The sequence below is a fragment of the Emys orbicularis genome, chromosome 1, assembly GCF_028017835.1.
Source record: "Emys orbicularis isolate rEmyOrb1 chromosome 1, rEmyOrb1.hap1, whole genome shotgun sequence".
Classification (NCBI taxonomy): domain Eukaryota; kingdom Metazoa; phylum Chordata; order Testudines; family Emydidae; genus Emys; species Emys orbicularis.
Genome location: NC_088683.1, coordinates 208,731,300 through 208,875,478, shown reverse-complemented (window position 1 = coordinate 208,875,478; position 144,179 = coordinate 208,731,300). Strand labels below are relative to the sequence as shown.

Sequence of the window (144,179 nt, the reverse complement as noted above, 5' to 3'; positions counted from 1 at the left end):
AAATTTTGCCACCTCACTGTTTACCCCTTTTTCCAGATCATTTATGAGTATGTTCAATAGGACTGGTCCCATAACAGACCCCGGGGGACACCACTATTTGCCTCTCTTCATTCTGAAAACTGACCATATATACCTAACCTTTGTTTCCTATCTTTTAACCAGTTACCAATCCATGAGAGCACCTTCTCTCTTATCCCGTGGCAGCTTACTTTACATATTAGCCTTTGGTGAGGGACCTTATCAAAGGCTTTCTGAAAATCTAAGTACACTATATCCACTGGATCCCCCTTGTCCACATGCTTGTTAACCCCCTCAAAGAATTCTAGTAGATTGGTGAGGCATGATTTCCCTTTAGTAAAACCATGTTGACTCTTCCTCAACAAATTATGTTCATCTATGTGTCTGACAATATTGTTCTATATTATAGTTTCAACCAGTTTGCCCGGTACTGAAGTCAGGCTTACAGGCCTGTAATTGCCGGGATCACCTCTGGAGCCCTTTTTAAAAACCGGCATCACATTAGCTATCCTACAGTCATATCCAGTCAAAAGGAAGCCATATAAATGGAATGTGGGTAAAGAAAACACAAGCAGTATGAGAGATGGAACAAATCACAGCTTAAATCAAAATTGATTAGAAACCTGCAAGATTTCAGCTTGTAATCTATTCACAATATACCAGAAACAAAGCTCTGAGCAAAGGCAATGTTGTATTGTATCCAGAAAAGACGTCAACTCTTCATTTACATACTGATACCCATATTAACTGAACCCACCCATCCACACACCTATCTACCGGAAACAATATCTACATTGTGTGCATAAAAACTTGTATATACACTTCTATATAAACAGTATAGAACAATGCCATATCAAGCACCGTGTTTGCCCGTTTATTCTGTTTATCTCTACGCAGCTCTGTGTGTACGTGTTTAATGATCAGAGGACCCAATTGTTTAGCTTCCTATCCACCTACTAGCCCCAAAGCCACAAACGAACAGCAGAAACCCACACAAAGCCTGAGTCAATGGGCTTTGTGTGGGATACTAAGAGGGAATGGAGGAGGCTGGGATTCAGTACTTCCAACCCACACATGGCTGCCATCCAGCCCTTCTGCGGACACTACCCCAGCCAAAGGCAGGAATAGAGGCCCTCGCCACTTTACGCCTCCTGTATAGGCTGTTAGAGCCACTGAATATGCAGAGCTGGAGATCCCATGGCCCTTCCTCAGACCACCCTCTCTTGGTCCTCCCAAACCTTTCTTGAGTGCTGGTCTGTTTGGCGCTGGCAGGGAGCTCCCTTCCACAGTGCACAGGAAATGCAGAGACCCCAGTGTGTGCCCAGTCTTCCTGCAGTCCCTTGAGTTACTTCAATGATGTGGAGATCCTTGCCAGGTCCTCTGTACCATGTGTGAAATTTACTGAGACAGAATTGGGCTTTGGCACTCATGGTCATTAAGGATCACATCTCACTATTATAATGGGCCTGATTTTGATACCTTTACACATGTTGACTAGCACCTTAGTCTTAAAGTAATCTCACTGATTCTGGTGGGACTGCTCATGAAGTAAGTGTTACTCAGTGTAGGTAAGGATATCAGCAGCTGGTCCTACAAGAGACGTGTTAGCCTCAGTGTCTTGGTCAAAAATCTAGCTTGGGTAATTGCATTGAATCTACCTAAACTCTCCACTTCCCCTCCTAAAAACTGTCATGTAGTGTTGCTAGACTAAAATTGCTGCTCCAATTTTTATAGATAAAATGGGGATTTTAAGCAAATTTTTGATTGAAATTTTTAGTGAAAATTGCATAGGAGGGAAGGTTTTTTCAGTTCTGTTGATAAGATCACAAACTATTTGACAAATGAGGTACTACTTAATTTAAGTAAGGATGTGTTCTGATAATTGGGCCTACAAATTTACCTGCATTGTGAGTGGAACTGTTAAAAGTATGTAAAAGTTCATAAAATGTCATAATAACCTATTATAACAAATGTTGAAGTGAAAAGGTGCAAAAAGGAGACATAAAAATTGAATTAATCTAAACAACAACATAAAAACCAAGTTGTTATGATTCAAGGACTGTGTTGAAATTATGCATGTTAAAAAACAGGAGATGTGGAAATGGAAGTTAATAAGCCAGAATTAATACGTCAGATATTGGGCCTACATGGTGGATAAAATAATAAGGGGATGGAATATTCCACCCATCACTCCTTTTTTGAGTCCTTAAAAGAAATAGATTTAGTGGGTAAAGTATGAAAGAACAAAAAGAACAGCTGGGAAGAACAGACAGAGGCTACTGGAGTGAGCTTCACCATCACAGCTGTCTCTACCACAGTTTCCTAGGATCCCTAGCCTTCATCATCTTGATCTTGAGAGGTGTCCTGACCAGAATGGGCCAAAGAAAGGGACCTGATGACATTATCACCCCTACCAGCTCCAGCTGAATCCCAAACTCCACCTGAATTGACAGTTCTTACCATCTTTGCTCCCATCTAATAGACTGCCAAACAAGGGTTTTTTTCCTTCTAAGACTGGATGTTAACAGCAGCAACAGTGATATTTCCAACCCATCTTAAATAACTAATTCTCTTTCCCCCAAAAGGACAATTACTACCACCTTTGATACCATCTAAGGGATGGTCAAACAACAGGGTTTTTTCCTTCTAAAACAGGGATTGACGGGGGCTGCGGGAAGCAGCGCGGGCCGAGGGATGTGCTGGCCGCCGCTTCCTGCAGCCACCATTGGCCTGGAACAGCGAACCACAGTCAGTGGGAGCTGCGATCGGGCCGAACCTGCAAACGCTGCAGGTAAACAAAGCATCCCGGCCCGCCAGTGGATTTCCCTGATGGGCCGCGTGCCAAAGGTTGCCAATCCCTGTTCTAAAACATATCTACAGATAAAGGGAAAGGGAACAAGGAACACAGTTAAAATGAAAGCCTTATTTAACATTTTGCATTTCAAATGCTTTAACTCTTTTTTCCATCTTTTCTTTATTTTCAACAAAAGGTTAAAAGGATTTTTAATAATGTTTTTGCCATGGTCCTAAGCAGCTGAGCTCTTTCTATACCAAGCCTCGGACCTTGTTTAACACTGTTTAATGTTGGACAGTGACTGGATTACGTTAACACCTTTGGACCATTTATTCCATCTAAATTAATACAACAGGTGGCAGGAGCCTCAGACACAAAGAATTAGATTGAACAGATTACACGTAGCCCGTAATAAGAGGCAGTGTGGAGCCGCATTGCCGCAGGGGTCCCGTGTCCACAGGAAAAGGGCGTACACTGCTATATTCCTTCATGGGGTGCAGCACATTCCTGTTGTGTGGAGTTCTGTCTCCTCCCAGGAGAGGGAGGGAGCAGTCACTGTGCTCCTACAAGCAAAAGGACATACATTATGTTAGCCCCTTATATGGCCCATACAATGGTGGGCAAGGTTCCTTACTCTGTCTCTCTCCCACAGAGCACTGGCGAACTGCAAGAGGACCAGAGGGGATCTAGCCCTAAGTAAGACAATAATATGACAACAAGAATGCCAGTAGACTACCAGGGAGAGCAGCATAGAAAGGATAGGGGTGGAAAATATCACCCATATCTAAATTCCACAAATAGTCCCTTACACACAGGCATCCCTGAAAAGTTAGTGGCCTGAAGTCAGTTCTTCAGGTGATGGTATTGTGAAATCACCACTACTTCTGACCAATTTCTATTTTCTTCAGAACGAGGCATCTCTCTGAAACAATAAGAAAAGCCAAATAAGACTACAAAGATTTTTCGTTTTCTTTTTTTCCTCTTGCTCTCATTTTAGTGTTCTAAGAGGATCTCCTTGAGTGAACACTTTAATGCTGCCAAAAATGAGATTGTTATGTGGAAACATATTGCATATTTATGTCCAATTAGTGTATAAGTGTTCAGTGCTCAAAACTGGAAGGTGAAGGACTCAATTTAGACCAGTGATGGGCAACCTGCAGCTCCCAGTGGCAGCAGTTTGCCGTTCCCAGCCAATGAGAGCTGCAGGAAGCGGTGTGGGCTGCAGGGACATGCTGGCCGCCGCTTCCCACAGCTCCCATTGACCAGGAACTGAGAACCGCGGCCACTGGGAGCTGCAGTCGGCAGTGCCTGTGGACACTCAAATGTAAACACTGTCTCATGGCCCGCCAGCGGATTACCCTGGTGGGCCACAGGTTGCCCACCACTGATTTAGACTGACCCCATCCTCCTGCACCCCTCAGTAGGGCCCTACCAAATTCACAGCCGTGAAAAACACGTCACAGACTGTGAAATCTGGTCTCCCCCATGAAATCTGGCTATTGTAGTGGGGTTGTGGTATTGCCACTCTTACTTCTGTACTGCCTTCAGAGCTGGGCAGCTGGACAGTGATGGCTGCTGGCCAGGCACCCAGCTGTGAAGGCAGCACCGCCACCAGCAGCAGCGAAGAAGTAAAGATGCCAGTACCATATCATGCCACCCTCACTTCTGTGCTGCTGCTGGTGGCGGCGCTGCCTTCAGAGCTGGGCTCCTGGCCAGCAGTCTCCACTCTCTGGCCACCCAGCTCTGAAGGTGACGCAGAAGTAAGGGTGGCAATACTACAGCCTCCCTTTAATAGCCTTGCAACCACCACCACCCCCATGACCCTCTTTTGGGTCAGGACCCCCATGGTTACAACACCATGACATTTCAGATTTCAATATCTGAAACCATGAAAGTTAAGATTTTAAAAATCTTATGAGTGTGAAATTTATCAAAATGGACTGTGAATTTGGTAGGGCCCTACCCATCAGACTGCTCTGGGACTGGTCAGACAGTTCCTTGACAATTGGCACAGATTTGATTCCAGAAATATAGAAAATAAACCACTTGAATGTATTGCTCACCCAATGAAAGGAAATAAATTCACTCAAGGGAAATCTAAAATAACTTTCTAGATATTATAACAAAGGATATAAACAGATTAAGAATTTAACAATCATGTGTTTGCAAAAAGAATAGAAGCCGATAGCTTTCAGATTAAGTTGTTTGTTAAGGGCCCAATCCTATACTCTTTGCATAGGTAAATCTTCCATGGAAGTTTTGCCTTGTGAATAGAATGGGATTGGGCCCAACACTTGACAGCTCAAAGATAACAGACTTAATAATAATTTATTAAGCAACAGGAGTGACAAATTATATAGGTACTTTTTATGAGTCACACCAAGGTCTAGTAATCAACTCAACATTGCTGTCCTGTTCTGACAGCAACAAAGTTTAGGTTGGATATTAGGAAAAACTTTTTCACTAGGAGGGTGGTGAAGCACTGGAATGGGTTACCTGGGGAGGTGGTGGAATCTCCTTCCTTAGAGTGCTTAAGGTCAGGCTTGACAAAGCCCTGGCTGGGATGATTTAGTTGGGGATTGATCCTGCTTTGAGCAGGGGGTTGGACTAGATGACCTCCTGAGGTCCCTTCCAACCCTGATATTCTATGATTCCTCACTTTTGGATAAAAAGGAATTCATTTAGTCATTTGCTTTTCGTATAAAAGAAGAAGGTTTCAGACATCTAAGCTTTTCTTATGGTCTGATGCAGCTCCCACTTAAGCCAGTGGAAGGACTCCCATTGATTTCTGTGGGTGCTGCATTGGACTCTTAGATTGCATTGACAAAATTGTGTGTAGGACAAGAAACTGAATTCCTTTATCTGAAATGTGAAGTTTTCTCCATTTGATGGTCTGTCATGAATTGCTGGATGTTAACTTGTAACACAGACCACTTCTGCTTGCTCCTGCATAATTTCTGAAGCAAAGGATGAACAAAGTGCTAACCCATTATACTTTGATGGATCATGCCTTCCATAAAGAAACTCCAGTACACTGAGTATGGATGGATTTTGAGCGGTGGTTCCTTTTTGATCATTATAAGCAAAAAGTCCCTCCTTTGCCAATAAAAAAAACTGTAAAGGGAATTCATTTTTTCCCTTGTCAATATGTAACCATGCCCCTTGCATGGGTCATTTGTGGGGAATGAACACAGGACCTCTGGATAAAAAAGCATGAGGCCCTATTTGCTTGAGTTAAAGGATCAGATCCTCAGCTGATCTAAATTGTCAGACCTCTATTGACTTCAATGGAACTTTGACCATTTACACCAGCTGATGATCTACCTGTGAACCAGCCTACTCTTTTGGAAGCAGTAGCAGGCTCATACATCTGTATATATGATCCAGCCACTAAAACAGGGGTCGGCAACATTCGGCACGCGTCTTGCCAGGGTAAGCACCCTGGCGGGCCGGGCCAGTTTATTTACCTGCTGACGTGGCAGGTTCGGCCGATCGCGGCCCCCACTCGCCGCGGTTCGCCGTCCCGGGCCAATGGGGGCGGCGGGAAGCGGCGCGGGCCAAGGGATGTGCTGGCCGCGGCTTCCCACCGCCCCCATTGGCCCTGGACGGCGAACCGCAGCGAGTGGGGGCCGCGATCGGCCGAACCTGCCGCGTCAGCAGGTAAATAAACTGGCCCGGCCCGCTAGGGTGCTTACCCTGGCGAGCCGCGTGCCGAACGTTGCCGACCCCTGCACTAAAAGGATCAAAGACCAGTGAGGACTGCATAGATGCAGAACAACATTTTCTCTTGGTCATTGACGTAACTAGCTGAACATGGTAGCTGTAGAACACATGCAGGCGTGGCTCAAAGGTTTTGTCAGCATGAGTCTCAGAAGATCTACCTAACTCCTGAGTGATGAACCCGCACACATCACTCAGGAGTTAGGTTTTATTGGCACCTATTTAGGATGCAGGTCATCCCAAATAGGTGCCAATAAAACCTTTATAGCAAAGTACTCCATTCTGTTCTCTGCACTTGCCACATTTTACATTAAAAATATTTAGCCGTTATGTTCACAGCGTACAATACACCACAGAAATATTTATCTTCTTTTTATTAGTACTATTTTTGTATCCTTCCACCTTCTATGCCTAGGAATCATGTCTGACAAAACAGGCCACAAAGGCAGACATTACAGTCTGAAAAGTCTAAATATGGAAAAGCTATCTTAGGTTAACAGTGGTGTCAGGATTTTAAGCTCTGATCATACCTCCCAAACATACCTCTTTCAATTTAATCCCATAGTTCCCTACATTCCTCACAGATTTGATGTCCCGCTCACTTTTTTGTTATGTTTCACGGGATACAAACAGAGAAGCCAAATAAAAACAAAATACTCTTACTGGAAGATTGCAACATAACACAACATTATTTCTTAGAAATCAGAACAATAAAAGAACCCAGAAAAAGAAAGAGACAAAGCAGGCTGCTCCCTAAAACAGAGAGGCATAACTCAACTCACCTCACCTAACTCTAGGCCAGGGGTGGGCAAATTTTTTGGCCCGAGGGCCACATCTGGGTGGGGAAATTGCATGCAGGGCCATGAATGTAGGGCTGGGGTAGGGGGTTGGGGTGCGGGAGGGAGTGCAGTGTGCAGGAAGGGGCTCAGGACAAGGAGTTGGGGTGGAGGAGGGGTGCAGGGTGTACAAGGGGGCTCAGGGCAGGGGGTTGGGGTGCAGGAGGGGGTGCAGAGTGCAGGAGGGGGCTCAGGAGGTTGGGTGCAGGGAGGGGTGTGGCAGGGGGCTCAGGGCAGGAGGTTGGGGTGCAGGAGGGGTGCAGGGTGCAGCAGGGGCCTCAGGGCAGGGGTTCAGTGTGCAAGAGGAGGATAAGGCTGGGGGTTGGGGTGCAGGAGGGGTGCAGCAGGGGCTCAGGGCAGGGGGTTGGAGTGTGGGGTGCAGGAGCGGTTCGGGGTGCGGTAGGGGGCTCAGGGCAGGGGGTTGGAGTGTGGGGTGCAGGAGGGGTTCAGGGTGCGGGCTCCGGCCTGATGCCACTTACCTGGAATGGCTCCTGGGTAGCAGCGGTGCCGTGCTGCTAAGGCAGGCTCCCTGCCTGCCCTGGCCCCGCGCCACTCCCAGAAGCAGCTGGTACCATGTCCCTTTGGCCCCTGGGGTGTGGGGGCAGAGGACTCCGCGCGCTGCCTTCACCTCTGGGTTCCACACCCAAAGCTCCCATTGGCCGGGAACGGGGAACCGCTGCCAGTGGGAGCTTCGGGTGTGGAACCCACAGGTGAAGGCAGTGTGCAGAGCCGTCTGCCCTCTCCCCCCCCCTCATCCCCCAGAGGCCGCAGGGACGTGGTGCTGGCCGCTTCCGGGAGTGGCGCGGGGCCCACGGCGCCATGGGGGGTGGCAATCCCACAGGCCGGATCCAAAGCCCTGAGGGGCCATATCCGACCCTCGGACCATAGTTTGCCCATCCTTGCTCTAAGCTGTCAGTCTGCTGACTAACTGTGCTAGGCCCAGATTGCATGCTTCCATACAGAGCCCCCTAGCCTGCAAGCAGGACCAGGAAGCCTCTTACTCTTAAAGTAATAATGTTAAAATCTGTACATGTCTTCAATACACCACCCTTTTGTTTAAAATTATTTATGGCAGAAGTTACAGGGTTATTACACTAAATAGGTGAATCCCACAGCACTCTAACGTACCTGCATGAATAATTTTATGCCCCTTTTTGGTCTTTGTCACATAGCCACATTTGTGCCTTGGCAAGTTGAGAGGTATGGGTCTAATATCACACAGTCTATCAGAGTTAGAAACAAATTGATTTCCCCATTGGAAAAGGCGGTGTAACAATGGTGTCTATCAGGCCTACCCCAATTGTGAGCACAATGCTAGAAAGTGGGTGAAAGTTCACAAAATGTTACCATCACCTATAACAAGTGTGAACAGAAAAAGATATGAAAGGGAGACAGAGACTGGACTAGTTCAAACAAAAAGCTCTACTGATACAACCCCAGGGCTGTATTGAGATCATGTCTGGTAAATAAGAGAATGGAAATTAATGGACCAAAATTGGTGTGCTGGAAATCAGGACTAACTGGTGGACAAGTAACGAGGGTATGAGCTATTCTACCCATCGTCACCCTTTTAGGGTTCTTATGAAAGGGTCTCTCTGGGGATCAAATAGGGAATAGACTCCTGGGGGAATCCCTTGAGGAAAAGCCAACAGGCTTCTGCTTCATTCCAGAGGCTGTCTTTCGCTGGTGAACCTTGATCATCAGTATGTCTAGACCAGCACACCATTGAGGACGCCCAACCATCACTGCTGGACCAGTGAGAATCCCAGACTGATATATGTGAGATTCTACCCTGTCTTCCTTTTCCTTTGCGTCCACCACTACCTTCCTCTGGGGCTCTACCTGCTAGCTTTACACCTGAGCCAGAGACAGACCGCACCACATGGCACCAGAACAACAAGATGAAATGGCTCATTGAAGTCATTGATACCAAACTGGGAGGGATTGCAACTGCTTTGGAGGACAGGGTCATAATTCAAAATGATCTGGACAAATTGGAGAAATGGTCTGAGGTAAATAGGATGAAGTTTAATAAAGACAAATGCAAAGTGCTCCACTTAGGAAGGAAAAATCAGTTTCACAAATACAGAATGGGAAGAGACTGTCTAGGAAGGAGTACGGCAGAAAGGGATCTAGAGGTTATAGTGGACCACAAGCTAAATATGAGTCAACAGTGTGATGCCGTTGCAAAAAAAGCAAACGTGATTCTGGGGTATATTAACAGGTGTGTTGTGAGCAAGACACGAGAAGTCATTCTTCCACTCTACTCTGCGCTGGTTAGGCCTCAACTGGAGTATTGTGTCCAGTTCTGGGCACCGCATTTCAAGAAAGAAGTGGAGAAATTGGAGAGGGTCCAGAGAAGAGCAACAAGAATGATTAAAGGTCTTGAGAACATGACCTACGAAGGAAGGCTGAAAGAATTAGGTTTGTTTAGTTTGAAAAAGAGAAGACTGAGAGGGGACATGATAGCAGTTTTCAGGTATCTAAAAGGGTGTCATAAGGAGGAGGGAGAAAACTTGTTCACCTTAGTCTCTAAGGATAGAACAAGAAGCAATGGGCTTAAACTGCAGCAAGGGAGGTTTAGGTTGGACATTAGGAAAAAGTTCCTAACTGTCAGGGTGGTTAAACACTGGAATAAATTGCCTAGGGAGGTTGTAGAATCGCCATCTCTGGAGATATTTAAGAGTAGGTTAGATAAATGTCTATAAGGGATGGTCTAGACAGTATTTGGTCCTGCCATGAGGGCAGGGAACTGGACTCGATGACCTCTCGAGGTCCCTTCCAGTACTAGAATCTATGAATCTATGAATAAGTCCGTGCAGCCTGAGAGAGATGGATAAAGGAGAGGGACCTGACCAGACCAGCCATATGACATCCCAGACCAGGGAAGTGAGTCAGAGTCCAGAGCAATAGCTGTCATGGCCAACCTGACAGCCCAAAGCATCCACCTGTGACTGACCAGCCCCTTTGTATTGTGAGAATGTCAACAAAAGCCTTATTTCTCCCACTTTTACTATCCTTTCTTTTTCTTTCTGTTTTGCCAGAGGCAGAAAAAGTAATCACCATTCTCAGAGGTCAACTCAATATACAACAGAACTAATCCTTTCTTCTCCACTAAGAAGGACTGTTTGGTGAAATACAAGACTCTAACCAATATCCTCGCTCTAAAGAGGACTTTGATAAGTTTGGATTAAGTTTGTTTTGCATAACCACTCTATTGCAAGATGCTTTTTCTCTTGTGTGTCCTAATCAATACATTTCCAAACTTTGGCCTTTTTTTTTTTAGTGTTTGCACCATGGGATTAAGATGGCCAAGGTCTCTCTACTCATCATAACCCCAAACCGTATTGGATTATTTGGTGTTGTACAGTGACAGGGTCAGGTTAATATTCCATTGATTTTAACACAACAGTTCTTTACTTCCTAATGTGACGTGGTTTCCTTTTCTACAGGCCAAATGGATTGTGAGCTATCCTCTCACTGGTTCAGGAGTGAATATCGCCTGGTCTGGGCCTTGGCCCAGTGGGAGTCTTGAAGCAGAAATTATATATTTGGAGGGAAAATATTGCGGTGGCAAGTTGTTTTATTAGAAATATATAGCAACAGTTTGAAGCTGCTCAGAGGTGTGGAATGTACTCAAGGAAATGAGCTCAGGTGAGGTGGTCAAAGGTGTATGATAAATGCAGTTTATCACAGAAGTTTGCATTTTATCAAATGGATATCAAATGGACATATATGCTATACTTGGTTAGATTTTCTAATCAAAAGAAAAAGATACTCTAGGTGGAGCATGGTCTGGGAAAGTGTTATCTGAACCTACTGCACAAACACAGAAGAGGATATAAAATGAACCCTTCTGAATGTGAGAGGTACTTATCCTAGATCCAAATTCTCACTCTTTTCTTTTCGAGGACTCCAAACTGCAATGGAACAGAAGGGGATCCAGTTACTCTCAGTCATCCTCATTTTAGGGCTCAGTGCACTCACTGAAGGAGCAGAAGTCCCAGGTAAGTATATTTATTTGCTTTTGCATTCAGAAGTACTTGCATGGGCCTGATCCTGCTGATTTCAAAGGCAGCAAGAGCAGATCTCCTATTTGTGTACAATAAAACATTAACATTTCATCTCAAGGTATTGTTCCATGATCCTGATCCGGCTGCTACTGAATTCAGTAGCAAAAATCCCACTGACTTCACTGGGAGCAAGATTAACTCTCATATTCTTAGCAAAATAAGCAGCAATCTACAAAAAGGAGTAGTAATAGACGTCGAACCTGGTACTACCCATTAGAAAACCGGAAAGATCTTGCCTCACGATGGTCTACTGTAGCCAAATCTCTCCAAAAAGCACACTGTTGTTTATTTTAACTTATACCACGCTGTTGTGCCAATACAAGCAGAAAGTTGTATATAATACTGCATAATCAGACAAAGAAATCCAATTAGACAACCCAAGAAAGGGGCTGCAATTAACTAGATTTGATGCATTTAGACAGCTTTTATTGAACCAATCTATTAGTGATGCCTCTAATGTAAGATTATAATGTTAAAATTCCAGCTATTACAATTTGCATCTGATCCCTTATTTTACAATAACCTGACTACCATGGTTTTGCATCTTCACAACTATACTAATTTGCACTGAACCCTTCTCTCTCTCTTTCTTTGTAAGAGATCAGCAAAGGTGTCAAAATTTGCTGGAACTGGAATAGTACATGATGTCACATTCTTACTCCTGGGCCTGATCCAAAGCTTACTGAAGTCAATGGGCCTCATTCCATTACCTGAATGGGCTTTGGAGTAGGACAGTAATGCTTAATGGGTGAAACCCTGGCCCCACTGAAGTCAATGGAACTTTGCCATTGACCTCAATGGAGCCAGTATCTTCATACTATTGAAAAGCTGTAGACCAAATGATTTCTGGCTTCAATGGGTCATGGAGAATTTATGTTTGCAAGATTGTTTGAAACCAATGAAAGTGCCATTGATTAAAAAAAAAAAAACACTAATAAGGATAAAGAGAGAGATATGGTAACATTGATTTTTGTTCTAAACAGCTCCATGCCGATGTAATATGGATCCAAAAACCAGAGCGAACTGCGGGCCTCCAGGAATCACTGCTGAGCAATGCGAGAATGCAGGATGCTGCTTCAGTTCAGAAGTTCCTGGCGTCCCCTGGTGCTTCGCTCCTCTCCCAAAGAAATGTAATGTACCTTTCTGAAACGTGTCTGATTTCCCTAGTGCTTAACTATGCAAAAATGTGTCCAGGTGGGAAACAGTGCTACTTACACAATAAGGACAACCAAATGGGTGCAGACTTCTATTAGAACACTGCAAAGAGCAAGGACAGTGAAAAATACTATTGTAGGCAACATTCAACCTTACTTTCAAGTCTCCTACATCTCTATTTTTCTCAGATGCTCTACACCAGTCATTTGCTTTCTCTCCTGGATAGAAGTTAGCAAGTAACTAAAAGTGGCCCCCATCTGCAGCTTTGTTGACTAATGTTAGGAATGTCTTTGTTCATTTATATTTGTTTTCTAAGTGGCTATCCAGGGCTAGAGTTACCCCACATCAAATCTGATCCAAGGTCAGGAAAAAAAAACCTTTAAGGGGACCTGAGCCCATCTTTAACTGTTTAGTGCCTTCTGCAAAAGACCCCTAGGTCTATCTTCTCTCCAGTCTCTCCAAACTCCTGATACTTCTCTCCATTCTCACTCACTCCCCATTTTAACTCCAGTTTTCTGTTCTCCTCCTGTCCCCCGCACTCACTCACTGCATCCCTCCCATTATGATCTTCAGGTAAGATGCCCCAACTGCAGAACCTCAGCCTCTGCTTTAGCTTCTTCCTTGAATAAATTCTATGGGGGAGTCTAAGATCCTGTATTATTTTGTTTTTTTCCTTAAAATTTGAAAAGATGTTCCCAAATTTTGTCTCTAATGGACACCAGACCTAACTGAATAGGAATTGTAGGGCCATGGCTCTGACCCTGCAACATGTAGCATATAGGGGAATTCTGCTGTGCTCACATGCTGCATTTAGCAAGATTTGAGCCATGGATGTAACTCAAGACACTAAGGACTTGCCTGAGGAAACTATTGTATAGTGACAGGTTTCAGAGTAGCAGCCGTGTTAGTCTGTATCCGCAAAAATAACAGGAGTACTTGTGGCACCTTAGAGACTAACAAATTTATTAGAGCATAAGCTTTCGTGGGCTACAACCCACTTCCGAAGAAGTGGGTTGTAGCCCACGAAAGCTTATGCTCTAATAAATTTGTTAGTCTCTAAGGTGCCACAAGTACTCCTGTTATTTTTATTGTATAGTGGTTTCAAGCTGGAGATAGAAACTCAGAGGTGAAAGTAAGCTGGTACGGTCTGATACGGCGTACCGGCAAGAGCCAGTACACAGCCGACCATACCGGCAGGGGGCAGCTTCCCCAGGCCTGCAATTTAAAAGGGCCCTGGGCTTCGGGCAGCAGCCCCGGGCCCTTTAAATCGCTGCCAGAGCCACACTGCTGGCAGGGCCGGTGCAAGGATGTTTTGCGCACTAGACGAAACTTCCACCTTGCACCCTCCCCCCTCCCTGAGCCCTGGGGCAGCTCCCCACCCCTCCCTCCGCCCTGAGGTGCTCCCCCCTGCGGCAGCTCCCCACTCCCCCCTCCGCCCTGAGGCACCCCTCCCCCCGCGGCAGCTCCCCACTTCCCCCCGCCCGGGAAGCCGTGCAGCAGCTCCCCACCCCACCCCGGGGAGCCGTGCGGCAGCTCCCCACCCCAGCTCACCTCTGCTCCGCCCCCTCCCCGAGCCCTGCAGCAGCTCCCCACCTCCCCCTCCGCCCTGAGGCGCCTCCCCCACGGCAGCTCTCCACCCCCCCCCCCCGCCCTGAGGCACCTCCCCCGCGGCAGCTCCCCACCCCTCTCCGCCCTGAGGCGCCCTCCCTGTGGCAGCTCCCCACCTCCCCCCTCCGCCCTGAGGCACCCCCCCCCGTGGCAGCTCCCCGCCCCCCAGCCCAGGGAGCCGTGCGGCAGCTCCTCACCCCAGCTCACCTCTGCTCCGCCCACTCCCCAAGCCCTGCGACAGCTCCCCATACACACCCCTCCACCCTGAGGCGCCCCCCCACCTCACGGCAGCTCCCCACCCCCCAGCCCGGGGAGCTGTGCAGCAGCTCCCCACCCCAGCTCACCTCTGCTCCGCCCCCTCCCCGAGCACGCCATCACTGCTCCACTTCTCCCGCCTCCCAGGCTTGCGGCGCCAATCAGCTGTTTGGCGCCGCAAGCCTGGGAGGGAGAGAAGCAGAGCGGGACGGCGTGCTTAGGGGAGGAGGCGGAGCAGAGGTGAGCTGGGGCGGGGAGCAGGTCCCCTGTGTGCCGCCCCCCCCCCTTACTTGCTGCAGGCGGCCCTCCCCGCGCCCCTCTGCCCCAGCTCACCTCCACTCCACCGCCGCCCCGGAGCGCGCTTTTGTCCGCCCCCAACCACTTGGCGCCCTAGGCAGCTGCCTAGTTTGCCTATGGCTGCTGGAGCCCCGGGGTCGTGGCGGCAACCGGGAGCCCCAGAGCTCCAGCGGTGATTTAAGGGGCCTGGGGCTCCCGGCCACCACTACCGCAGCAGAGCCCTGGGCCCTTTAAATTGGCGCCAGAGCCCCTCTGCCGGAGCCCCGGGGTAGCAGCGGCGTCCGGAGTCCCTGTCCATTTAAATCACCGCTAGAGCCCTGGGGCTCCCAGCCACCGCCGCAGCTACCGCTACCATGGGGCTCTGGCGGTGATTTAAAGGGCCCAGGGCTCCCACCCGCCGCTACCACAGCCAGAGCCCTGGGCCCTTTATATCTCTTCCAGTTGAACCCCCCCCGCTTCCGGTTGAGGACCCTCCCCCTCCACAGGACCCTGGCCCTGCGTACCGGTAAGTCCTTTAAGTTACTTTCACCCCTGTAGAAACTCCTCCATAGAGTTGGGCACTATACAGAATAAATGAATTAATTTTAGCTTCAAAAACCTCTAGAGTACCTTGCAAAGACCTCAGAGCTATCTGGTGTCCAGTCCTATTAATAAACACCTAAAGGGGCTGCCTTTGCCTTTTGTTTTATTTTATCCATAATGCTTAATTCTAACTTAGTACTACCCTCTGAAGTCAAGAAGGGCAAGGGATTCTTATCTGTAAATGAAGCCACCAACTCTTAATACGAGTAATTGGAGGATATTGAACATGTACACTGGAGCAAGTTTGTTTCTGGCTAGTAAGGAGTAGACAGAGAAGTAGTGAAACACCTGCATTCAAGGATATCCTCTCTGGTACCCAGAGGATTTAGGCCACAGAATTCAAATCCTTTTATTTTAGGGCCAAGAGAAGAAACAACATCAAACAGACATGGGATGATACACCTCTTTTCAACCCCCTTCTCCAAAAGAAAGAGGTGCAGTTTTACCTGAAAAACGCTTGAGAACTAATGAGCTCTTAAAAGAAAGAATAAAGCCCATTTCAACCCTGCTTTTAGGCAACTTATGCCAGAGGAGAGTCCTACTAAGAACACCCAAAGGGCAGCAAACCCTGTGTAAAGCTTTTCCTGTAGTATCAGATATTTATAAATTTATTGACTAGGAGAGACAATGCAAATCACTCATCAGCAGTAGAATGGTAAGTCTAGAAACTCTCTTATTATTCACACAACTACTGCACATTAGACCTGCTGTAGCAGTTTGGTTCACAGACACCTTAATACTTTACGGACTAGGTTCAGCATCCATAAGACAGTTGGTCTCTATCATGACGAGTCATTTTTATTACCTTTCGTAAAGATAAGATGGATAATGCTTCCATTCCAGCCCCTATGTAGCCAGATCTCTATTTAGCAGTGAAGAGGACAGGGGGAAAACAAACAAACAAAAACCAGGGTCAAATAGAAAACAATATAAGTGTGATTCAGTTCTGAAAAGCAAGCATACAAAAAAGGCAGCTTCTTGCTCAGCAGGTTTCCTCTCCCCCACCCCTCCCTGTATTCAGTTCTTTCCAGTTACCTTAATGACACAACCAGATCTTTACTCCTGTTGGGCCAGAAGAGCCACCACAGCTCTGGGAGTAAGATGCGTTTTATTCCTTCTTTTGCATCATCAACAACTTTCTGCTCTAAGTTCCCATTAGTTAAAGCCATGCAAACTCATTGAAGGCAACTGGAGTTGCACATTTAGCACTGAGGACATAATTTGAAGACAGTGAGGCTGCATAGTTGTAACAGGCACAGTTTTCTAACAGAACCTTTATTACAATGTATACGATACATGAGATGGAAAGAATTCATCTGGGCTGTCAGTGCCCAGACTGATTTTGCACTCTGAGAATTAGGGGGGCGGGGAGGGAATCATTTTATTTTATAAATGGAACGTTTCTTATGGGAATCATGAGAAACAAACTGCAGAATCCCACAGTGCCATTTTTACAGATTCAGTTTTCAGAGCAGGACTGTACATCAATAAATATTCTTGTGCAGGAACACCATACCTGGGCTGCATGGTGGTGAAATATGCCCACATAAGTTTTTCCACAGCTGCTGAAGGGGAATTGGAGATTTACCAAACAGATATGCACAGCTGCAGTTATCAGTTGATTTCAATTCTGCAATGGTCTTCTGGATCCTGGTGTGAATTTTCACCCCTAGCTTGAAGTATGGACCCTGATTACCTCCTAAACAGCCTACTTCCCTCACATGATTGAAGACTGAGCACAATTTCCCTCAGTCTGACTTACTTGCTGAACAACTGCTCTTGCCTCCCCACCTAGGCTGTGCTCCTCCCACTTGACTAAGAAGGTACAACACCCTTGTTAACAGGGCCGACTCCAGGCACCAGCGCAGCAAGCAGGTGCTTGGGGCGGCCAACAGTAAGGGGTGCCATGTCCGGCTCTTCGGCGGCAATTCGGTGGTGGGTCCCTCAGTCCCTCTCGGAGGGAAGGACCTGCCGCCGAATTGCCACCGAAGAATGAAGCGGCGTGTTATAGGTTTTACCCCCACTCTGAACTTTAGAGTACAGATATGGGGACCTGCATGTGAACCCCTAAGCTCAATTAACAGCTTAGATCTGGTCTGACTGCCACCACCCAAATGATTTATGAGTTATTTGGGAAACTCTGTCTTCTCCCCCCCTCCCCAAAACCTTTCCCTCCCTGGGTAGCCTTGAGAGACTTCTTCACCAATTTTCTGGTGAACACAGATCCAAACCCTTGGATCTTAACACAAGGAGAATTTAACCATCCCCCCTCCTTTCTCCCACCAATTCCTGGTGAGTCTAGACCCAATCTCCTTGGATCTTAAAAACAGGGAAAAATCAATCAGGTTCTTAAAAGAAGGCTTTTAATTAAAGAAAAGAAAGGTGAAAGACAAACCTCTGTGAGAGATTAGCATACCAGCTACTCTCACAGACAACAGATTCAAAACACAAAGGATGTTCTCCTGGGTAAAACTTAGTTACACAAAAGAATACCCAATTTGATTATTCCCCTAATTGCAAGACAAGTTACAAAAAGAAAATAAACAAAACCTATTTATTCCTTTTTTAATACTCACTACTCTGATCAGAACTGATTCCTTGATTTTTTGCACTCCAGCCAAAACTGAAAACTGTCCCAGACAAAGGGAACTTCCCTCCTTCCTTTTGAAACATTTTGTCCTCCCATTGGTTCCTCTGGTCAGGTGTCAGCTAGGCTAGGTGAACTTCTTAACCCTTTACAGGTAAAAGAGGCATTAACCCTTAACTATCTGTTTATGACACGGCGGCAGTAGAGCTACCGCCGAAGTTCCGGTCATGGCTTTTTTTTCTTTCGCTGCTTGGGGCGGCAAAAACGCTGGAGCCGGCCCTGCTTGTTAAGAGCCAGATTCTGATTTCTGTGGGGCTTTAGGGACCCTTTCTCAGATCTGCACCTATAAAAGGGTCAGGATCAATTGAAGTCTATGTGATCTGGAGAACACAGGAGCTGTTCCATTCTGACTCCCTAGGGCAGGGGGAGACAGCACCATTGTTTTTAGTGGGGAGGGGTGAGGAAGAGGTAAGATCATGACTCCACCATTGACTCTGCTCCTGCATGCTAGGTAGTTCTAGGAAGCATTTTGCCTCTGAGGCACAATTCCTCCCCACGATCCTGCTGAGGTGGGAGGGCTCCCCACCCCCCTTTACTCTAGACTTAAGCTAAACAGGCTTAGCTTTGCCCCATGTGTATCTGGTACCTATGTTGAGAAGACTGGCCTGGCTGTCATGTTCAGTCATTGGCCAAACCTCATCAATGTATCGTTTAAGTTCTAAGCTGGATTGTTGTCATGTTACACGTGCCCCAGATCAGAGAAGTTTACAATCTGTACAAAGCCAATTATTATATTATTATTAAAACATTTAACCTTTTGCTTCCAGGTACTGGGATCTGGTTTTGATTCCTTCATTCTGCTGGACTATTTAAATCAGGCAGTTTCTGCTGTTAGCACCTTATGTAGGAAATGTGGGCCAAATTCTCTGCTGCCACTGCACTCCCTTTACCTCACTCAGAGCAATGGGAGTGGCCAAAGCACCAGGCACTCCCACAATCCCTATCTAGCAGCTGGTCCCTAGTTGCTCTAAACTGCACCTGTGACCAAGGCTGGGTGTAGAATCAGGAGCTGTAACAGGCTCCCTCACAGAACCCCTTCCCCTCCCTGCCACACCCAGCACGTGTATGATGCAGCAGGGACTCTGCCTCTCTATTTCTATAGCCGAGTCCAGTGCTATTAAACTAACAATTTGTCAGTAGATTACAAATAAACATCATGTATGCCTCCACCTAGCTGTCTGTAGCCATCTGATGTCTCTTGCCTTATACTTAGATTATCAGCTGTTTGGGGCAGGGACTGTGTTTTTGTTCTGTGTTTGTACAGCACCTGGCGCACTAGGGTCCTGGTCCATGACTGGGGGTCCTAGGTGCTATGGTAATATTAATAATGACTAGAATAAAAGAAACCTAAGGTAATGTGCCTTTTTTTAAAAAACAGATAAAGAGGTCTGTCCAGCAGAGGTAAAACTCAGACAGAACTGTGGTTACCCCGGCATCCCTGCTGAAGAATGTGAGGCAAGAGGATGTTGTTTTGAGTCAAACCCCCCTGCTGTCCCCTGGTGCTTTTTTCCTCATAAGGTGGAAGAAGGTAAGTTATGTGTGTGAAATAAAGTTAATTTTCTCAGGACATGATCACATAGAAGTTTGTAGTTGGGAATTTTATTCTTTTACTTTCTGGTCTCCATTATACTTTGCAGGCTAAGAGTTGGTAGAGAATTCCCTTAGACTAAGCTTCATGGAGTTTTCCTTCACTATTTGCTTGTGTTCAAGTCTTGCATGCTCAGGGTGTGAGTGAGGTAGAGATGTTTAATGTTTAAAAAAGGGGGAATGAATAATCATAGAAATATGGGCCTGGAAGGGACGTCAAGAGATCATCCAGTCCATCCCCCTATGCTGAAGCAGGATATAATTATTTATTACATGACACTCACAGCTGTTATAATGTTGCCTGCAGTGATGTTTGTGTGTCATTAAAGGGATATGAAGACAGTTGTTGTGCACACAGTACTTAGTACTGCTCTGCAGCTAACCCTCTCCAACCAGGATCCTGCATCCTAGGACCAGTCATCAGGGTATCAATGCCACAAGGAGGGCACAAGAAGGTGGTTCAGAGTCCAGATGGGGCATCTCAGCCAGTCTGGAACTTCCCCTCTGTGGATCACAGCTCCCATCTTAGTCATCTCCTCTATGTAACAGAAATAATAACACCTTTACACACATTCCTTGATAGATCTTCATAACTCATGTGCCTTAAACATATAGAAAGATGTGTAGGAGGGAACTGTTGTGCTGAACAATTGCCTGATATACAACTTTTTGTTATTTGCCACAGGCAAACCAATGCTTTTAATCTTCTATGGATCTGATGAAAAAATTCAATCCTTAACCCATTTTCTTTCTTTCTTCCCTAGCTTGTTAAAGAGACTGTGCACCAGGAACTTTCACCAGGAACCTCTCTGTCAATGGATCTACTCACGCAGGAAAATAATAGAAAGCCCTCACATCTTACACTTCGCACTCTGTAATCATTCTGATTTCCAGATCATTTTTGCCTTGGATTTACTCCTTTTCCAATGACCTAATTAATCACAGCTTTTATTCTTTTCAGTCGGTTGGTACCGGGCAGCTGTCCAAAGCAATAAAAGAATCAAAACAAAATGTATAAATGCTGGGTTGTCCTTTGTTTCTAATTGTCCCAATATTTCTCCCTTCCTCTAGATGTACATACTTTAGTGCTCTGCAGATGAGACATTAGTCAATAATATTTCTGACACAAACCACAGCACTTTCAGTTGGGATCAGATTGTGATGCCCTTACCAGAGCTGGTGGAGAATTTTTTGATGAAACTGTTGTTGTTGTAAAATGCTGATTTGTTGAAACTGAAACTTTTCACAAGATTATGACAGATTCTACAAAACTTTCACTGGGAAGGTTTCTTGGGTCCAAGAGGGACTTTCTCTTCAAAACGCTAATAGTCTCTGTGGGAACTGGGAGACCTAGGGTTCAAATCCAGGCTCTGCCCCATTCAGAGTAGGGACTTGAAGTGGGATCTTGCACATCCTAGCTGAGTGCCTCAACCACTGGCTATTGTCTCACCTGGCTTCTGCTTGAAAAAATTTTAAGGGTCTCAATTTTATCTCATTGAGGAACGGAAAAATCTTGACCTCTTCCATTTTTGCTGGACCGGAAGACCATTTCCCATCCAGCTCTAGTTCATACTCATAATGGCTCATTCACTTTACATACATACATTGATGGAATAAAGGACTAATCAGATACCTCCAAAGCAAGCAGCACAAATGGCTACAACTTGAGCTAAAGAGCCAAGCTCTGTAGCCAGAGCCGGCCCACAACATTTTGGCACCTGAGGCGGGGAGCTCAAATGATGCCCCCACGTCCCCTTGCTTGGGCCAAAACTTTGAAAGGTCTCAATTCTGCCTTCTTCCTGTTCTACTCCTCTCATGGGACTTCTCTGCTACTCCTCTCATGGTATGCTCTATTGAGATGTTTGCAAGGCCAACCAGCCTCTCCTGTGTCATTGTGGAGCGTAGATGTGTTTTTAATAACTTCAGCTTGGAGAAGCTGCGTTCTCCACTGGTAACTGTTACAGGAAGTGTTAGAAGTATGCGCAGAGCAACAAAAGCATTTGGAAAGAGGGTGGTCATCTTATTTGTGCACATATATTCCAGAACAGCCTTTGGAGTTGATCCTGCTGAAATGTATCTTGAAAGGGCTTTCAGTTAATCACTTAAATCACTCACATCAATATCGCGCATGGCATCATGTGTCAACACTGTCTCTAGTGCCCTGCATTGCTGGTGTAGGTCTTCTTCAGGTACAGTGAGGAGTTTTGGAATATCATATAACATCCCAAATATACTGCTGTGTTCCTTGAGCTTCATGAAACGTTCTTCAACTGACTGTATTGCACAATCTATCACCTGGTTAAAGAATTCAACTTTGAATTGTTGTTTGCGGTCTCTTATGGGATTATCCCGTGCCTTGTAATCAAAGTGTCTTCTTCTTCAGTGACTTTTGTATTCTTGAATGGGTGGGAAAATAGCTTCAGTGTGAAGTTCCTCTGCCAACTTCTGTGCACACTTCAGAACGTTTTGAAATCCCTCATCTGACCAGTAAAACTGTAGGTATGACTTTGCTTTGTTCAGTTGTTCCATTGCTCCAGATATATCAAGGTCAACACCTTGGAGTCTCTTGCTTACAACATTTATTTCAAACAGTATGTCATACCACAACTCTAAGCCACACAGAAATTTTAAGTTATGTATGTTTCTGGTGATTCCATTTCCCTCTGCCACTGTTCTCCCACGGACAGTTCCTGTCATAGCATTATCCTCCATAATGGCAACTATGGCATCATCTATCTTCCCAATTTGGTGTTTGATAGGCTTTATCGCCTCCACTCGACTTTCCCATCGTGTGGCACTCAGTGGTTTCAGTGTCAGAGAGGATGTTCCCAGATGTTGCTTCAAAATTTGCCATTGATGAATTGATGCAGAGAAAAATACATAGATGCTTTGAATTACATAAAAAAATTAAGCAGCCTCACTAGAAGCTTGAAGGAACAATAATCCACACCGTGTAGAGTCAAGCACAGGAGTTTATTACGCACAGCGCTGGCGGAGTGTCACTTTGCTTATCAGGCTCAGAGACACTGCAAAACAATTAATTACTATTGATTATATATGGTGCTCATTGGGCGGAGAGAAGCGACAGGGATGGGTTTTCCCAAGCCCTGGATAGGTTCTAGCAGCAAGACAAGATAAGCCCAATAAGCCAATGGTCTAAAAGATTACATAATGGCTCCGCCTATGGCACAAATTAACATATTGCTGACACACAGGTAATTACCCCCAAACTATGTCTATTAAAGTGTATAGGTTAAATCCTAATTTTGGGGTCCAGGGGAATGAGGTAGCAGCTTTCTCGGTTGACCAACAGGTACATTCCTAGAGATTTAAAGCGAAAAAACAGTAATTAGTACTTAACAATTTCACAAGTTTACCCTTGCATTTCTGTGGGCTAGGACTGGCATACATCTGTGAGGGGAGGGTGTCATAACTCATGTCAATCATATTAGGCCTCTCCATGAATTTTGTCTAGGATCTGAGGGGTATTGTACCACTATCTCCGCCCTGCATTAGGGAGTAACGGTGAGGCCTTTCTCAGTGCTTCATGTGTCTATAACTCGCAATAAGGATGCCCAATTACATTCGGAGTTATGCTGACTCCGCACACTGACTTGAAATACAAAGTTATCTGTTTACCCTAGCTTCCTCTGAGCTATGTCTTGTTCTCTGTTAGCCGGCCCCCATGGCCCAGGCCAAGCTGTGGACTCCGGGCCTATCTGAAAAGTTCTCAGGAGAAACTGTAGTTAAGATCTTACATCCATAGCTAATGGATTCTGATCCTTCAAAACTGATGCTGCATCGCTGACCACCAAGTTCAATGAATGAGAACTGCATGGGACAAAAAAAGCTTGAGGGTTTAACTCTTGGATCCATGTCTGCACTCCTCTGTTCTTTCCTCTCATATTGGAACCATTATCGTAGCCCTGACCTCTCATGTCAGCTATCGCAATTCCCGTATCTTCCAGCTTTTTCAGAAGCACATTTGTCATACCAGCTCCTGTAGTATCATCAATGTCAATAAATTCCAGAAAATGCTCTCTGACAGTCACCATTGCAGGGACATTTTCACTAGGTTCTGTTGTTGTTACAAAACGCACCATTAAAGTCATTTGTTCCGTATGGCTGATGTCAGGTATGCAGTCCAGAATAACAGAGTAATATCTTGCTGACTTCAGATCTGCCACAATCTTCTGTTTGACTTTTGTTGCCAGTAACTGTATGATCTCATTTTGAATTGTTTTTCCAAGGTAGTGGTGTGTGTACATTTCTTGGGTGGTGACTCTTCTTAGATGCTCCTGGAGTACAGCATCAAACTCAGCCATCAGCTCCACAATTTTAAGGAAGTTTCGATGGTTTGATTGTTACAGCTGATCTGAAATGCCACACAGTGCTAAGTTTTGGGTAGCAAGCATTCTCACAATGGCAATGAGCCTTTTCAGAACATTTTGCCAATAAAGAGACTCTGACGCAATCTTCTCTTGATGCTGATCATCTATGGTGGCCTTTAACCTTAGTCTCATCTCAAGCTCTTTCTACCTATGGAATGCTCTCTGGTGATTTGCTGCCTTCTCATGGCATGCCAGATTTCTAGCCAGATTTTTCCAGTCCTTTGTTCCTGTAGAACCCAATGTGGCTGGAACATTAGACTGGAAGAGTTTGCAACAAAAACAGTAGGCAGCATTCTGGGTTTTTGAGTACATAAGCCATGGCCTGTCCACTTTATCACAACTGGGGATTTCACACCAGTAATGTGTTGGATGGAAACTTCTATTTTCATTGTCTTTGGGGAACATGAAGTTTTTCACTTGATGTGGCCCATGCAGTACAAGGAAGTCCCTCAGGCTACTGCTCAAGTGGGTCCACAGTCCTGGATCATCTAGACTTAAGGAACTAAACTCAGCAGCAGCTGTTTCTTGCGCCTCCACCACACTCTTCTCTGATCTACACTTTTCTTCAGGAATGTGCATGGTTACATCCATTTGAGATGGAGATATGGATGCTGCAGTAGCTGCCAGGTCACCTGCACTCTGACTAACTGGAAAATCAGGCATCTCCTCACCACTCACATCCTCACTGGGGCCGGAAGGCTCACCGTGAACATTTGTGTCTATGTATCTCAGGAGAGCTCCTTCCTGCTTAGATAGAAAAGCTTTCTTTCTTTTTCTGAATGCTGTCCCAAAGGGGTGATTTCTTCTTTCACTCATGACTGCTGTTCTGTGCCAGCTATAGTGGCTCTCAACAATCAGTTGAAGGGGACAAATAAGCAGGCTGGTAGCAGGGCCTGAGTGAGAGAAGATAGCAGCGTCTTAAGGGCCTAGCCTGTTCTCCTCAAGTGGTTCAGGGAAGCAGCAGGAAACAGGAAGCTCCCTGAGAAGCTGGTGTTAATCAGTCCAGGTTCCTGGGGGTGCTAGAGAGGTACATAAGAGGCTCCTCCTCCTCTCTCTCCCTGCAGCTCCTGCTGCTTTCTGTTATTCCCTCTCACCTTTTCTCCTGCCTGCCTGTTATGTCTCTTGTGCCCTCCTTCCTCCAGCACAGCACTCCACCATCTCTGTGCATCTAGAGCAGAGAGAATACATATGCACCAGCAGCAGACACAATTTTCTACACTCTGGATCCTAGGGGCACCCCTCTCCCCACAGTCTGGCACCTGAGGTGGCCGCCTCAGTTTGCCTCATGGTAAGGCCAGCCCTGTCTGTAGCTGTGAACTTTACCAGCCTGGCATCCTCAAGCTCAGTCACAGAACTAACTTACATTGAGCAGTGGGTTAGTCGCTGATAGCTGTAAATTGTGGCAGATTAATCAGTTATTAGACACAATTCCCTCCCTACTTGATATAAGGAACATGAACACTAAGAAGGGGCAGATTCAGACCAGTAAGGAATTGCTGTGTAGAGCTGGTGAACTACAAGACTCAGAGATGGTTTCAGGAAAACTGCTGCAATTCATTCATTCAGGAATTCACCAGTAGAGTGCAGCAGATTGAGAAAACATTGTAAAAGAGGTACCTTTACTGGATTAAAGGAAGAGTGCTTCTGTACAGCTGGACAAATAATGGATTGTTTGCTTTTTTTGGTTTGCTGGCAATTTTGAAAACAATCCAAAAAAGTGTAGTTTTGCCTCAAACCGAAAAAGACATTTTCTGAATTTTTTTGGCAAATTGAAAAATGTTTAGGTCAAATCTTTTGGTAACGTAGAAATGAAATGTTTCAGTTCTACCTGAAATAAATGTCTTTCAAGTTTCAAGCATTTTGACAAAAAAAAAAAATCAAAGAAAAAGGAAGACTGGATTCACAAAGCAAAGGTGCTTCCCTTATAAGCTGTAGCTTAGTACAGTAGTCCCCAAGCTTTTTTTTATCATGGCCCCCTTCCCCGTAATGGAATCTGTCCACACCCCTGCCCCGGAAACCATAGTCAGGAGCCACGGCCGGGAATGGGCCACGGTGGGATCTGGAACTGGGAGCAGAGATGCGGTCGGGGCTGGGAGCTGAGAGCTCAGGCCAGGGTGGAGCTGCAGCGGGGGCCAAGGCCAGGGCTGGGAGCCAAGGCTGGGAGCCAGGCGCCAGGGCCGAGGCTGGGTCCATGGCTGGGCATGGAGCCACTGCTGATGCCAGCTGCGGGACCAGGGCCCAAGCTATGGGCAGGGCCAGAGCAAAGCTGGAGGCAGAGTAGGGCTGGGTGACGCTCCCTCCCTGCCCCCAGTGGGTGCTGGCTTGTGCCCCACCATTCCCCCCACCCCCCGAATGTTCCTCCATGCCCCACAGTTTGGGTACCACTGGCTTAGTAGTTCAGGGACTCACTTGGGTTGTGGGAGACCTGGGTTCAGTTCCTTTCCCTTTGTGATGTGGAAAAGGGATCTAACTTGAGCCTCCTCCACTGCAGGAGAGTGCCCCAAGCACTGGGCTGTGGCGTATTCTAGGATGGGGCATTCCCAAGCTCTCTTCTTGAAGCTGTTCCACTTTTGATAAATAACTTAATAGTCTCCGCAGCAAGGATTTGAATTTAGGCCTCCTACATGACGGCCCCAACTACCAGGCTATAGAATCATTGTCATTCACTTTTCTTGGCCAAGTGACCATCCATTGGCATCATGAGGGGCAGTAACTGAGCAGGGGGGTTGTGGATCACAGTATAGTAGTGGCTAAATCTGGGATTTAGGCACCTAAATTCCTTTGTGAATCTGAGCCCTGGAGCCTTGTCCCAGTGTGGCTCCTACAAGTGCTAATACCAGTATAACTGGCATGTGAGGAGGGAGCGGGGGGTCTCTGGTACATTCCTCAGTACAGGCCATTTGTAGCCTGACTGGTTCCTGAACTCAATAGAGCACCAGGTACAAAGTACATTGAGAGTGTTCCAGAGGCCCATCTCTGGAGGCCCATATCCTCACGAGAGCTAGAGGCAATGCTTTGGGGTAGCACCCAAAAGGTGCTCTCCACCCTCAATTGCCCCTGAGCTCCCAGTTGCACTGGTATCAGTGGAGTTATTCCTGACTGTAACATCAGTGTGCGATATCAGGTAGGGTTACCATATTTCAATAATCAAAAAAGAGGACGGGAGGAGCCCAGCCCTAGCCCCACCCCCATCCTGCCCTAGCCCCGCCCCTGCCCCTTCCACTCCCTCCCACTTCCCGCCCCCCTCAGAACTCCCAACCCTCCCCCCGCTCCTTGTCCCCTGACTGCCCCCTCCTGGGACCCCTGCCCCTAACTGCCCCCTAGGACTCCACCCCCTACCTAAGCCTCCCTGCTCCTTGTCCCCTGACTGCCCCCTCCTGAGACCCTCCCCCCATCCTAACTGGCCTCCTAGGACCCTACCCCCTACCTGTCCCCTGACTGCCCCAACCCTTATCCACATCCCCACCCCCAGACAGACCCCCGGGACTCCCACGCCCCATCCAACCACTACCCACCACCTGACAGCCCCCCCCCCCAGAACTCCCGACCCATCTAAACCCCTCTGCTCCATGTCCCCTGACTGCTCCGATCCCTCTCCCCACCCCTGCCCCCTGACAGCCCCCCTCAGAACCCCCAACCCCCCCGATCCTTGTCCCCTGACTGCCCCCTCCTGGGACCCCTGCTCCTAACTGCCTCCAGAACCCCACCCCCTACCTAAGCCTCCCTGTTCCTTGTCCCCTAACTTCCCCCTCCTGAGACCCTACCCCCTACCTGTACCCTGACAGCCCAAAACCTTATCCACACCCCCGCCCCCAGACAGACCCCCCCCCCAGAACTCCCGACCCATCCAACCCTGCTCCCTGTCTCTTGACTGCCCCCTCCAGAACCTCCCTGCCCCTTCTCCAACCCTCTGGCCCCCTTACCATGCTGGAGCCCGACACGCTGCCGCGCTCCCCCACGGAGCGCACAGCCCAGTCCCCGCCCTCGCAGAGTGCTGCTGAGCGGCGCGCTGGGCAGCGGGGGGCGGGGAGCAGGGGGAGGAGCTCCAGACTGCCGGAGGCCCGATGCGAAGATCTGCGAATGCAGGGAGGAGGAGGGGGAGGAGGGGAGTGATCTCAAGCAGCAGGGGAGAGGAGGGGGAAGCGGAGGAGGGGCTTTGGCTGCCGGAGCCCCGTGCGAGTGGCTCGATCCGGCCGGCTGCCCTGTCAGCCGCGCGCGCTCTGCATGGGGGGGAAATCCGGACATTTACAAATTCCCCCCAGACGCTATTTTTAACTCAGAAAAGCCGGACATGTCCGGGAGAATCCGGACGAATGGTAACCCTTTATCAGGCCATGGGGCAGCTGAGTGCATGCCCCAATTCACATCCCTTTTACACTACTAACTGCTCACAGCAGAGTCAGTTGCCATTAAAGAGATGATGTCAGAAAATAGGCCAACCACACCCTGATATACAAATCCACAATCCTGGCACCACCTAGTGGAATAGGAGAGGTACATTTATTTATGTTATTACCCTTGCTTAATCACTATATTATTTAAAGTGGTCTCAGCTAGGTTTTGAATGAACACTTTATAGAGTTAAATGCACTGGGAGAAGGGAGCATTTCATTGCTTTGCACCTGTTATTGTTTTTCAGGAGTATTCAGGGTTAAAAGGAAATGAAAGCTTAGACTTTGCCAATTGCTACAAAACAGTTACGATTGGTGATTTTTTTGCATGTGCAACTAGTGCTTTTCTCCTGGCCTCTGTAACTATTGGAATTGGCCAGCACACCACACTAACCTAGGGAAGCTTCCAAGGCTCTTTTTGTCACTATACTGGTCAGGATGTTGGGTTTATATCAATATGTCTAAAGGTACTTATATGCCCTCCCCTTATCATTATATCTGAGCAGCTCACAACCTTTAATGTATTTATTTATCCACATAACACCACGGTGAGGTAGGGCAGTGCTCTTATCCCCATTTTACAGATGGGGAACTGAAGCAGAGAGATGCTAAGTGACTTGCCCAAGATCTCATAGGATGCCTGTGGCAGAGCAGGGAATTGACTACAGAGCTCCTGATTTGTGCACTAATCACTGGGCCAACCTTCATTCCTCATTAAAAAAAAGCCCACTATTTCCATAATCAAAAATACTAAAACTCTATCTTTGTCTTTGTAGTAAACCATCTACTTAACGTATTTCAGTGATCAGACTGCAGGACCTTTGGGGTTCTATATGAAGATTAATATAATAAAACATTTAAATTAAATCTCTGGTTTGGGGCCCAGGCAAGCATAGAAAATAGTAGAGCTGGTCAAGAATTTTGACTAGAAAAATAGGTTTCCATTTTTTAACTTGCCCTATACGATACCACATAGTGTTTATTGTAACTATGGAAAGGAAAACCAAGGGAGTGAGCTTAGCAGCAGATCAGCAGCTCTATGGCATGTTTAGTCATTTGGTGTGGCTGATCATATCGTAAGTGTGACTATGTCCTATCAACTACACCTTTGTGTAAATGAATTACTCACAACCAAATACTTAGTTATAATCAAAAATATGAGATCCACTGATTCTCTTCACAGGCTTTCCCCTAAAAGGTGGGATTATATATAAATGGATATAAAAATCAAACAATTAGGGCTAGACTGTGGGTGACCCCTGCTTAACCAGGGACACATAAGAAGTCTTCCTGTGCCACTTGGTTGAGTATGTAATAGCCACTCCCAATAGCAGTCTGTGTGCGCTGGGGAATGGGCAGGGCTGTGGCTCCACACCAGCATATGGAGCAGGGCCAGTGCACTGGGTGGGGGATGTTCTTCTCCACCCTAATCTATGGAGCAGATTGCTTCTTGCCCGTACACAGGGAACAGCCCTGGCAGAGACTGTGCTCTCCAAGATGCAATCTCTGGTGTGGCTCTGCACCACCCTCTTTTCAGGATTGTGGCTTAACAGCTGCAATCTATCCGAAAGTGTTATCTCAGAAATAAACACACAGCAGCACACATTTGTCCAAGATGGGAAAAAACACCACCACCCTGAATGTTTGCCTCTGCGCCATTTCAGCTGCACCTACACTGAGAATTGCAGGGACTACTCCCACCATTGGTCTCGCACTGGTGCAGTTCCAACAGCGCTAGCCATAGGAGGAGTGTTTTGCCAAGTCCTTGAGGAATTTACTGTTTCTCTTACAGACCGAGCTCTCTGAGCTGAGAATCTCAACTTTCATTTAAAAAAAAAATAGCTTCTAGTCCTCATGGTTTCAGAGAAAAGCCTGCAAACCTGATCCCAATGCACCCTGAAGACTCAGAAACCAAGTCATATAAAAAAACCTCCAAAAATATTTTTTTAAATCTCATGGTCTTTTAAGCCAATTGTGTGATTTTAGGGGGCTTACTTGTTATTTCTGAATGTTTGGGATTAGCAATATTGCTAGAGTAGACTGCCTGGCAAGCTGTCTAGAGTGGCTCATGACCAGGAGTGCCAACCTCAGGGCAGACTGTAAAGAAGCAGGGCACAAACCCCAAACTGGTTGTGAGTTCTAAACTTAGATTTCAGCAATCAAGTATCCAGTGTGAATTCCTCCAGCACTACAACAGCCTTAACATGGAATCACAGACAGTCCCCTTGGGCACTCCAGACTATCCTGCCACCTAGGCAAGCTTGCCTTTGTGATGGATGATCCCTTACACCAAAAATCGCAACAATATTCAAGTTACTTCTAGTCCCAAAGGACCAGTCACTTACCCCAGATCAGGGATCGGCAACCTTTGGCATGCGGCCCGTCAGGGAAATCTGCTGGCGGGCCAATGGGGGCTGCGGGAAGCAGCGGCCAGCACATCCCTTGGCCCACGCCGCTTCCCGCAGCCCCCATTAGCCTGGAACTGCAAACCGCGGCCTGTGGGAGCAGCGATCAGCTGAACCTGCAGACGCTGCAGGTAAACAAACCGTCCCGGCCCGCCAGCAGATTTCCCTGACGGGCCGCATGCCAAAGGTTGCCGATCCCTGCCCCAGATCAATTGTACCTCAGATCTCAAACCAAAGACAATGCTTGTAGCCAATTCCATAGTACTAACTAAAGAAAAAGAAATAAGCGAGTTATTTACAAGGTTAAAGCAGGTAAATATACACATGCAAATGAGCTATAATCTTAGATTCCAAAGGTGATAGAAGCTGCTATATATGCAAGCGCTCTGTGTCTCTTTAGGGCTAACCCAAACTAAGGGCTTGTCTACACTACGCAGCTTTTAGCGACAAGGCTGTGTCGACAGAGCCTTGTCGCTAAATGTCAGCGTGTATGAATGCTCTCTGTCGATATTTTGTCAGCACTTTTGCCGACAAAATACTTCCAGCCCTGCGAGCAGCGTTAGCTTTGTCGGCAGGAGAGCGCTCCTGCCGACAAAGCTGCATTCACACTTGCGTCGGCAAAACTTTTGTCTTTCGCGGGGGGGCTTTTTTAAGTAGTCGTAAAAGACAAAAGTTTTGTCAACAACGTTGCAGTGTAGACAAGCCCCAAGCTGCTTGGGAATCCCTTGCTTATGCTTTGATATATTGCCCTCTCCGAACTCCAAGCAGCACAGTGATACAGATCCTCCTTGTCAGACATTTTTATTCCCTCCCCCCCAGAGTTCAAGCTGATGGGGTGTGTTCATGCTCAGGTCCCCTCTTCATGGGGGTGGGGGGAGCAGTCAACAAAGTCTTTGTCCTGTGATGTGTCACAATGGCTCCTTTGGTTTCAATGGGCTTTCTTGTGTGCAGGACCAGCACTTTACACTAATGAATGCTTCTTTCCTGTTTGGTGAGTTGCACAATTACAGAGGTTTACAATGCAAACACTCAGCATAACTTATACCAGGGGCTACAGATGTTATAAGCGAGTTCAATACATTCAGCATCCTACAAGCATTTCATCAAGTCTAAACACTAAATGCATTTGTATCAATTTTAACAATACTAACGCACCAGTGAGACAGATTGGTTTCCAGCTGTGCATTTGTCAGTGTCCAATGAGGCCTAGGGGCCTTGGCATGAGCTGGCACCTGATCTGCCAGCATCACAATGCTTACGGGCAGTTCTCCCAAAGTAAAGAGTGCTTGTGGATGACCAGTCCATGTCAATGTCTGAACACTTTAGAGTCATCTTGTAGGCCCCTATCTGGCAAAGGGTTCCATATGGATGGACTGGTGCATTCGTATGGAGTCCCGCTGACTTCAATCAGACTCTGCATCTGTGTAAGGGTCCACCACAGAGATCCTGTTACAGGGTAGGGACCTTAGCACCTTTTCTTTTGAGACACACCCAGTACAAAGGTTTCAAAAGCCGGGGGGAAATCTTGTCCCCTTAAATTAAATGGGAGCTTTGCCACTGACCTATTTGGGACCATGATCTCACCCCAGATCCTTTTCTCCAGCCGTTAGATCTACCAGCTTCTAATGCTAACCTAATTCTTTTCTGTGTGACTATTGTATCTGGAATAAGAGGGCTTAAACGGGTAAACAAAAATATTACCCCACTACAACCATGGTCAGCAGGTAATTTCTTGTCAGACAGGTACTGGGGCTTAAAAAAGACTCTACAAACAGGGTATTTGCAACCACATAGTAAAGACAGTAATATAGACACTGTGTCTATGAGGAATCAAAATAACTATTACCTATTGGGTTTCTGATTATAATAATAATAATAGTAAAAATATACTGTGATGTACATGATGTCCAGACTACGATGTTTTTACCAGTAAACCCATAGATATGAGTATGGAGCAAATTGACATTCTGAATAGTGCATTAGAATGAAAAATGTCAGTTATTAGCCTCTCCCATCTTTCTCTACTGTAGAATCAACAGTCTGTTTAAAACTAGTGCAAACCAGTGAGTGTGTATTTGTGGGCTGCAGAACTTCACGTATGGGGATCTGGTAACACCCCTGCTGCTCCTTTGTTTGCACAAGGCCTCCTGATATCCGAGCATCGGTAACCACAGAAAGAAGATACAGGCTGCAGCATGCAGCAGTGGTCCATTTGCTGGAGATGTTTTGTCTGCTAGGGACAGGGCCGGCTCCAGGGTTTGGGCCGCCCCAAGCAGCCAAAAAAAAAAAAAAAAAAAAGCCGCGATCACGATCTGCGGCGGCAATTCGGCGGAAGGTCCTTCGCTCCGAGGCGGAGTGAGGGACCATCCGCCGAATTGCCGCCGAATACCTGGACATGCCGCCCCTCTCCAGAGTGGCCGCCCCAAGCACCTGCTTGACAAGCTGGTGCCTGGAGCCAGCCCTGGCTAGGGAGAAACAGCTGCTGCTGTTGGCATCTCTCCCAGAGGATCAGAGGTGCAAAGTAATATATTTGATGTGTTATTTTTTACGTTCCGTCTGCTCCTTTTCATGCTCTTGCCTCTTGAATGCACACTGTTGTTCGTGGGGGAATTCTGGTGATCCCATAGCGGAGCACCTCACTGCAAAAGAGACACATACAGAGAAAATACATTTCCGTGGAAAATCCCGAGCAAGCCACATTACACCAGTACACTGGTGAGACATAAGGCAAATCCTCAGTTGCCCTTAGTCCTTACCTAGGCAAAACTCATTTGACTTCAGTGGGAGTTTTACAGAGTAAACTGTGCACAGAGTTTAGCTATATTTGACATAAGTAGATTCACTGTAGTAATCAACACAATAGCTTGCATTTATATCAGTCTACACTTTTCATCATTTGGCCCCCATCTCTGTAAGTTATCAGAATAACCTTCCACTCTTTAATGTATTTAACTTCACAACATTCCTAAGAGATAATGAAGTACTATTATCCCCATTTTTCCAGGTTGGAAATTGAGGGCCTAACATTGCCCAAGATCACATTGTGAAGTTCATGGGATAGCCAGGACTTGAATCTAGGTCTCAGAAGTCCCAGCTTAGTGACCTAACCACTGGACTGTCTTTTAGCTTCATCTAAGCTACTTTCCATCCCACAATGCTTTAATAAACGCTATACAGGACTTATTTTAGGCACCACCAAAATGCAACTCTCTGGAGAGGAATATGGAAACTTTTTAAGGGAATGATCATTGCACTGAAGTCAGTGTTAATTTTGCCACCGGCTTCAATGGGCCCAAGATCAGGCCCTAACAGTATATAGCAAAAAGACACAATTAAAGACAGGACAAGAATAAAAAACCTGAATACAGTTCAAGTGCTGGGGGGATTTATATAAGCAAAATGTAGTTATCTAAATTGAACAAGGACAACAGGGGCTGACATCCTCACTCTTCAAAAAAGCCATGCTCTAGGGTCTTCAGTGACGACAAGTCTCTTCATTTCCCCTCTAGAGTGCACTTTCAGCAGCACAGTTACTCCAAAGACCACATTGGGATATTGCTTCGGGGCTGATTCACAAAAGGGAGGAGTGCCTCTTAATACAGAATTGCTAATACAATTGTATGGGTTGTACATGAATGAAATAACTAATGTTCCCAAGGAGTGCTTGTTATCTGAAGTGCTGGTTTTTCAAACCACTGATATTCTCACGTGGCTGAGATTTTATAGGGCAATAGGACATTTTAAAAAGCCATGCTGTTCTAAGTTTAAACATTAATATGAAAAAGTAGCTGGTATGAGAGTCATACTTCTACCACTCTCAATTACACAGCATTAGGAAATGCTACAAATTCTCTTGAATGTTCTGAACTTCTGATAACTTCAAGGACTGAATGAATCTAATTTTTATTGCTATAAGAGCAGCTGCGCCTGATGATCAATCTCCAATATTTAATCAGTGATATGCTAATCACTGAGCACCTTAATTATGTTGCTCATAAAATAATATTGTATTGCTGTGCTGCAGATCCCTATTTAAAGGCAAAAAGAAAGTGGTTCCATTTAATAAATACTTGAAAGATTAAGTAATACCCTTACTTAGACTTCACAGATTTCCATCTCTTATGCAAAACTTGGGAGAGAGAATTAAGTGTTAAGACCTATCAATTCAATTCACTTGAGATTAGAGCTGGGTGAATGTTTTTTGACAGATAGTTTATGTGCTGAAAAATGCAATGTTGGTCAACCTGACACTATTTCTGAATTGGACCCTTTTGGTTTTGACAAGCTTCAGAACAAAAGAGTGTATATGTGTTCATTCCCTGTGAGCCCAGTGGTTCGGCCATCTGCCTGGTATAGCCGAGACCCAGCTTTGAAACCCTGCTCTGGAGCAAAGACTCAGACTCTGATCTTCTCTCTGCCTGATGGAGAGAAGGGACTTGAATCCATGTCTGCTACTTCTCAGGTGAGCACCTTAATCACCAGGCTATTTAGCGGCTGCTTCTCTTTTTGGCCCAATGAATACATATATAGTTATACAAAGTGGAATAGCTTCAACAGGAGAGACTGAGAGTAACCCCCCCCCCACACCTTCCAAATAGCCATCAGCGTGGTGGTTTAGAGCCTCAACTCAGAAGGGGTAGCTCTGAGTTCAAATTCTTGCTCTAGCATGGGCCTCCAAAGCTGGATCTAGCAGATGCCAGGCAAATGCCCTGACTGTGGAGCTAAATGTTATAGGGGTCACATACCCATGGTTTTCCTGAAATGGACCTTTCTGATTTGCTGAGAAATTCCAAACATTTTCAGAACCAAACTGAATATTTTTTCGGTTTGCTCACTGAACCGAAAGATAGATTATTCACCCATCTCTACTTTTGGCCTTAATGAAAATGTTCTGGAAACTGTGGTGTTTATAACAGCTCCTCATAATAAATCCATTTGTTTAGTTTGCAGTGGGCCAATTCCTGAAGTCCATACTTCGATTAAATTTCCAACTGCTGTGAGAGTTTTGCTTGAAAGAGCAAAGAGTAACTACTTCAGGAATTTACTCTGTAATAGGTCCAGGGTGTCCTCACCATACAAGCCAGATGAGAACCAGTTCTCCTCTCCCTTATACTGTGTGTAGTAACTGATACCTGTGCAAAATCAGTTTCAAATAGCTGTAAGATATAACCTAGTCAGAATAGATTGTGTTTTATGCCCAGTTTGCCCATGTATAAATGACTACACAAGGTACAAGTCTGGGCCCAATTGTGTTCTTATACTAGTTTTGCACATAGCTTTTCAACAGCATTACCTTGATGTACACTAGAGTGAGATTGGTATCCCGGTCTCTGTTTTCTGCTATCTTTCCTGAGTCATATTTATGAAGATGTAACAAAAAAAAAGTCACAGAACACAACCTGGCTCTCTTTGTCTATGTTCTTATTCCACACAAACTACAACAAGCAAAAGGAGGGAAATTCAGTCCAAAACATAGTAAAATTGCCCAAGCAGCTGCTTGGATGAATCCTTCCTGTAGGCTCCTTGACTCGTCTCTTTCAGGTCCCAGTTTCCTCTGAGGGAAAAGTTAGTGAGTTATGTAACCTCCTGGTGGTTAATTGACAGGGAAACAAGGGCCACTTGGCAAGAAAACCCAACTTTTTAACCCCTGGTAGGCTTGGATACATCCCTTTTTGTGCTCTCAGGGTTCTTTGTATATATGATCCACTTGCCAGGGTCCTTGATCATCCTCACTTTCCAGCCACAGGGCAGGACTGGGTCTTGGTGCTTCATCATCCTGTTGTCTACAATGGCTCATTCAGATTTTTAATGTCGCCCAAACTCCCTTCACAATAATGTTCTCTACTATTTTGCTTATCGACATGAATCATTTATCAACATGGATCATATCTCCCCCAAGGGGAGATAATTATCTGGAAAGAGAAAAAGAGAGATAAAAGATAACTAGGAAGGTAAGAGACCTGCTGTTGTAAATAATACTTTGCAGTTTTACAAGGGAGGTAAGCACCATATGCCAGTTTTAGAGATGAGGTAAGAGAAGCACAGAGAGATTACAGGATTGCCCATCATCTTCTGAGTCCCTAGCTGTATGCTAAGTCCATTAGACCACAGCTACCCCCACTGGGGGTGAAGTGTCATTCTGCCCATGCCTTATCAGATAATATACTGTATTCTATCATCTGTCCCATTCTGAAGAGAAGAAGCAAGTTGAAACACTCATACATTACAAGAGTCTCTTGATCCCTATGCAGTGAGGTAGTGTCGGAAATATGGCATTTATCAAACTTCTATGGCTTGATGTCACAGCCCTGGTCCAGAAGAGTCTGAGAAGAGTACAGGCACTACCTCGGAGTATACTTTTGGGGTGCAGATTCTCTGTCTAGCACCCCTTTCTGAGAACTGAGGCCCCACAGTCTGAATGGCTGGTCTCTGTGACTTGTGTTGGTGCCTCCGCTGCTTAAGCATGTCTTTTCCCAGAGCTCCAACCTTGAGGATTCTCTAGTTTACAGTTTAGTTCTTTGGGGACACTGAATAGTTGAACCTAACAGACACAGACCTTGCAAAGATTTCTAGCACAATTATTCTTTACGTTAGATAACACAAGAGAGAAAGAGATCTAAGAAAAAACAATTTAAAAAAACCCCTGTATGCCATTCGCTGCCTCACTTCCTGCAGCATTCTTTGGGATTTGGGCCAGTATCCTTTCCAGTCATTCAGGATCTCCCTCCCACAGCTCCTGGCTTCCTTTCTGGACCATGGAGAGAGACAGACCATCTTTCCATTGTCTCTCAAATGGCCACTGAGAGACCCTTCCTTTTACAACTTCCAGACCCCTTTGTCAGGTGACCCCCTGATCAGCCTCATCAGGAAATCCAAGTCCCCCACCTTTGCCTGGGTAGCAGTTCACTTGGCAGAATCACTTTTCTTGGTTTGGCCACCTTCTTTGGCATACCCATTGTATTGCCCAGGTAGACCTATTCAAATGACAATGAGTCTTGATAGTCCACTCACCCAACCCAGACACACTACTACACTGATCACCTATTACTCCCAGCGAGTGTCTCTGGAAAGAAGTCAACCCCCTGAGGTCAGGTAACAGGCAGCGCAAGATTAAACAGGTAAACTGAGTCACACATAATATTTCATAAACACACTGCCGAAATTTCCCACATTCTCCACACCTGGCAATAATAAATCACTTATATCACATTTTCTTTCTGTTAGATTGATACTGTGATTGACAGAGAAGGCAAACTGATAGAATATTGACTAATTCAAGGGTAGGTATGAGTGACTCATGAGAAAAAATGTGCGGCCTACCCTTGCCACATAAACCTCCCACTAAGATTAATATCCAAACCATCATTCCTATTTCTTGATAATGTATCTGGACTGAACATGGGTTACCCCAAAATAAATACACAGGTGGAGTTTGGATACAAAATAACCCTCCCAAGATAAACATTATCTGAAATGACTGAACAAACATATGGGTATAAAATTAGCTTTTCTACAGATTTTCACTCTATACTAATTGTTCTAACCAACCTGAAGGTTCAGGACTGAGAACTGCAAACAACAATGGAACACAAGGGGTGCTGGTTACTGGCAATTGTCCTTATTTTAGGGCTCAGCAGCTTGGCTAATGGATACATACAACTATGTAAGTGCATTTTCTTCATTTTTCATGTGTTGATAACAAGCAAAGTCTTGTGTTGATTATTTGGTTAATCAAACCAAATAATACATTCAAGGAAAGTCTGGGAGAAATCTTAATTTTATCTAAAGAGTTCTGTTAAACCACAAGGCTCTTTCTTGATGATTGCATCCTTTTACTCATCATTATTATCAGTAATAATTATTATTTCTTGAGCACCATTTGGCCCAAAAGTTTACAATCAAATTAGTTTCAAATTTTTTGTGGGATGCTGCAAAATCTGTCTTCTCCGTTACCAAGTACTGTACGTAATGCCACAATAAGTGAAATGAAATCAAAATTAGGATTCTTTTAGTATTTTTAACGTTACCATTTTATATAAAGTCTGTTTTATTGCAGTAGTGGGTTATCACAGAATGTGATCTTAATGCTTCTAAGATCCCTTGCAATGGAATGCAAAATTTCCTATTACAAATTCAGCTCATTAGTAATAATCAAATGTGAGAACCACAAAAGATGAAGATCTTCTTCTTATTATTTTCATATACAGAACAGCTGACTAAAACATTTGAAAACAATTCCCCTATATGTCAATTAGCTCACGTGGTTTTCCTTTTCCCCATTTCTAACCATAGCACAGTTCTAAAGTATAAAGATTATCTCAGCCCTTGTCCCATAAACACTTGCCCACATGAGTGACTATATACTGCTGCATGGTCCCATTAATTACTCATGTATGCATGTGTTTGCAGGATTGGGGCTAGAGTTTAAAACAAAAAAAACAAAAAAAACCCCAACACTATGCAGGTTTTAAATAACTTTTTAAAAAAAATCTGTGCAGATTCCATTGGGCTTGAGACTGATCTCACTTCCACCCATCATTTAACATTGTATAAGTGAGTGAAGTTCTTAATGTTTTTCGGGGGGGGGGGGGGGGAGTGTCAATTACATAAATTGTCTCACTCACACAAGCCAATACCTTGACAGCAAGTAATTCTCTACTTTAAAAAGAGCAAGACTTTGTGGTGATGAAGCCATTATGTAGACAGCAATCGGTGTTTGAAATCACAACTGGCCATTAGCCCTAAATTGAACTTCTACAATTATGACGTGGTTCTGTAACAAAGCCTTCACTTACTATAACTGAATACACAATGCTTGGTATTACAAATTGGTCCTCATCACTAAAGACAACTTTATAGTAACTTTAAAACAAATCTGACTAAGGGAAAGCTGTCAATGGATCATGGAATTCTGAAGCAATGGGAGAGAATTGTTTGTGGCTGAGATGCAGAAACAACAGAGGTGCAGTGGGTGGTACATTGTTAGCATGAATGGAAAGGAAAGTTGTAACAACCTAAATCATTTGGAAAGGAGAAGTAACTCAAAATTCTGTGAAAAACTGACATTTTAATGTACTCACTTGCAATGTATCAAGTAGGTAAACGCTTTGCAATTAAAGGCTCTGAAAAATCTCAAGTCAATGGCACTATTTGAATTAGTAAGGCCTGCTTGCATGAGTGAGATGTTTCTGCAGCCGACAATTGCAATTCATTTGGGCCCTGATTGAACAAAGCACTAAAGCACATGATTACCTTTAAGGACAGACCCCTTGACTTCAGTCGGAGCACACATGAGCTTAAAGGTAAGCATCTGCATAAGTGCTTTGATGAATCTGGGCCTCAAGAAGCTAAAAGCAGCTCAAAGAGATTTTTGTCAAAAGAAAGAGACAAAGAAGGAACCCTTTAAATGTGATGTTTGCAATGGACACAAATAATGCGGGGACTGATACTGCAGACATTAATCAAAACTCCCATCAAAATGAGGCCTGCAGAGAAGTTTATCATCTAGAAGTTAATAAGCCAGAACAAGGGGGAATACAGAGACTGAATTGTTTCCTTTGTTGGGATTGCAGCATTGGCAACTCTCACAGTTTAACAAGTGTCTGGTGCTATTTGGTGCTTTTCTTAAAGCCCTCTTCTGGAGTCATGAAAGTTAGAGGAGAATCTCAGCTTTCATTTGAAAAATAAGTCAGTTTCTAACCCTCCTGGTTGCAGAGAAAAGCTTGAAAACGTGGCCCAAATGTAACGGAAAGGCTCAGAAGCCAGAAAACAAATCAAAAGAACCCAAATTATATATTTGTTGGTTTGTGATTTTTTAAAATATCATGTTTTTTAAACCAATTTAATGAGTTTTTGGGGCCTAACTCACAATTTTTGAACACTTGAGGCTGGCAATACTGGGATTGTGAGTCATCTTCTCCACACAGTTTTCTCAAAGGAGGAATAACAGCTGCAACAGAAAACAATAACAAAGTTTACAATGAATTAAAAGTTTTAAATAGGACTCATTTTCTTACTTACAACTGACATCACCATTGTTATTGAATGGATGGGAAATTGTAGCCAAGGTATTTTTTGTTCCAGCAGTTTAGTTATAAAGTATTATATTTACAGAAGCATTTGATGTCAGTGTCTAATCAATTACCATTACAATATGAATTTGAGGCATATTGATACTAAGGAACATATTTTGCAGTTGGATGCATGTGGGCTGAAATTAACTTGAGCTTCAACGGGTGATGTTTATATAGATAACAAACCATTCTGTTACGTTAGGCTGGTTAAGGGATCTAAGAACTATAAACCCCCATGCTTCATATTTCATGAACCAATATCTAACAAAGGGGTTTAGAAAGGAACTTCCTCTATGGGCAGAGAATTTCATAATTACTTGCTATAGGGGTTTTGCACCTTTTTTGAAGCATCTGATACTGGCCAATATCAGATACAAGATGCTGGGTAAGATGGACTGCTGGTCTGATGCGGCATGGTCATTCCTAGGTTCCTGTGTGCTCACCCAAGTGTGAAGATCATAGTGCAGAGTGGCCCTAAATCATGAAATGAAACTCACACAATCAGTTAACTTCGACTTTATTTTAAACAGCTCCGGAGCAATGTGCACAGCAGCCATCTGCCCGAAGGAACTGTGGCTATCCGTACATCAGTGCTGAGACATGCAACAACAGAGGGTGCTGTTTTGATGACAGTATCGTTGGTACCATCTGGTGCTTCTTTCCTAGGACAGAGGAAGGTAATAGAGTCATGGGCCTGTTTTTCCCAGTTCCGGAATACACGGAAAACATCACTGTAGTATTGATTAGCTCAGTGTGATTAACCTAAAGCAGTAGGTAGATGGAAGAAAATTGTCTGTAAACAAATAACATTTCTGGGCTGGGATTGTGTGCTGAGATTCCAGGAGGCACAGAACACACAGGACTAGCCAGTGGCAGAGAGGGCCAAAGCCTTTAATCCACTTTGGGGAACCTTCCCAATTCTGGGCACCTTCCAATTCTGGGCTAGTCAGTGGCCAAAACTTGGCAGAATACGAGTGAGTGTAAGGATGGGGGGGGGGGGGGAAATCAGTGTCTGGGGAAAGCAGGGGCATGGAGGGCGAGAAAGGAGAGCATCCATCTACATAGCCATTCCTTAATTTATTTGATTATTTGTACTTACATAGTAAACACCATCTGACATACCCCAGACTACACATTTCTGGAGTTCAGTTAGGGTTTGTGACTTGTAAATTAATACTGTTGGGGAAACATGGGACTATTGGTGTCGCTCTGTAGAACATTAGTACTGAGCAAAATTTGGAATTTTGGTGCCATGGGAAATCCTGACATTTCCACATTTGTTTTTGTCCCACAATGGGGTGAAAAGTGGAAATTTCTATTTATTTATTTGTTTTTGCAGAATGGAAATTCTAAAAACATTTGATTCACCATTGTTGAAATGATTGAAATGCAATATTTTGACATTCCCAAAACTGAAATGTTTAATTTCGGTGTATTGAACTGAACCCAAACATTCAACATTAATCTGCATTTTCCCATTGTGGCTCACTGACTCTTGGGAGCTACAATTCAGGGGCTTGATGTCCCTATCCTCCCCTATGGGCCAGGCTCCCTGGCCAGACTACATCTCACATGATACACCCAGAGTCATGTTACTCCCATGATGCATCCTGCAGCTTGATCAGAGGGAAATCCACATTGCATTGTGGGAGATGTAGTATTCCAGGGAGCCTGGAATGGGAAATGTTTTGGATCAGTTCAACAAAACAAAATATGCTGATCTCGGTTTAACTGATCCAAAATTAAATATTTCATTTCAGTTTTCCTGATGAAAAATCAATTTTTGGGGCAAAATCAAAATTTTCCTGTGGAAATTTAGATTTTGCTGAAACTCATTTTCCATAGGAAAATCATTCCCAACCAACTATAGTAAACACCTTTGAAAATTAGCTAGCCCTGTCTTTGACATGGAATGGACAGACTTCGGTTTGGAAGCAGATATCAATGATGTGCCTTTGTTTTGTTTTGATTCCAGAATGTGTCATCTAGAGTGAATCTGTCTCTCTCCGCTGAAATTCTTCAAGCAGGACAAGAACAGAAAGCTTTCCTGTCTTACACTATGATCTCCATTAATTGCTAAGCCATTTTTGGCACTTGTACTTTTGCTTTTCAGTGAGATGGCTCACCACTGCTGCCCATAAATGTTTCAATACTTTACTATACAAAGCACATGACTTAAAAAATAAAAGCGGCAAACTAAAAGCTTTATAGCAGTTTCCAATTCTTCTGCAATTACCTTGGGGCTAGATTCTGATTTGTGCTAGGGAGTAAGAGGGATTATGAATCCCCCTATAAGGGCCTTTGGATATAGGTATGTGTGAACAGGTGAGTGGGAAAATGTTGGAAATGGGCAGAAGCTTTACCTGCAATGGTAATAATAAGCAGAACATCTGTAAAATATGTATGTATTATGTAACACTTCATGGCACAGAAAGAATGCAGAGCGCCAAATGAGGCCAAAACAAAAAGAGAGAAATTGATGTAATCAGTGCTTCTGAATGATCTGGCTCTTGACAGTTTTTCTTCAGGAAACAGATCTTCCAAAATATACTTGCTAGATAGGTTTCCCTTTATGGAACTTCTAAAGATAGGCCTCACTACTGAGGCATTGTACTACCTTAAAACTACTAACCATCTCTCTAACAATCTGATCCCTGCCCAGTTACTTTATCCTTCAAAATAATTTTAAATAAGATGAAGGAAAAAGATTAACCCTTATTGTGATAACAACTTCCCCAAGACCTTGTGCTTTTATCCTGCATTATGAATCAAGATTTAAATGGCTAATAAGTTGAAAATACAGCACAGAAGAGAAGCACAGAGAATCCTTTTACTTAATATTCTCTTTATTTTTTTAATCTACTTAAAATGAGTTACAGAAGGTAGTTGTAAATGTAATGTATACCACTTCTTGCACAGTTTCTAATGAGAGGTTTATGTTTTGACTTAGTTTTATAGTATTCACCATAGAATCACATCCTGAAATAATGAATTTACATTGACACTAGCACTAGATAACATTTTTGGGAGTCCTGTTCTCTTTGGTTTGGGAAGGGTTAGTTTGGGGGTATGCAAAGTCCATGACTAATTTTGCAGGCCTATATAAATATAATATAAAAGGCAATCTCAGATTTAATTGTAAAACTGTCTGGACCTTTGCCTTAAAAAGACAAACCTATTGCTAAGGATGAAACTTTGTCCATGTAATCTTTCCAAAAGCTCACTAGTTGCTCATATCATCCAGGATTGGCCATTTTACTGACCTGTGAAAAAACAGTGGCCAAGGGTCCCCTTATTATGAGTAGCCCTGTGGACCATTTAATAATAGGAGTCAGTGTTGTATTAGCTGCCTCTAATGATCTTAGGCCCACTACACAAATCTACAGCTTAATAGGATAAGAGGAAGCCTTGCCCAATGAACTAAGCATAGGACTGAGAGTAAGAGACTCATATATCCCAGTCCCTGCTCTGATACTGGTATCCTCCGGGGCTTCAGTCAAGTCATTTAACTTTTCTGACTTTGTTCCGTGCCTGTAACAGGGATAATCTACTAATAGGGCCTCCATCATTGAAGTGTCTGAGCATGAAGTGTCTGAATTTAGTCTCATAATACCCTTGTGAGGATATTATCACCATTTGACAAATGGGGAGCTGAGGTACAAAGAAACTAAAGGAGAAATTCTGGCTCCACTGAAGTTAATGGCAAAACTCTCACTGACTTCAATGGGGCCAGGATTCCACCCTTGAGTGGCTTGTCTGAGGTCACACAATGTCTGGGAGAGATCTGGACATCGGAGCTAAAATTCCCGAGTCCCATGTCAGTGCCATAGCCACAAAATCCTCCCTTGTAACTCTGTTACAGGAAGGAGGATTTTCATTAATATTTGTAAAGCACAACTTGGAGTCCTAAAAATCACCAGAAGGAACATGCATAAAAGCATCTGAACAGCTCCCAGACGAAAAAGCGTGGAATGTGGGCAAGAAGGAGCTTGTCTGTGATGACATGGACTTCAGCATGAGCCTCAACATGAAGATGAGGGGCTTAGCAACATGCCCCTCTCTTTAGCCTTACTCCTGCTAGGCACGAGTAACTTAGCAGTGCTCTCATTTATACAGGATTGGGTTTGTCTGCACACCCTGGCCTGTTCATCGCTCCTTACTTGCATTTATACGGACTATATAAATAGCTTCCTCCTTGATATTTTATTTGAAGAGGTTCACCTAATGAGAAGATTGACCCTGTACCAGAACTGTACATAAGGAGGGAATTCACACAAGTAATATAGAGCATGCTTCATTAGCATGTGTGTACAAGAATGAAACTGTTGTAGACCTTCAGTTTTTCAGAATGAAGAAAGGAGAAGATGAGGAGCAGAGAGAGTTGAGTAATGCTGCTTGATATGGCTTACTCTTTATGAAGTTTCCCAGCACCCTCTAGTGCACAGTCAGTGACTATCTCATCTGAGAAAAGACATTGGTATAAATAGGAACTAGGGTCATGGCTAATTTGTATTATTATGTATGATATTGTATGATATTGTGGGTAGCAGCAAGAGGCCAGTCAGGCTGGGGTTCCATTATGCTAGGCACTATAAATGACAGTCCCTGCATCAAAATGCTTATGAAAGACCCTAAAAATTCACTAAAGACAAATAAATTGATTTCATGTGTAATTCATAATCCTGGGACACATGAACTCACATTTTCTCCAGATTTGTATTCACAGCACTTTTCATTGGGTAAGAAAGCCTCTTGCATATGTTGGGCTTGATTTGCAAAGAGAGCCACCTAATTTACACATGCAGGAGAGCACGAACAAATTGACTTTGTGTGCATGTGGCCAATGAGATACATCACTGTCCATTTGTGCACACAAATACCTGCTTTATGGGCATTGCCACAGTAAACACACATATGCAATTGTAATTACTTTTTGCACATGCCGTTGCAAATCTGACTCTTTGAACACCAGGCCTTTCCTTAAAAATGAAATATTCACATTTACAAATTATTAATTTTAAACCAGTTATATCTCTACTACAAGTATATGCTCTGTCATGACTTCATGGGCTTGTCTACACTGCAGGGCTATGGCCGTATAGCTATGAGGTCATAACCCTAGTGTTGATGCATCCTATAAGATTTTTTTCCTCTGTTATGATTTTTTTGCCTCTGTCTTCACAAACAAGGTCAGCTCCCAGACTGCTGCACTGGGCAGCACAATATGGGGAGAAGGTGACCAGCCCTCTGTGGAGAAAGAAGTGGTTTGGGACTATTTAGAAAAACTGGACGTGCACAAGTCCATGGGGCCGGATGCGCTGCATCCGAGGGTGCTAAAGGAGTTGGCGGATGAGATTGCAGAGCCATTAGCCATTATTTTTGAAAACTCATGGCGATCGGGGGAGGTCCCGGATGACTGGAAAAAGGCTAATGTAGTGCCCATCTTTAAAAAAGGGAAGAAGGAGGATCTGGGGAACTACAGGCCAGTCAGCCTCACCTCAGTCCCTGGAAAAATCATGGAGCAGGTCCTCAAGGAATCAATTATGAAACACTTAGAGGAGAGGAAAGTGATCAGGAACAGTCAGCATGGATTCACCAAGGGGAAGTCGTGCCTGACTAACCTAATTGCCTTCTATGATGAGATAACTGGCTCTGTGGATGAGGGGAAAGCAGTGGATGTGTTATTCCTTGACTTTAGCAAAGCTTTTGATACGGTCTCCCACAGTATTCTTGCTGCCAAGTTAAAGAAGTATGGGCTGGATGAATGGACTGTAAGGTGGATAGAAAGCTGGCTAGATCGTCGGGCTCAACGGGTAGTGATCAACAGCTCCATGTCTAGTTGGCAGCCAGTTTCAAGCGGAGTGCCCCAAGGGTCGGTCCTGGGACCGGTTTTGTTTAATATCTTTATTAATGATCTGGAGGATGGTGTGGACTGCACTCTCAGCAAGTTTGCCGATGACACTAAACTAGGAGGCGTGGTAGATACACTAGAGGGTAGGGATTGGATACAGAGGGACCTAGACAAATTAGAGGATTGGGCCAAAAGAAACCTGATGAGGTTCAACAAGGACAAGTGCAGAGTCCTGCACTTAGGACGGAAGAATCCCATGCACAGCTACAGACTAGGGACCGAATGGCTAGGTAGCAGTTCTGCAGAAAAGGATCTAGGGGTCACAGTGGACGAGAAGCTGGATATGAGTCAACAGTGTGCTCTTGTTGCCAAGAAGGCTAACGGCATTTTGGGCTGTATAAGTAGGGGCATTGCCAGCAGATCGAGGGACGTGATCGTTCCCCTTTATTCGACATTGGTGAGGCCTCATCTGGAGTACTGTGTCCAGTTTTGGGCCCCACACTACAAGAAGGATGTGGAAAAATTGGAAAGAGTCCAGCGGAGGGCAACAAAAATGATTAGGGGTCTGGAGCGATGACTTATGTGGAGAGGCTGAGGGAACTGGGATTGTTTAGTCTCCAGAAGAGAAGAATGAGGGGGGATTTGATAGCAGCCTTCAACTACCTGAAGGGGGGTTCCAAAGAGGATGGAACTCGGCTGTTCTCAATGGTGGCAGATGACAGAACAAGGAGCAATGGTCTCAAGTTGCAGTGGGGGAGGTCTAGGTTGGATATTAGGAAACACTATTTCACTAGGAGGGTGGTGCGGCACTGGAATGTGTTACCTAGGGAGGTGGTGGAGTCTCCTTCCTTGGAGGTTTTTAAGGCCCGGCTTGACAAAGCCCTGGCTGGGATGATTTAGTTGGGAATTGGTCCTGCTTTGAGCAGGGGGTTGGACTAGATGACCTCCTGAGGTCCCTTCCAACCCTGATATTCTATGATTCTATGATAAGAAAACTACCTCCCAAAGAGATGGGAGCTACATTGATGGGAGCATTCTTCCATTGGACCTGGCTGCATCTACCCTGGGTGTCAGGATAGTATAGTTACAGCAGTCAGGGTGTAGATTTTTCACCACCCTCAGCACTGTAGTTATGTCAACCTAAATAGACTAGGTCTAAGGCTCTTGGTTGATCAAAGGCATTGCCACCTGTGTCTTTCAAGGATATTAGGAAGCAATTACCTAGTAATCAAAAGTTTATTCAATGGAATGGTTAAATATTAGGCTATATTCAAAATGTGTGTTCCTTCAAAAAGCATTTTTTAAAAATCTTGCATCCATCTAGCACCTTGCATCCCAACCAAAACCAAAGCACTTTACAAACTTTAACTGGGATAAAAACCATAGGCTTGAGCCTGCAAAAGCCCTTACTCCTGGGAGTAGGCTTTACTCATCCAAGTAGTCACACTGACTTCAATAGGACTAAGCATTCAGGTTGATGGGAGTTGAAAACATTTATACCAGGGCTGAATTTGGCCCAAAGAGAGGTTAAGTGATTTATTCAAGGCCAAACAGCAAGCCAATGGTAACAGGACCAAATTCTGATCTCATTGCAAATCTGGAGTAACTTCATTGGAGAGTGGAAGTATAAATCCAGAAGGAACAGTTGTGAAAGTTATAAGCTTGCAAAACCAGGGGAGTACTGCTAATATTGTTAATTTGTTTCTAGTAGGGCCCAAAATGTGCAATCTACAAATACAACAAAGGGCACAATCCCTGCCCTGAAAAGCTTACCTTCTAAAAACACAAAACGGAGTTGAAGGGCAAGAAAAAGAGGTTCAATGTATGAGTAAAATGGTCAGATGGGAATTGGCAACATCCTCATTAAACAACATTTTAAGAACATTTGCATTATAAGAAATACCAACCCCACAACTTAGCCACAATCAGCCAGTTTGTTTCTTGTAGGCATTAGGGTAGAATGTTGGTCTACAGGAGAGACTTGAATGGGAAGGAAGTGACTGTGGACCACCTCAGGAAGGACACTCCTTGCATAGGGGATAGTGTGGAAGAAAGCATAGGGATGCTGGTGGAAGATGCAGACAAATGGGATGTCCCGGTTGTCGTCACAGGCAGAATATTGGGATGGGAATAGGGGTATAATGGAAACTGTTCTGCAGTCTAACTATATTGGGAGATGCCTATAAGTGCCATAATACATATGTGGAACTAACAAAGAGCAATACACTGCCCTGGATTCATGGCAGAACTCCCCAGATTGGGTGTATATGTCTAAGAGCAGGCTGTGAAATTCCAAATCATTCACTGGCAGATATGCTTGTCATTTCTGATTGGGAGTGAACAGGGACTAAGGCAGTAATCTGAAAATAATAATGCTTTATTTGATTTTTGTTACATCATCATAAATGTTCTCTGTTTTCAGAAAACAAAGCCCTAATTTGGAAAATAATGCACATACAAATCTCCTACAAGTATTAAGTATACAGAAATATACAAAGCGTAATGTATCGTTAGAATGCCCCACATCCTAAAGTTGGTACTCAGGTCTATTGTGCCAATGAGTACGAACTACAAAGGTAACAAGCAACCTGAAAAAGACCAGGTTTATATATATCTACAACAGTGCAAATATATCACGGTGCGCAGGCAACAATTGTCTCTAAAGAAGCATAACAAAGTTGATTCCTAGTAATGCATCTTGCATCACAGAAACAAGAGAGAACAATTACATATTAGATAGACAGTGTATGCACACCTCTGCACACTGATTTAAAATGTTACTTGCATTGAATCTTGCGTTTTTTAAAAAAAATTAAATAATAACAAATTCAAGGGCAATATCTCACTACAAGTTCAACTGACTGAGATCAGGTATTGCACAAACAGTCTAAAACAAGTTAGCTAGAGTCCCAACTACACTGTAGGACTGATTTTTTTTCTATTAAAACATATCTATAATAAAAATGATCATTTTCCTTCCCCATCAGAGGACACTACAAATGCAGTATATTAACTTTTGTACCATGCTTTATGAGCATTTTTCTGTCAGAGCATTTTTTATTTACATTGCATTGTTTTTCAAAATATTCCCATTGGTAAAGGTTGGTATAATCAGAGTTAACTCAAGCAGTCTGATTTTCTGAAGTAATGGAAAGAAGTCATTAATAGCATTTAATTTTAATGTTTTCCTAAAATAAGAAGTAATGGTGCAAAATCATAGATGTCACCAAAGCACAAATATCTTTCAGAAACAAGGACTTCATATTGTCTCTACAATACACTTAAAATACATTTTAGATTTTTTGGGGGGAAGGCAGGGGGAACACCATTAAATCCAGCACTTCCATTTTCAATATTTCAATGAATTCTGCAAAGGCAGTTAAGATATTGGAATACATCTCTACCCCGATATAACGTGACCCGATATAACACAAATTCGGATATATCGCGGTAAAGCAGCGCTCCGGGGGGGGAGGGAGGGCTGCGCACTCCGGCAGATCAAAGCAAGTTCAATATAACGCGGTTTCACCTATAATGCGGTAAGATTTTTTGGCTCCCGAGGACAGCGTTCTATCGGGGTAGAGGTGTACCTAGCATTGGCACCAAGTGCTCATTTATGCCATTCTGTTTCTACACTGTACAGTGTGACACCCAGTGAATAAGGACATGAAGTAACTTGGAGTCAAAGGGTGAAATTCACCACTGTGCAGAAGCCTAGCAGAAGGACTATGGCCCAGAGCCTCAAAGATAGTTAGGTGTCTAACTCCCAAGGTCTTGATCTATGCCCCAATTAAGTCCCCCTTAAGCTGTGGATAGGCCTTGTGCTGGTCCCATGCACAGGGGTGGATTTCACCCCAGAAAGAGGATCCAATTTGACGATATACACGAAAAAGAAAAGACTTGGAAGAAAGCAAAGACCTATTGAAAGGAGACCCTTTACATGAAAACAATATTAAGTACCATACATTACACAGTGTTGCTATCAGAAGTCTAAATTAGGGCTCATGCTCTTCAGTACTTTTGTTCTAAGTGTATGTAGGTGCTGCATGGAATGTGTACAAATAAGTAGAAATGGGCCAGTGTCTGCACAGAGTTAAAACAAAGTTGTTATGGCTGAAGGTAATTGCAACTCATGGACATGTCCAAAGCACAGTAGTATACATACTAAAATCCACCTGAATGTAACACGTTAAAATGATCCCTACTATATAAAAATATGATTTAAAACAGGATAGTCTGGATTCAATCCTGGAAGTTGCCAAGTATTCTGGGACCCAATCCAGCAAAGCCCTTTAGCACGTGCTTAACTCTAAGAAAACAAGATTGACCTCAATGGGACTTAACTACTAGCTCTATGTATTCACCTAACGGGGCCTATCTGGTGACATGGCAGTGACGGGGGTTATACAACATATAGATGACATGTCAGCCCCTGCCTACTTCTTAGTTCCAGCACGGCTTTTAAAATGTCTTCAGTATTATCATACTTTATGAACGTCACGTCACAATGTATCAACTAGGAGAGCGCAACTGATGTACATACAGCTGAGCAAACAGCTGATAGGTCAAGGCTCCATAGCGCACATACAATCTTTGTTTTCCTGCTGCCAGCAGGTGTAGGGAGCATTGAGTCAGGATCTGTCAATACACAAAGTCAATGTAAAATGCATTAGGGCTTAATGTCCCCATCGCTTGTGCCAAGGGGGTTAAGACACAGACACCATAAAACAGCAGGTCAGAGTGAAACAAAACAAGACTTCAAAATGAGTCCATGGAAGTGCTGGGTGTGCAGTGAAGGCAAGATCAAGCCCTATGTTTGCTGTGTTATCATAATAAGATTTAACATCTCATGCAAGGCTCCAGTGCAGCGCTAGGGTAAGGTTGCTGCCACTTTTAGCCAACCTATAAGCAGAATCAGAAACAAACAACATGATGTACAAATAATTCGCTAATGGGATTTTAAGTAAAGGGTTGCAAAAGAAACAGAGCTAAACAATCGCTGTCAGGAAAAGACTATGCTGATGTTAAAATTTAAAATAAAAGATATTCACATTTAATTGGCAAAATCAGTGTAGACAGTGGCTAAAAGCAGCACAGAAATCATTTTCATTGTGGTCCCTAACTACTGGTGCAAATATTAGCGCTGGATCTTTGGGATTGGAACTCTAGGCTCTTGCTACATGCATTAAGAAATGGCTTCTGCTCTTGCTCCAGTGCACTGCCAATTCCATTGTTTACCACCCAGCTATCTGTGTTCATGCTAACTCCAAAAGCCTGGGCTGAACACAAGGCAGGTCTCAATTCAGGAAAGCATCCCTGCTCAGGAAAGCACTTAAGTGTATGTTTCAATCCCACGGAAGTCAATAGGACTGAAGCACGTGTTTAAATGCTTCCCTGAATAGGGATGGATTTAAGAACATGCCGAATAAGGGCCCCAGTTGCCAGACTGGGATACCAAATTCTGCAAATGGGAGGTGTCAAGTACTGACTAGCACAGCTTAACCCTTGTGAACAAATCCAATTATCTGAAAAAGTTGGGAATCACTAAACTAATAACAGGTTTCAGAGTAGCAGCCGTGTTAGTCTGTATCCGCAAAAAGAACAGGAGTACTTGTGGCACCTTAGAGACTAACTCAAATACATTCGTTAGTCTCTAAGGTGCCACAAGTACTCCTGTTCTTTTTACTAAACTAATAACACTTCCTGCATAAGGGCCTGATCCAACTGCCATTAAAGTCAATGGTAGTCACTGTTTCCATTGGTATCAATGGGCTTAAGATCAAACCCCACACATGAAGCCCTGTTATCTTGCAAAGCCTCAAAGGACTAACTTCAACCCACTGCGTTAGCTACTTTCATAGATCCTAGTGCTGGAAGTGTCCTCTTGATTTATCCACTACGAGTCCATTGTATTTATCTGGAATTTCAGGGGGGTGAGCAAATGACAATGTTGAGGAGAGGAGAGCTCAGTGAATTGAAAAAAAGGAGGCACATGTTTGTTAAGCCACCTGGGGGTTGCATCCCCTTCGCAAGGATTTTCAGTGGGGGCTGTGTTCACAAGTTTATGATGCCTGAACTCTCCTCTTGAGCCCTGTACGGTTCCCAAATACAAGGGCCTTAGGCCAGGAGAGAAGAGGGAAATAGAATTAACACAGTACGTTTAAATATAACTCTATTATTCCACCATACTTATGACTGTAAATACGAAACACTCATTTTTTAGGACTGAACAGCAGTTCTGGATTTGCACTTGTTATACAGAGAGGAAAATATAAGTAGACAATCATTTTTTTGCTTAGCAAAATTATGCCATTAACAGTAGTATCTGTTTAACAGTGAGCACATAGAAAAAAAATATACCTTCTTCTGTGTGGTGGTCAGTTTCTCCCTTCCTTCCCACCCCCCAGGAGAACACTGTGCATTGTAATAAAGAGCTTAAAAGGTTATTTCCTATTTAGTCAGGGTCATTGGGGAATGAACCCATTACACAAAGGCCATGTCTACACTACATGGACGATAATGGCGTAGCTACAATGCTGTAGCTGTGCTGGCGTAATCCTGTAATGTGGACACAGCTTATAGCAATCATGGGGGCGGGATAGCTCACTGGTTTGAGCATTGGTCTGCTAAACCCAGGGTTGTGAGTTCAATCCTTGAAGGGGCCATTTAGGTAACTGGGGTAAAAATCTGTCTGGGGATTGGTCCTGCTTTGAGCAGGGGGTTGGACTAGATGACCTCCTGAGGTCCCTTCTAACCCTGATATTCTATGAAGGAGTTTTCCCGTCGTTGTAGGAACACCACCTCCCTGAGTGATGGTAGCTACGTCGGTGGAAGCATACTTCCATCAGCCTAGTTGCAGCTACACTTGGGGTTAGGTTGGCATAGCTCTGGTGTGGATTTTTCTCACCCCTGAGCAACACAGCTATATTGACCTAAACTATAAGTGTAGACCAGGCCTTTGATATAACAAATACACTTTTCACCATAGCCTTTGAGACATGTCAGTTTTCTGGGCAGTATGGCCCTGATCCAGCAAAGCTTTCAAACATGTGCTCCACTTTAAAGACATGAGTAGTTCCAGAAGTCAAAGGACAACTCACAAGTGTAAAGTTAAGTATGTACTTAAGTGCTTTGCTGGAAATGAGTTTATAAGAACCTCATTAGAATGGAATAGATCCATCTAACATGGAGTAGATGGGGTATCAGAGAAACTCTTCCTTTTGTGAGAACAATCAGGACAGAATGGGTCACCTTACACCATCACACCTTTTTCTAAATGAAAACATGGTGATGATCAGTACAGTGTTCATTTCTGTAGTCACACAGACTGATGTAAGACTGTAGACCCACCCGCCAGTCTCCAACATAGAGTACTGTGATGGGGTGTCCTCCTACACAAGGCCTGAAGGGGCTAAGGTGGCCAGGTGGGCCAATTTACCGCCTAGGCTGCACTTGGAGGAGGAGCCAGAGAGCAGGGACTAATTAGAAACCAGGCTCAGCAGGAAGGAACAGGAGGGCCTGCATAAAGCCCAGCAGCTGAGAGTAGCTAGGGGCTGCAGAGAGAGAGAGAGAGAGAGAAAGAGGATGCAGTCACTCTGAGGGCGAGAGCAGGAAGTAGCCCGGGGATACAGCAGTAAGTTTTAGGACTGTGCAGACCTTAACTGCTTGTTGTAGGTTCCCTGGGCTGGAACTCAGTATAGAGGGTGGGCCTGGGTTCCCCCACCAGCCACTGGGGAAGTGGAACCATTAAGGGGCAGTGAATGGGAAGACTGCCTGGGACAGTAGGTCCTGAGAGACTCTGATACCCCAGTAGGGGAAGACTACATTGACCTGGTCAGAGGGCCAAGCCATGAAGCAGGAGCAGTTTCCATCCCGAGACAGCGAAACACAGAGAGAGTGATGGAATGCAACAGCAGGAAGGGGAGTCGCTCTGGCAGAGCTAATCCCGAGATGTGGACAGACGGAGGCAGTGAGGAAGCACCCCATGACAGTAACTCAGACACAAATGTTCACTGTCTCACAGACAGCATTTAACCAGCTATCCTGGTTTGCAGGGTTTCGTTAACTATATTCAAGCTTCAGCCAAAAGGAAGTATCGGAAGCATTTAATGTTTGAATTGATGCATATATGACCAAAAGTAAAATGATACAAACCATATCCACACAGATCTGGGCTAGATAAACAAAGAACCCAACAGACTGCTAAAATCTTCTAGATGTCATTACAAAAGAAAACAGCCTTGGAGCTCTTTGCTTTTGCATTCACAGGAGGTAGTTCATGTGGATAATGAACACAATTAGCATTTTAACTATCACAAATAAGGTGGGTTTAAAAGACATTGCAAAAACAGATTTTTTTAAAAAATAAAGCAATCATCTGTGGACAGCTTAAATATTCCTGACTATCTGTGCTCTATTTTTTTTACATAGGAATCACAGGTTTACAGTCTGACTCTGGTTTTGTCTTTTTTCCTTAGTATTACAATTTCTGAGTCTGAGACCATCTCATCAAGTAAAGCCCCAGAATTCTAAATTTAGATAGTGTATCACTATGATTATTTTTTTTAAATATTATCCATCCCTATTAAAAAAAAAAGACGTCTTTTCTTGAGAATCAGTAAGCTTACAGACTTTGGGTTTGGATGGATAATTCTTGTGGAAGAGAGATCCAAAGTGATACATAAAAAAATTTCAAAGATGACACTCTGAATTTAAAATAAAGTGATAATGCTACTTTCTTTGCATCCCCCCACGTGGTACTTGACTGACTGTTGATCAATAATCACCAGCCACATAAATGTCATTGTACAACTCTGGCTATCAGGACAAACATCGTCTTATCACAGAAATGGTTTTCATAAAGGAAAGTTCCTGAAACCAGTTTTTGTTGCAGTTACATTGTTTCACAGTTGAAACTCTACATTGCAAAATTCCCTTCTATTTTTTCTTCCTAATTAAAGCTAGAAGTGTAATGAAAATGTGACCCAATCCAACTGGACTGATTAGCTTAACACTACACATCCACTAACCCAATACAGTTCTCTATGGGCTGGATCATAACAGCGTCTGTAACTGGGCACTGGACACCAGCCTGCCACGATGAGACAATAACAAGTTCCCTCTACTGCATGTCTAGGGTTCCTCCTATTGGATAGTTTTGTTTGTTTTTCCTTTACCTCTCTGCTTGGATTTTGTATCTGAGAACAAAATAGGCAATAAGACGCAGAGAGAAGAAGAAAATTCCAAGCACAATGAAGTCCAAGTAAAGTTTGGCATTTTCTACATCCAGTTCTCTCAGGATGGCCGCTGATTTTTGAAAGTGGCAAGTATCATCTTTGTCGCAGTGAAGATCTTCTCGATCCAACCCATAGATGGAGAGAATAACGCCCTCAAACCCGTACCTAGAAAGGAAAGGATGGATTACAAGGTAAAATTCTAACCAGGGCAAGAATTTCTCATTTTTTATGATGGACTCAAGAGGGAAAACACTCATAATGAGAGCTCAGATGGTAAACACTGAAGAGTTAAATACTGTCCTCAGAGGCAGGAAGTTTTAGGCCAGATTCTCGCCTCGGTTGCATTCAAGCAAATCACACTTCAGTGGGTTTTGCATGGGTGCAACAGGATAGAATTTTGCTTTTAATAGAACATTAAAAAAACAATACAATCAACTTTCCTTAAAGGAGAACATTATTAAAAAAAAAATCAGAATAATCTCTGTTTATATTTAAAAAACATGCTAGTGACTTTATTAAAATTGACATGGTTAATATATATATTTTTAAAGAGAAAATATACTTAGTGCCTGGAGACAGTTGTATTGTATGATGAGGAAGAAACTGGAATGTCTCATCCTAATTGTCCTCTGCACGCTTCTCGTGGCACATCCTCAGCAGGAAACTTCCCCCAGCTCCCCTGTCTAACCTGGATCTGGTCTCACTTAGGACCTGATCCTGCAAGCAGATGAGCTAGCATGGATCCCTCTGTGGGACTCTGATTTCAGTGGGACTTCACATGGGTTGGACAGGGGCCTTAGGAACAAAACCATTTCTCCTCCATCCTGACATTGGACGCTAGCTACCATCCCAGTCTACACTGGCTTCTGATAAGTCTCTGGATATGAGGAATGAACTCAGTCTGGCGTATTTGCAAACCAGGACAGAGTTTGACTTGGGTTGTCTTTATAGTTCTACAACCTGGAAATAAACTATTTTTCGAAACCACCTCAAACTGACTTTGCCATTATCTAGGACATATACAAAAGTTGTTTGAGTGGACATTTTCTAAGCCCCCTTAGCTCCCTCTGCAATGTCACCTTCCTGACCCTCTTCCTCTGGAAAAAACCCATTGGACACCTACAGAAGTATCATTATTGGTTAAGCTGGACAAACAGGCTTTATCCAAGAGGTCTGTCTGAACCGTCAGTGAGATATGCCATGAGATATACAGTAAAATGCTAAATAGCCTCCGAAGTGAAGTGCTGGCAACCCCATTAAAGTCTTGCTATGGACACTTTGTCCTCACCTTTATATGTCAAAGCGACTGGTCCAAATTCTCTGTCAACTTACATGCTGTGCACCCTTTGAATTTAGTGGGATTGAACAAGGCATAAATCAGCACAGATATTGGCCCATTACATATAATCCATGCTAAGATTTTTCTTATTTCATGTTGTTATACATACTTTGTACAGTAAAATAATTTGGGATTGTTCTTTTACATACATTTCCTACTGGAAACATGGAAATACATCACATTAAATCCTAAAAGAATGTGCTGTAAATGTGGTAACCTTAGCATTAAAAGACAAAAAATTCCAGGTTAAGGTCCCACACGGTACCTGACATATGAGATGTAGGACATCCATTGGAGGTATGCGGGAATGGTATCAAAGCTGACAAAAAATCCTGAGAAAAGCAGGACTGGGATGGCTGTAACCGGACCCACGAATGTTGCCACCTGGAAAAAGGAGGAAACAAATGATGCCTTCTCAGACAGCCAAAGAAACATCCAGGGGTTCGGGGTACTCCCTGCTTTTAAATTTCTTCACTGCTGTTGGGGAAGGTGGTCTTTAATTCAGTAAACACTCTCTAAGGCACAAATCCTCTGTCCTGTGTCAAACTCAGATAAGCAGTTGAAGTTCACCCAGCCATGCTACAGAATGGCATTGCAGTGTCGCCCCCTGCAACTACCCCTTCTTCAGGGCAGCAGTCATGTCAACAGCTGCTTCACTCCCTCTCTGTAGACGGTTTGGGTTATAGATCTGTTTAGTGGTGACTCTGCCTTGCCTCCTGCACATTTCTGTCTGTACTTGGATGCCACTAGTGAGAACAGCTGCAGGTCCCCAGCACCCTACCCCACTTTACACTACAGAATCACATCAGTTCTGCAATTTATAGGACATGATGCACTTGTGGGTGAGTGGGGTATAACATCCATTTGAAAGAGATGGGTGATCTGGCAACTCATTCAGTGCTGAGGTGCTTAAAGAGCTCATTCTTTCAAATGCTGTAACAACATCACTGCTTTCTCGCTATTATTTATTAATTCTTAAGCAGCTGTAAAGACACCAAGAATCGGCTAGAGAACCCCTTCTTTGCTGTTTCTTTGCAGGTGGTTCAGAGTGAGATGAGAAGTGCAAAGGAGGTCAGGGAACTTACAGCAGCAGCCGTGGCAAGAAGCCATTGGCAGGGGAAACAAGGTTCTGGTGAGATCATAACACACAAATGCCAGTACCTGAAGCGATGTGGAGGCTGCACCTATCAGAAGACCCAATGACTGAGCCACCAGCGATGTCATTGTCCCCAGGGCCGCGAACAGGACAAATCGGAGCGCATCTGATGGCTGTGAAGTCATCCAATACACGATGCTGCAATATGCCACAGGAAACATAATCTGCAGAAAGATACATCTGCAGTTACTACATTATAGACTCAAGCCAAAAGCGATACAGAATGTTTCAGTGTTGCTGAAAGCAATATAAACACCTAGAAAGCATTATATCCTACTTAACCCATCTCTCTCATCCCTCAATGCTGTACTGAAAGTGATGATGCTCAGAGGGGAGTTAGCACATCCATCACATCCTATCAAATCTATCATGTCCTGCATGCTACCTTAGACTAAAAACACAGCTTCCACTTGCTACCAGCCCTTTGCAGCCACTAGGCACAAAAGCAAACGAAAAGCCCCTGTCTTTCTTTAGTTTATTTATTCAGGAAAGCTCAGGTTAGACACAGGATCTTGATTTCAATAAGGTCCTGCCATTTATTCCCAAAGGGTGTTTGGTTTCAGTCAGGAAGCACATACACTAACACACAGGCAGTTTTCCACCACTCTGGTATTTAAATGAGATTAAAACACTGATGAAATGCTGATATCTACTTCACTTGCAAGTGGATACAATAAAAATGCTCTGTGGTTTATTCAAAAGTATATACCTGAAAAGGGACATCAGCCATGGTTTTAGCTAGATAGTAGGCCTTCAGACTGTACCAGTAGTTCAGATGCTCTCTGAGAAATACACCCATCTCAAGAGGAACTAGATAGAATAAAAATTAATAAGCTGGTTACTTACACTGTTAGAGTGTGACATGCTTGTGCATAATAATATCCTACCCATTTGTAATTCTGAGAAGCTGCAATACTACAGTGTGTCTGGAACGCCAAAACAATTGTCAGACCAGCAACACACTGAATCATGTCCCTTGAGGCACAAGAGGTCAGCCTGGAGAGCAGCTCATTGTGCACATATCTGCCAGGCTGCTCAGATGACATGGCTCTCCCTTAAAGAGGCTTTGTAAACAAAAACTATGTGGTTAAAAGTTGAAAGCCACAAGTCTTCTTTCCTGTCATGGAGGGAATCTAAGATGACAGCCTACAATGTAAAACCTTGCAGGCTCTGCAAGACCCTCACATGATTATGGTGACAGCCCTATCGTTAAAGAGTCACAAGTTAAAAAGCTTGGCGGTGTCACCCTAGTCCCTATCCATATACATTGTATACATACAACACAGGGTCACATCACTGGCATCTTCGGACCATGGCAAATTCCAGATCAGAGCTGGAAGTTTTTCTCTATCCAGTGCAATTAGTCAAGTCAAATGAGTGCAAAATGTACTCACTTTTATTAAAAATTAAGCCAAAATTCATATGTGGTTTCACATGAAATAGGTATACTCCAGCACTGCTTACTTCATTCCAGCTAAAATAACTTATTTACAAAAAATATAGTAACAACATGGTCAGTACTCACACGTAAGGACAGTTGGCATAAGAGCAGCAAACATAAGGAACAACATGGAAAAAAAGAGGAAGCCAGAGTTGCTTAAGACTTTCTTAGCTTCATTTCCAATCCCTAAATATAGCAAGCCTATAAGAAGTCCAATTCCAATGTGTGATGTGATCCGCAAATGTGTCAGGACCTAGGAGCAAGGAAAAGTAGTATCTCTGATCAGCATGTTTGGCTCTAACAGCTACCACACTGTATGTAAAATCAACTAACAGCCTGCAAAAATCTTAAATATATCCTAAAATAAACTATTTAGAAATGGTCATTTCCCACTAGCTAATTGGGCTCCAGATAGACAAAGCTCCATTAATGGAATTTCTAGATGTACCCCGGCCAATCAGATACAAGGACCAATGGAGAACAGAATTTTGCTCTCCAGGCAAAGGCTGTAACGGAGGATGTCCCAGAATAGTGTCTGACAATCTCTGTGTAGCCACTGGCATACTTCCTCAAGAGAAGCAGACTTTTTCTCTGCCTAAAAAGTAGCTGAAACACAATAGAAAGGGCTTTGAAAGAGTCAAACAAGATATTTTGAGTTTATATTGACAAAACCAAATTAATCTGACATTGATTAGCTCTTGGTATTCTCTCAGTAATTCAGTATCACTACAATAGATATGGCACCAGGTACAGAGGCCAGAAGAAAATCTAGAATAGTCACATCTTTATGATTAAGCAAAAAGAAATTTCCTTAAGTAATAGCTATTAACTGCCCAATTTGAGCATCCCACCGGGAAGAGACGAGGAAACTATTATACAATGAGAGGGTGGTCTTTTGAAGACATCTGTGGGGTAGCCTCTGTAGATAACTAGCAAAGAAAATTATGAGTTAAGTGGATAATGCCTAGACAGGTAATCTGGAAAATCTGAAGCTGGATATGTCTTTTTGGATGAATAATAATTCCTTGACATTAAGATTAATTATAGTGTCTTAACTAAACATTTTAATTTACCTTAATTAACTATTGGGAGCTTTGACCAATGGGGGCAACGGTCCCATGCTGGCACATGTGGAAAGGGTGGTGAAGCTCCTAATCCAGCGTAGCCGTTCAGAGCCACAAAAGGAACTCTAGCTGAGTGACCTGAGAATTCCTCCGAAGATTCCTGCTGCTGTGCAGCCTCCATACACCCAAACACAGACACAATGCACACTGCGACTTCACCTCACTAACTGGCCAGTTATATTTGAAAAGGACAAATTTATCCCAACCCTCCCCTTATGACACTGTAATTAATAACAACCTGATTCTCCACTGCCTTGCAGTTTGCAGAATCATTTACACTGGTGCAACTTTGCATTCCCTTTGCACTGGTGTAATGACTGCACAAAGTGTAGAGTAGCAGAGAATCAGGCCCCGGATGGGATTTTTTTCAGATATTTCTCCTATCTGAATACCAGTCAAAAATGTATGATTCTCCACTCTCGTACTATAATTACTGAGACTCAAAACACAACCTCCGTGTTTTAAAGTTCTGTGCCAATCTGCACGCACATAAGGTGGATGCTGAAGTTAAACCCAGGACACCACCTCACAAACACACGAAAAGTGCCCTGGGCTACAAAAGTATGTTAAAAGCAGCCTTACCGAATCCCTCATGATGGTGAGAAAAGTTCTTTTAAAGAGGATGCAGAACTGGGTGAGGCAGCTGGCTGAGAAGCTGTGACAGCCTTCTGTGGATGAAGAGTCCTGAGGTGACAGACAACACAACAAACTAAGCTCCTTGCAGAATCTTATTTACTGTTCACTAACAAGCCCCAGCTCCATGCAGCAGAACATGCACAGCTCTCCGCTACTTACTTAATATTTCGATTATTTCTCTCAACCTCCCTCCCCTTCAGTGCTTTGCATGGATTTACCTCGTCAGAGGGTCGATGCCATAAGAAGGGGTTCAGTTCATTCTCGCCACCAGCATCTCTCTTGTAGTCCGTGTCGCACATCCCTTCCCGTGCTGCTCTGACCAGCCGACTGTTCTGGTCCCCGTATTCACCAGATGCAACCTCCATCACTACATAGAGCATTTAGAGGAGATTTACTCATTCTACACCATACATTAGTCACAGGCTTGGCTATTGGGGCCTAATCCTGCAACACTGAAGTCAATGACAACTTTTACCACTGATTTCAATGGGAGCAGAAGCAGGCCTTAAATGCACAATATTTGTATGTAAAAAGCCTACATTTTTCTGCTGCTAATACTTGTTAAATACAACATTTTAAAGGAAATATAATGAACGTCTGGCTGCCTTAGTACTCATTATATGGATTGCAGACCTGTTTATTCTGGTCCCTACTGCTACTGTGAAACACTTAGCTATGACTATAGAATGATATAGTATTGTTTTCACAAGGTCTGTGGTGTTTCATTAGAAAACCATGGAAGTTTATAGGTGTGACACACATTCTGCCTTTCATTTCCTACTATTCCATAGTTTGCATTTCAATCAGAAAAAGTCACTTATTAGTCCCACCACTAGATGGCATTAAAATGATTTACAAAAAACAGGGGACTCATTCCACACTGACACAGTAAAAATATAGAAACAAAAACCAATAAAAGCCTCACTATTTCTATTTCACCCAGAGGAGCTAATCAAAAGGAAAATAAGCAAACTGGAAAAGTTATTCAATTTTCCTTACCAAAATCTGCTGGATTGTGGTAGGTTGGACAGTTTAAACCCAAATCTCTCAAATAAGGGACAAGGTTTAACACTTTCCCACGGTAAATACATTGTCCTTGACTTAAAACATAGAGCTGAAAAATAAAAGATAGAGAAAGTGAGAAAACATCAGAACCTTTGAATGTGTCTGTGACGTTGCACTCTATATGATTTTATGAAAATATGCTCATGAGTTTAAATATAATGTAACTGGAATATGCTTCACGCAAAAGGTCTCTTGTAAGGTATCATTACAAAGCTTATGATCTACTGAGTGTGGTCATCCTATTTGTATAAATGTACCACTCTTGTATCTGAAACTAGAAATATGAAATATAACTCTGAGGGCCTATTGTAATTATGCAAAGTGTGGGCCATTAATGGTGGTTTGGAATCTTGATGACTCCCATTAACCAGGACAACTGTCTGCAGATGGCTCTGTTTTACTTGTAAGTCTCCCTGTATACGTGTGTGCTCGCAAGTGGGTAATGAAGTTTTACAGTGACATGTGATCATGTCACCTGAACTGGAATCCATCTTTAACCTGGTGCTTTTCCATTGAGAAGGAGGGGGTGGGAACCCAGAGAGGGACAAAGATTCCCGCCTTATGCGTGGAACAGAACAAAACTGGGAGCCATCATGAGGAATCCCCTAGCTACCACCTGAGCTGGAACAAGGACTGTACCAGGGGAAGGGATTGTGCCCAGACTAGGAAGGCGTCCAGTCTGTGAAAGAGACTTATTGAAACATCTCTCAGGGTGAGATTTTATCAGTACTCAGTTGTATTACTGTATTAGGCTAGATTTGCGTGTTTTATTTTATTTCACTTGGTCATTCACTTTGTTCTGTCTGTTACTACTTGGAACCACTTAGATCCTACTTTCTGTATTTAATAAAATCACTTTTTACTTATTAACTAACCCAGAGTATGTATTAATACCTGGGGGGGGGGGGGCAAACAGATGTGCGTATCTCTCTATCAGTGTTATAGAGGGCGAACAATTTATGAGTTTACCCCGTATAAACTTTATACAGGGTAGAACAGATTTATTTGGGGTTTAGACCCCATTGGGAGTTGGGCATCTGAGTGTTAAAGACAGGAACACTTCTGTAAGTTGTTTTCAGTTAAGTCTGCAGCTTTGGGGCACATGGTTGAGACCCTGGGTCTGTGTTGGAGCAGACTGGCATGTCTGGCTCAAAGACAGGGTGCTGGAGTCCTAAGCTGCCAGGGCAGGAAAGCAGGGGCAGAAGTAGTCTTGGCACATCAGTTGGCAGTTCCCAAGGGGGTTTCTGTGATCCAACCCGTCACAGTGTCTACCTGCTTTCTCATAGCAACTGGAGTAGTCAGTTAGTAGCTGTTTGATTTGGAAGAAAATAGCAACAGATTGAAAAGATTTGTCAACACTGAACGTGGAACTACAATTAATGGAAAATCTGCAGAATATTAGAGATGTTCAAGATATGAACTCTGCAAAACAACCCCTTCAGGGCTTGTAGTGTACTAATATAGAAACATCATAATTCATCCCTTAGACACAGGTTGGAAAGCAGGCTGGAAATGGCATGACTGTGCCATCTTATTTCCATAAATTATTCGTGTTTTTGGTATGAAGATGGGGCTGGCGAATTCAGGGGGCAATGGGGGAACAGGAGGAGAAGAAGGAAGAACAGTAAGAAATAGCTTGATTAGTCTTGCTTTTAGCCTCTCTATGGACTTCATTTAAACTCATTGAAAGAGTGGCAATCTTCAAGAGCTTGTTCACCTACTGTAGAGTGGGTTTTCTCTAAGCTCTCACAACTCTCACTTAAATGGCATAAGAAGATTAAAGTAAATTTAAATCTAATCTAAACAGGAACAGACCATATCCTGCCATCAGTGTGAACAAAGATTTCTGACAACCTTCATTTTTCTGTTTTATTCTTTCACATGAATACAAAAAAGCAATCTGTTCTCAGTTATTCAGGGTCAAACCAGAGTAATTCCATCAAAAATGAATGGAATTTTCTGAATTTACACCAGAGTAGCCAGGATGAGAATTTGGCCCAGCAACATTACAGACCTTAAGAGTAACGCACTCATACTAATTCTTATTTACTATAACACACAAAACATTGGCAGGAAAGGACCCAAAATTCAGGAGTGTGATAATCATGACTTCTAAAATTTACCAGCCAGATTCTTTAAAATCAAATAAATAAATAATATAATATAAAAACAGGAACATGAAGGGAAAAAGTGAAAATCATATTTTGTTCAAACCTACAACTCTAGTGATACTGATTTGGGACATGATCTGTGATTTTGCATTATCTCCAGCCTGCACCAATTATACATACAACATATTTAAACAAATATGTAAACCAGAAGAATTTCTGAAAGGTACCTGATCAAATAACTCAAACAGTTTGGCACTTGGTTGATGAATAGTGCAGATGATGGACCTGCCACCCTGGGCTAACGCCTTCATGAGAGAGACAACCTGAAAGCAAGATGCACTGTCCAAGCCACTGAAAAAAAAGGCACAAAGGTGTTTATTAGATGTGGTTCCATGTGCAACTGTTCAAAATAATACATGTGCTATGATGTTTCTGTCTCTCATTATTATCTTTTTACAAAATACATCTTTATCATCTAACACTACACCAGACAGTATCTCTGGGTTCTTATCTCTGTCTTCCCTTGGCCTTTTCCTTTATCAAGCATGCATCATACTTAATTAAAATGGGAGTTCTTCACAGGGTTACCGTATGCAATTTTCAAATTCTAGGATTGTGGGTTCTGATTAATGCATGGGTTCTAACAAACTAAGGGCCAAATTCTACTCTCAGATACACATCTATGGCCCAACTAACTTCAGGGCTGTCATGAGTGTCTTCCTGAGGCAGAATTTGCTCCTAAATGTATTAAATTAAAAATGCAATTATCAAAAATGTTTAAGCTAATTGGCCATCTTCACTTCAAGGGAAACTACACATTATAATCTGAAGAATTTTTTCTGCCTCTCTTCTGGGGCATCCCTCTAGGATTTCTCTCAATCGCCCTCTTCCATATTGTTTCCCTAACAACCACCTTTAATAGCCCCATGTCATGTCAGGTTACAACAGTAACCCAGTGCACTAACGGGTGACCCTACTGAAACGATTTCTTGGGGTTTGCATTGCTCTATGGTTTTACACAGGTGTAACTCAGTTGCTTTCTATAATATTATCCCAGAGTAACCTGGAGTAACACAGTGGCAAATCAGGCCCTTTAAAATCAGTATTCAAAAATTACAGGTTTTACAGATGCTGATGCAAATATTTTAAATAAAACATACCAGAAGCATTTCCTAGCAATGAAAGGTGAGTGTAGCAAACATGAAGCTACATAACTTCATGCAGCATATAATCTGGTATCTACGTTTCAAAGGAAAGTCTTAATTTTCTTCTGTTTCAGCGATTTTAAGATGCTAACAAGGGCTAGTATGTTCTGTGATAGTTCTCTAGCACATGCGGGGGGGGGGGGGGGGCGGAATCACAAAAGTAGGTAGGCATCTAAGTCCCATTTAAATCAATGGGAGTTAGGTGCCTAAATACCTCTATGAATCCCACCCACAGTAGCAGTAGTCTACTTTCTAACATTTGGCCTTGATTTACCTGGTAGGTTCATCAAAAAACATAACTGGCGGGTTGTTCACCAGCTCCAAAGCAATGGCAAGACGCTTCCTCTGGCCCCCAGAAAGACTTCCAGTTCTTGTATTGGCACATGTCAGCAAACCCAGCGCTGTCAAGATCTCCTTTACCTGGGGACAGGATCAAAGCAACAACATGGGTCATTTAGATTGTTACCACACAAAAAAACCCAGAACATCTCTTACCATTATCACAGGTTATTCTATAAAGGATGAAAACAAACCAGTTGAACCTATGTTACCATTTATCTCGTCTCAGTATAATGTCAGAACAGTTGGATTTTCATGTCTACTAGATTAGTAGGGCTCCAGAAAACATCATTTCTCATTATGACCCAAAGTTTGGTCACCTTTCTCACATGACTAGTCCCATTAACTTCAGTGGGATTTCTTCCTTGTATAAAGTGAACAGGAATTGGTCCTCTAATGGCAATATTTTTTTTATTTGCAATCAGGACTTGGGTTTGTCCTCAGAGCCAGATGTCATAAGAGCTTTATGATTTCTGAACAGATAACATACAGCAAAACAAACATGACTTTTTGTAGATTTTCTAGATTTCTATTTACAAGGGAATCGTAGAATTAAACAGTAGAACTCAGTAGTTTCTAGAGTGTACTAACTTATTTTCATCTAATATCTCTGTTCCTCAAGGCCTACATTTTTAAAAGTGGCCACTGATTTTGGATGCCTCCATTTTTCTTGGCGACCAGTTTGGAACACCTAAAGCTTGATCGTCACAGGCAGTGAGGAGGGTCTCAAATGGGTCCTCAGGACTTGACACAGATCACGGACTGATGTAGGACAATGTGCCCCAGTGTCTTGGGGGACAAGAGAAGAAAAGTATTGGCTGCCATAATTTTTTTCTTTCAGCAACTGTGGGCCTGATCCTGTAGCCTTGACTCATGTGAGTATCTCATTGATTTCAATGGGACTAGTATATAAACAAGCCCTATACTTCTCAAATTATAATTTATAGTCCCCAAAAGGAGGACAGTTACTAGGCACTGACATTGACACCACACTGGAGTGTAGGAAGTGAAGTTTGCTGCTTTGCTTATGCTAAAATTGGCTTGGCTGGAGATAATGTACTTTGCAGAAACCTAACATGGTGACAAGTACATAAGGGCCTGATTCTGAAAGGTGCTGAACCCCTGCAACTGCCACTGTGTTGATTCCCATTGCCTTCAGTGGGAGCTGCAGGTGCTCATCTTTCTGGATTAGGTTCCATGAAAACAATGAAACACTTAAAAAAATTAATACAAAATTCTATAGAAAAATAATATTGTTGAAGATAAACCCTTAGATCATGGGTTCTCAACAAGTCAACAAAGGGGTGGGGGGGTCTCAACTTGATTCTGTTTTCACATAGTGTTACAGTATGGAAAAGGTTGAGAACCACTGTTCTAGATCCCAGAATCAAAGAGAGGGGATAGGAGGAAAGGTTACATCTATCATTTCCCACTTCTCCCAGTCACTATTTTAAACAAGCAACAATATTCAGGCTAAATCAAATTCTTCAAAAAAATAAATAAATTGATGATAGAAGCTATTTATTATTATTAAATATTTACATGGCAGAATGGTTATTAATAATGTATTACTTATATTGCAATAGAGCCCGGGGGCCCCACTCATGATCTGACCCCCACCATGCTACATGTGGTACAAATATGCAAGTTACAGTCCCTTCCTTGAGGAGTTTGCGTGTAAATTACACTGGGAATCTGAACAAGTGAATTGGCTTGTCTGGGCTGAATGTTTGCTATACATTTCTCATCTCACATTCCCTGAGGTGTGAGCCAGTTAACAAGTTTTTTTGCACGAATACAAGAAACAGTTTTCGCTGCTGAGACGTAGGTGTTTTTTAAACAAAACATTTTTCATTTGAAATCTGGGGAGCATCCTGTTTGGCTAATAAAGGAATCCTACTTGAGTGAATCAAAGCATCCAGCAAAAAAGTATTCCTATGGATTTCTCTCTCTGAAGAACCCCTCATGATTTATGCAGATTCTCTGGGATACTTACTCAGAGGATGTACAGAACACTTCAGAAAGGAACATATACCAGTATCTGAGAGAGCCTCGTGCCCTATTATGTTTCTAAGGGTTTCACATAGCTTTTGTCATCCCTACTGTGTGCACAATTAGGTCAGAAACAAAGGCAAAGGAAATGTATTACCATCTCTGAATGCTCCAGGAAGGGTGTAAAGTGACCACCACACAGGTCAGAAAGGGTTTCCCAGTCTCTCATCTATTAGCAGCACAGCGACAGCTAATGCTGCAGGAAGGGGCAGAGTGGGAGGAAACCTCTGAGATTCTCAAGCAGAGTTCCTCTTAAGTCATTGAGTCAATAGGCCACGAAGCATCCACAAACCCTGGCAGATACCCCAGGGATCTGTCTGAAATCTGGCGGGCCATCCCTGAGAGGCCCTGTGCACCTGACCTCACCCCATGAACCCAGGTAGTGTGGTTCAGAGCAATCTACCATGGACTCCTTGTTGTCACAGCTGCCCTGATACACCATAGAAAAAAGGAATATAGCTCCAGGCTGCACTCCCTCTCCAGCTATACCACCAGTCAATATGGGGCCATCCACTTCCCATCCTCACTCACTTAGCCCTGACCCCCTTTCCCTGTATGGATTTCTGTACCAGAAAGCAACCTCAGTGGGCCCTGGTAAGGTAGATTGTGCCCCGCTGGTGGCTGATCCCCCACCTCCTTTGCCATTCCCATGCAGATGAGGTGAGATGTCTAAATGATGCCTGGATCTGGGGAGCACAAGATGGCCCCTCAGCATTTATACTAGGTTAACGGAAATTAAAATCTGGCACTTCTTCCAGTAAAGAAAAAGTGACAGTACCCACAAAAATCACAGACACCCCAAATCTTGAACCCCCACGGAAAGAAAATGCAGCAAAAATTTTGAGGAGTCCACACTACAAGTGGTGACATTTTCATTTAAACATACTTCAAAGATGCAGATGCAGTGGACCACTAACTCATACCTTTTTATTAATTATTATTATTATTCTAAACGTGCATAGCCATTAAAACACAAGGGTCGGCCTTTTGAAGAGACTTTACTCAGTTTTTCTAAGTCCTAACTCAGACCAAACCCCCATTGGCTATAATGAGAAAGGCCTTAGTAAAAAGTGAGTCAGGACCTCAGGATTGACCCCAGACTGTTTACATACATTAAAGCTACTTCACATAGCTCTAGCACAGCAAAGGGGCCGTAAAGTTTACACTCACTTTAAGACCCCTTTATGTTGCCAGAATGACATAAAACAGCCTCAGTGTCACTGAGAATCAAGACCTTTAGTTTTCTGATTCTATGAAGCAGCAGGTTGCTGGTGCCTCTTCTACACTGGTATTTTCTCAGGGAATTTTATACAATATGCTAACTATATCCAGCTGTGTAAAACATGCCCCGCTCACCATACGAGAGCCAGACCATATTGGCTAAGGATGCCTGCGACCTGCCTTAGCAGCTATTCTTTACGGTAAAAGATAATGGGCCAGATCCTCAATTGGTGTAAAGTCAACATAACTCCATGAAAGTCAATGATTTTCACCACCTGTTCGTTCTAACTCATTTAACAAATTTAAGGCTTTAGTTATTTATGTTTACGTAGAGCAATCTGTTTGAGATAGAGTTGTGTTGTACAGATGCTCCCCGACTTATGCAAGCATTCCGTTCTGGAATGCCTTGCGTAAGTCGAATTTTGCGTAAGTCTGGAATATATACCCAACAATCGCACACACACAAAAAAAAAAAAAAAAAGCTTACGGAACTTATGGAACTTTTTCTGTAAGTCCGGATTTGCCTAAGTCAGGTTTGCATAACCCGGGAAGCGTCTGTATTTAAGCAGTACTAGTAGTAAGTTAGGGTTGGGTCATGGGTGGCCTGTGGGCAAGGAATGAGCTGCTGGTATCAGGGCCGAAGGTCAGAGGGCAAGGGCAGGTCAAAATCGCAAAGTCAGAGTCCATTACCAACTTGGGAGCGTGAGGCGAGAATTGGGTCAGGCTGGGCCAGGGTCTTTCACAGAGTCTGCAGTGGTCTTAAGCCAGAGACAATAAAACAAGGCTGGGCTCAGAAGCTGAGCCTAGGTCGAGAGCAGGGAATCAAGGCGAGTTGCAGTGAGGGGGATCTAAGGCAGAAGCACACCAGAGGTCTGCATTGCTCAGACGACTCCCAGAAGTGGTTTCCTGGTTTATATGGGGAGTGCCACCCAATCAAGGAAAGCTGTCACTCATGCCTTTTAGAATGGGATTTCCTGCAGTGCTTAGCCTCTCAGTTCCCCTTAGCAGCAACCCTACGTGGGCCCCGGGTGCTGATGAGGAAGCAGCACCTGCTAGAGACCATAGTTCTAGGCCTATGGGTTCTTACAAGTAACAATAATAAAACAGGCCAGTTCCTGCAGTCTTTACTCAGAAACAATTCTCATCGACTTCAACAAGAGTTTTGCTTGAGTAAGTGTAACACCAACAGACCCCAGTCGTCGGCGGGTGGGATCGAACCTGGGTTCTCTGAAGCTTAGTGCATGAGCCTCTACTTCGTGAGCTAAAAGCCACATGGCCCTTAGCTAAGGCTGTAGCAGACTCATTAATCTCTAAGTGGTCTCAGTGCCACTAGAGGGGACAGAGCACAGCACCACACCCAGGAGGTGTGTGGGTTACATACTTTACTTAGCTGTGGACGCACATCCTGAGCTTTAGAGACTTCCCAGCTGATATCCCGGACGAGCCTCCACGTATAACACCAACAGACCCTGGTCATTGGCAGACAGGATCGAACCTGGGACCTCTGGAGCTAAATGTATAAGCCTCTACTGCATGAGCTAAAAGCCACATAGCCTTAGTTAAGGGCTGTAGCAGACTCACTAATCTCTAAGTAGTCTGGGGACAGAGCACCACACCCAGGAGGTGTGTGGGTTACATAAGCACTGCAGGATTTATCCCATAATGTCACTTATACAACACTGAATTATTAAAATAATAATAGTTTAGACTTCTATAGTTCCTCTTGAATGAAGACATCGGAGCCTTTTACAAGGATGGGGAAGTATTACCGTCCTCATCTTAAAGCTGGGATAACTGAGTCACAGACTTGCTCAAAGTAATAGAGCAAGTCAGTAACAGAGCCAGGAATAGAACCCAGTTCTCTTGACATGTAGTCACTGCTTTAACTACAGGAACATATTGTTATGCAAGTCCCATTAGCCCCAGCATTGCCCACAATCACACTAAAGGCTTCCTATATTAAGACACATAGAGACGTGTCTTTTGCTTGTTAGTGTCATTTTATGCTGGACAAAAACATAGCTTTAAGCATGCAAAAATAACCCCACCTAACAAAAAAATCTTATTTTAGCAAAAAAAACCCTGACATAATATTTTGCTTCTTGTGAATCTGTCAACAACCTGAACTGTTTCTGCTTTCACCAGGGCTGTGATTTCTTTATTTTTAGCTTCAGTTGTCATCCTCCCCTCCCCAATCACTTTCTGTTTTAAAACATCTACACACAATGAATAGGTCTTTTATCACATTCATGGGAATGCTCCTGTAACCCCACCCACACAGCGATGAGCACCTGAGCTGCAAGTCTGCCTAGGAACACTGGCACGCAGGCCCACATTTTCAAAGGCCCTGGCTTGCCAGACAAAAAGGCTGCATTTTCCAATTCTGTTACTTCAACTGAGTTAGCCTAACAAGAAGTCCCATTAAGATGCAGGCTAACATGTCGGAAGCCATATCGGCAGGCTGTATTTTAAGCTTAGTCTCCCCACTAGACCACGCAGTGGCAAGCTAACACAGTTTGAGATGTGTTAGCCTGCACCTTCATGGAGCTTTTTAATTGTGTTAACTCAACTGAACTAACATGATTGAAAAACACACCCTTTCTGTCTGGCAAGATGTACCCAAAGACTCTGCCCTTATGTGTCCAGTACCTGACTTATGCTTGCAAATTTCTGCAGCAGTTGTAAGAGCTATTGACTATGTTTGTGCATTCCTAGGTGCGCGCACACAGCAACGGAATTGTACTCGTAACCAGGCACTGGGGATTAGTATGGGCATGTGCAAGGGTGTGTGTGCCCTGAGGCATGCAGGTCCAAACATTTGAGTCACAAAGTGCAACTAAAAAGGTCCCACAAAAACTGCAATATATTTGAATAAATCTTTCATGTTTACCTAATCAAACTTACTGTCATTTGTAGGGTTTTACTATCCCTCCCACACAATAACAGCTGTCAACTTTGTTATGTTATAATTTACCCCATTCTTGCACATGAATTGCAATTCAATTTTAGATACAAACTCAAGCTATATAAATTTCACTCTGACATCTTCACTATGCAGCATTTATACCCAAAGGAATACCTCAGTTTGAAGAGCAATATACATACCATCTCCTTTCTGCCTTCATCCTTCTCTTGAAGTTTCAGATGAGCAGACACCTATTATATAAGCACACAATATGTTGCAAGTTAAATTGGAACTGGTCAACAACATGACATCTTTGGAACATCCATTGTAAGTCTAAGGGCAGGTCTGCACTTAAAATGCTGCATCGGCGCAAATACACCAACGCAGCTGTGCTGCTGAAGCTCTGACAGAAGAGCTACTCCTATTGGTGTAGTTAATCCACCTCCGTGAGAGGCAGCAGCTATGTCGACAGGAGAAGCTCTCCCGCTGACATAGCGCTGTCTGCACCAGGGGTTAGGTTTTGGACAATTTGTTCTAAAATGAGGCAGAAATTAGAAAACAGAAGCTTAAGAAGAGCAGTATTAGCTATGAAGTTCTAATCATGAGTATAGTGTAGGCATATGCATGCTTTCTTAAGGGACCACTCAAGGCTCCGACAAAAATAAGTGCTTAATAGAGATGCTTTATCATATCAGAAAGGATAGTCCAGTGGACAAGGAAGCGGAGTGGGATGCAGGAAGTTCAATTCCTAGCTCTGCCACACCCTTCCTGTGTGATGCTGGATAAGTCACAGTCTCTCTTCTTTAGCTCCCCATCTGTAAAGTGATGATAGCAATACTTTCCTACCTCACAGAAGTGTTATAAAGATAAATTCATTAGTGTTTGGTAAGTGCTCAGATACTACAGTGATGTAGAAAATAAGTAGAGAGATAAATAATCCTGTATAAGACGCCATCTGCTGTCCTAAGAGGTAACTAAAAAATTCTGCTCTACCTTTATAAGAAGCAATTAAATGTTAAGTAATTAATTTTTTGTCAGCACTTTGAGTGGTTAATTTAGACAAAGTATATCATCTGGGCCCAACTTACCAAAAGAGGCTCTCTTTTTTCAGCTGTAGTTTAGTCAGCCACTTTGAAAAACATTACCCTATTGGTCTTTGACTTTGACTTCAACTAAATGAACCAGGAAAGCTTTCTGACAGAGACGATCCCTTCCAGAAATCAGTATTAGAACAATTACAACTCTGGAAAGTTAACAGATAAGGCATAGGCCAGACTAGGTGATCATAACGGTCCCTTGTGGCCACAGAGAATTGATGAAAGCCCCTTTCCCCTTACCAAATGATAATAGCCATGAACTACTGACTTTATATATTGAAGGTTCGGCAGGTACAACAAAACTATTGGGCTGATTTTCTCATCAAACTGAAGAGCAGAAGGTTCCAGACTGAACACTCAAGCTGGCTCTCAGCACTATGGGCACTATGTCAAGAGTGAAGAGGAAGAGCTTTATATCTACTTTAAGGCCTGGGCTTCTTCACAGGGAGTCCAGGTAAAGACAGAAGGAAAGAGGCTGTATCTGAGGGCTCCTGGACCCAAGACAGGGACAAAAGAGTAGTGACAGCCAGGAGTCCTGGCATACAGCAGCATCATGACAGCATGGAATCACCTGGTTAGGACGTGGAAAGCTGACAGGGAGATTTAACAGGTCACCTGCCAGTGTTCCCAGGAAAGAGATTCACACAGGGCTCTCACAGACTCACTCAGTCTGGCAACGCTGGCCATGACCAGCATTTCAGACTCCAGTAGTTGGCAGCTACTGGAATACGGAACAAGTGACAGGATACTGGTAGTTGCCCTTCTCTGGTACCAGCCTATTGTTGCCGTTATTATCCAGACACTAGCCTTTCATGGTATTTTATTTCCCTGAGGGGGAAATGAATCACAAATTTTCTTCTGAACCCTAACTGTGATCTTAAAACAGCAGCAAAACCAGGAAGACTCAAGTGAAGTCCAGTCTAACACCTAGAACCACAGCAAGGAATAAAAATGTGTTCTCCTGCATGGAGGGTGCCTCTCTAGTCCCACACCCCAAACCAATCAGAACCAGAAAGAAAGTTCACCATCATAGCTTCTTGGACAGAAAGATGAGGGAGCAGCATGTCATCTTGCATGATGTAACAGGACACTTTGCGAAAAGAGCGCAGGTCACGAGGCTGCCCGTTAATGAAGATCGCTCCTTTCATCCCTGTCTCTCTGAAATGAAACAAACACGTGAGTTAGCATGAGAGTTACCTTTACAATCTTTACTACACAGCTCAGAGAGTGGGCCCATTGGGCAATTTTAGCCACTTTTTAGGTGATTTCTTAGGACCAAAACAGACAGTAGAGCGAGTGCACATGTCAAGTGTGTGTGTTTATTGTTTCAGAAGAAATGTCACATCTTGGCAAAAAATTTAATTCAAGCTTGTGCAAAAAGTGTGCTGCCCACTTGGATGCTTGCAGAAATGCGGAGTCATTTCTTAAAAGGCTGTTTGTGAGGTGTCTCTGCCCCTCCTTTTTGTGATCTGGTGGCAGCAGCTGCAGAAAGCAACAGCTTATGGGGGGAGGGGAGGGAAAACCACCCAGTTGTTTCACATATTGCAGTTTAATCAAGAATTATTCTTACATCCTGAAAATTTTGATGGAAACATATTCTTAAGTGTCGATAAAACCTAATTTAAAATACTCCACAGATAAAATCTTGGGCCAAATTCATCAGATGGATGGTGAGCAGCCATTTTTTATTTTTGGAATTTTAATAAATATATATTAGTCTTGCATTTTTGCATTTAAAAAAATAACTCAGAAATGTCTGCTGCATGGAACATAGGAACATGGCAATGGGGATAGTATAATTCAATATTTGTGAAGCACTTATTTTCTACAAATATTGGGTGAGAGTCTGTAGAGAGGCGGAGTGGCCTCCATCCAAACTAGAGAGCAAAGGACCACTACACTCCCCCAAGTGGGTGGAGCTAAATCCGCCCCGCCCTCAGAAGTCCAGAGGTGGGACAGGAAGTATAAAAGGAGAGCCCTGGAGCTCAGTTGTGGCTGGACCACCAGAGGAAGCAGACATCTTTTTTAGGGAGCTGAGAGTTCTACAGGACTCCAGACTTGCCAAGCAGAGCTGCCCCCTGCGGTCAGAAGAGATATATGAGTAACTCAAGTAGCTGCCAGGACTGCCACCAGACGAATGCGCTGAGAAGCTGTGGGGACAGCTGGCTGCCAAGTACTCCGAGGAAACAGAGGACCTTTGGACTACGGAGCCCTACACCCAGACTGTGGTAGGAAGTAGTCCCGGGAAAACAGACTTTAGTCCGGTTACACTGCTGGAGAATGAGTCACCGTGTTTCGGTGGGATCCCCGCTGACCCAGTGGCGGAAGGGGGGCCCTGTGAGGGGGCCCTGGCCTGGGATCCAGTGGAGTAAGGTGGGCCCAGGTCCTCCTACCCCCTGCTGCCAACCTCACCCCTGGGGTGGCAGCCTACTTCCCCTTGGCTGGAAGGCCCTATGCCAGGCTTTGACTAGCCCCAGCCAGTGTTTGGCCCCAGACTGTGTTTGCTGTCTGCTCCAGCCTGCAGGCTGTAGCTAAAGATGGCTTATGCTCTTGCCCCGCCCAGACGGTCAGAATGTCCCCCCAGACTATTGGTTACTGTGTGCCTGGAGTGAGGCAGAGTGGCCTCCCTCCCCACTCGAGAGCAAGGGACCACTACAGAGTCTTTTTGCTTTTTCAGTGGAGGTCAGACTAAATTATCAGCGTGGTCCTTTATACTGACCTGTACCCTGCCAGGATATTCATGAGTGTTGATTTCCCAGCCCCAGAAGGACCCATAATTGCAACAAGTTCTCCACTGCTGAACTTCCCTGAAATTCCTTTCAAAAGGGTCTTGTAACCTGAAGGAAGAAAGAAAGAAAATATTACTAAATGGTGACACTTCACAGTTATTTACTGTACGTAAAATATACTTCACCTATGCAGAGGTGACAAGGATGGCTGTTAGTGAGTGAAATGCAGGAGGTTGGCAGTTATATCAGCACACCACAGCCATTACCACAACCTACAGACTGCACTGGAGGTTGCAGCCTTTTTCTACTACGTGAGTAGTGGTGATGAGGCTACACTGATCCATTTAAAAATGGCTCTATTCTTGATTCACTCCAAGAACATAAGAACGGTCCTACTGGGTCAGATCAAAGTTCCATCTAGCTCAGCATCCTGTCTTCCGAAAGTGGCCAATGCCAGGTGCCCCAGAGGGAATGGACAGAACAGGTAATCATCAAGTGATCCATTCCCTGTTGCCCATTCCCAGCTTCTGGCAAACAGAGGCTAGGGACACCATCCCTGCCCATCCTGGCTAATAGCCATTAATGGACCTATCCTCCGTGAATTTATCTAGTTCTTTTTTGAACCCTGTTATAGTCTTGGCCTTCACAACTGCCTCTGGCAAAGAGTTCCACAGACTGACTGTGCGAAAAAATACTTCCTTTTGTTTGTTTTAAACTGCTGCATATTAATTTCATTTGGTGACCCCCTGTTCTTGTGTTATGAGAAGAACTAAATAACACTTCCTTCTTTACTTTCTCCTCACCAGGCATGATTGTATAGACCTCTATCATATCCCACCTTAGTCATCTCTTTTCCATGCTGAAAAGTCCCAGTCTTATTAATCTCTCCTCATATGGCAGCCGTTCCATACCCCTAATAATTTTTGTTGCCTTTTCTGAACCTTTTCCAATTCCGATACATCTTTTTTGAGATGGGGCGACCACATCTGCATTCAGGATTCAAGATGTGGGCATACCATGGATTTATATAGAGGCAATATGGTATTTTCTGTCTTATTATCTATCCCTTTCTTAATGATTCCCAACAGTCTGTTAGCTTTTTTGATTGCCGCTGCACATTGAGTGGATGTTTTCAGAGAACTATCCACAATGACTCCAAGATCTCTTTCTTGAGTGGTAACAGCTAATTTAGACCCCATCATTTTATATGTATAGGTTGGATTATGTTTTCTAATGTGCATTACTTCGCATTTATCAACATGGAATTTCATCTGCCATTTTGTTGCCCAGTCACCCAGTTTTGAGAGATCCTTTTGTAGCTCTTTGCAGTCTGCTTGGGACTTAACTATCTTGAGTAGTTTTGTATCATCTGCAAATGTTGCCACCTCACTGTTTACCCCTTTGTCCAGATCATTTATGAATATGTTGAATAGTACTGATCCCAGTACAGACCCCTGGGGGACACCACTATTTACCTCTCCCTGTTCTGAAAAGTGAACATATATTCCTACCCTTTGTTTCCTATCTTTTAATCAGTTACCGATCCATGAGAGGACCTTCCCTCTTATCCCATGACAGCTTACTTTGCTTAAGAGCCTTTGGTGAGGGACCTTATCAAAGGCTTTCTGAAAATCTAAGTACAGTATATCCACTGGATCCTCCTTGTCCACAATTTTTTTCTAAAGTGACTTAGGAATCCAACTGCCATTTTCCAAAGGCTTTGTCCCTGTATATTAGTCGGGTGCTAGCCTCTCCATTACAATCCCTACTACTCAGGAGTTAATACCTCAGCTTTGAAGCAAAAATCCAGGCAGTTGCTTCAAGTTTTATTCAAAGTCTCTGCCCAACAAAAAAATAAAAAGTAATATTCTTCATATTTGGATATCTTAAAAGCAAAACATATAATATTTGTCTTTTCCCCTCAAAGACGACAACAAAAGTAACATGGCAAAAGGAGACATACTGTGCAGAAGATCCTACTTGATTATTTCCTCCTAAAGATAGGCCTGAACCAAAACTCTAAGGGTTTCTGTACAGGGAAATTGACCAGAATAGCTATTGCAGAATGTGCCCACATGGGAATCTATTTTGAAATAGCTATAGCACATTAAATTCACATTCTACCTATCCAGCATAACTTCCTCATGTAGACATGCCCTAAATTAGAACAGCCCCAAAATTTGGATCTGCAGATTAAACTCATAGCCGCACCTACATTTGATCAGATGAATGAAGACCTTAGATTCAAACATTATGATCTGGGTCCATTTCTAGCTGCTTAATGACAACCTTTGAAAGTATACCCAATCTAACAATATGGCTGTTGTGCACTGAAATTCAGGACCTACCTTTACTTGCTCACACCTGAATTCAGTGTTCTGAATGCATAAAACTGCCTAGATTAGCACTCAAACAGATGACATCTAGTTAACTATCATTTATAAAGCTGAAGCCACATTAACACAGAGACTGTTGACTGCAGAACATCACTGACTAATTGGATTTTCATTCTAACCTGTATCTGTGATCCACTAATCTGATTACTTGGATTTAGAGGTCTTTTTCCTTCAACTGAACCTGGGAGATACACTAGTGAGTGTGACGTGCATTTATACTTCTCAGGAATGCCTCTCCTTTTGTTTCTAAAGAGTTAAAAAACAACCCTTTGCTTGGGTTAAACTTTGTAACCTGAAAATATTGGCCAGGTGGCAGGAAACAGCCATGCTTTGTGTTGAATGTTTCTATAATGAAATGAAAACAAAAATGGAGGAGGAAAGAAAAGAACCAAGCACATGACATGTTGGGATTTGGCAATCCACTGAACCTAGGTTAGTTAATATGCAGAAAGAATTTACACACAATGTGTTACATATTCCCACTGCTGGAATTATTAGCATAGATTCTAACTGGGACACTGAAATGCCAGAAAATGAACTTTCACAAGCACCAAGAAAATAGGCGGTAGATTCTCTTCACATTATTTCTGTCTCTTCGTTACCACTTCATGGCCCATCCTTCCTTATCTTGTTTTCCTTTCATCTCCAGATTCCCTCTTCTCTTTCTCGGTCTCCCCTTCTCCTTTATGTCTTCTCCTCCTCCTCTGTGTTCTCTGTTCATCCTGCTCCAGTAACACTGAGGGCACCCTTGCCATTGAGGGATCTTTCTGATCCACACTCTAGTTTCTGCTCTGAGTGTTCCACAGGCAAGGAACACAACCATGGCCAGAATAAGTAAGCTCAAATACTTCTGGAGGGAGCAACATGCCTGCTCCCAATACCACAGGCCATTGTCTAAAAGTAATTAACAAAATACACCCATATACTGGCTCTGAAACCATCCCTCCATTTTTTTTCACAAGCCAGAGGATATTTGTTTTGAAATGCTGGCCTGATCTGACTAATGCAGGTCATCTGGGAGCTGGCAATATGCTATGTGCTTAAGCATGACCCTAATGGTGCAATATTACAATCTCCATATGGAGCGAACCTCAAGAAGAACTGTAATAACATTAGTTTAAAGAGCCTGCCGTGCGAGGGTTAGGAGAAGGGAATCCAGAAAGGCAAGGCTGAGATACCAGTGGCTGGCTGGGTTGCCCTTGATGTCAGTATCACCACAGATTGTATCCCAGAATTCAAGGGAAAGAAAAATCATACCTTTTTGAAGGGTATGTTTTTAAAATATGTTAAGATTTATTTATTTATTTAATAATTGTAATAGGGATATGGCCCTCCACACTGGTCCTTTATGTCCAATAAGGATGAGTTTTAAGTACTCTTGGCTTTACCTCAGGTCTTTAGTAGACTGATGAAGGACCAGTATGTCAGACCTTATCACTCAATTAAAATTACTATACATTACATGTAAATGTGATACCCTTACGCTGGGTGAAAACCTGGCCCCACTGAAGTCAATAAAGAGAATTTTATCATTAACTTCAATGAATCCAGGATTTCACTCATTAGGTAGCACTTTACTCCCACAACTAGCCCAAGTACTAGCTTAGTTTAGAATACTATTGACTGAAAGAAAGGCCAATAATGAAGCTCATTTGATAACACAGAAAATACCATTGTAACTTTTTGGTACACCACTTTCTACTGTTTGAGATTGTTCTGATATAGATTTTTACTCTATAGGATAGTTTATTCTCACTGTAAGGATTTCATAATATGCAACACATCATAAGCACCAAGAATAGTGCAGTAAGTACATGCTTCATAACTCTTTTATATTATAGCATAAAGAACTGGGCCAGTTATAAATACTTACGGAGATATAATCCAAAAGATACTTTTGGAGCCTAAAAAATTTTCATAGCCTCAAAATATTCATCTAAAATATACATTTATTGACTAAAAATCAAGGCTTTCTTTACTAGTAGCTACACTAGTTTTACTAAAACAGGTTAAAATATATTTCCACTACTAGTCCACCTAATAACTGAAAAATAAACTAGGCTTGTTTTAATTGCATTTTCCTTTTGAAATTTTATTTGTAAATCTGTAAGTCAAGTTTCAGTGTATTTTGTAACTTAAGTTTTTTCACTATAAAAACTCTTCTAAATGGAAATGAGAGATCTCCTGCCAAAAGGAGATGTAATTTGCAACAAGTCGTTGCTCAGGGCCTGTCCATTAAATTGAAGAAAATAGCTAAAACTGCAGAAAAATAAGGACTATCCTGATCTTCAATTAGACAGATTTAGACATTTGGATCCAGCACTACTGTCTTTGGCAGGATACATTTTAAGCATCTTACATACTGTACTTTGACTGGAGTGGACTAAACTTCCCAAAATCATCTTCATGACACACACAGTGCAAGTGTAAGAGAATGATTTAAAAGGAGAAGGAAAAAGAAACTCATAATGAATTTTAGATCAGGATGTCATTAATTGGCATTTCAGACCACTAAGTCCCAACATATACAACTCCATACCTTATTCTCAGCAGGAGTGGGTGAGAGGTCTTTCTACTTACAAAGGTTAATTCTGCCAAATCAAAGAGAGGAGATTTTACTATGTAGTGGTAGCATTGTGCCTCGCGTAATCCCTTATCAGGAATTAAAAACATTCTGAGCCGTAAGTAACTAGAGACTTCTGTTACAGAATATTGAGGCTAATCTTCCACAGAATCAGTTGACCTATAAATTCTATACTGGAGTCACATGTCTTTCATGAGGAATGGATTATGTGTTTGGAAACATTTGCGTTTCTTAAATACAGGGACTGCTTTCCAGTGATATATCTACCACGTATAGCAAAATTTCCCTTATTTCCCAATTCACTTTGGCCACATTGTTCCATTTGCGCACTGATTCATGTTGGGGGAGCAAGGAGTTGCACTGCTTTAGAGGAAGTTCAGGGAGGCATTGTACCTCAGAGAGGCATAATCCATTCTTAGAGTTGCCAGTGTGCGTTAAGGACTATGGTCAGTCCTGATCTAAATAGGTAAATCTCTGCTGAATTCAGTAGAGTTACACCAAGGTTGAATTTAGCCCTAGACTGTAAGATACTTTCACCAAAATTATTTTATTTTTCTTAACAGAAAAATGACCTGGATTCTTAAAGGCACTGAACTCCTCTGATGTTTTCCAGGAGGCTCTGAGTGCTTTAAAGAATCAGGCCTGTATTTGGAATCTATCTGAAATAGCCCTTTTTTCTTTTTCTTTTTCTTTTTTTTGCAAGTTGTATCTTAAGCTGGCTAATCAGTTCATACTATTGTCAACAGGTGAACTAGTCAATTTCCTATCAAACATTCTTCCACCAGAAAATGTGGACGCATCAACATCAAAATGTGTTTCAATAAGGTTGTTTTAAAAATGACTTATTTTTTATATATATATCCTAATTTTAAATTTTATTTGTATCTTATCTTGATACTTTTATTTTTATATTATACCAGTTACTAAACAGATTACAGATTACCAAACCAATTACCAGTTAGAATATCAATTACCAATTTCAATAGTTATTACCAATGACCAGTTAGAATACCAATTACCAATGGCCTGTCAGAATATCAGTAACTAACTTCCAACTAACTAAATGCCATTTAGACTACCAACTACAATACCAATAATAAAGGCTAAGATTTTGTCATGGATATTTTTAGTAAAAGTCACGGACAGGTCACGGGCAATAAAGAAAAATTCATGGAAGCCCGTGACCTGGCCCTGATTTTAGTAAAAATAACCATGATAAAATGGGAAGGGACTGGGCAGCTGCTAGGTGGGTGGTAGCTCTGGCACCCACACCATCCATGGGGGCTCAGAGCTCCAGGGTCCCCCTGCCCCCTCCCCAGCAGTGGGGAGCTCTGGGGGTCCCCCTGTCCTCCCGTGGTGGCCGGGGAGCTGCAGGGATCCCCCTGTCCCCTGCAGAGGCTGGGAGCTGCAGCGTACCCCTCCTGCCTCAGGTGGCAGGGGGACCTCACAGCTCCCTGGTGCTGTGAGAGGCAGCAGGACCCTGCAGCTCCGAGCCACAGGGGCTGACATCACAGAGGTCTTTGGAATTCAGATTCCGTGACTTCCATGACCTCTGTGACAAAATCGTAGCCTTCCCAATAACCAATTACCAAAGTAATTGTCAATTACAATAACACTTAGGAATGACCACTTATAAAATAATTGGTTGTTATTCTATTATATTCTATTTTTAAAATAACTGAAATCTATTTTTAAATATAAAATAAAAATATTATAAAATTAAATAAAATAAAAAGTACAAAAATATAAAAAATCATACAAAAATAAAATATCAAATGTCAAAATTGAAATGAAATATTTGATTTTATCTAAATGAAAAGTTTTAATTCACATGAAACAAAATATTTCAGAAATTTTATTTCATGGGAAATTTTGACTTTTCAATCTAATTCAGATCAGTTGTTTCCAAAAATGTCAGCATTTCCCACAGAAGGAAGGGAGATTCCATGTTTTGACCAGCTCTAGTCAAAGAGGATGGAGGCACAGAATAGGTCCACAGTTAGGGATGCAAGATTGCCCAGCAGCGGAGTGCAATAAGCAAGTAGATTTCTCTAGCCCTCTGATCCTAGGTCAAGTACTAAGCAACCTTGTATTTCATGTATAAACAATTAACTTTCATCAACCAAATTAGGGAGATTTCCTTACATAATATAGAAGATAAGAGGGGTCTGTCTAACAGAGAAGAATTCTCTCTTTGCTGGAGTGAAAGGCTTTGTTGCAGGACTCAGCAGTGAAGAAGCTTGCAGGAGATTACATCTGCTTTCTCTGGTGAGGAATACGAGGGTTTCTGGGGCAACTGAGATTTTTCATTTTTTCCAAAATTAGAATAGTCCCAAGGCAGCACATGCTTAACTTTAAAGTGAACAGGACTACTCCTGTGCTTAAAGTTACGCACATGGTTATGAAGTAGGCTGCGGAACTGGGGTCAAAATCATCATTAGAACTACTGCTTCTCCAATGAATTTACTGAAGTAAATAACATCTTTAAGATGACAGATTCATTTGCATTTCATTGATGTAATGCATTCATTTGGTATTCAGAGAGATGTCACACAGACTTTCTAAAATTTCCGTGAGTTCTAGCATAATTCTGCATTCATTAATAGACATGCAGAGCCTGGCTGTGCTCCCATTTAAATCTATGGAAGTTTCACACTGTCTTAAATGGCAGCAGGACTGGGCCTTGAAAATGAATCTAAGCTGTTTCCATTGCATCACCAATTCTTTTGAAGGTTCTGAATAGCTGCTGATGCTGTTTATACCTCTACTGTACACATGCCATTGACACCTTTTTGCTTCTCCGTGGATTCTCATTGCATACAATGACTAGAACTGCTACCATCTGACCTTGAGGATGTTATAAATGTAGACAATTAGCACTGTCAGCTCCTATAAGCAACTGTCGGAAGACAGGATACTGGACTAAATGGACCTTTGGTCTGACCCAGTATGGCCGTTCTTATGTTCTTAACTGTTTTTATTTACATAAATATACAACCTCTCTCATCCTTTTATTAAACTACATACAAAAAACTATGCTAAAAGAGTGCTAAGATTGTAAAGTCACGGACTCTGAAATTAGGCAATGTCCGAATTAAGGCTTCCGATGCTCAGTGCAATTAGCACATCCACAAATTATATCAGACAGCCCCTGACAAATGCTAATGAATATGTGCAAGTGGCAATTTCCAGATGATTATAACTGAGTCAAATCTGGGTGGATATTCACACACAAAAGACATCTCTTTGATCCCGCCAAATTTCAAGTTCTTGCTCCAAAGCATAGAGGAGCTAGAGCTCTTCAAATAAACGTTTGGAAAAATGAACATTGGCAAAACAACCTATTTTTCTCTGTCATCTCAGTCTAGAGAACAGTCAAACCATTTTTGCTGAAACTTTCTCAGAAACCTCAACTTCAGGCAGACACCTGACCTGAGAAATTTCAGCCTAAATTGTTGAAGTTTGGCAAACTTATAAGCAACTGAAAACATGGGTTTATAACAGAAAGTGCTAGGAAACCCTAACTATAGGCATTGTAATCAGCTCCACCTTCCATATTTCTGCCTGCAGCCAGCTGTGGTTTATAAAAGCCTGAAGATTTTGTAAAGCAATCAGTGCTTCTACTGTGCTGGGCACCATTAACTATTATACAAAATTTATTTGCAACTGTTATTTTTCATTTTTGTACTATTTATTTTTCAGCAGGGATGTTATTTATTGCTCTTCAAAATCACCCAGCTGTAAATTCAACAAACCGTCCTGGCATTTAGGAAAATCAATAACCTATGTGACATTAATATTTTCACAAGAAACATGTTTTTTAAAATATTGTAGTTGCATCTGTTAACTTATTTTATCATAATTCAATTGCCTTGGTGAATTATAAAGAGAAACCTAGGAACTTTTTTGATTAGATTCTCTAGTGCTATTCCATTAGGAAAACAAAATGGTGTTTTCCTGCTCTAAAATCCCTGGGCCCAATTCTGATCTTTCTGACACCAGTGTAAGTCAAAGTACAGTGAAGTCCATGGAGTTCCCCAGTATAAAAAAACAATCTAAATGAGATCAGAATAGGGCCCTGTGTTCTTTTCTTTTTGCCTTGGGGCAGAAGTAGGGAATCTTCCTGTCATGCAAAAAGGCTCCTAGTAAATCCATGAGTCTGCTGTCTCACTGAGGTCCATTATGCCCATAAATTAATAGCTAAAGACCTCTCAGTTACTTACTACAGAACAAGGCAAGCATCCTGGGCAACATGGACTAACTTTTTAATGTTTCCTATTAAGGGACCAATTGGTTGAATTATTCAAGAGAAAAACAAGTTGTAAAAGTCCGCCCTGCGGAGGAAAGCTTCATGTGAGGATACTGTGAGGATGTGTACACAGTCCCTTTAAATCTGTAGCAGAAAGCCTGGCAGAACAGGGCTGGTGAAGGCTGGCAGAAACTCCGCAGTGAAGCAGAGCGGCACAGATACACTAGTCTTAGGCCAGGTCTACACTGGAAATTTTTGCTGGTATAATGTGGTTAGGGGGTGTGATTCCTTATGACATTTTCATGCTGGCAAAAAAAGTTTTTGCTAGTATCATTTATTTCCTTTGGGGAGCTGGTATAATCTACAAACTGCATCTCCCCTGGAAGGGTTCACCAGGGCAGCTATGCCACTAGACTGGTACACCCTTCCTAGGGAAAGCAAGGTCTTGTGGGTTTGTTTTCTTTATTTTAATGTTACTCTTTGTTCAGTGTTAGAAGCAAGCAGCTTTTTACCATTGCCACATGAAAAATACAAACAGCTAAGGAAAGTCACTGAAAAAATGTAACAAGCATTTGTCTCATTCTAAAACACAGATATTTGTCCTATTTGGGGGTTGATTTTTTTTAGGCTGCGTTGTCTTTCCATGTATCACATGCACAATTTGTTTACCATACTTATTTTAATATAGTGCTTGTGTGGTGTGTCAGTGACACAGATAGGGCACTGAAGTTCTCTGTTTATCCACAGAACAAGCTGATGACAGACTATGTCACACACAGCATTTCACCAATGTTCCTCACACCTCACCTACATTTAGACTAGTGTAAACTGAAATCCAATATTCATATCAGCTCAATCCTTGGCCCAGAGGTGGGCAAACTATGGCCCGCGGGCCACATCCGGGCCATGGCACCCTCCTGCCCAGCCCCTGAGCTCCTGGCCCAGGAGCCTAGCCCCTGGCCCCTCCCCGGCTGTTCCCCCTCCTCTGCAGCCTCAGCTCACTGCGCCGCCGGCGCAATGCTCTGGGCGGCCGGGCTGCGAGCTCTTGCCAGGCCACGGCTCTGCAGCTGCGCTGCCCGACCCGGTGCTCTGTGCTGCGCGGTGGCGTGGCTGGCTCCAGCCAGGCGGCATGGCTGCCTGTCCTGGTGCTCTGGGCGGCGCAGCTGTAGCGCCACCAGCCACCGGTGCTCCAGGCAGTGCGGTAAGGGGGCAGGGACCAGGGGGGTTTGGATAGAGGGCAAGGGAGTTCGGGGTGGTGGTCAGGGGGCAGGGGTATGGATAGGGGGCGGGGCGGTCAGAGGGCGGGGAACAGGGGGGTTGAATGGGGGCAGGAGTCCCGGGGGGGGCAGTCAAAAAGGAGAGGGGGGTTGGATGGGGCGACGGGGGGCAGTCAGGGGCAAGGGTTCTGGGGGCGGTCAGGGAAACGGGCTGGTTGAATGGGGCAGGGGTCCCAGGGGGGCAGTCAGGAATGAGAGGAGGGGTTGGATGGGGCAGTCAGGGGCGGAGGGTCCGGGGGGGGGGGAGGTCAGGGAGGGTTGGATGGGGCAGGAGTCCCGGGGGGGCCATCAGGGGGCAAGAAGCGGGGGGGGGGGGTCAGATGGGGGGGGGGGGCCGGGCCACACCTGGCTGTTTGGGGAGGCACAGCCTCCCCTAACCAGCCCTCCATACAATTTTGGAAACGCGATGTGGCCCTCAGGCCAAAAAGTTTTCCCGCCCCTACCTTGGCCTCTGCTGAGAACAGGCCATTACCCTAAGGAAACAGTTGTGCTTGTGAAAGAGACCATGGCCATCATCAGCACCTTACTAACTGCCACCACAATAGGTCTAACAAGTTTTGGCTGCTGAAGATGCTAGAAAAGCAAGCAGGGAGTGAGTGCAGGAAGACTCTGCTGGAGTTCTCAGAGAAGATCATCCCAGAGTGGAGTTCCAACTGCGTACCCTTTCCTTCACACAGCTGACTGTATCAGCTCAAGAACAAGCAACACAAGTAATTTGTTTGCCTCCAAACCTGGGTCAGCAGAGAGGAAGTTCCAGCCCACTTCAAGCTGATCAAATCTCATAGCCAACATTCTAAGTAGCAAATGAGTGCAAAGTTACCATGAACAAGTTCGTTAATCTATTTGGTGTCCTGAACAGATAAACAACACGTCTATCATAGCAACACCTTCATGGTTCTATAGATGTTCATTCCTATGTTTTATTCATGTTTACGAGGCTCCAGAAAACCAAATGATTTCTGTACACATATCAAGACCTTTAGTTTTCACTCTTTAGCTCTATAACCCAAAGAAAGCCTGAGAAATGTGGAACTCTCAAAGTTAGGTGAGTGTAGGTCCTCCTCAGTCCCACTACGAAATGTGGGTTTATGGTTTGAGTAGGAGGTCTGGGAATCCAGACTTCTGAGTCCTTTTATAGCTTTGCCATTGGCTAACTGTGCAGCCTTGGGGACAACTCACTTATGAACAGATTTTCAAAGATGAGTGTGTGTCTCTAGTTTCTGCATACAAATACCATAACTGTGCATACAAATTAGGTCTGTGACTACTTACCTGGCCAATTAAGCATCTCACTAGCCACATAAATAAATAAATAAAAATTGCAGTATTTCCTGCAAAAAGAAAATCTGCACCCTACCCAGCTCTACTTATTAGTTACATCTTGACAATGTGGTATGCATTTGTGCGCACATAGTTGAACACCCATAATGTATGTGTGCAGCTTTCATGTTTACATATGCAAATTGGGTATTTATTTATTTATTTATTTACATTCCAAAATGAAATGAAAACAAAAAATTGAAGTTTCCTGCAAAATGATATTCCAGGAAAACAAATAATTTTGGGTCAATCTCAATGTTTTATTTTGAGAAAATCAAAACATTTTTTTGTATTTTAATTTTGTTTATTTTATATTATATTATAAAAAATTGGAAAGTCATTTCAAAATGGAAAATCAAAACTTTCCATTATTTATAAATGAAAATTTAGTTGAAATCAAAATATTTCCAATACATGTTTTTCTTTAGACAAATCAGCATTTTCCAATGGAAAAGTGTTCTTTCAGAATATTTCCAAACAGCTCTACCATTCTGTGATGCAGTTTCCTCATTCAGAAAGTACTTACCTCTCAGTGCTACTGTCAGGGTTTACTAATCTTCAAAGAAGGGTTTTCAGATCTTTGATGAAAAATATTATTATTTTTAGGCATTGCTACAAAATAATTTAAACTTCAAAACCTCTTGACAAAAATTGATAAGCCAACTTAAGTCAACTCTAAACAATGATATTTGGGGAGAAAAATAGATATCTTTTAACTTCAAGGAAATGTGTAGGACAGAATGGGCATTCTGGAGAGACAGAGTGAAAATATATTGCTAAAACAATAGGAACTTTCCTTATTACAGAGAGACAGTTGGCATGTATACAAAGGGGGGCAAAATTCCACCTTGGGACTAGTAAATGGATTAAGGTAACTATCTACCAAAAAGGCATAGCAGGAAATTCACAGGCATTGGTCACAGTGGCTTCATCTGTCATTGGTATGTTACATTTACCTTTATGAACCATTTTGCACTTTATTGCTGGAATCCAAAGATCCCTATATTTATATTTTATCCATTTTCAGGGGTGCAGAACTACACGATTTTTCCATTGTCTGAGCTCTGTGACCCGCTTTATGACAATTAATGGAATTTACAATTGTAATGCAGTATTATTTGCCTCAGAGCAAACACCCTTCATTATATAAGTGTCTGTAAAGCAGCATGTCCTGGACTAAAAGATCAGAGGAGAAAGAAACACTGAATGCAGAAGTGTCTGAATTGGCCAGATCAAACATTTCAAGGTCCTCTTTAGTGCTCATTTTGGGGATTCTATTTCATTCAGCTTGACCAAACTAATTGCTTCTTTCATAGTTGGTGAAATAAAAAAGGTGTGTCAAGCTAATTTCTGTAGAGGTCTAATTTGCATTTCTAATTGTAGTCCATGGCCAGGTCTAGGGTTATACACTTCACTTAATCCACAGTAGATCCATGATCTAATAACAATGAAAGGGATTATACAAACTCCAACAGGAGAATATGGCCCCTATCTAGTAATTACACAAGCTACTGTTAAATTCAACTTTTCGAATTCAAATTCACTCAAGAATAAAAATGATGTCTGGCACTTTAGGACAAGTACTATTTGTGCCCTGTGTTTATTTGGGCATTTATACATGTAATTACACCTCTACCCCAATATAACGCAACCCGATATAACACGAATTCGGATACAATGCGGTAAAGCAGTGCTCCAGGAGGGGGGGCTGCGCACTCCAGTGGAACAAAGCAAGTTCACTATAACGCGGTTTCACCTATAACGCGGTACGATTTTTTAGCTCCCGAGGACAGCATTATATCGAGGTAAAGGTGTACCTGATTTGTATATGCTGATTAGTATGCAGTAATTGTGCGAATTAAGCACACAACTGCACACCAAAGTTATTACTATTTGTTATTTAGATTGTGCTAGAACCCACTTAGATTTTTCTAGGTGCTTCCCAGAAGAGGGTACAATCTAAACAACTGTTTTGAAAATCTGTCTTTTAAAATGAAATAAATAGAGCTGGGCATTTTTATTTTTTGGCTAATAACTTATTAGCTGAAAAATGCAGTTTTGGTTGACCTGAAACTATTCACGAATTCAAGTGGAGTTTGCTGAATAGTTTTGACTAAGCCAAAAAATTGAAATGTTTAGGTAATGTCAAAATGAACCATTTGATTTTGATATTACCAAAACATCTAATTTTTTTAGGCTGGAGTCACAAATGGCCAAAGGAGGCGATAGTCTCCTTATAACCTGAGATACAGAAGACCCCAGTTCGATTCTCTCCTCCACCTGATGTGGAAAAGGTATTTGAACATGGGTCCCCCATATTTCAGGAGAAGGACTATGGAATATTCTGGGTATGGCTCTCCCAATCTCTCCTGTTGAAGTTGTTCCATTGTGCATAACTAATTAAACAGTCATTGGAGCAGGGACTTCACAGCCTAGGTGAGAGTCCTAGCTGCGAGGCTATAGAATCATTCTCACTCTCTTTCCCGGACTCAAGACTGTCAATTATCATTCACAGTGGCAATTCAGTCATTTATGATTAAACAAAAAAAAATGGAGTCAGGTGGAATGAAACATTTGATGTGACCCAACTGTGATGGGATCCCCGAGGTGCAATCTGGAAATGGGGTACTGCTGTACCCCTTAACTCTCCAGCCTTACACCCCAGAGCTGTACCATTTTGCCCTGGTCAGAAGCCTGATCAGTGTAAGTTTATATCCCAGTTTGCCCCTCCCCCAATGAAGAGAGGACATGTACCAGCTTTTGTAAACTGAGCTGAAGTTTCATAGAATCATAGAATATCAGGGTTGGAAGGGACCTCAGAGGTCATCTAAAGCAGGACCAATCCCCAACTAAATCATCCCAGCCAGGGCTTTGTCAAGCCTGACCCAAGCACTTTACCTAAAACAGTGTATTTTGGTTAAAGTATAAAACAGATTTATTAACTACAGAAAGATAGATTTTAAGTGATTATAAGTAGTAGGCATAAAAAGGTCAGAGATAGCTACCAAAGAAAACAAAAGATAAATGCATAATCTAAATCTTAAACCAAGGGTTCTCAAACTGGGGGTCGGGACCCTTCAGGGGGTTGCAAGGTTATTACATGGGGGGTCGCGAGCTGTCCGCCTCCACCCCAAACCCCGCTTTGCCTCCAGCATTTATAATCATGTTAAATATATAAAAAAGTGTTTTTAATTTATAATATCATAATTATCATAATTATAGGACACTGGTGAATATGGGGGTTCCAGTGTGCTGTTTTGAGGTACAGAGAGCCATCCAACACAAAAAGTTTTCTGGCTTTTCAATTTGCCAAAAGAAAATTATATATGTTTTCAGTTAAACCCTAAAGAAAACCTTTCAATTTTTTTGGAATTGCCAACAACCTGAAAAATCCATTATTTGCCCTGCTCCAGTCATAATTAGGCTTTAGAATTAACATGCCACTGAGATGAATGGGAGCAGCTGACACCTCTCAGTGCCGTTATTTCTGGCTGTCAGCAGACTCGAGAATACATCACTGTATTGGTTATATTCAGTTCAAACTTGGAAGGCTTTTTCACAACCATAAATACTTGTTTGTTTAATAAACCCTTGCATCCTGCAGAGTCTGAAAAGACTATAGAGGGGCAGATCTTGATCAAGGGCTGGGTGTTTCACACCATTGCTCTAAAACACGTTTTGAACTCTCTTTGTGAAGGTGCCTATAGTGTCACTGCCACCAGCACAAGGTACTAGTGTCAAAAATACAACCTGACTTTTTCAACTGGATTGCCTATATGCTGCAAGGTAAAGTGGAGGCTAGTGACAAATTCTTAGCACTTAACATTGACAGAGACCTTGGCATGAAGTCATTCACCACTATATGTGGTTTTGTTAACAAAAGATGACAGGCTGGTGAGAAGATGGGAGCTGAGGTGAGAAACTGATCTTAAAATTGTAGTTGAGGAAGAATTTGGAACTAAACTGTAGATTATGAAGGACCTGAAAAGACCCTGTAAATTTATTGTTCTCTCAAATCCATGGATTAGATGTTAAACTTGTGCAAGTTATTGGATCTGACAGTCTGCATTGTTCACCCAAATAAAAAAAGCCCTAAGTAAAGTTTTCAGTCTTTTGAAACTTCACAATAAGGGCTGTATATACCATGCTCTTTCTCCATTATGGAGCCAGCTCACTGCATAATTTTAATATCTGAATAATGCTTTTCTTCAGGATAACTAATAAGATGTGACAGCCTGTTAGGCAGCCAGCCCTCCAACATCAGACCATTCAATTCAATTTCAAAGTTTAACAAATGGCGTGACCTCACCCATCTTGCCTGGCTGAATAGCATCTGCCGGCCATACATTGTTCATGCAGAAACTTTAGAATGAACAAATTTCACCTGCATATTTCCCATATCCTCACAAAACACAAAACCAAGTGCTTGAAAATGAATTTAACAAAAAAGTTACAGAACTTGCCATAAAACACTCTATGCCAATTCCCAACCCCTTCCTAATTATTCAAAACCAGTACATTGTTGAGAAAATGGATATGCAGATGGATTAAATGACACTTGCGTTGTGAAGGCAAGATATTTGTAACATTCATCCGCTGCTTCTTTATATCATCAACTTTGAATGTGTACATCATCTTAGTTTACATAAACTAGCATGTCAGAATTGTACAAAACCAACAGAACACAGTTATGGTGCATGGAACTTTAATCTGTCCTGCACCTTTAAACTTTCAAGCACAGACACCACATGAAGAGTTTTGTTCTCACACTTCTGTAGACTGTTAGAGAAGATGTGCACATGTGCATATATACAGAGAGTGTTCTCTATCACACAGAGATAGAGTCCCCAATTCAGGAAACATTTAAGCATGCACTTAAGCTTCATTGGGACTTAAGGGCGTGCTTAAAGTTAAACACATGCTTAAGTGTTTTCCTAAGTAGGGATGCTTTCCTAAACTGGGCTTTATCTTTCTCCCCTTTCTTTCTTTCCTTAAAATTAAAGTCATTTTGAAATTATTTTAGTACAGTATTTTCTCTTTGTAGGTAACTCATGCTTACTCTGTGTGGCTCTCTGTCCCCCACTAGTGGCAGGACCACATTGAGGGTTATGAATCGGACACTGGCTTTAAGCTAACAGCCCTGGGTCTTTTATCTCAAGTAATGGAGGCTCATGCCTTTTGGTCCAGAAAATTAATCCCCACTACTGACAGCTCAGGATTACATGTTTATGGAAAACATAACACCAAGCCTGATCTGTCCTGTCCACTTGGGCATGACTAAAATCAGGCTCTAGTTAGTGTTTTAATTTAGCTCCATATAAGCTCTTTACCCCAAAATACAATACAACATTGTATTACAATGTGGCGCACTGAGTAGGATTCATGAAGCAGTTCACTGGTAGGCAGACTATGGGTTTTCAAATCTTAATGAATAATAACATTTCCATTCTTTAATACATATAATGATAATTTTCAAATGTCATCATTTATAGAAAATTGTCACATGTAGGTAACCACATAATGTGATATTTATGAGGGGACTGGCTTTTATAAATATAGAAGTTCTATATTTATCATTAAAGCTACCAATTTATGTACTTTTGAATATTAAAATATTTAACCAATAGGAATGTCATTTATTTATTATGGACCAAATTCTGAAACCCTTAGTATTTCTTTAACCTTTACTCAGGCAAACTCCCTACAGTTCGTTCTTACTACAGTATTATTATTTTTATAATTTAATCACCAAACACCCCAAAATGTGCTAGGTGCCTTAGAGACAAATAAAAATGACAAACCCTCCCCCAAAGACCCTACAATGGAAGGGTCGGTTCCTGCAAACCCTACTGAACGGAAGAAAGACTCCCTCTTTAGGAAGGGTCTTTAAGCATGTGTTTAAGTTCTTTCCTGATACAGAAGCCTAATGTTTGTAACCATGAACAGTCCCATCGCATGGCAATATGAGTTGGGATTAAGTTTAGTAATATGTATTTGCAAGACCAGACCCCCAAGTAGAGACATGATAAAATCTGTGAAAACAAAACAGAAGGAGAAGGCAGGGGAGATGGGTAAGAAGGGATACAAATACATGTGTTAGCTTAGTAGTCCTATATAAGGAATCTTTTTCACAGTTTTGCACCAGGCCTATCTCATTTGCATCTAAAATGTTCCCACCCAAGTTCTATAAACATTGGCTCAGTCTAGCTTGAGAATTCTTTGCCTTGCAACCACACTTATTCACCTGTTGCTTAAAATAACAATAAAATAAAAAAATATACGATTAATTCATTTAAACAACTGTAAAGTCCAGAAAACCTTTTACTCTGACCCTTGTGTTCCATCACCATCCAATCCTTCCCTCCCAAACTCCCTACAATTAACAACAGTTGGTGCAAAATAAATGGAAGCATCTCTTAGGGACCATTAAAGTGACCAAAGGAATTGTTATGGTAAACCTTGTTTTGTGCATAGGTCATGGCGAGAGGAGGTGATGAGCTCTGAAAAATGGGCAGGTGCTAAAAATAACCTTCTGCCATATCTGAAGCAGAGAGATGGGGACAGTATTAACCATGTAAGCCAACAGCTAAGAATTCAACTCAGGAGTCTCCTGCCACTAGAAATCTTCTCTATACCATGTGCAGTGAGTCACCAGCCAAGTTTGCACTCAGCTTGTTCAAAGGAATGGTACCAGGACACATCAGGGCAGAATTCAGGCAGACCGCCAGCTTCAGTGGGGGTGTCATAAACATACAGCTAAGGGTAGCATAAAATCCCTCTTTACCCTGTAAAGGGTTAATTCCTCTTTTACCTGTAAAGGGTTAAGAAGCTCAGATAACCTGGGTGGCACCTGACCAAAAGGACCAATAAGGGGAGAAGATACTTTCAAATCTGTGGGGGAAGGTTTTTTGTCTGTGTCTCCTGGAGTCAACAAGGAACCAGGGAAGGGAACATACATCTCCTTGAGCCATATCTAAACTAAGCATCTAATATTGCAGAAATAGTAAGTAATAGCAAATAAATGCGTTAGGTTATCTTTTGTTTTAGCTTGTGAATTTTCCCTGTGCTAAGAGGGAGGTTTATCCCTGTTTTTTTAACTTTAAAAAGTTTTGCCTAGAGGGGAAATCCTCTGTGTTTTTGAATCTTTTGTTATTCTGTAAAGTACTTACCATCCTGATTTTACAGAGGTGATTCTTTTACCTTTTCTTTAATTAAAATTCTTCTTTTAAGAATCCGATTGATTTTTCATTGTTCTTAAGATCCAAGGGTTTGGGTCTGTGTTCACCTGTACCAATTGGTGAGGATATTATTCTCAAGCCTTCCCCAGGAAAGGGGGTGCACGGCTTGGGGGAATAGGACTTCCCTGATTCTTTGTCTAAATCACTTGGTGGTGGCAGCATACTGTTCAAGGTAAGGTGGAATTTTGTGGAAAGTTTTTAACCTAAGCTGGTAAAAATAAGCTTAGGGGGTCTTTCATGCGGGTCCCCACATCTGTACCCCAGAGTTCAGAGTGGGGAAGGAACCTTGGCAGGGGGGCAGGGAAAGGGTGGCTCAGCCTGATGTACTGAAAGATCTCTGTTCACACAGATTTATCAGAAATGTGCTTACCTCAGCAATGAAGGCTAAGAACTGAAGGCTAAGAAGCCACTAAGGCCACTGTCCTATCATGTCACTCAATACCCAGGCCAGTTGCTGGGTTGTGAAGCTGCTCAACATTTTTCTAATTTCAAAATTCTAAATTTATGGGTGGGGAGAAAAACAAAGAATTTGTTTTAATACTTCATAAAATGCTTTCCCTTCCTTTTGACCAGCTATACTGGGCTTTGTTGCTAAATGCCAATGTGTTCATCCACTGTTCTGAGCCCAAAGCACTGAGCAGGAAAGCACAACAAGATCTAGGTGGTGACCTCTGGATCACAGAAAGAACTGACCAAACCCTCAGAAACATACAAAAGATCAGAAATGCCAAAACTGCTCAAATCAATGGAGGAAACCCTCACATCATGCTTGCTATGAACAACTTCAAGAACAACTTTTGCAGAAAAAGCAACATATATACTGATTATGGGGCAAGCACAGCATATTTTGTCCCCAAAATGATCAGTTTACAATAAAGACAGAAGACCACATCAGGAGCCACTCATTGCCAGCAGCAGCAGCTTTCACACAAAAACATTGTACTCACCCAGGGCCACAGCCACCCACATGGCAAGGTGTGACCTCCACATGGGATGGGAGGGGCAAGGGTGGGCGTGCTTTCTGTGAAATGGGCAGGCACTGAGGACAGTCTTTTGTTGCATGCACCTGTAAATGGGAACAGTAGCAACCAGTATGCCACCTGGAAGTCTGCATTCCCCTGTCCACTAGAAGTTTATTTTACACCATGCACATGGGATCCCCAGCCAACTACCAGTTCCAGAATCTAATAAACCATCACTAATTTTCATTGTTTTGGGGGGAGATTTTCAAAGGAACAGAAAGCAGTTAGCTGGGCACCTAACTCCCATTTGTGCCTATGAAAGTCACATCCCATATGAGTAAGCCTACTTCATTTTCAGTTTAAACCTATTTTTACCCTTTAAAAAAAAAATCCCCGGTTTTACAAAAGGTATTATTTCCCCCCCTCATTTCCCCCCTACTTTTGTATCATTCAAATACATAAAAATAACTTGTTTCATTAGGAAAATACAATACATTGCATGAGATACTATGTATTACGATAATACATCAGTCTCTGAGGCTACATCTACACTACGGGGGGGGTCGATTTAAGATACGCAAATTCAGCTACGCGAATAGCGTAGCTGAATTCGACGTATCGCAGCCGACTTACCCCGCTGTGAGGACGGCGGCAAAATCGACCTCCGCGGCTTCCCGTCGACGGCTCTTACTCCCACCTTCGCTGGTGGAGTAAGAGCGTCGATTCGGGGATCGATTGTCGCGTCCTGACGGGACGCGATAAATCGATCCCCGAGAGGTCGATTTCTACCCGCCGATTCCGGCGGGTAGTGTAGACCAGGCCTAAGTCTATGCAAAACTGCTTGTTGAAGTAAAGCTATGTATTAGTCTAGAAGACACACACAAACAGGCATGCACACAAGATCTGAAGTGTGTGCGCATCTGAACGTACTGATGAATCTCATGCCCACCACATACACATTTCAAGCTGTTAGCAGATAATGATTTAAAGATTTGACACACTAAAATGGGAAGAAAATGAAAATCTGTATCAGAATACATTTCAGAACACAAGGAAGTATTCAAAAGTTAAAAAAAAAAAAAAACAGGAGAAAAGGATGAAGTTGAGTGTATGTGTTGCAAATGGTGTGGCCCATTTAAATGTAAATATTTATAGGCTAATAGTGCTAAGTCTACAACAGTAAATTGTTTATTCAAATGAAAAGTCTAATTTGGGGATTAGAGATGCATTTTTTCTTAAACTCAGAAGTAGCATTGTGTTCTGAGTTCTGTTTTAGTTCTGCAGCAAACCACATGAATTCCGTTCATCAAAGCATTAATCTACTGAATACTTTCCCCCGTCCTTCCGTCCACCAAAATAAACCAATATTTACCCAGAAAAATTAATATTTTGCACCAATTTTAATCAGTTTTTGTTGTAGTAATAAAAATCAATAAATTCCCAGAAAAAAAATAAAAAACGAAAACGAAGGGCCCTATACATGAGGAATCCTTTTCTCTGAATCAGCCTCTAAATCTCAAAGGAATTCTCCAAGAGCTAACTAACAATATTGCTGAAGTATATGGTACATTAACATAAGATGTTTTTTTAAATGACCGCAAGATCTTCATGAGGAGTGGAATCTATCAGTTCCCTGAAGCAAAGCCTGCAAAACAGATATAATCCCAACTTCTTATCTAAACAACCCACCAACAACAAACCCAAAGTGCTGGGTTTGTTTGCAACTATGGGCACAGCATTTTTGTCACACCAGGCCCAGCTCCCCTCCACTCCACCTTCCTTCTCCACTGTTGTGAGCAGGCAGAGTTTTGCAATGTGTAAGAATCCTGCTGCAAAGAATTACTTCAATAAAGTGCCTCCGTGCCTGCTCCATCTCCTTCCTGCTGAATAAATGTCCGACACTGACTGCTGCCATTACTCTAACTGGCATGGCTGTTCAGAGCAATTACTAATCTTTACAGAGAGTAATAGCCACTCGTCCACTTATCCGTACGTTGGCATGTGAGAAAGTGGATGGGAAAGAGCGAGCCGCTTGTTTCCAAAGGGAATAAAGTATTTACTTCAGTGGGAGCTTCGCCATGTGCCTGAAGGAAGAATTTCTGCCAAACCCTGAGGAAGAGGTCCCTCCTCAGCAGCAGCCGATGCAGAGCTGCTATGTGGTACCCAGCCCTAACCCCTCCCTCAGAAACAAAGAGCAGACTCATCCCCCACAGCCATTGTCGACAGAAGGGCTGCTGGAGAATTATGTGGGAGGAGGATGTCTCTACATGGGTTGGGGTCTCCCTAGCTGACTGACTGCTGGGGAGATACTGAAGCCAGCAAGCAGCCACACCTCAAGACACAGCCATTCCTCTCCAAGGGCCACTGCAGAGATGGTAGCAAAGCCCCCAAAATCCTTCCTTAACCCACAATCAAAAGGCTGATTTGAGGGGAGCAATGCCTCCCTCTGTCTTTTCCCTATAAGCGTCTCCCAAGGAGGTAGTAGTCGCCGCTATGGTCCTTGCATCGATGGACCGAGAGAGGATTAGCAGCAGGCCAACGTAGAGCGTGGAGGGAAATAAGGTTCAATATAGATGACACTAAAGACCTATGGAATTTTATAAAAACAATCACCTCTGTATGAGTTTTTGAGCTGTTCTATAGCAGGGATAGAATTCTCTATTCAATCTTATACGATGACTAAAAGAAAATGTATAGAAGGGATCTCCTTTTCTGTTAATTTCTATAAGACTTTTGCATAGGGATTTGACTCTTAGATAGAGACCGTTTCCTTATCAAATGTTGCTTCATATGAGAGTTAAAGCCGAATTCCGCCTTCAGATGCATGCACACGCAGCCATATGCCTGCATCCAAGGACAGGGACTGCCACTTAAATAGGTCAATGAACTGTAATAGCCCCAGCTCCTGCAAACATACATAGGAGTAACTCTGTGTTTGTGAGTAGTGCTGCTGGCTTTAGTGCATTGCCAGAGCGTTTGCAGAACTGAGGGCAGAGTATGTATTGTGATCTAGAAAAAAATAGTCTCCTTGCCTCTCTCTCCTCCCACCAAAAAGATAATCGGGGTGAAATCAAAAGTACCTGATGCACAACTTTACCTTTTTAACGAATCTATTGAAAATTTATTTATTTTCGAACCAGTTAACTCAGACAAATATTGGACAAGTGCTTTTCTTCTTTGGGTTTCTTTTTTTTAATTCTTACATTTGTTTCTGCCGTTTAAAAGTACAAGCAGGTTTATTATTGTCCCCAAAAAAGCCATCATACGGAGAGATGAAAAGCTGACACATTCAAGGGAATGACAAACAGCAGTCACGAGCACGGTACGTGCATGGAGATGAGAGCCCCTTACGTATGCCAGTCATGCACAAGGTAATTTCCTCATAATTACAGTACTTTTATACCTCAGAAAGTACAAATAGTACTATTCACAGCCTTGTAAAACAGATTTAAAATAAAAAAAAGAGGTTTTTTTTAAAAAAAATTCTTAATCTAGGAGACATTCTAAATTGTTCCAGTGGGCTTTTACTTGCTGAACAATCTCACTCAACCTCATTTTATAACACACAGATCTAACTGGGCTGCTCTGTTACAGGGGAGTCAGAACCTGCCTCACACTTCTGCATGGACTATCTGGACCATGGGTCTGGGTATTGCAAAAATAACCAGGCACTGCACACTCGCTCCTCCCTCCTCCATGCAGAACAGATAGGCAGGGAGGGAGAGGGGAGTGGGTGAAGGCTTGGCTCCCTCTCCCTCCCTCCCCAATGCACTGTAGGCTGGAATGGCAGCTGTTGTAATTTGCTGCTGGTAGAGGCCAGGAGCAAATTTCCACCCCAAAGCAAAAGGACAGCGTTGTTGTTCTGAGGGGTATCTCCGAGGCACAATGCTTCAGGGCTGCTGCTGAAGTCATGCATGTTTTGTGCCACCCCTTTCTCCAGGCTGTGTCTAGTGGCACTATCTAGCCCATAGTTTTTTATTTGCAGAGAAAAGCTTTTCAAACGCTATTTCTTTTCTAAGTCAAGGTTTGTCAGACTCACTAAACCAAAGGGGTGAATGCTGAAAAGCACTGTGCAGACGATAAAGAGAATACCCATCTCCTCACAGCATATTGCAAAGGAGAGTGGTTGTCACAAACGTGCACCCAGGATCACATCTTCCTACAAATCCCTACAGAAACTGAGGGATCCACATTTTGTGGATTTTGAAAAATGTTTGGGTTCCACTGGTTACATGATAAAAGTTACTCCACTCGTTGACTTTTAAAAGATGTTCCTCTTTAAAGCTCAGCTTTAATAATTCAATAACACATTTGACTGCAAACAAAGCGTCGTCCCACTGAAGTTAAATCAAATTAAATTGAAAATATTGTTCAGGCAACAAGCCATCTACATTTTTTGGAGAAGGAGAAAGAACAGCATTAGAACAGATCAGCAATCGTGCATTCTAAAATATTCCTACATATGCCTCTCCCTCTTCCTTCCTCCCAGTCCCCACGAATAGATTTGCTTCATGTTTATACATTTAAAAGAGTCCTCCATTATTGTCCTGTTCCCCTACTCCAGCTCCCATTTCTTCCATTCTGCCACCTATTCCATAGGCAGGCAGACAGACACTTGAGGGTAAGGAAGAGACTTTCACCAAAACACACTCAAATATACCCAACTTGTTTAAAAATGCATTTTAAATGAGCTTTCTGCAGCTTTGCATCAGGATCTGAGCAGACGTGAAAAAGCTTCAAGTCTTTCATTTTGTTTCATCCACCCAATGCTAGCTAGGGGTTCAGAGTTGCCTGTGTAACAATCAGAGAGAAGCTGAAGCAATTGCTCTCAAAATCAGGAGGAAACTGGGAGAGAAAGAGAAATAAATCCCATAGAAAGTAGCTTCTGAGGTTGAGATAAGCTTAATTTCAGTGGGACAGCCACAGAGCCACTTCCTACTTGTGCCTGCCACTTGTTAGCAGTGGGTAGGCGGCAGGCTATCCGTGGGGACTCCTGCTTTGAGAAGCATCCATACTGATCCCTTCCATTTGTTTTTCCTGCATCCACAGAAATAATTTGATAATTATATGAATGACATACAAGTATAATGGCAGCATCTGTGATCCTGAGTATAAAGAAAGATGAAGAGTGTGGCAACAAGCCTGGGATTTCTACCAGCTCTTGGATTTTGGTTAGAATAACTGTGTTTTTCCTCTCTCTTTCTGAATATTTACATTAATGAAATCTTCTAAATGAAAACACCAGTGAACTATTCTAATTAACTACCCCATCTTCTGTAGCATGTCAGTGCTGAATAAATTACAAACAGAAACCTACTGTACAGTATGCTGGTGCTGCTGGAATGAAAATGAATTAGAATAAGCGGATTTCAGAAGGCTGATTTCTGCTTTTTCTGCAGTTTGGAATTGGAGAAGTTGGCAGCCTTGTGGGGGCATCCGTTGAGCCACAGTAAACTACTAAATTTCCATCTGTTTTAAAAAGCTCCAGCTGACCTACATTCAATGTTATGGATTAGCTAAAGCTGATAGGGTAACATGCAGAAAGCTTTGATTCTTGCTGCTAACCATATATCCTAAGCAATTAAAGATTTCATCAGTAATATGTAAGAAGAGTGTTTCAAAAGGAAGATACTTTTGACTATTCACACACAAACCAAAAACATAGTTTGTACAACGCATAATTTATGACACAGTATCAATATACCCAATAATCCCATTACTGACTTGTTTCCAGTACTTTGTTTCACTCTAATGGACACCTTTTTTAAAGGTATTGGCCAAGACATTCAAAAATGACTAATGATTCTGGGTACCCAATTTAAGATTCCTTCAATAAGCCTGATTTTCAGAACTGTTGAGCACACACTTTCTGGAAACTGGACCTTTCAAGTTATCTCATGTTGGACATGCAAGATCACTAGTCATTTTGGAAAATCTTGGCCATTATTCTCCAAATTATCTACAGAATTATAGGTTTATTATGAAATTTTATTGATTTATAAAACAATCATCTCCATACTTCATCCGTACAATCATCCAATGGAAAGCTATTTTCCTGAGCTGGTTTTCAATTGTCTAAGAAAAATAATCAGTAACATTTTCTTCTTTTATCAAATGACACTGAAACTATGCTTTCTGGGTAATTCAGGTTGTCTGGTTTTTCAGTTCCTCCCAGGACTTCTTTTGACATCTTCTGTCCTCATTTACACCTAGACTATTCAATTAACTTCAGTGGGGCTGTGAGGTTGTGTGGAGTGAGGGAGGGAGCTGTGGAGAGCACTGAGCTGTATGTTGACTGGTTCATCTGTTAATAAATATTAGAATTAACAGGAAATTAATGGCACAGAGAGATGCTTCCCTTGTAACTGGAAGCCCATTAAAGGAATTTGCAGACTGAAGTACTCTTCTTTACTCTTGTTTTGCTAAGTACGTCCTTCATAAGAGGCAGACTTATACAAAGGGAGTATTGGTCTTCCCATTTCTTTCTGACTAGTTACTCTTGCAATCCTGTGTCCCAAGGTATGTTTGTTTTTCCAGATACCAGGTACAGTGCTGCCAAGCACTGCCTGACCACTACCTAGATTACCTAGGCATGTCATTTGGGGGCAATATGGACAGGATAAATATTACCAGAAAATGCAACCTGAATTTTCCTTTTAGAATTCTACGTTCTCTTACAGTACAATTTTGTCACAGGACTCATTTATGTTACTGTTGCCCTATGTTCATACTACCTATTATCCCCCCACAAAACAAAAGATTAACTTGGAGTTAAGTTTTCTCAAGTGTTTCTCCTCATAACACAATTACTAAAAAGCAAGGAAATCATCAGTTGAAGGAACATTAACACCCAATCCGACCTGAAATCACATACCTTACAGGCAAATCACCATAACATCCAAATATAGGCTATGTCTACACAACACAGCTTTTAGTGACATGGCTGTGTTGCCACAGCCGTGCTGCTAAAAGTCACACAGTGTAGCTGCTGTTTGTCGGCTCTCCTGCCATCAAAAAACTTCCATTTGCATTGTCGGAAGGAGAGTGCTCCTGCCGACAAAGCGCTGTTCACACTGGCGCTTGTCATCGGAAAAACTTTTGTCTTTTTTGGGGGGTGGGGGGGAAGGGGGGAAGAGAGTTTAACACTTCTGAAAGACACAAGTTTTGTCATTCAATTGCCAGTGTAGACATAGCCTAAATATAAACTGAAACTGCATCATGGGATGAATTATTAATATACTGCTGTCTGACAATCACATTTTCACCTGTATGCAGCCATTACTTATATTAGCAATTCATTTGCCTGGTATGTTGAGGAAACACAGATTTAAAGCAAATTTTGCTATACGTACATGCGAAAGCAAAGAAAAGCAATGAAAATTGTAGCATCTGTTCATGGCACTCTTGATTTCAATGGGAGTGTTTGTGAGCACTGTGTTTAAGTAGTGAACGCACCAGCTGCATTTTTTTTATTTTTTTTTTAAGGCAAGTTAAGATTTCATTAATCTGGCAGACAAGAGATAGGGATTGCAACAATTTGGATAATGACAAAACACAGCACATTATTCTGTCACTGGATCACAACATTTTCAAAATAATACAGGATAATTTTCTTAACTTGTGTACCTCCCATTAACATTAATATGAGTCACTAGACCTTTGGTGAAGATATGTGCAAAACCCCCAAAACTACTTTTGAATAGGCTTTCCCTCACTTGTATGATTTGCTGTAAACCAGTCTAGGAGAAGTGATCTTGTCTGCAAATATTTGTTTGCAGCTTATACTTATCTATTATTTGTATTACAGTAATACCTAGATGCCTCTGTCCAATTCAGTCCCATTGTTTTAAGCATTGTATAAAACATATACAAAATAATCCCTACACCAAAGAGCTCACAGTCTAATCACCCAGTTCTTCCAGTACTCCCCACTCTCTATTAACTGTGTTACTGTAAATTCTCCTTATACATGAAAAAGGAATGCTACAGCATCTTACTGCTGCAATGATCCAAAGCTCTGCAGTAAAGCTCATAGAAGCAGAGATGGCCTAAGAAAGCAAAGGGTCATATTAGCATTTGGTTAAGATAGGCCTTGGGGTTCAAAACATAATCAGGGCTAGAGTATGTTTTCAACAGCCCCACAAGTTGTTCCCTTAAAATTGCCATCTGCTCAAATGGTAGAAATCTCACAAGATCTGTTCTTCTCGTGACGAGATGTTTGCTACATCTGAACCAGAAAAAAAAAGGCCAGTAGGCCAGTCTTTGGCATAAGGTAGAGCAGCTGTCACCTGACAGCTGTCACTTAGGGACTGCTCTGGCAGTTGGGGAGCTCCAGGCTATAGACAGACCCCAACCACACCCCCTGTGGCCCACCAGACACACTCCCGGTGTCTAGGGCAGGGGTAAGGTGGCATGGGAGTTGGCATGTTGGCTCCATACCACCTAAAGATCTATCTATACAGAGGAGATCCTATCTTTTAACCAGTTACTGATTCATAAGAGGACCTTCCCTCTGATCCATGACTGCTTTCTTTCCTTAAAAGCCTTTAGTGTGAGACCTTGTCAACAGCTTTCTGCAAGTCCAAGTACATATATCGACTGGATCCCCCTTGTCGACATGCTTTTTGACACCCTAAAGACAGGGCCGGCTCCAGGGTTTTGGCCGCCCCAAGCAGCCAAAAAAAAAAAAAAAAAGAAAGAAAAAAAAGCCGCGATCGCTGTGACGTTGTGCAGTCTACATGGTTTTATAAAAACATGATAATAAGTGAATATAATGTAACTGGGATAGTTTTATAAAAAATTTGATAATAAGTGACTATAATGCAAATGGGATATGCTTTGTGCAAAAGGTCTCTTGTAAGGTATCATTACAAAGCTCATAATCTACTGAGTGTGATCATCCTATTTGTAGAAATGTACCACTCTTGTATCTAAAACTAGAAATATAAAATGTAACTCTGAGGGCCTATTGTAATTATGTAAAGTGTGGGCCATTAATGATGGTTTGGAATCTTGATGACTCCCATTGTCTGCAGATGGCTGTTTACCTGTGAGTCTCCCTGTATATGTGTGTGCTGGCAAGTGAGTAATGAAGTCTTGCAGTGACATGTGATCATGTCACCTGAACTGGAATCCATCTTTAACCTGGTGCTTTTCCAGTGGGGGTGGGTGGAAACCCAGAGGAACAAAGGGTTCCCGCCTTATGCAAAAGATATATAAAGGGGTGGAAGAGAACAGAAAGAGAGAGGAGCCATCATGGAGAATCCCCTAGATAACACCTAAGCTGGAACAAAAGCTGTACCAGGGGAAAGAATTGTGCCCAGGCCTGGAAGGTGTCCAGTCTGAGAAAAACTTACTGAAGCATCTCTGAGGGTGAGATTATCTGTATTTAGTTTGATTAGGCATAGATTTGCGCATTTTATTTTATTTTGCTTGTGACTTACTTTGTTCTGTCTGTTACTACTTTGAACCACTTAAATCCTACTGTCTGTATTTAATAAAATCACTTTTTATTTAGTAATTTACTCAGAGTATGTATTAATACCTGGGGGAGCAAACAGCTGTGCATATCTCTCTATCAGTGTTATAGAGGGCGAACAATTTATGAGTTTGCCTTGCATAAGCTTTATGCAGGGTAAAACGGATTTATCTGGGTTTAGACCCCATTGGGAGTTGGGCATCTCAGTGCTAAAGACAAGCACACTCCTGTGAGCTGGTTTTCAGGTAAACTTGCAGCTTTGGGACAAGTGATTCAGACCCTGAGTCTTTGTTAGAGCAGACTGGAGTGTCTGGCTCAGCAAGACAGGGTGCTGAAATCCTGAGCTGGCAGGGAAAACAGAAGCAGGGGTAGTCTTGGCACATTGGGTGGCAGCTCCCAAGGGGGTTTCTGTGATCCAACCCATCACAATCGCGATCTGCGGCAGCAATTCGGCGGAAGGTCCTTCGCTCCAAGCGGGAGTGAGGGACCGTCCGCCGAATTGCCGCCGAATAGCTGGACCTGCCGCCCCTCTCCGGAGTGGCCGCCCCAAGCACCTGCTTGCCAAGCTGGTGCCTGGAGCCGGCCCTGCCTAAAGAATTCTAATTGATTTGTGAGGCATGATTTCCCTTTACAAAATCTGTATTGACTCTTCCCCAACATATCGTGTTCATCTAGGTGTCTGATAATTGTGTTCTTTGCTATAGTTTCAACCAGTGTGCCTGGTCTCTGCTCTAACACTGACCAAGCAAAGCTCTATGGCTTGGTATCTAACTAGATGATACTGTGATTCAAAGGACAGCCCAATCTTGATCTCCTTTTAGTAGGGACAACTGTGAAGACCCTGCAAGTATTTATAACTGTTTTTCCCTTTATGTATCTGCATAACATTGAATTGTTATAAATAAGGATATTAAGAAGAAAAAAAGAGAAATACTCTAGGTTTTAACTCCATTAAAATACATTGGGCAAGTAGGATCTGATTCATAACAGCGTTGTGGTCCATTTGTGCCAGCATAACTAGTGCAAAGTTGCTGTAAAGCAACTGCATGGCTCTTCATGGAAGTACCCCTTGTGCTGGTAGCCTATCCTACCGGCTGCGGAGCTCAGCCAGCTCTGTACCTCTTGTGACCGCCTTAGGCACAGAGGGTGTTCCATGGCATGTTGGAGGCAGGAGGGAGGGGATGTGACTTGGGTTATTATGGCCCTAGCTATTCCCTGGCTGTCACAGAGGCTGTAGACAGCCTGTCACAGAACTGGCCCCTGGCAGCCCCAGAATCAGAGGGACACAGGTCTACCCTGCATCCCTAGGGCAATCTCTGTTCTAGTGCTGAGGCGAACTGGGATCAGATAGTTTTTGAGGCGTCAGGGTAGAAAAATAGCTAAAATATAGCTAAAAAAGAAGAGTTGGCGATGGAAAAGGCTTGTTAAATTATCAAATCCATCTCCCTGCCAGTTCAGGATTATTTCCCATTTTATTTTCTAGGGTTTTCTCCAGTGCAGTGTTAAACATCCAAAGCAATGAGGCTTCCGCCACTTCCACTGAGATGCTATTCCACAGCCTAACAGATGTCACCAGAAATTCAATTTACATTTTCCCTTCCTTAGTTTCATCCCATTATTCCTAGTCGCCCCCTCAGTATTAACCTAAAAAAATTCTCTCCCTCCTTGGCATTCTGCAGCCTGTTTGAAACTCCCCTGCCCCCACCTCACCCCCCATGGCCACTACATAGCTGATCCATCCCTATTTAGCTCTGATAGCCTTTTCTCTTCACTCAGACCATGTCTACACTACAGGCACTATAGCAGCACTGTAGCGATGCCACTGTATTACCATATTGTAGACGCTCCCCACACTGATGGAAGGGGTTTTCCCACTGATGTAGGAAATCCACCTCCCCAAGTAGCAGTAGCTTGGTTGATAGAAGAATTCTTCCATTGACCTAGCTGTGTCTACACCAGGGTTATGTTGGTTTAACTACAATGTTCAAGAGTGTGAATTTTTCACAACCCTGAGAATAGGGTTGCCAACCCTCCAGAATTGGCCCGGAGTCTCCAGGAATTCAAGATGAATCTTTAATTAAAGATTATGTCATGTGATTAAATCTCCAGGAATACATCCAACCAAAACTGGGAACCCTACCTGAGCAACATAGCTGGGTCAATCTGAATTTTAAGTGTAGACCAGGCCTCAAGTCTCTTCATCCCCTTGATCATTCATGTTGCTTTTCTTTGAACTTCCTCCAGTTTATCAATACATCTAGGATTTTATTCTGCACAGATTGCCATGGTATCTGAATGCCTTAATATCCCTAGTGTGATTGCACCACAGCCAGGTAAGATAAACTATTACCCTTTACTGTAATGTCATGCTTCTTCACATGCACCCAAATTTTCTCTATCACATTGCAAAGTCATGCCTAATTTGCCGTCCACTCTCTCTTTCAATATTTAATGCTTTCCCTCACACTGAGTTTCTGGATTATTTTATTAGCTTTAAATAACTCATTCCAAATTGAATTTTGTTTCATCATTTCCTTGCTTATATTTCTAATATCTTCCTGTCCCTTTATATTTTTTTTGTAATCCTCACTAGTAGTATCAACCAGGAATTTCATTAACTCCTTCCTTCAAAATAATGAATATTAGGCTCGATTGCCTCTCCTTAGGTCATCTTGTGGAGATTTTTCACCAGTTGTTTTATTTAAAGGGCTGGGTTTACCTCTCCATCCCTTTCCCATCTCCTCCCCTTCCCCCATAACTTCACACACATTCCCCTGAAGAACCAGTCATGGAGCTTACCCACAAACTGCCCTAGGCGTTGCTAGGTGTGAGGGGTACAATGTGTGTCCCCTCCAGCCATTCCACAGTCAGTCAGCTCTATCCCATTAGGATCCCCCATAGGCAAGGACCCTGTGCAGTGTCCAAGGGAAGGGGATATGCCACTTGGGAGGCAGATGAGCCCCCTTCCTGCATGCAAGGGGCAGAGTTATGTATGAAGAGTCCCTTCTCCATACAGATCTCAGGGACACAATCGGGCACTGTGACGTTATTGACATAAACTGTGACCGTATAGATCATTGTTGCAACCACTGTTATATATTTGCAACAAATATTGTACAAAGGTTGTCATGTGAGATGTCTATAAAAAGGTTATGATTTGCTGGTTATGATTATGCTATCTGTATGTGTGTATCATTTTGTAGTTGAAGTTATGAATATTGACTATGTACTTGTATCTCAATGTGTTTTGATTCTAAGTAGCCTCAGTGAAGCATTTGGTCAGCTTCTTAAGAAAGGACTATTCTCAGTAAGTGCCCAATCAAGAAACACTTAACTGACAATGAACTTTGGGAGATGCCAATCCACATCTGAGCTTTCCTGGGAACGTTTAAACTAACATGTAAGCAATGGTGTCGGCCTGCAAACTGAGTCATGCATGGACATGTGACTTGCCCATGTGAGTTCAAACCCCATCTTGCTGCTGTGATTGTCCACAGTAAGAACAAAGGGGGGGTGTCCTTCCACAGGGCAGAGAATATAAAAGGCCCTGGAAACCCCTCCATTTTGTCTTCAATCCTACTTCTTACTTCTGGAGGAACTTTATTACAAACTGAAGCTTTGAACAAATGACTGAATGACCCATCCAAGCTGTGGATGTACTTCAGAAACTTGATTTGAACCTGCAGCTTATTCCATCACTGCTACAAGTCTGAACCAAGAACTTTGCCATTACTGTATGTAATTGATTCCATTTAACCAATTCTAGCTCTCATCTATATTTCTTTCTTCTTATGAATAAACCTTTAGATTTTAGATTCTAAAGGATTGGCAACAGAATAATTTGTGGGTAAAATCTAACTTGTATATTGACCTGAGTCTGGGGCTTGTCCTTTGGGATCGGGAGAACCTTTTTTCTTTTACTGGGATATTGGTTTTCATAACCATTCATCCCCTTAATGAGTGGCACTGGTGGTGATACTGGGAAACTGGAGTGTCTAAGAAAATTGCTTGTATGACTTATGGTTAGCCAGTGGGGTGAGACCGAAGTCCTCTCTGTTTGGCTGTTTTGGTGTGCAAAGGACCCCAGCCTTGGGCTGTCACTTCCCTGCTCTAAGCAATTTGTCCTGAATTGATACTCTCAATTGTGTTCCACCAAAGGCAGCATCATTACAGGCACTATGAACCCCACTATAAGGGTGACCAGATGTCCTGATATTATCTTACATAGGACCTTGTCTTACATAGGACCCTATTACTCACTCCTCCACCCCCGTCCTGATTTTCACACTTGCTATCTGGTCACCCTACCAATTATACACCTTCCCCCAATGACTTAGATGCAGATAAACATTTTTATCCCACCAGAAAATCAGCTACAGGAAGTCTCTACTGTATGGTTATTGTTTGCGGGTTGTTGTTGTTTTTTTAAGTGTCTTTTGTAAGCTGAAGTGTACATTTTCATTACTTGTCATAAATTCTGGGCATTTTACTTCTGGCTCTACCTAAAAAACATATTCCACCAATTCTTTGCCATCAACAAATCACCAAAGGAATGGAAGTGAAACAGACTTATCTAGTAAACATGCATGTTCCCCTTTAAACCCAGCCTGAAAGGGAGTCAGATCAAAGCCCTGGGTAACACAACAGGAATTTCAGAGAACAATGTTCAAAGTTGCAAATAGAGATCTAACATTGTACCATATCTGAACTGGAATCCCTACTGACATATTCTGAGGGGTTCCATGTCATTACTGAGGGGAAACAGTGATAAAATACAATATGAACAGTATGGATCGCAAGAGAAATTATTAGAAACAGTAGAAAATTGCCCAGCTCATACAACACAATAACCCCTATTGAGAAACATTACTAAAAATGCTTTCCTTTCTTAGTTCTCATCTTTCCATTGATGGCACTCAAAAGGATGAGAAAGCTTCCATTTTACAGTCCACTTTTCTGCTATTTTCATTTATTATGCAGCTTATCCAATGGAAACAGGCTTGAACTATTTCTAGGAAACTGCTATTCCCTTCTTTTGATGCAAAAAAAAAAAAAAAAAAAAAAAATCACAATTTTGCTTATCTTGACAGGAGTTTGAATCCAGGTCAGGTTGAAACTGGGGGAAGTATCATCCTTTGGTTTATTTCCAAGCCAGTCGGAATTCTTATCTGGCCCTGCAGATTGTATTGTTTGACTCTCTAAGTAAAGCCCCTTACTATTTATCATGATGGACTATAAACCTAATTGCACTGGATGATATTAATGTACCTGTACTTTTAAGTATTAGAGCATGCTAATGAATGAAGAGAGAGCTTTTCAGGAAGTAGGCCAAATTCTTTTCTAATCAAACTGTATTGACTTTAGTGGGTTTATATCAAGGATGAATTTTGTCCAGAATAGTCCTTCACAAAAAGACACACTTGACAAACTGTTAAGGATACGTCATGTGGGTCAAATTCATCCTTGTACCAGCACAATAACTAAGACAGAGGTTCACAAACTTTTCTTATTGTGTATCCCCTTCCAGATCTACCAACTCCCTGCATACCCCTACCCTTCTCATCACTGATACTGTGTGTTCTTCTTAACGCTGCCTGTCTTTAGCCATCTGTGCATATTTCACTGTTACGTACAGATATAGTTATAGTACAACGTATACAACTGGGGGGAAAAAAGAGCTGTTAGACTGGATAGCTGCATCTTGAGGTAAATTAATTACGGTATTTTATATAACAAATTCCCACAGAGTTTTAAAGCTTCATCAGAGTAGCCTATTATGAACATGCAATAAATAAATCTATAAATCAATAAAATCCACCTTTACACAATTTCTCCCACGTCTCACATATCTCCAGGGGTCTGTGTACCAGTTTGGGAACCTCTGCTCTAAGATGATACAGCATGAATGTCTGAGTTGAATCAAAGCCTCCCAAGTTAGTCTTGTTTGTTAAAGTAAATGCATTTCTATTGCCCTGCTTCAAATAATTTATTTGGTTGCATTTATGTTGACTATTTAAAAGTTGCCTATGAAAAATCAAACAAACACTATAACAAGGCTGTGATCATGCCCTATCTTCCTGAATTCCAAGTACTATAAAGAATAAACAAGATTAATGTAATAGTGCAAAGTACCCAACTTCATGTTTCTTTTACTACCCCACTACCGTCCTGTTACTGGTTGCAATCACACTGTAGAAATATACAATAATATTTTATTCCAGGATTCAGTGAGTAATATCTTTCCCCTTGAGGTTTACATAACCATATCCTTACACGTCAAATCAAATGGCAAACATTCTCTCCAAGAAGGTGAAATACTATTGCTTACTCTGACTGCTGATTCCTAATACAATAACTCACACACACATGGCAGTAGCTTGCAGTCTTGGACATTAGAACTTGTTATACTATAGTAGAAATGGCAGAAATTCTATTTTCCAGTTTGCAGTTGTTCATAACTATCTGAAACTTTCACATTTGGGGCTGAATTTTTCCATACTTGAGATCCAATCCAATGCCCACTTAATTCAATGGGAGACTTTCCATTGCCTTTATTTGCTATTGCCCTGGGCCCTTGGTCTGTGCTGATGATTTGATTTTATTAATTTATTTTTAATGAAAGTTTGAGCAAACCCAAGTCAGCCATTAGGGAGTAAGAGAAGAGGTTTTTTTAAAAAAAAAAAAATTCCCCTTGTTCACAATTCTTGCAACCTGTTTTTGAACAGCTCTCCTATCAAACCTGATGGGAAATGAAAGTTGAAATCTGGCTGATATTCAGAATGGTATTTGGAATCTTTGGTCCAGTATTTGCATATTAATATCAACTTACTGCAAATTTGCCCATCCAAAGAATTATACAAGGTCCAGGACCAAAACCCATCCCTTTCCATCCCCAAATGAATGAAACCTTCATGCAGAGCTGCACTCCCCAGCTCTTTTACTTGTGTCTTGAGGATCAAAAAGTTCTCGGATAGCAGCCTATGACATTCATTTGTCTGGGAGTAAGAGGACTACAAATCACAGGTAGCAAGGAGGGCAAGTTTCAACCTCAACTGATGTAAGCAGGTTTTTAGAGAAAGCTTGGCCCCAATATTCATTTTCATGAATATTCAATAAAAAAATGTTAGTTCAAGCATTTTGACCCAACTGCAATGGCAACCCCAATTTGCCAGTACACATTTTCTAATTAAGTATTTACCCTCTAAGCCCTCTATGTTCATTTGCTGATTAAGCACAGTACATTCACAGTACTTTATTGTTTAATGTCTCAATCACTCGGAGAAGTGTTTGGCTCTGTGCTTGTAAAATCAAGTAAAAATGCCTGAGCTGTATCTGTGCCAGCAATGCCCCTCTGCCATGTACGTTGGCCAAACCGGACAGTCCCTCCGCAAAAGAATAAATGGACACAAATCGGACATCAGGAATGGTAACATACAAAAGCCAATAAGTGAACACTTCAATCTCCCTGGTCATTCTACTACAGATTTAAAAGTCACTATCATTGAACAAAAAAACTTCAGAAATAGACTTCAAAGAGAAACAGCAGAACTAAAATTCATTTGCAAATTTAACACCATTAATCTGGGCTTGAATAGGGACTGGGAGTGGCTGGCTCATAACAGAAGCAGCTTTTCCTCTCCTGGAATTGACACCTCCATTGGGAGTGGACTACATCCACCCTGATTGAATTGTCAACACTGGTTCTCCACTTGCGAAGTAACTCCCTGCTCTCCATGTGTCAGTATATAATGCCTGCATCTGTAACTTTCACTCTATGCATCCGAAGAAGTGAGGTTTTTACCCACGAAAGCTTATGCCCAAATAAATCTGTTAGTCTTTAAGGTGCCACCAGACTCCTTGTTGTTTTTGAGCTGTATCTGTGCAGTCTCATTTACTTAAATGATTCCAGAGGGATGGCACAGGTTTAACTCAGAGCAGAATTTGGCCCAATAGCCTTGGTTACAATATTAAAACCTTTAGATAAAATGAACATAAAATTTGAAGGAAAAATGTTAACTAACCATATAATTTCTGATTTTGACGCTCCCATCTCCTCTCTCTGACCCTAAGATCTATGCTTTGAAGGTCAGGAGAAGATTGAACACAGGCCTAATTTCCCAGGGTCCTGACCATTAACTGTTCCATCCTTTCCTTTACGTTAGCAGATGTACTCAGGAATAATTACAAGTGTTGTTTATAATTAAACATGTAAAGCAGCAAGAAGTAGGATTCTTACACAAAGGATGTAGGCTGTGGAAAGTAAATGAGAGGCAGATGGCAAATTATCCTGCAAACCCTAGGCCTCTGCCATTTATTTGTATTTATTTTGAATAATGAACAACAAACAAGAGGTTAAATTACATAATGGTTGGAATGAATTAACACATTGTTTTTCTTTAAGGATTTAGACTACTTTGCCATCACCATCCTCTCTCGTGATAAATATATATTATAAATTGTCAGGTCCTTCTCCTGTTAACACTGATTTTTGCTGAAAGCCTAAAACCACTCCAAGGGAAAACGAAAGACTGGGAGCAAAAAGTAATTCCTTCTAGAAAGCTTAACCAAGATGCTTTCCACAATGGGACTCAACTGAACACAACAAAATTTGAGACTTTTAAACAGTACAGGTCTACAATGACATCATTTGCAAGTAAGTATTATGATTTTATCCACACACTGCTAATATTTAGAAAGCACTAATTTAATAGTATTTGCTGATACTTCTTTGATACTTTATCATGTGAGAAAAGCTTCCTTCTCAAAAGAAAAACAATAAAAAAATCCACAAGTTTGAGCCCAGACTCAATCAAAACATATGTCTGAATTCACTAGGGAACCAATTTCCTATTAATACATTATCAATGGCACATCTGATAATTAATAAGTTCCAAGGGAAAATAAATGAAAAATAAATCTCCACAGCATTCCCTTCTACTACTGAAATAACAGTCTCTGTCAAAGGTCTCCTCTCTTCTTATGTCTGAGCTGCTGGTACCTCTCTCTGTGTGGCATTTCAACAGTCTTCTTGCTTGGGGTGGGGAGGGGTGAATTGTAGAGCTGGTTGAAAAACATGTTTCATGAAAGATTTTGAAAATATCATAAATCATTTTTATTCTGCAGGTTGCAAAAAGCAATGACTTTTCATTTATTTGATACTTGGTGAAAAATGTTGATACTCTTTTGGAGGGGGGTTCCCTTTTCCTCACCATTTCCCCCCTCCTCCTGTCTCTCCTTTTTCTAGTTTGTAACTGAAGGAAGAGAAAGGAAGAGAAGAAAAGCCGAAAAACAAAATTCTCATTTCACTGAAAAATAATTTTTGAAAAAAAAAATCATTTTTTTTATATTTGTTTGTTTATTAAGTCATTTTTGATGAAAAATTTAAACCTGCTAAAGTGAGCTGTTTCTGTTTTTATTTGAAACTGTTTACTGATCTTTATATATCTATACATACCATGGAGCTGGAGTATGCCCTTCGCCCTGAGTAGGGGCTGATACATAGATGCTCCATGGTGCTCCTCCTGTTGGAGGGGGAGTAGACATCCTTGCAGCGCCTGCTTACTCCTACATATTCTTACAAGGTCTAGATAGCCCACGCATTAGTAAAAGAATCCTGGCACTTCTCTTACGCCCATGCATGAACACACAGTCCAATTCACAATCTAGCTCTTATTGTTAGTTTTATTGTAATTGTCATAGTTCTTTTGTTAGATGAAAAGAACAAATTCATATCAGACTCTGCACTTAAGTCTTTGTTTATACATAAGTGCATGTGTTGCAGCTCAGATGTGATGTGGTAAAAAAAAAAAAAAGCAAATTCTGCCCACTTTTATACCCCAGTGAGGTTACATTGATGTAACTGCAGGCAAAATAACCCCACATGCCTGTGCTAGAGCACAGAACAATTGATTGTTCCCAACATCCACAGTCCTGGGCAGGTTTCTGCCATGTGGCATGCTCACTTGAGCCCTGAAGTTATTTCCATACAAATACTGTGTGAGATTATCTGTCACTATTTCTCCATATGCAGCAAGAATGTACTATACAGAAACCTCATATATGAAGCACTGTTATTGGGGGGGTTTTGGCTAATAAATTCAAATTTTGCCTCAAGGACACTAGCTTCTGGATTTTAATTTGTAGTGCTCTCATTTTAAACTCAAATTAATTCACTCCCTTAGGCTAAAATATTGTGTAGATTTTGCTGGGATTCTCCTTTGAAGTTCTGGTTTGGATGATGCTGAAAATGTTCATTTTCTAAGTAAGATCAACCTTTTTTTTTTAAATGGGGGGGGGGGGGGAGGAAATGTGTGCTGCAGTTTTATAGGCACAGTTCCGAATTATAACTCAACAGGGTCATAAGGCTAGAATCTGATGTATGTCTTGTTCCATGAGTAGTCTTACTGAAATCAGTCAGCTTACCTGCTGAGTAAAATACTAGCCGATGGGAGGAAGTGTGGCAGAATTCATTCCTTAGCGAATAAGGGCTGAACCCTGCAGCCTTCCCTATTCAAGCAAACTGCCCTGAAAATGAACGTTTTGCCTGAGTAAAAACTGGTTAGATCCTACGTTCGCTAGCAGGTACATTTCAAAATGGCATGTAAATACAATGGCAGAATACACACACTATTAAAAGCATTTGTACTCCTTGGGCCAAATTCTACCCTCGGCTGCCTTCACAAAGCTCTCATCACATCAGAGAGGATAATACCAATCTACAGTAGTGATGGCAGAGTCTTAAACCCAAATTGGCACATTTCATATGATTTCCAAAGGTACCTTCTCTACACTCTGGGCCAAATTCTGCCTTGGAAGGCATGAATTGGAATTCTGCCTTGGAATACCTGTGTGCTGATTCATGGTTTGAGATCATCATCTCCATGGCACAGCTAATACTATCGTCTTTGAAATGAAATTGCACGAAGAGAGGAACATCCCTGGTGCAGGGGGCGGATGGAAAGAGGCTGGAGAGCAAAGCACTTGGCAATCCCCATTTATCTAATGGAGATCCAGCCCTGGAGCACAGAACTATGGAGCCATAATTGGGTCCATGACTGCCCCCCACACCTCATGCTGTGCCCAATGTAAAGTTATGTCTGCACTCAAATCATATGATGTGACTCCAGCATGAGTAGACATACCCGAGCAAGCTTTAATCTAGCTAGCTCAGGTCCCCAAGCAGTGAAGCCACAGCCACATGTGCTTTAGCATGAGCAAGCTCTGCGAGTAATTGGGGGGGGGGGGGGAAGAGGGGGTTTGTACAGCCCATGCTGCTGCGGCTTTACTACTATAGTACCTGAGCTAGCTAGACTAAAGCTACTTAGGTATGTCTACACGAGCTGCAATCAGACCCTGTGATTACAATACAGACATACCCTACACTGCAAGTGAAGGTGTGATTGCAGCATGGGTAGGCATACCCATGTTACCTGTACTAACTAGATAAAGCTAACAATAGTAATGTAGATGTGGTGGCACAGGCTTTAGTACAAGTTAACAACCAGAGTATGTACCCAGGTCCCTGGAGGGCTTGTACTCTGGCTATTAGCCCATACTAATGCCTGTGCCACCATGTCCACACTGCTATTGCCACCCATTCTAGATAGATTAAAGCCAACACAAATATGCCTACTTGTACCACAATCACGCCTTCACTTCCAATGTAGACCTACCCATAAATGGAGACAGCAGAGAATCTGGCCCGCATAATGAAAGATTACTTTAAGTATTTCAGAATTTCTGTCAAGGAACTGATTTTTCTTGTTATTCATCTGGGGCAGTTCATGCCTGGCCATGAATTTTACAAAAACTATAAAATTTGTTATTTTAAAATACTGACTAGATGTCATTTTAAGAGTGAACTGAATAGATAATTCCCAGTCTTAGTTTTAACATGCATTATTTTAAAAGAAAGAAAAAAGGCTTGAAAAATAGACCAAATCCTACTAATCTTCCTCACACAAATAGCCTCAATGACTAAACTCCATTAGGCCAGATTCTGCCAACCTTACTCGCACTGGGTAGTACCTTACTCTACAAGTAACCCCACTGAAAGTGAGTAGTCCCATTAATTTCAATGGGACTACTTGTGGAATAAGATAATACTCAACCTGAGTAACAGTCACAGAATCTGTCCCACTAAACTGTCAGGATCTGTTCCAGAATCTGCTATTGTATAAAATGCATGCAAGAGGATGGATAGGGAATTGTTATTTTGTTGAGGACTACCTCATGAAATGCCATAATGTATTACAATAGTTGTGATTTCTCAATACTTGTTACCATCTTTATACAGTTTCAATGCTAACAACAGTGTGTCCCTCTTACTGGGTTACTTACAATAAAATTAAATTCAGGAATCATCAAGTTAAAGAAAAATATACAATTTTGGTATGGTCAGGCATGGGTAAAATTAAGCTGATAAAAAAAAGGACCCTTAAAATACCTAGCTCTGAAGCTTGTTCTCTAGTATTGCAGTTAATTTCTACCAGTTAGACTTGTTTGCTCTAACATATGGATACTAAATTACTTACATTTTGCTATCTGAGATGCAAATATATGATCTCAGAGCAAGCAGATTCTAAAGTGGATGAAAACAATACAATCCATCTGTTCTAGAGAAAAGGAAAAACTATCCCCAGCAAGGGTTTTGCTCCTTACTGTTCTGCATCTTTTCCTCTCATCTTAGCAACAGTACATATAGCAGCCAATCAGATTGCACTTCCTCTAGCTCTAACGTCACACTCTGAGGTTACTATAGTGCACTGACCGACAGTAACCGTGAGAGAGGAAAAAGACAGTTCATGCGGCACCTCTACCGCAGTGCACCTGCTATGATGAGGACAGGCTTTTTCTAACTCCTCTAGCAAGGATTAGCCAATAATTTAGGGCAAATCCTATTTTTGATCATTTGGATCTTACAATGTCACCAAGAGTGAAATCTTTCCAGGACGTTACACAAAACGCACAGAAAAATGTACGTTTTGTTCAAATCAATATGTCTGAATGAATTTGTAACAGCACACCAAAAAAGAATTAGAGAAACCTAGTCCATTGAAATCTATTTTGGCATTTTGACAGTGGATTAAGTCACCTGTGTTTTCCATCTTCTTATTTAAAGAACAACATTTACACGACATATGTATCTTTTAGCTGAAATGTAGGTATCTAAAATCTCTAATGAGGTTATCTCAGACTGTGATAATATTTCTTAAAAATTAAAATAGCTTAACAGCTTAACAAAAATTCTACCTTTCCCCTTCAGAGACCATGGGTCAAATTTGATTAAAATTGGCCCCTTGTCTAAAAGCTTCTCCCATGCAGGGAGAAGATCTTGTTTTGCTTGATAACTTTAAGGTAAAACATGTTACAGTCTTGTAAAAGAAGACCGTTTCTCTTGAATCAATCACAGGGATTACTGAAACATGAAAAAAAAAAACCAAAAAAACAGAAGTTAACAATCACATATTTTACAGAGCATGGATGTCTGTATTGATATTAACCAAGTCAATAAAAATACAGTTTTTAGAAAGATTACATTTTGACTGGCTAAAACCCATTTCTTAATAGGTTACTAAAGAGCAAATTCTACCACCCCCTGCATTCTAACTTGGTGCAAATGAGTCATTACAACACTGAAAACAGTGAAGGAGAAAATAAATTTCCAACTAAAAGGTTGCCTAATTAACCATGAATACTGACAAGCACTAGAAAAAGTAAAACCTGAGTTATTTGGGATTTCTGAGAAGCAAATTATCACTATCTCCTTTGAGGATATCCTGGACTTATGTTGGAACGATATTTCCATGGGATCTTAAGTTATGTCAAAGGTGCCTTAAAGTGTAGATGGTGTCCATTTTTAGTGCATATATAAAACCAAATACTGTAAATAAAGTAAAGATGCATGTGTTAAGGGTGAGAGGGCAAAATAGCATTTTCATCCCTGTGACGGGGTGTACATACCCCACACTAGCCAAGAAAGAATGGGGTTAACCTAACCCTATGGGCGGCAGAAGACCGGCCCCTCAAACTGTGCAGGGCATGCTCCAACTGCTGCCTCAATTTAAAAGGAAGCAGTCCAGCTCATTCTAGGCTGACCACCGAGGAAGGAGGATGCTTGGTAGAGGCTCCCGCCCAGGAGCTGCTTCAGCACTTGACTGCGGGAACTAGAGATCCCATGGACCAGAACAGAGACCTGGTGCCTGTGGCTGGCCAACCAGTCAGTCAGAATCCCAGATCCCAGAGAGATACCTACACTGAGGGGCTCGGAGACCAATGTATGGACCCTTGCTTCAGGAGACATGGTAGTAAGTGGCTCAGGGAGGCAATGTGAGTGATATCTCCAACCTGAGGAAAATCAGCATGTTGCAGTAGGATCCCTGCTGATTGGGTGGTGACCTCTCTTGCTGCTAACAGGGCCCTGGGCCAGGACCTGGTGGAGCAGGGAGGGCCTGGGTTCCCCTTCCCCGGCCGTCACCCGCACTGTGTGGCGGCCCCTTATTCTATTAGGCCATACAGCCCTGGCTCCTAAGGCAGCCATACTGACTCCAGCCACTGGGTCGTGCTGTTCTCAGCCTACGGATAGGTGGGTAGACTGTAACCATGGTAGTATCACAACCCTGACCTGCCCTAAAAGGGGATGGGGTGTGCATACCCTGTGACAATCCCCTTTACTGCATGGGGCTAGCCATAATCTGATCCTAGATACATGTGTTTTATTAAGGTAAACTAATCTTCTCTTCATGGTGCTTTTAATGAGAGGGGCATGACAGCAGAAGAGTTGACATCTCTGTTGGAAACCCTGATTTATGAGGTAGAAAAATTTAATTTCAGAAAGCACTAGACTGAAACTTAGTATAAAGTCTATTAGCCCCAATATCAATCTTCCCTCTTTAAATTGGTTAACCTGGGTTTTTCTTTTTCTTTTTTAAATCTAGATTGAGGTATCAGAGTTCGGGGTGGAAATTTATTTCATACCTTATTTTTGTTCAAACGCTAGTCAAAACAAGGAGTTGCATGTTAAAAAAAAATAAATCAAAATTTTGCCTACAGATAGTCCTCAAACTTTGTGGATTAGGCTTTTGTTATATTGAGAAAATATATTTGACATGGCAGAGGGATTTTTCCTTAAAAGGTAAATGAGGGACAACCAGCATGGGACTGAACAAATCATAGTGTGTGCATGTACTGTGCAAGTTTCCCTCCTCTAGTTCTGCCAACTCACCTCCATTCCAAAATATGGCAACACCTCTACACCAGTCCTGGACCTCAGCTAAGCAGACTCTGAGTCCCACTTAACTGCATAATAGTTTTGTGATGTGCCCAAGCAGCGGCCAGATTCAAACCATGAAACTCATTTTCACTGGTGGAGAAGAGTAATCAGGATTTGATCCCTGCAGCCTCCAGAGCTGAACTAACTCACTCCACAATCTATATCCTTCAAAACCGAACAGCTATTTCACTGTGAAAATCAGAGACTTTTCTCTATAAACCTTACGGGCAAAATTTTCAAAAGTGCCAACGTGATTTAGTGGTTGACTAAACCACACCGAAAGTCAGTGGGACTCCCAAGTCATTAAGGTGCTTTTGAAAAATCTTACCCTACACCTTTTTCCAAACTCCTGTGCTAATGAAAATGCCCATTGAAATGGACGGGTCAGAGGTACCATTTGCTTGATTAAGTATTTGTGTGCCAAATTCATTCCCAGCATAATTTCACTGACTTCAAGGGAGTTACATCAGGGATGAATCTGGCCCAAGGTCACCCCCAGACTATCTCATGATGGATTTCTTAATGGTGCATTCCACTCATTTCAATGAGTCTCTTGCGACAAGCAGCATTTGTCATGTAATTCTTTGTAAATGAAAGTGAGTCCCTCTACAGACATTTAGCCAAACGAAAAAAGGAAAAGGAAAATTAATACATATATTAAAGAGATGTTAAAGCTGGGACACAGATCAATACAAGAAACATCCTGACTTAAAGGCAGCCATGGTGTATTTAATTTACTTGTTAATGGCAAGTAATGCAGAGCTGTAGTTCTCACTGGATCTTATAAAAAGTATATGATGTTACATGCAATATGGGTTTCACTGTCTGAACAATGTGGCTGAACATAGAACACAATGGCAGCATTATCACAAAATGCCACCGCTTTTGTAGGTTTGGACGTTAACCTTACCTTTACCTTACTGTTTTGGTTGGTTGGTTGTTGTTTTTTAAGACTTTCAACTCCTATACAACCTGTTTGCATAGATTTTTCTTTGCAAGGAAACTATATTCTCTCATATTTGAGCATTCACTGAATGTTAACTGTTTCTCTCATTAAAACCAGGCAGAAAGATAAATCTAGGTAAACTGCAACAAATTTTCTGAGCTAGCTATTAAATGAACACCATCAATTTGAAAAATCTCATTGACATCTAAAAATCTTTTACATGTTGTTGCTACAAGTAACACCTAAGACTGACTAGAATTCAAAGAGATTATTTTCTATTCTTTTTAGTTTGTGCATTTGACAGCAGTTTAGTTAGTTTCACGGTTTGTTTTTTTTAATTAGTCATCTGCACTTCCTAGACCTGATTTTTTTGCTGCAGGTGAGTTACTTTGCACTTTTCTCGTGTAAAAGCAGACTTAAACCCAACATATCTTGCCAGCAAAAGATCTCTTCAGCATGAGGAATCCCAACCAGCATAGCTAGCTATGCGTGGAGTTCATTGTTGCCTTTTTGCCAAGCTGTAGCTTATGGGGCTTTGCAGTGCATTAGTTTCTCAACGGAGGAGAAATTGGTAACACAGACTCAGGGTATTTTCTCACATAATTTATTTTTAAAATGTACGTAAACTCTGTTTATTTTATTGCACAGAGTTAGTTCTATTTTGCAGAAACCCCAGCAAAGAAACCACAGACCTCAAACAAAGAAGCAGCTTTTTGGTCAGTGTCTTCATTTGAGACCAGTTAGACCAGGGGTCGGCAACGTTCGGCACGCAGCTCGCCAGGGTAAGCACCCTGGCGGGCCGGGCCAGTTTATTTACCTGCTGACGCGGCAGGTTCGGCCGATCGCTGCCCCCACTCGCCGCGGTTCGCTGTCTCGGGCCAATGGGAGCGGCGGGAAGCAGCGCGGACCGAGGGATGTGCTGGCCGCGGCTTCCCGCCGCCCCCACTGGCCCGGGACGGCGAACCGCGGCGAGTGGGGGCCGCAATCGGCCGAACCTGCCGCGTCAGCAGGTAAATAAACTGACCCGGCCCGCCAGGGTGCTTACCCTGGCGAGCCGCGTGTCGAACGTTGCCGACCCCTGAGTTAGACTGTTCAGTTTTTGATCTTCTATTCCCTAGTGTTTTTAGCTTGTGGTGTGGCTTGAAGGCCTCTGTGCTCTGGTGATCCCAAGCAAGTCTAATGGACCTTGAGACCCATTGGCAGCTGGCATAATTCAGAGCAGTTCTGAGGCTGGTCTAAGATATGTCAGGGAAAAAGCAAGTGCAAGCCCAACATCAGGACTGTGGACTAGCAAATGGCCCCTTGTAGCTGCCCTGCACAGAGGTGCACAGAGAAACTAACCCTCTGTTTCACACACCAGTGTGATGACATCACTGTCATGCACTGTTCTTCCCTAGGGCCAGCAACAGATGCATACCAGTAACAGCAGCTGCAGAACTGAAACTGAATTGCCAGGAAGCAAGCGCTCAGTAAGGGAAGAAGCAGAGGCAAAAGCCTGAGCATGTTTGGTAACGATGCTGTTGGTTTACCCAAAAGGTGCTCTTAAACCTCAGAAGGTGAACAGAAAATCATTTAAAAATTTTAGGCATTTTTAAAAGTAAACATCGGGGTTCAATTAGAAAAATGATTTTTTTTTAAATTGAAAAGAATTCAAGTAGATAGCATCCTTTTAATCTCCATGAAGTGTCCTGCCCTGAAATAGTCATTGCTATTAAAAGCTAAATACAAGTGGTCGTTGGAACATTTTCAACCACAATAGAACCTCTGAGTTATGAACACCAGAGTTACGAACTGACCAGTCAACCACACCCCTCATTTGAAACCGGAAGTACGCAATCAGGCAGCAGCACAGACAAAAAAGTACTGTGTTAAACGTAAACTACTAAAAAATAAAGGTAAAGCAGCATTTTTCTTCTGCATAGTAAAGTTTCAGAGCTGTATTAAGTCAATGTTCAGTTGTAAACTTTCGAAAGAACAACCATAACGTTTTTTCAGAGTTATGAATGTTTCAGAGTTACGAACAACCTCCATTCCCAAGGTGTTTGTAACTCTGAGGTTCTACTGTAAATTAAATTTAATTGAAATATGCCATTTTGTCAAAATTTTCATCCGGGAGGCTTTTTTGGGTGCTCTGTTCATTTCTGACCAGAGAGAGAGAGAGAGAAACTGAATCAAAAAGCTCAGGTTTTGGATCTGAAAAGGGACATTTCAACTCAATTCCATTTTGTGAAAATCTTTGAAAGATCTTGTTTTCATTCCAGTGAGGAACAAAACAAAATTTGAAACCTCAAAACTTGCTGGAATTGTTGTCTCCCATGTAGCTCTACTAAATACATTAAATAGCTTTCAAAAATACCTTCTGTGGTAAGTGGGGAGGAAAGGAGAAGTAATGATTTTGGGGGGGGGGATGAGATACGTATGCATGTGGGTAACTGTATTCATGTGAACAGTGGGGCAGGGGCTACTCACAGACATAGGTGTTTGCAGGATCAGAGTTTACGTGATGATGTTTCTTCACCCCAGACATTTCTAGATTATTAAAACTTGGTACATTAGCCAGGTTGGCGTGCTGGTACCTGGGAATTCTGTTTATCTGACAACACATTTTATAAAACAATGTTAAGAAGAATGTTTAAACCAGTGGATACACGCCCAAAGACAGGTAGATTTAAATTGAGAACAAGAAGTGTCATATAAAATTTCACTAACCTCTGTCTCTGGTATGGCTCAACAGCACATTTGTTATTTCCGATAAATAGATAATACCCTACCAAAGCACACAACCATACCAATTTACTCTACAGGAAACAGTTCTTTGTGGAAATGTAATGACTGCATTTAAGTATGTGAAGCTCTCCTTAAAGAGTTCAATATTTTCTCTTGGGTGTATTTCCTTCCAGAAATGTCTGCTACTGGGAATATTATACATCCTACTTGCCCCTTCGAAGAGACCACTAATCTTATGAAGAAAAGAGAACTTCACTAGAAAATGCAATGCACCTCATTCTCCTCTGCCTTGCATCTTGTGTAGTCCTTTGCAAAGTGAGTGCAAAGTGGATGGAAAATGTTACTATTCTGATGGGCAGCATTTTATGCCCGTATTTCGTAAGTGCAAAAGACCAACAATGTGCAAGGCAAAGGAGAGTCGGGCCCATTATGACAGTTTTTCTGCATCCACAAAATGGAGATGAGAATATTTACCTACCTCATGGAAGCACTGTAACGACTAATTACCAAATATGTATACATTGCTTTGAATATGTAAACCATTATATATATTAGAACTAAGGGTGAAATCCTGGCCCCACTGAAGTTAATGGGAGTTTTGCCATTAACTTCACTAGGACCAGGATTTTACCCCGTTTTACTCATCACCTTTGAAGTGTTCTGGACAACTAACCCACAATCTGTTTGTTGAGCACAATTTATTAGACAGAAATAGAAATACACCTGTCTTTGAGCTCATGTTTTTAGACTTGGACTTAAGGTCTTGAAGTGGGGGAATAATAATGGAGGCATAGCAGATAAAATAAACCGCTGCTGTAGCTGCAGTGGATATAAATACATTCTGGGATACTTCAGAGTCATATTTTACAACTACTTCAGTCGGAGATTGTAGTAATAGTTCCTCATTTCAATGAGATATACCAGCTGGCCAATATGCTTACAAACATGGGCCCACAAATATGGGCCATGATCTAGCAGAAGCAGCCATGCAGGCAGGCCCTTATATCCACTTAGTTTCCCAATGACTTCAGTAGGATTCATTATTTGACTTCAATGGCACTCCATGTGGGCAGATTCCTTTCTAGGATCAGGGCCCACTAGCTGCACATGGGGTAGGACCAACACTTTGTTCACAATTTACCTCACAGTACTTCTGCCAAAAACCTGAGGTGCTGAGTACACCACTTAAGTCAATAGAAGGTGCTCAGCATCTCTCAGGATCTGGCCCTATCAAGAACGACCAACCACATGGGTTCTCTCTCCTTATACATTGTTAGGATGTAAAAAGAATGATAAAACAGCCAAGAGACATGGATGAGCTGACATTTCTACATATTATGGGCTAGATTTTCAAACAACACATTTTAAGAGACACATTCTGCCCTCATCTTTGTGTGCTACTATACCGCTGAAACACTCACTCCTCGGAAAGAGTTCAAAACCTAACCATTTGCCAGTAAACGCCTTCTCTTTTGTCCTATACATAGGATAGAAACATATGAGGTTGTAGACTAGGCAGATTTGGCAACCCTGTAATACTGTATTTACTTGGATCATGAGATCTAAATTGAATTTGGAACTCTGTCCAAGAATAAATTCTTTGTCATCTGAATAATAAGTGCCAAGGGATCATACAGGGTTAATAGTTTAGCTAGAATGAATTTTAATCATAGTCTTTATTTCTACTGTTTCAGTCAAACTCCCTCAGTGACTAGAACTGGTTTGTTAGGCTCAGATTGTGCCATTTAGGCACTGGCTGGAGCTGACAGCAGTTCTGAACTGTACCACCCCATGAGGAACTCCGGGAGGGACTGTGCTTCAGAAGGTACAGTCCCACCCCCAGCTCTCCAGGACACAAGGGTAGCATCTATGCTGCAGTCAGGGCCGGATTTACACTTTACGTACCCGTAGGTATGGCATCTTCAGCGTCCCCTCTGCCTACAGCTGACCTTCGTATTTTCTGTAAAAAAATGACACTTTTTAACCCACTTAACTTTTAGGAACTCCTAGAACGCCGATGCCCCTAGGCACGTGCCTAATTGGAAATCCGGCCCTGGCTGCAGTGTCTCATTGAATGGCATAGGCCCCACTTCCCAGTGCATCTGCCTAGCACCTGAAGGTGAGGAAGGTCCTCTCAGCACACTCTGAGGTGATCTTCATCCCCAAAGGTACCAGCAAGGAGCACTGCCTCGAAAGCAGGGACTCCTATTGTGCTTGTCCCTTGAGCAGGATAAAGAGGGACAGTGGTGAGGAACGCTCCTTGTGCCCATCCTACCTTCTGCTCTCCCATGTTAAGGCCAGACAAAATAGTCATTTTAGTCTTGGTTAAACACATCACTTTATATTTAAGCTATTTATTTGCATACTTAAACAGATTTATTTTGAACCAGAGAAAACATCAAGAGTCATTGCAATAAGTGGCTGTGAGAATGCTCCAGAAAAACAAACACGGAATGTACTTTGATGGCCCCACTCATTGCCTTTGCTTCCCTGTATACAACACACTACCTCCATTTACCACCACAGGCCACATGAGAATGTAAAAACCTTTTCTCTTTATATTTCTTCTAAAAACATTAGTTTTCCTCACCCTTCTTCCTCCACCATGGTCCTTCCTGGATAGAATATGATAGTTCCTTAAACTCAATGTTCACTGCTGGTCTTCGGGGTAGGTAGGAGAAACGATGGGCTTCTGTTAGAGTGTTGTCCACCTTTTTTAAGTGTCCATTCAACAACCGAGCATCTTGGTTATCTGTGCCACTTGAGACCACCTCATCCACTGAAACACACACTGACTTTGGCTCAGCCATAGCAGAAGAAGAACTGCTGACGTTCTAGAAAATAGGAATAGGAAACAAAACTTTTCAGAAACTCTTCATTGGCAACAAATTTCATCAAACTTCTTCGTTTGTTCTAATAATTCTTAAAAATATATTAATCCAGAACACTAGTATTGAAAGGTGAAAGGAACTCAGTGGTTTGAGTCCTGTGGCCTGTGTATAGGCAGGTGCATAAGGGAGTAGGGGTCAGCAGTGAAAAGGGGCCGTTTCCCAAAATCTAGCAAGCACGTATGCTGCCATGCAAAGCACGCACGAGACTGTTCCACTAGCACCAGTCACTTTTTTTCTTCTTGAAGACTTCACATTCAATGTAGCAAACACATGATCCATAATACTGGAGGTAAAAGTCAGCTCAGATTACGAAATTTCCTGGCGGGGAGGGGAGAAGGTGTTTTATGCATGCTCATAAGTAACTAAACTGGTCAGGAATCCAGCAATGCCTACCAAATTTCTTTGACAGTAATGACATGTAATATGAACAGGATAATGCGAAAGAGGATCTAACAGAACCCTAGGCACCGAAAAAATAGTCCCACTGGCAGCCCCACAGATCAGCACCTCCCTCTCCTCCCACCCCCAGCGCCTTCCCCTCACCAGCGGCCTTGTTGATCAGCACCTCCCCTTCACCCCCAGTGTCTCCCGTCCGTCATGATCAGCTGTTTGGCCGCATGCAGGAGGTGCTGGGGAGGGAGGGAAAGGAGTGGGAGCAGGAAGAGGTGGGGGAGGGGTGGAACAGAGTAGGAAGAGGCAGGTCAGGGGTGGGGGCTTGGGAGAAGGGATGGAGTGGGGGCGAAGCAAGGGAAAGAAGAGGCAGGGCGGGAGTCGAGCACCCCTCGGGGAACAAAGGAAGTCGGCACCTATGAGCAGAACTAAATTTGTTAACCTGAGGAACCTATGATGAAAGGTTTAAAAAAACTGGGCACAATTGTTTAGTCTTGAGAAAAGAAGACTGAAGGGGAACCTAATAAGTTCCGTGAGGGGATTTCCACAAACAGGTTGGACAGAGATGGTCTAGGAGGTTTACTTGCTCCTTCCGACTTCTTAAGATCTCTTCCAGCCCTAGATTTCTATAATTCTATCTTGCAGGGACGACTTGCTGCGAGCAAGGGCCACTCTTTGAGTAAGGATTTGCAGAATTGTAACCTACAGTGAAGTAAGTGGCCGAAACATTTGCCCTGTCCAAGAGATAGTGATCCTGATCTTGTTGATGCCAATGGACACAGATTCAAGTCCTACATTTATGTTTTTGTTTTCTTTAACAAAAGGACTGTTACTAAACAATACAAATATATTTGCATATCTGTTGATAAAAGCAAGCAAGCTATTTTTATAATGATACTTATTTACAACAGTGTCTTTTAAACCAGTGGTTCTCAAACTGTGGGTCGCGACCCAGTACTGGGTCAGAAATGTACGGCACTGGGTTGTGGCTACTCTGGTCAGCACCGCTAACCGGGCTACTAAAAGTCCTGTCGGCGGTGTTGCCCGGCCAAGGCAGGCTAGTCCCTTCCTGTTCCGGGGTGCAGCGCGGTGTCGGAAGTGGCCAGCAGCAGGTCTGGCTCCTAGGCAGGGGGGCCCCAGGGCTCCACACACTGCCCCCGCCCCGAGCACTGGCTCCACACTGCCATTGGCCGGGAACCGGCCAATGGGAGCTGGGGGGGGGGCGCGTTGCCTGCGGAGCCACTTGCGTACTTCCGCCTAGGAGCCGGTCCTGCTACTGGCCGCTTCCGGTGCGCAGCACAGTCTGCGGTGCCAGGACAGGCAGGAAGTCTGCCTCTGCACCCTGGCTGCACCGCTGACCAGGAGCCACCAGAGGTAACCCCTCCGCCCCAGCCCTGAGCCCCCCCTCAAACCTGGAGCCCCTTTCTGCACCCTAAGCCCCTCATCCCTGGTCCCACCCCAGAGCCCTGACCCCCTCCCGCACCCCAACCCCGTGCCCCAGCCAGCCATGAGCTCCCCCAAACCCAGAGCTCTTCCTGCACCCCAACCCTCTGCCCCAGCCTTGAGCCCCTCCCACACCCCAAACCCCTCATCCCCAACTCCGTTGGGTCACGGGCATCAATAATTTTCTTCAACTGGGTAGCCAGAAAAAAGTTTGAAAACCACTGTTTTAAACTGACGTATGTTTCAATTAATGTGTTTTTGTGTAACAGACAAAGTCTCTGCCTGCACCTTCAACCAGTTTCCTATGGTTTTATTTTCCAATTTCTCTGTTGAGGTTTTTAATTGCTTCTGTTTCACAACAGGCAAAACAATAAACACATTTCCATCCAATGCAGTAAAATTGACCTACATGTCTCGCACTGTGAAATGTCTATCTTCTACCAACCAACTTCTCTCCAAATATCTCCCTTTTGTTAAATTCAACCAGACGTACACAAAACCCATTAGATAATGAGCTAGAGAGCTTGTATGTTCCTCAGTAAATTTGTTTTGAAATCATAGGATGCAGTTGTGCAGGACAGAGCATGCTCAGAAGACTGGCTAAGCCCCCCCTTTAGATGAGCTCAAGGCAAGAGGTAACTATCGGTCAAAACCTGCTGTGTCTCCCTGACTTCAAATCCGTGATGCTATAAATGAAAAACCACTGCATCCTGCCTACTTCTAGCCAGCCTATACCCTGTGAAATGGCAATAACTATGCCACAAGAACAACCCCCAGAACTTGAGATAAATTCTTTACATGATTTTTTTACACAATCAAAGACCAAGGTTAACCAGCCACTCCAGTTGCTTAGAAAGCACAGACAATTAAATTACCAAGCCATGGCATTCGTTTATGTCTGCATAAAAATCAGGTGTCCTCCTCTAGATCCCCTCTCTCACGGCACACAGACAAAACAGTTATCGAGCTATTAACTCATCGCAGCCAGGCTCACAGACAAGGAAGGCATCACAGCAACGCTTACTACACACTGGAAGCCATCGACCTGGGTTTTTTTGCTGGCCTGGGACACTTTTGGAGAAGTCCGATGGCCATCCTCACTCCCTCCCCAAGGCACGCAATGTTGCCCCCAGCCCTAAGGACACCTGCTGGAATGCACCGCTGGAACTCACCGCCTGGGGATTATTCTCGCTCACCGCGCCGCTTAGGCGGGGGACGCTGCCCTCTCCTCCTGGGCTGTCCAGGAGCAATCGGGCGGCGTGTGTCAGTGGGGGAGGTTTCCTCTCTGTCAGCGTGTCTGTTTTGAAATACGGGTCGGCTGGATGGACGAGCAGCGGGGCCTTAGTTGGGAAGCTCACCCCCCAGCTCCGACCCTGCCGGTGGGAGAAAGGCTCTGCCGGGCTAGGGCGAGGCTGGGGAGCTGTGCTCCACCGGGATCTCTCAGCCTGACTCTCCACATCCCACCGCCTCCCCCAGCGGTGCCAGCCCCTCGCACACCAGCAGAGCCGCCCTGCACCGGGGGAGGCTGTCCCAAGGCAGCGGAGCCGCGGGCCCCAGGCTGCAGCGCGCTGCTGCCGCCGGGCTGCCCCGCTCGGACCGGGTCCGGGGCCACGCAGCAGGGGCGCATCTCCTTACCAAAGCGGTGCCCACCGAGAGCGCTGCCATCAGACAGGCCATGTGCCGCGGGGGCGTTCGGGGCTCCGGGGGCAGCGGGAGAAGGTAGCGCGCTGCGAATCGCGATGCGAGCACAGGCTGCGATGCCTCAGCCCCACACCGGCAGCTAGTCCCGCCCCCTCCCCACGGATTGGCTGATCAGGGGCAGGGGCGGGGCTGGCCTCTTGCAGGGAAACGTGCTCTTGTTTTCCTGCCTCTGTCCGGGCGGGGCGCGGCTCCGCCCCGCCCCACGCGCGCGCAACTGCGCGCTTTACAGCCCCTTCTCCTCCCCTCCCAGCCTGGTCCCTGCCTGTTCTGACTCCAGCGCTGCTTGCGTGCAGGGCAGGGGGTGGGGGACAGTGCCATCCCGTGTGAGGGGTGCCCCCCAGCAGCATTGCACCCTCTAGGTGCAGCACTAGCGGGATGCACAGAGGACGCTTTCCACTTCCCTCTGCTCCTTGACCCTGGACTTGGTGGTCAATGTCTGGGCAGCAAAGAAAAGCAAGTTCCTTGCCTCCTGGGTTCTCATCGCTGCTGCGGGCAAAGTGTATTAATAAAAGAAAGCTTAGCACGTGCAGAGCTTTGTATTGTAACAGCACTGGAGATCCATGATTCCATATTATTGTGCCGTGCATAGGTGTTGGAACTTGGGGTGCTGGGGTGCTGCAGCACCCCCCCACCCGCCCCCCGGCTTGAAGTGGTTTCCATCATATACAGGGTTTACAGTTTGATTCAATGGCTCTCGACACCCGCACTGTACAAATTGTTCCAGCACCCTTGATGCCATAGGGTATGGATATATTATCAGTGATTACTGATGATAAATTATAAAGCGCTACCACTTCTTACTACATCAGCACAAGATGCAGAGGAGCCAAGAATTGAAATATTGATTAATCCTGGCGTCACCCCTGTAAAGTAAGGAAGTAAGTTTGTCTGGGAGGGCGGAGGGCGGGGGGCGGGGGGGGGGGGGGGAGGAGACCACACAGTCTGAGGCAGGGTTGGAATCTGTGAGTAATCCATGTGTGGGTGCTGATGCTGAGCAGACTGTCATCATGTGCCACAAATGCCGCTGGAAAGGTTCTGTCACCAATGCCAGGGATTCTAAGTGCCAGGGATATCAAAGGCACGGGCTGCCAAAGTCACTGTGGGGTTCTTTTTTCCTTGTTTGTTTTTTCTCAAGACGGAGAAGAAAATGCACCCAATCAAGGTGCAGTATAGATGGATACACTGGAGGATTGTGGGCTCAAAGCAAGTCCAGTGGTAGTGTCAAGCAGTAATGTGAGAGCCTGTGCATCATTTTGTGTGTGGATGTGAGATTTGTTATATGCAAGTGGAGGTCGTGGCCGTAAATGGTAGTTAGCACTCCAAATTTCCTCTACTGTAGTCAAGACCATAGAGAGATGTGATCTGAGAGTAGGATGGAGGGCCTAAAACTCCTGAGTTTCAGTCCCAACTCTGTCACTTATTTGTTATGCCTCAAGTAAGTTCCTAAGATTTCTTTGGCTTTTGCAGAACTGAGTATCTGGCCCAAAGCCTGGTCCAGGTAATAACCACATACTTAGTGAGCCTTGTTCTCATTTGTCCTAAGGACCATTTACATGTCTTTGGAAATGTAAGAAGGCCTTAGAGTAGGTATAAATTACTGCCAGAATGGCAAAAAGTGGCCAGTGTCAATGAGAATCAGGCCCAAAATGTCTACAAAGCATTTGATAATCAAGTTCATAAACTGTTTGAACCCTTCTAACAGGGAGTCTGTCATGCTACTTTACTTACCCTGTCTATAATATTGTACAGACATAAAAGTAATCTTCACAATGCTCTTGGGTGGTAGGTAAGCTACCTCTTTTAACAATGGGGAAACAGAGATGGAGAGGTGAAGTTTTACCCCAGGCAGTGGCAGAACTGGGACTAGAACATTTGAGCTTCCAGCACCTAAGCTTGTATTCTGTTTTATAGACATTGCTGGGTCTGTTTGCAACACAAATATTGAAAAAGAAAATGTTTGCCTACTGTGGAGTACCAACTAAACTGTGTGCGTATCAAAAAGTGTTAACTACAAACTTGAACCATGTTGGGAAAATGATATCAAAATTGATTCTTCCCTACTGTTCAAAATCAGCTGTCAAGCACTGGTCTGGTTATGTTAAAAGGTTTTAGCTAGCTTGGTTTTGTGAACCATTGTTGACAGAACTTAATATTTGTGTAGACTAGATGCCTCACTTCCCCTTAAAATGTTTGCTTTTGAGATAGCCTTCCCTCCTTCCTTTCAACATCTGAAAAGCATTGTGTTGTGTGTCAGTTTCTGCTGTACAATATATGTTTAGGAGTTATGTGGTCAGATGGCCTCCTTAAGTAAGCCAGCTGTAAAGTAAAACAGATGGGGGGACAGAGTAGAGATATGACTGAAGAAGGAGCGTAGCAGCTAGTAGTTTGAGATATGTGCAATACCCATCCATCCAATGCCTATTCCTTCCCCTAACTCTCACCTTTTTGGACTCTAAATGTGGAGCAAAACCCCAAAATGAAGGACAAGAAAATAACCAGTCCGGAAAGTTAAATTCATGGTGCTGAAATCTCTGATATAAGCAACAGTCTCAACTCAGTCTGTAAGTAATTTATCAAAGTAAGGGCTGGACTGTGCCTTTTAGGGAACTATCTTACATTGGAAGCTGTGCAGCACTGCTTTGCCCCCAGTAGGAGCTCCAGGAGCTCCCAGTGCCACCCTAGCTGGCTGGGATGGGTCATAATTAACACAGATAAGATAAAACAGTAGAATCAAGCTTTAAAATGAAGGACCTCCCTTGTAAAATGGGACAGTTGGGAGGTATGCTCTTCTCATCGCCCATATTCCATCTTGTGTGTCAGGAATGTTGTCATTTATATGATGTGTGACATAACAAGGGCAAAAATACCCACATGTTGTGCAAGAGATATCTTTAAACAATTAATGGCTGGATTCTGACGTCTTTACTCAGACGTTAACACTCCTGTTAACTTCCACAGGAATTTTGCCTGAGCAGGGAGTGCAGGATCAGACCCTACGGATTTATTTTCCCACACAGCCACTGATAAATCAGTATCTAACTCAACCTCTTGTAAAGCACTTTGATGTGAAAGATCCTGTGTGAAACCAAATTCTAGCTGATTGCTATTTTTAGATAACATACTCTTCCAAGTTATGTAATGTCATTTTTTCTCTGAGATACCAAAGTGCCCTGGGTTCTCTCACATTCCTTCATTAACTCTTCCATTAACTGCACAGGTGGTCCCCAAATCCCTGCACAGACTGAGATAAAGAACACAAGCCGAGGAAGAAGAAAAATTAAGATATGGAAGGGTGTTAAAAAACCAGGACAAGAAAACTACAAAGGCAGGTGAGTACTAGCAGTCAGGAACAAAAATCCCGAATCCAAAAATAGAACAGAACAGGTGAAGAAGAACTAACAGCTTCCAGGTTGCTACTGCATAAGACCCACAGAACAGTAGACAGAAACAACACATAAAGGATAAAGACGTATCATACTGATGAAGGAAGCGAAAATTGGGAGAAAGCGGCAAGGGGCAGGGCAATGGAGAAGCTTAAGACAGGAGGGAGAGAGATGCAATGGTAAAGAAGAAGGACGAATGTGGCTTAGGATTCGAAGGTTGTGAAGTACAGGGGAGAAAGAGAAAATGAGGAAAGAAAAAGGCATTACATGAAAAAAGTGGGAGGAGCAATACACATGTTAAAACAGTGCAGAGAAGAGGCTGAGAGAGTACTTAGGTCATAGTACATATGAGCTGCTGAGTACCTCCAATTCTCAACAACTGGCTCTTGATAGATGGATTGAAAAAAGGGGAAAGGCATGGAAAAGCAAAGGAGAATTAAAAAACCCTCACAATCTCACTGAAAGAAGAAAGAAAAAGTGTGATCATAACTAAAGTATCACTGTGCTTCCTATATGAGCCCAGACATGAAAACACTTGAAAAATGTTTTTTCTGCACTTTTCTTTCAGGTAACAAATATGTAGCTTGATACAAATGAAGCCCAATAAGAAGTGGAAAGGCAGTTTTCAGCCACAGGCTCACATCGGGATAACTTCCCCGCCCAACATTTACGTGTAGTAGGGGGTTCTTAAGCCATCCCTACTCCCATGCCTCTTATCTGGCTCCCAGAAACACATCTTACCATCCCCTTGAATTTCTCTGGTCATATAATGAACCCATATAAGCAGACTAATAAAACTTCCATGAGGGAGGGGAGATTGTTGTGCTCCTCTCTTACAAGGGCCAAGAACTACAGCTGGTCAGGAGCTTGCTGACTAAACATTTTTGCATCAGAACATGCTGATTTGTCAAAAATGAAACCATTCAGGGAAAAGGTCAGTTTCGATGAATCTCCTGATTTAACATTTGCTAAAGGAAAAGTTCTAGTTTCCAGTTTGAAATTACTTTTTGTTTCGGAATTTTAAAAATTAAACTCAAAATTGAAACAAAACATTTTGAAATGATTGAAATAAAATATTTCAAAATTATTTAAATGAAACCTTTTGATAGACCCAATCCAAAAACAATTTCAGATTACCTGTTTGCAACAGTTTTCATGATTTCAACTTTTCATCCCAATTTGGGACAGGGGAAAAAATTCAAAATCTTGAAAACTCTCACAGAATGGAAAACCATTTCCCACCCAGCTCGTCCTTTTTCTTACCTTTGTTCAGTGTTCTTTCCTGCAGCATCCATTGTCAGGCCAGCCCTGGTAGCTAGAGCAAGAAGTTGGCTTGTATAACTACATGGCCATTAGCCATTATGGCAGGCTTCAGCTGCAAAACAAAAACAATATTTAAACACGTAGACCTTCCCCCACACTCCCAGGTTTTGTATAGCACATAGAGGCTTCCATGACTGGATGCCTGTTGTTCCATCTGGTGGCTGAATGAGGCTCAGAGATCTGGACCCCCTCTGGCCACCTAAACATATAAAATAAACTTCTAAAAGAGGACATGTAACTTTACGATGAATCTAGGTTAGGGCCGGTGTTCCTTGTGCCACCTTTCCCCCAACCCTATTCTTACCTTGCTTTCATCCAGTCCTGGAATTACTAACCTTTGGCAACTGTGATAGCTGCCCAGGAAGAAGCTGATTAATATAATTACAACTCTCATCAACCACAGGCTTCAAATACAACCAACTTGTTTTAACACTCATTGAATTACATCTCTCTCAGAATAGTTTAAAATAGAAATAAAACATGCCATCTCTCCCCACTGGCCCTTGCTTACACCCAGAGTAGACTTTCCATACAGTTGTCAATTGTAGAGAATTTGAGTCATTGTTGAACTATGTAAACGATCTTTTTTTTACATATAGGTACACTCTACTCTACACAGTATATGTTCCTGTTCCACCCTTTGTTCTTCAGCTAACATATTGATTTGTGGTAATACAAGAACTATCCAATTTATCTTTTATTTTTCAAGTATTTTTAGGTACTCTACTCCCTTCTTATAAGCAGGGCCGCCGGAGCGTGGGTGAAAGGGGAAGTTTGCTCTGGGCATTGAGACCTGGCGCACACCTGAGTGGTGCTGCAACCCAGCATGCCAGGTTGCACGGCCACTGGCTCATGATCCAGGAGCAGCCAAACCTGAGTGGTGCTGCCACCCTGTCGTAACACCCAGAGTGGGGAGCCAGGTCCAGCCCTGCGGGATAGGAGACTGCTGCTATGGGTGGAGTGCAAGGCAGATTCGTTCCCCAAACCTCCGCCTCTTCTCTGGGTTTTTGCCCTGGACCCCTCTGTGCAGCCTTATAAGCAGATTCCAGGACAAAAAAGAAACAAGAAGGAAAACAGGATCTTATTCCTTATCAGCATCAGTTTGACTAAGTTGACAGCACTCTCACTTTTATCCCGCTCCAGCAGTTAGGTTTGTAGCCAGTATAATGAATTGGATGAGATCCTTGGTGGCTGTCAAAGTGGAAGTTAAAAATCTATCAGTCTATACTTGTATGGTCCTTGTCACTGTAATATCTGATCCCAACACACATTTGAAAATAGCAGGGGAAAATTCATGGAAAAAAATTGCTGGAAAGGTCATTGAATAACGTAATGAATGAGATCATTGCCATGTAAGCTGCAGGATAAAGTAGGAAACATTTCTTCCTCAAAACTAAAACATCAGCATGTGATTTTTGACAACTTGTGAATGGAATAAAGTCATCATATTACTTTTAAAGGACATCTGCAAATTTTTTTACTAAATTTTCTCAGCTGCAGCAATCCATGCTGCATTCTCCCAGAGCCAAGATGAGAAATCCCCCACCTACACATGTCAGCCCCATGCTGCAGTCAACCCTAATGACTAATATCAGCATAGCACATACTAGGTTATAGTGCAGTGGGGACAAGTCATTAGAGTGAGCCTGAGCAATGGGAGAACAAATAAAGACACAAATGGGGGATTAAACCAAGAATGATCTAAAAACTCTTTTAGCCTAGCGCTGTTGGGGATTTTCAGCACATATTGCTAGGTTTGAGGGAATTTTCTGCAAACAGTTTGTAGGACACCTTTTTGGAGGAGTCATTTTGCTAATTTGTCTTCACAGAATGAAATAAAACAACAATAACCCAATCCCCCCATTCAAGTAGGATACCACTGAAGTTCAGGTAAGTGAGAGGCAAAAAACAACCAGAGATAGCCCTGCATTGTTGTAATAACGCTCTTATCACAGAATGAAATAAATGAGAGCAGGGCATTACGTTATATTGTCCATTTCTTTAGTGGTGTTGGACTGCTTTCTAAAGTCAAGATGTAGGATTATAGCAGTATTATCATGCTTCCTGGTTAGCTGTAAACTCTTGTCTTATTGGGCCCATACCTAATAACATTCCTAATGCATGCAGATATCCAGCATAACCATGCAGTTTGTGGTATGTTACTGCTTACCTGTTATGTCTATAGAGACAGATTCTGATACCTTTACTCGTGTTGAGTAGCACATTATTCCATAAGTGGTCCTACTGACTTTAGCAAAAAATACTCATGGAGTTAGCATCCATTCAGCGGGAGTAAGGGAATCAGAATCTGATCCTTAAATGCTAATCAAGATTTAAAATGTAATGAACAATATTCAAGCTCTATCGTTTGATATTCAAGAGCAGTCCAGTTCATTGGTAGCCTTATTCTAGGCTGTTATCCATTTCCTCATAATGGGGGAATAATTAAATATATAAAGTGACTTTAATGGCAGTCAAGGAAACTGAAACGTAGAGCATCAGACTTTGTAGTTAACATAGAGCTAATGTTTAATTACTTTTTTGATTTACACAGGATCTTTTTGGTCAGATAATTCAGCAGTGCTCATGAAATCCTATCTTTTTAAACATGAATTCTCTTTATCTGCTGATTCAGTAATTCCAAGGTAAAAATTGCCATAAGCAACTGCAATAATAATAGATAATCCAAACATTTGTAGACGACTCTAAAAACTAAAGTGGAAGTTAACACTCAAATCAGATTAAGATTTTGAATGTACTATGTGTAATGACCTTTGTATAAAATTAACCTTTTCATCACAAGAATAGAATGATGCTTATTACTGAAGTGAGTTGAATAAAATTAAGAGGACATAGCTGTTGATTTGAAATGACAAATAGACCAATGACTCAACAAATAGCACGCTCCCCTCTGAGTCAGGATTGAATCAATGCCCTAATATTAGCAAAAGGGGGCACTATGTTTTTGGAAGTGCTGTGTCTCAGATAAATTTTCCTGACTGCTTGCATTCATTAAAGATCCAGTGGCATTATACGCAAGAGTCGGAATGTTAATACCAGTACTTTGGCTATATTCCCACATCAGTAGTTATTACTTTTATAACATGCACTCTATCCCATCTCTTAAAAGAACATGTGTCTGGGGAATGTAATTTCTCAGAGACAAAAGAAAAAATATCATTCTTCTCCATTGGAAGAGTCCTGGAATTCCTGGAGATAACAAAATTTTGTTGCATTTTCACAATGATATTCAGTAGGATACAAAAAAGAATCAATGAAGTCTGTGGGAACCAAGTCAATGCGAGATGCAGGTGCTCAGCATCTCTCAGAATCAGTAAATCAAGCCCTTAAAGAGTGAGTCTTGTTTGTGTGCTAGCTTCATACTGCACCACCCCCAGAACATTTATCTGAAAACACAAAGGAGAGCAGTGGGGAGAGTGGAGGGAACATGATATGGGGAAACATCTATCAATCGCTCTTTCTTTAAAATGTTTTTAATAGGTGGATTTAAAGCCACATTTTCAAAGGTATTTCACACCTAAAAATGCAGGTATGTGCCTGCAGGGATTTTCAAAGGCACTTAGGGTATGTTTACACTGCAGCTGAGAGGTGTCATTCCCAGTGCAGGTAGATAGCCTCATACAAGCTCTGCTTGAGCTAGTGCACTAGAAATAGTAGCATGGATGTTACTGGTGGCAGCTCAGGCTAGGTGTCCAAGTCCAAGCCCACCCAATCCCCTGAGCTCAGGTGTCTAGCCTGAACCATTGCCACTGCTGCAACATCTACACCGCTACTTTGAGTGTGCTAGCTCAAGCTGAGCTAGCATGAGTCTCTCTACCCAGGCTGGGAATCAGACCTCCCATTGCTGTGTAGACATACCCTTGGGGTCTAACTCCCTTTGATTTCAATGAAAGTTAGGTACCTAAGCACTTTTATAAATCCCACAAGACACCTATCAACATCTTTAGGCACCTAAACACCTTTAAAAATCTGGGCCTCAGTGCTTGCGAACTATTCTGAACAGACAGACCTAGGGTGCGAAGTCTGTCATCTTTGTCCATAGTAGAGTTACAACATGGGCAACAGCAGTGCAAAATGTCCCCAAGCGGCCCCTCCAGAGTGTCTCCAGCCCCATATGGAGGTGCCATCTGAGAAGGTGCTGTAAGTGTTTGTTTTCCTTTCCCTTTGAAACCTTCTCCTCTCTGCCCAGACTGCTAACAAGGCTGTCTTCTTGTCTCCAGTTGAGGTGGAGATTTTTGTCATATGGATGCTTGTCTCACAGAAACTGAACTAAGGTCACCCACTCATATTAACCTCTTTTTTTCGAGTGCAGATTGTAAATGTATCTTTGGCACGGGTAACTATGTCATTCAGAAAACAGTTTTCTTCACATGGGGTAAAATCCACTGATGTGGAAAAAGTCAGTACAAGACCCAGGCACTGATTAAGTCCTATTTTGAGAGCTGAAGTGGTGCTTAGGCATTGTGGTGAATTTTATCCATGTGGAGCAAGTTTCCAAATTTCGCAGTCACTGAGATTTATTTTAGATGATGCTTATTACATTTGTAAACCACTTGGCTGTAATCTAAATATTTCCCCTTGTGGGCTGAAATGGATAGAGACAGCAGCACCTAGTGGAAATTGCAGGAATGTACCGCATTCTCCATCTACCCCGGGCCATTTATAAGCTGGATAGTTTTCCGTTCTATATCTAATCAGGATGCTAAAAAAGACTTCCAGAACTTCAGTGTAGTAACTGATAAATTGACCCAGTCTCAGTAGATTAAAGCCTTCTTTCACAACGTTGGTATTTTGAAAAAAAGGGAAATTTATATTAATGTGCTATAAACAGTAACTTTGAAGAGCAGATTTTTCAAAAGAACTGTCAAAAGGATTTTTACAATATTTACTTGCTGTGCGTGCATAATATAGAATCACAGTCACACCAACTGTCACAACAGTGACTCAACCCAAGCTAGAAAATTAGCACTCCTGTACTGATCAACACAGAATCAAACTTGATGGGGAATCTGAAGTATGGCCCCCCACAATACCAAATCTGGACGCTTGTATTTCTATTGTGTTTTCAGCAGCATGGTCCCTAAGGAAGAAACGCAGCTTCCAGTGATCGAATGCACTACATTGATATGGCTGATGATAGCTAAAAGGATAGGTATTGATTTGTTTACCCAGAAATTTGTCATGTCCTAAGATAACCCAGCTTTCTTTCAGGAATATGGTAAAAATGGTATATATTTGCTTAGATCCACAAGGGTGTTATTTTTATGGATCAATTATTTCAGTGTTATTACTTTTTTAAAAGTAGCTCTTTTTTTAAAAAGATGTTCTTTAATATAGAGAACAATAACCATTAGAGTTAAATCCTACTCCTAGTAGAGCAAGGCCACATAATGAGGAAGAACAGGGATACCGGCACATACATCCTTTACAAGAGCAATTCTGTGGGCTGGAGGGACTGGCTGCTTGATCTTTCCAGAATTTGTTGTTCCTGTTTTCTCCAATAGTGGAGCAAATGGCTCCTTGACTCACTGGAAGCTCAATCTTGACATCAGGAAGGTGCTCAGTCCCTTCATCCAGCAGATCTTGGTGGCTTGCTGTGCCATCCTGGGGATATGCTCTATGATCTGCACATGCCATGACCTATGATCTACAGTGAGGGCACTCTCCTGGGAGGTGGGGAAGGGGGTCCACCCAGATTTCAGTCGCTGCTCCAATGAATATTTAATTATTTATACAGAGCGTAACAGTTTCAATAGGCGAGACTGAGAGAGACCCACCCTGGAATACCCAATGATTTGGTAGCTAAGACACCTGGGAGGGCAGAGACATGTATTCAAATCCTTGTTCCAAAGTGGGGATTCAAACCTGGGTCTCCCACATGAGTGCCCTAATCACTGAGTTACTGGGTATAAGACCACCACCAGTATTACTTCTTTTGTGACTGGTGCCAAAAACCCTGTGAGTCGCTAGCCCAAAAAAATCAAAACGTTTCATTGTGATACTGTCAAAACAGTTCATTTTGACAGTTCCTTTTTTTTTTCATTTTGACTTAAACAATTCACCAAAATTGACATGAATATGCAAAATATTTCATTTGAGCTGAATCTGCATTGTTTGGCAGTAAAAAGTTATCTCTGACAAGTTTTGTCCACCTCTAATGTAGAGCCAGCTCACCACAGAAGGGCAGTGTCTTCCAAGATCTCAGGGACCGGGCATCTGATCTAGTATGGCAAATCCTACCTCCCTACCTAGTTATTACTATAGGCCTAAATCCTCAAAGATATTTAGGCACCTCACTCTGTTTGATTTCAATAGGAGCTAGGCACCTAAGTGTCTGGAGCCTAAATATTTTACGAGGCAATAACAGGAATCTGCCTAATATTAACTAAGCTCAGGAAAAAATATTTTGTTATGAGAAAACTTAGGGGCCAAAAGGTTAATATTACAAAAAAGAGGAAACATCAAGACCTCTTAAGCATTACAGAACGGTATATTGGTCTGACAGAGTTGGTGAACCTTGAAAGGGTGAGTTCTCATTTGAATCCTAACTAAAGGGCTTCAATACAGTCTGTTCTAATTTTCTAGAGAATTATGATTAATACATCTATTATTGGATTTGTCAGATTAGTTTATTCTTTCCTATAGCTAGAAGCATTTAATATGTATGATATATTAAAGTTATCATTTGTATTTATTAGTGTTTTAATTTCCGATAAATATAAATACTTCATGTTGTCCTACATTTTATTTTGGGACATACACATTTTAAAATAAAGATAACCTACAGTTAGGGCTAAGTTTCTCCCCTTACAGGTGTGGAGCGAAATGGAGCAAAGTAGCTCTGATTTTATGTTTTTTTAAAGGGATCCCCTTCCCCTTTCCAAATATGAGTGAAAATAATGTCAGGTACTAACCCTGTTCCTCCTGCCAGTTTCTGTGGCTTTACAATAATGTTTTTTTTTTCTCTTTTAAAAGTTCGTTTCTCTTCATCGGGAGAAATTGACTGACTATGGACAAAGTTCTGTCAAATGGACAAAGGAACAAACTGATGGGGAAAAAAGAAGAAAAAGGTATGTGTTTTCTCTAATGTCTTGAGGTAGAGCAATCCAGGATTTTATGTATATCGGTGGTAGATCCGTTTTGAGACAGCAGAGTGATTTTTAAGTTGACAGTGTCCTTTTCTCTTAAACGCTTAAAGTATGTCTACACTGTAGTTAAACTTCCGCAGCTGGCCCATGGCCAGTGCTGGTGCTAGCCCATTGGGGGCCCTAAGCAGGAATATTTCCCCCAGGCACCCACATACACACACTAGACATACTAATCATTAAGTGGGGGGCCCCTTGAGCTGCTCAGGGCCCTAAAAGCAATTGCTTAGTCTGCTTAGGCCTAGCACCAGCTCTACCAAGATCAGCTGACTCAAGCTTGTGGAGCTCAGGATGCAGAGCTGTAAAATTGGAGGTTCGGGCTGTGGCTGGAGCCTGAGCTCTGGAACCTGGGGACCAGGGAGAGTCCGACAGCCCAGGCTGGAGCCCAGACCAAACGTCTACACCACAATTCTGTAGCCCCACATCCCGAGTCAGCTGGCACGGGTGTTTAGTTGCAGTGTAGACCTACCCTTATTGGCTAACCCTTTACCATCATGGATGTTATATATTGTGCCTTTCCATGGAAGGGAGGTAGAGTGTCCAGGAAACTCGGCACGGTGAACCTTGTAGTGTTTCTTTGAAAGTGTCTCCTCTCCAGTGAGGGATATGTGCCTTTTTGGAAGAGGCAGGGAGCGTAGCCTTCCCAGCCCACAGAACCCAGGAATGGGAACATCAAGTCCCATGGAGGTCTGGCCTTTTCTGTGTGGTTTCTCTGGTCTCCCTCTTTTGGCTGACAGCGTGAATCTTGTTGACAGGCACCCCATGGGTGCAGAAACCTATCTCACTGAGGAGGGAGCAGGTGTAGAGCCTAACTTAATTCTACTTGAAATTCAAGAGATTATCCCCTACCTCTGGAAGGGAGAAGAGTGGCTAATCCTCTTCTTGCCCCCGGGGAGTTCCTGGAGCCTGGTCCCCACAGTACAGCTGCAGAGAGGCTTTCATAGGGCTGGAGGGAATAGGGCCATATCCACCAGATCTGGGTCCCACAGCTTGTAAAAATGGCGGTGCTGATCTTGCGCAGAGAAATCATACCTCTGTATCTGTTGAATTAAGCCTTGCCAACCTGGCTCTGCCACTACTTAATAATTTCAATCA

General features: G+C 42.8%; 2 protein-coding genes across 3 annotated transcripts; one reads left to right on the top strand and one right to left on the bottom strand.

Annotated features, from left to right (window-relative positions):
- Positions 1-11,293: 11,293 nt before the first annotated feature.
- On the top strand, positions 11,294-42,185 carry LOC135895018 (trefoil factor 2-like). Its single transcript, XM_065423105.1, has 6 exons — positions 11,294-11,375; positions 12,425-12,571; positions 19,364-19,513; positions 38,327-38,422; positions 41,363-41,509; positions 42,172-42,185. Exons 1-6 carry the CDS (start codon positions 11,294-11,296, stop codon positions 42,183-42,185), a joined length of 636 nt encoding a protein of 211 aa, XP_065279177.1.
- A 13,670-nt stretch (positions 42,186-55,855) lies between these two features.
- On the bottom strand, positions 55,856-131,188 carry ABCG1 (ATP binding cassette subfamily G member 1). Of its 2 annotated transcripts, none has more exons than XM_065408058.1 (15): positions 131,147-131,188; positions 127,378-127,621; positions 76,330-76,447; positions 74,636-74,768; positions 72,714-72,764; positions 66,271-66,416; positions 65,019-65,142; positions 62,615-62,729; positions 61,801-61,982; positions 61,562-61,663; positions 59,940-60,108; positions 59,124-59,224; positions 58,420-58,578; positions 57,524-57,642; positions 55,856-56,084 (listed from the first exon to the last, which is right to left on the bottom strand). In XM_065408058.1, the coding sequence occupies exons 1-15, from the start codon at positions 131,186-131,188 to the stop codon at positions 55,856-55,858; spliced, it is 2,034 nt and encodes a 677-aa protein (XP_065264130.1). The 2 variants fall into 2 exon arrangements, with proteins under 2 accessions (XP_065264130.1, XP_065264139.1); XM_065408067.1 differs by having other exon boundaries at positions 61,834-61,982.
- Positions 131,189-144,179: the final 12,991 nt, after the last annotated feature.

Bases quoted from the DNA above. Each gene is read 5' to 3' on its own strand.
- LOC135895018 (XM_065423105.1), top strand. From the start codon at position 11,294: ATGGAACAGAAGGGGATCCAGTTACTCTCAGTCATCCTCATTTTAGGG. The intron at 11,376-12,424 runs GTAAGTATATTT...TGTTCTAAACAG, and splicing joins TGAAGGAGCAGAAGTCCCAG to CTCCATGCCGATGTAATATG. The intron at 38,423-41,362 runs GTAAGTGCATTT...TATTTTAAACAG, and splicing joins TAATGGATACATACAACTAT to CTCCGGAGCAATGTGCACAG.
- ABCG1 (XM_065408058.1), bottom strand. From the start codon at position 131,188: ATGGCCTGTCTGATGGCAGCGCTCTCGGTGGGCACCGCTTTG. The intron at 66,417-72,713 runs GTATGTATATTG...TCCTGTCCCCAG, and splicing joins ATGAAGGCAGAAAGGAGATG to GTAAAGGAGATCTTGACAGC. The intron at 56,085-57,523 runs GTACCGTGTGGG...TTTCCTTTCTAG, and splicing joins TCCTACATCTCATATGTCAG to GTACGGGTTTGAGGGCGTTA.